Below are 140,953 nucleotides of genomic sequence, written 5' to 3' on the forward strand. Positions count from 1 at the left end.
GTAATTCAGCTACTCGTATGATGAGACTCTGGATTTGGTTTTTGGCAATGTCAGCTCTATTACGAGAGAAGACTCTCCTTTGTAGTCCATGCAGAAGCTTTTAGGTCTGTTATTCGGCACTTGAGACGTGCTTCTGAGGTTCTGAGATTATGCCTTTCCTTGCTCACATTCTCTAGTGTAAGCAGGACCAGCCAACCAGCTCCCTAGACTCTCATCCTGACAACACTGCTGGAAAATATCAAACACGCGCTCACCCATAGCCTCTCCTCTCCCCAGCACTTCATCTATTGGGGGGATACTGTGGATATCAGCTTTGCAACTTCACGCCATGGATTAGTAAGAGTGGCAGCTCATCCATGCCTTTAGGGGTAGAGACTGCATATCAGGGCTGTTTAGCCTAATCAAACTGCAGAGCCAATGTGAGAAGCCCATAATTATGATCTTGCTTCTCTAGATCCACTCCCGGTACCAATTGTGTTAGGGTTCCCCAGAGAAACAAAACCAGGACACTTATGGATAGATAGATAGATAGATAGATAGATAGATAGAACATGAAGGAATAGTCCACATAGCAGTACAGAGGGCTCAGTTCAACTCACTTCCATGGATTATAGGGTCCAAGGTCAAGGAAGCAGACAGCTGAATCTTCCGTTGGGCAATGCAGGCAGTCCAGCACAGGCAGCAAACAGCAGGGTGGGTCACCAACAGTCAGCAAGGCGACAGGATCCAACAGCCCCAAGCTCAAGAAATGTATACACCAGCAGCGTGGTGAAGCAGGTCTTGAAGAAATCTAGTAACACAATCCATGGGTTGGGTGTCCCACAGGTAGTGTGACTCACAAGTTGAGACAGAGAACTGGCAACTGCACGCTGATCCGATCACCAGAGAGCAAGAGAGAGAGGCGGGGCTTGCCAAGCCATTTATCTCTTTGCCTTCCAATCAAGCTGTGCTCTAATTAATACCACATGCTCCTATTGGCAAGGTTGGCACAATAAACCTACCTATCACAGAGGGCAATCTGCCAAGTGCTTGTAAGAGGTAACCTTAAGGTAGCACTTTTAAGGGAGGATATAGTGCAATTCAGTTGACACTGGAATTCATCTGCGCGTATGATGAGACTCTGGATTGGGTTTTCGGCAATGTCAGCTCTGTTACGAGAGGAGAGGAGACTCCTTTGCAGCACATGCAGAAGCTTTTAGGTCTGTTATTCGGCACATTAATTATGAGAATGTGATTGGGACTCATCTCCAACTCGTAAAGGTGAAGGCCTCCTTCCACCCCAGAAACCCAGCCTGCCAGGCTTCTTAATAGGCGAAAATAAATAATTCATTCATATACACTCTTCCCATTCTCTGCTCCCCACAGTAAATAAACTCAGTAACCAGGGAGCCCTGGGATGGAGTGGGTTCCCAGCTAGGCTGCTAACCACAAGGTCAGCCATTCAAAGCCATTAGTCTTTCTGAGGGAGAAAGAGGAGGCTTCCTGCTCCGTGAAGATTCACAGCCTCAAGCTGCAGGGCCAGTGCGACCCTGCCTTTTCTGCTCACTAGGAGTGGGAACCGACTGGACAGAAGTGAGGTTGGTTTTCATTGGAAGTCCCCTGCCCACTCCTCCACATCCACATTCCCTCTGCAGAGGCGCTCCCTGTTCCCAGTTGCTTGCGTCTTCTTTCAGGTGTATTTCTTTCCAGGTGCTAGTCCTGTAAATTAGGCAGCAAATTACCGGCAGCTTCGACGCACAGCATCTTCAGAAATCGTTTTGAAAATTGCCATTCTGCCACAACACAATGTAAAGACAAGACTCCTGCCTTGGGGGCTAGACATCTGTCGGGGCTGGACATTGACCACAGCAAATGAATGGAGGTGTGGTGGGCAGCCCTTGGGGGACTCGGTCCAGGAGGAGCCTGGAAAGCTAGGCTGAGCTGGAAGTCAGAGAAGCTTGCCTTAGAAATGCAGCCAGCCCTGCTCAGGAGCATCTTGGTTTGGGATGTCATCACCCATCGCTGCCACACTTCCAGTGAATGATGTCTCCACTTTGTCTTTATGGGTCAGAGTTCCAGGTGAAGCCAGGTGTCCATGACCCAGTCACAGGAGAGTGGAGAGGTCACCAGCCTTTTGGCTTCTGCAGTGGAAGTGGGGCTTGGCCTCCTGCTCCCAGTGTGCAAGGTAGCCAAGGTGCCCCCCCAAAAAAACACTCCCTAACATCAAGTCAATACTGACTCGTAGTGATTCTATCGGAGACGATAGAACTGTCCCTGTGAGTTTCCGAGACTGTAACTCTTTACGGGTGTAGAACTGCTAGTGCTTGGTTTCGAACTGCTGACCTTGCAGATTTCAGCCCAATGTAGCCAAGACCAGTTTGTAAAATTGTCTCGGGAACCCACCAGTGGAGATGTCATTTGGCCTTTTACTGTGCTGGGCTCTGCCTAGTGGCTAGTTCTGAGCTCCCCTGGTGCTGTGTGCTTTTGAGTAGCCATGCCAACAGTTAGTCAGCATTTAGGTATTAGAATCAACATATTTAAGAACCTCAAGAACCGCTTCTCACTGTTTTCTTCAGCAGGGACTTTTGTTTTTTTAACTGTCATTTTGTTTTTGAAATTATATGCAACAAAGCACACCAATGCAGCACTTCGTACATGCATGGTTGGGTGCCCTTGACTGTGTTCTTCAAGTTGGGCAATAGTCTGGGCTCCTTCTCTGAGCTGTCCTCCCCATTCACCTACACTCTGCCCGCTAAGGCTCCTGCCTAATCTCTGGAGGTGCTGCCGTCACTTGGATCTTATAGAGACAGCTCTTTTTTAAAATTTAATTTTGATAAATTATTTTACTGGGGGCTCTTACATCTCTTATAGCAATCCATACATCAATGGTATTGAGCACATTTGTACATATGTTGCCATCAACATTTACAACACATTTTCTACTTGAGTCCTTGATATCAGCTTCCACAGAGACAGCTCTTGAAAGCAGCATGCTCAATGCACGAAAGTCTTCACTAGTTAAGCTAAACCATTGCTTGGTTTTAGGAAGATTTGTGGGGGGATATTTTTAGTTTAAGCTTAACTATTATCTCTAGGAAATTGTTTCAGGCATTCTCATCCAGTTACGATGATTTCAGGAAGTCTGAAGTCCAGGAGAATTTGAAATTCTGTTCCAAGTTTTCTCCCTTTTAATCAGGATTCTTCCATGGAATCTTCAAGCAGAATGCTTAGTAGCCGGGCACCACCCAGTTCGGGTCTTATGGGAAAGGGAGTTGATCATGGAGGCAGGTAGCTACTTACTCCATATCCTACTCCGGATGGCCATGTCATGTTTTGGTAACATTTTATCTGTCACGCAAACCTTTACCCATTCTCTAGATCAGTGCTTCTCAACCTTCCTAATGCCAGGACCCTTTCATAGTTTCTGATGTCATGGTGACCCCCAGCCATAAAATTATTTTCTTTGCTACTTTGTAACTGAGATTTTAGTACTGTTATGAATTGAGCAACCCCTGTGAAAGGGTCATTCCACCCCCAAAGGGGTCGCGACCCACAGGTTGAGAACCACTGCTCTAGATCAAAGTACATGTATAACTGGACAAGCAGTGTAAGCATGGTGAGAAGGTTATGGTCCTGTGGTCTGAGTCTGTTGCCCACACATACCCCTGTATGGACAAAGGCTATTACCAACTCCATTTCACACATAGGGCTTTTGACTAGCCTGGGCAATGTGCGTGTGAGGAGGGCAGGCCAGGGGAGGTGGGACCCTGCTCCCTGACTGCTCTCCGTATACTGCCTTCCCTCTGCGTCTGAGGGGCCTCCTTTCCTGTTGTGAGTCATCTTCTTGTAACTTCCAGGTAAAGGGATAGTGAACAGGCTTTTTGTTGTACATTTTAACAATATTCCAGATAGAATAAAACTGTCTATACTGAACAGCAAGGGAATGGAGTTGCAAGGTCCCCAGGGAATGCTGAAAGTGGACTTTGGGGCCAGGGCGTGGTGCCCCAACAGACTGGACTGGAAAACACTCCTAAAGGCCAACAAACAATCCTTGAACTAACTACAAGATTTTCTTTCTTGATGTGTTTTGTTTTGTTCTTTGTCAGTGGTTTGTTGTTGTTTTGTTGCATACTGTTGCTTTGTTTTCCTCTGTCTTGTTTTTGTGCATGTTATTATCTCCACAGGTCTGTCTAAATAAGATAGGCTGGATGAACTATCTGGAGGAAAAACAATGGGACTGACAGTTCCGGGGGGACTTGGGATAGGGGAAGGTGGGGGGGGGGTAAGGAAGTGGTGTTAACAAACCCAGGGACAAGGGAACAACATGGGATCCAAATTGGTGGTGAGGTGTGAGTGGCAGTCCTGGTAGGGAAAGATCAAGGGTAAGGTAACGTAAAGAAGAGGTGTAGCTGTAACCCAGGTGGGGACGGAGCATGATAGTGGGGCAGGAGGAAAGTCAAGGGAAATAGAGAAAAGAGCTAGGAGGCAAAGGGCATTTAGAGAGGTCTAGACAAAGACATGTACATGCAAATATATATGTGAGGATGGGGAAATCGATCTATGTGCCTATATTTATAGGTTTAGTACTAAGGTGGCGGAAGGACCTTGGGTCTCTACTCAAGCACTCCCTCAATGCTTGAATGCTTTCTTCTATTAAATTGGCATTCTATGATGCTCACTCTCCCGACACAACTGCTGAAGACAAAGTGGGTGAACAAGCAAATGTGGTGAAGAAAGCTGATGGTGCCCGGCTATCAAAAGAGATAGTGTCTGGGGTCTTAAAGGCTTGAAGATAAACAAGCGGCCATCTAGCTCAGAAGCAACAAAGCCCACATGGAAGAACACATCAGCCTGTGTGATCACGTGGTTCCGAAGGGATCAGTTATCAGGCATCAAAAACCAAAAAATCATATCATTGGGTGCACACCTCCATGATACGATCGCTGAGGACAAACGGGTACATAAGCAAATGTGGCGAAGAAAGGTGATGGTGCCCAGCTATCAAAAGAGATAGTGTCTGGGGTCTTAAAAGCTTGAAGGTGAACAAGCGGCCATCTAGCTCAGAAACAACAAAGCCCACATGGAAGAAGCACACCAGCCTGTGTGATCACGAGCTGTCAAAGGGATCAGGGATAAGGCATCATCAAAAAAAAAAATCTTACCATAGTGAATGAAGGGGGAAGTGCAGAGTGGAGACCCAAAGCCCATTTGTCAGTCACTGGGATGCCCTCACAGAGGGGTCTGGAGGAGGAGATAAGTCAGTCGGGGTGCGATGTAGCACCGATGAAGAATACAGCTTTCCTCCAGTTCCTAAATGCTTCCTCCCCTTCCCCACCCCAGTACCATGATCCGAATTCTGCCTTGCAAGTCTGGATAGAGCAGAGGTTGTACACTGGTGCAGATAGGAGCTAGAGGCACAGGGAATCCAGGGTGGATGATACCTTCAGGACCAGGGGTGTGAGTGGTGATAGTGGGAGGGTAGAAGGTGAGTGGGTTGGAAAGGGAGAACCAATTACAAGGATCTACATGTGACCTCCTCCCTGGAGGACGGACAACAGAAAAGGGGGGGGGGAAGGGAGTTGCCAGATAGGGCAAGATATGACAAAATAATAACTTATAAATTATCAAGGGCTCATGAGGGGGGCGTGGGGAGGGAGGGGAAAAAGAGGACTTGATGCAAAGGGCTTAAGTGGCTAGAAAATGCTTTGAAAATGATTAGGGCAAAGAATGTACAGATGTGCTTTATACAATTGATGTATGTATGGATTGTGATAAGAGTTGTATGAGTCCCTAATAAAATGTTAAAAAAGAGCTCTAAGAGCCCCCAATAAAATGATTTATAAATTAAAAAAGAAAAAAACTGTAAACTAAAAAAAAAATCACTGAATTGTATCATGGGTGAATTGTATGGTGCTGTAACTCAATAAAGCTACTATTGCTCATGTATGTATATAAAATAATATATACATGAGGGAGCTTCCAACATTTGAGGGAAATTTCCATTATGTTTTCATTCTACTTTTCCACAAACTTTTTGAAGTCCCCTTTTGCGCGCACACACACATATTGTATGTGTGTGTGTGTGTGTACTGTATATCTATAGAGAGATAAATCCAATGCAAGAACCGTATTTTCTTGAAGGGATACAGCATATACTCCAAACTAGCAACATATTTGGTACCAAACTACTCATCACATGGGAGGCTGGGACATACCCATCTCGACACTGGAGTCCAGCTTTCAAATAGATCTCTAAACAGGCCCTGTTTCTCTGCTATTTAATTTTGTACTTGCATTGTCAAAAAAACACATTTAAAACGGATGTCTTGCAATTGTGTTGCAGAAAGCCATTTTCTTTGTTCCATAATTGTAAACTATTTTCAATTTTAGCTTTATCAACACTAACTAGAATGACCAATCGAATGGATGATTTCCTTTTCTACAGCATCCATTCCTTCGAATCACCTCTTTGTACACATCTGCCATCAGTGTGTCTTCATTTGCAAACTGTCAAGTACACGTGGGTGCAGACATTCTGAGCAAATACAGTTACACCATCTGTCAGCCCAGGTTCCTGCTACAAAATGCAGTGACAGCTGTTCCTGATGGATGCCCTCCAGACCACACCTGAGCCACCGCCCGGTCCACCTCACCCAGACTGAACTGGAAAAAAAAACCAAAACTTTTACTGGGGGCTCTTACATCTCTTATCACAATCCATATATTCATCCATTGTGTCAAGCACATTTGTACATATTTTGCCACCATTATTTTCAAAGTATTTTCTTTTTACTTGAGCCCTTGGTGTCAGCTCCATTCCCGCCCTCCTGATCATCCTCCCACATAAACCTTTGATTAGTTATAGATTATTATTTTCATATCTTACATCATCCTCTGTCACCCTTCACCCACTTTTCTGTTGTTCATCCCCCTGGGAGGGGGTTAATCCTTGTGATCCATCCCCCCCCTTTTCCCCACACCCTCCCCAATCCTCCTGGTATCTCTACTCTCATTGTTGGCCCTGAGGGGTTTATCTATCCTGGATTCCCTGTGTTGAGGGCTCTTATCTATAGCAGTGTGTATGCTCTGTTCTAAGCCGATTTGTAAGGCAGAATTGGGGTCATGATAGTGGGGAGAGGAAGCATTAAAGAACTAGAGGAAAGTTGTGTGTTTCACTGGTGCTCTACTGCACCCTGATTGGCTCATCTCTTCTTGTGACCTTCCGTGTGGGGATGTCCAATTGCCTACAGATGGGATTTGGGTCTCCACTCCACACCGCCAGCACCCCCATTCACATGGGTATGGTTTTATTCTGGGTCTTAGATGGCTGATACATGTTCCCATCAACACCCCAGGAGCACACAGGCTGGTGTGGTTCTTCCATGTGGACTTTGTTGCTTCTCAGCTAGATGATTGCCTGTTTATCTTCAAGCCTTTAAGACTACAGACACTGTATCTTTTGATAGCCGGGCACCACCAGCTTTCTTCACCACATTTGCTTGTGCACCATTTTGAAACTGAACATCTTTACAGGAGCAGGAACCCTCCCCTTTTCCTGGGAAGTGGCTGGTTGGTGGGTTTGAACTGCTGACCTCGCAGCTAGCAGCCCAACAGGTAAATCACTATGGCACCAGGGCTTCTTCTGGAATGACTGAAGTAGATGAGAATGCTACATTTCCCTTTCTGTCTTTAGAAATGCTGTTTACTTGATAATTCTCGAACTTAAGAAAATTTATCTTTCTGAAGACTCGTGATCTGATATTTCTCGTCTCTCCCCAGTTCATCATTTGAGAGCAGGGTAAAGCTGTCCCTTGGTGTTCGTTTTCTGCCTTTCTCTGGCAGTTTAACACCTGCCACTGTAGGAGCGAAGTGGGAGTCCTGAATTCTCACTGTGTCTCCCGAACTCTTTGGCTTCCTTGAGAGAGGACGATAACTGGGAAATGTGGTGAAGGAGCTGGAGCCCGATGTCACCGTGCTGGCTTCTTGTGTGATGACATCTTCTTTCTGGCCGATTCCATCGCGACGCCATTGACTTGCTTCACAAACTTCAGACTGATGACTTTTCTCTGAGGATGATGTATTTTGAGATGTAGGAAAAAGAAGATACCGATCAGATCCCATCATGTAATTTAGCTTTATAAAAGGATACAGTGGACCCATATGGTGATTGCAAAAGAGAAGGAGTTTCATGCTATATTTCTAAAAGAATTAAGTACATTTTCTCATTTTGGAAGATCCTGCCCAAGAGCAGTAGTCACCAAATATAGACCCTAGCACATAGAACTGTATAAAAAGGCATCTCAGCAACTCAATGTGGTGGGCCCAGATCGGGACGTTGTGCCAAGAGCGTCTTCAGGAGGAAGAGAACGCCATGCTGGGTGGGTCTAGGCTCAGTGCCCAGACTTGTGGTCTGCTTCCCCATTGGATGCTGAGACCCCCCTCCCCGCACCTCCCATCTGGAGGCATCCTCTTGTTAAACTTGCAGTGGAAAAGGAGCCAGGAAGACACCCCCGTGGTCTCTGGCTCTAACCAAGGAGCGCAGAGCACATGTACTGCCTCTGTTGGCCTGTGTTCATCTTCACTCATCAGGACATAAACCATGTCTCCCCCCTCAAACTGGAGGTCCCTGATGGCAGGGCCAATCTCACCCTGGCTGGCTGGGATTTCCCAGGGTGGAAATCTGATAAAGACAAACAGCTTTATTGGATTAGCGAGGCTTCCTGAGGCAGCGCTGAGGACAGCACGCTTTGGAGACAGATCGCTCACCAGCTGGTGACCTTGGGCAAGTCCCTTCTCAGTACCATGGCTCTGGGTCTTCACTTCTTCTCAGTACCATGGCTCTGGGTCTTCACTTGCAAAGGGGAACAATACTGCCTCTCTCCCAGATATTAGGAGAGAGGCGGGACATGTGCTAATGTGTTCAGAGGGCACTGGGCGATAGGGACACTTGAAGCAGGCACCTTCTATGGGTGCCAGTGAAGACTAGAGCAGTCACATGTGAAGGCCTGGTCAGGTGGCAGGTGGTGGAGGTAGAGCAGTGGATAAAGAAGGGGCACAAAAGAGAGAGGTCAAGTCTGGCAGGGGGAGGGTGGCAAGCTGGCCAGGCAGACAGAACAGGAGATGGCACCTGCACCTTCACAAGCGTGCTCTGCAGGGTGATCTGTAGGTGCTGTGGATCCATGCTGGACTACTAACTGCAAGGTCAACGGTTTGAAACCACCAGCCACTGTGAGAGAGAGGGATGAGGCTGTCTGCTCCCATCAAGATTTGCACTCTCTAAAATCCTATAGGGTCTAGGTTCCCAGTGTTATTTGGCCTTTACCCGCGGCTCAGAAAAGCCACTCCGCACCCTCTATCCCCTGTTGGACAACAGGCCCTGGTCCAGGACAAAGGGCAGGCATCACTCTTTCATCCCCCATCCTGGATTGCTCCAGCACCCCCCACTTTGGGCAACACCCTTATGGAGGACCACTAGGTCCGAATCTACTGGGTGTGGGTTGGGTGGAGCAGTCAGCATGGGTCTACAATTGGCAGAAGGGGAGGCCTGTGCGGGAGGTGTGGGGGGTCACACAGGTGCCAGCCTGGCTGGGTGCTGATGTCCTCAGGGGCATCTTTCCCTAGATTCACCCATCGTTTCCTGTCAGGCAAGCCATGGTCAGACTCGACACGACAGGCGGCAGAGAGGAAGGCAGTCAGCCTGGGTCCACAGAAGTGGTTTCCCCCCAGGTTGTCGGCAAGCCGGCGGCATCTTCTTTGCTTTGTCCTGGGTGTTACCCGTGGGCATGGAGGCGTCTGCTGCCCACTCCCCTCTCTCTTCTGCCATTATCAACTGTGTCCAGATGGTCACAGGCTCCCTAATCCGGGATAATCATCAGGCTGGAGCTCACCGACGACAGTGGCCTTTGTGCCAGGCTGTGATGGGCCAGCTCCAGCTGGAAAGACCCCCCCAGACAAGACCCTGGGGCTTTGGAAGATGGGGAGGGTCATGGGCTGGCCTGGTGCTGGAGGGAGCTGTGAAGGAGCAGGTGACAGCCCCTCTCCAAAAGGCAATCTGAGTGCAAATGGGGGGGGGGGCGCCCGCAGATGGGGTCTGGCTGCTGCCCCCCTGGGGCCTCAGTCACAGGCACAGAGTCTGAGATGCTGGGCCTCGGACTCTTTGTTCCTTCGCAATCCCCCTCGAAGCCTGCCCCCCTCCCCTCTGCAGTTTTCTGCCAGGCTCTGAGAGGCGCCCACACAGAACTGCTCAGGGTTCGCGATCTTTGTTCTGCTTAGTTCCTGCCTCTCACGTGAGCGAGGGCGTCCCACCTTGGCCCCGGCTTGTGGCCATGAGCCTGGTTTGACCCGGTTTTCACTCCCTCCACCCTCTGGAGGGGTGCCCTGCGTGAGACGCCGGGATGCTCACTGCAAAGGGGAGCAGTTCCGAGTGCACCCCACGGTGCCTTTGAAGGGAGTCCTGGGGATTGGCTTCCTCAAAGGCCCCACCCTGGAAAACCTGGAGTACAGTTCCACTCCTCATGCACAGGGCACCCCCTGGGAGTCAGAATCCACCGGAGGCCACTAGGTGCTCACCTTATAGAGTCTGGACTTAAGGTGAACAAAACATATACGAACTCTGAATAAATGAGCTATTCCATCACGTTCCTCGACGCCGTGTCATCAAGGGCCTGCAGGCACCGTGCAAAGTACTGTCTGTCTGAAGGGGCGACAGGCGCTGGGCTTCCTTCTCCAGGACACTGACCCAGCCTTGTGTGTGTGGGGGGTTATTTCTTTAAGAAATGGAACCTATGCTGGAGGGCTATTTACATGGAGGGACCAGGAGGGGAACAGAGTGGTACCTCTGCACCCCCCACCCACCTCAGCACCCCGGCTCAGACCATCCGGGTCTGAGTCACCTGCGCAAGCTCTGGACGATGGTGGCGCAGCCATGGGAGCTGGTGCAGCGCTGCAGGGAAGGCTGGGTCTCCACCTGCCCACTGCTGGGGTCAAAGGTGAAGACCCTGTCAGTGCTGTCCCCGCGATCATCCCGGCCGCCTAGGATGTGGATCTTTCCATCACACACAGCCAGGCCGCAGCTCTCCTGGACGGATGGACAGACAGACAGACAATCAACTGGGCAGCCCCATCTGGCACCCTCTCTGTCCCTAGCTAACCAGGCCACAGAGTATGAGGGACAGAGGTAAGAAAGAGCAGGTGGACCAGAGCTCAACTCAGGCCGGACCTCATACTAAGCGAATGGCCTTCAACAAGTAGCATAGCCTCTCTTGACTCCTCTGCAACATGTGAAGGGGGGGTCGCACCGTCTCCTAGGGCTCCCTGAACACTGAATGGGGCAGCACGTATGGCACTTGGCGTAGCTGATGAAACAAGCTGTCCTCCCACAACGGTAACGATGGCCGCTGCTACCGCCACCTGAGCATCGCCAAGGTCTGAATGGGCAGTGCAGTCAGGTCCCTGTATGGTCTCTGGAGTCTCAGGGGACCAGGACAGAAAGCGGGGAGGCAGGGAGCTGCAGGGGACAGAGATTCCCGGGCCTGGACTGTCCTTCTCTGACATCCTTGGAGCGGGAACTCAGCTAGTCCCTTCTTCCCCACCCCCCCACTCCCCCCACCACAAATGGCTGGCATTCAGGGCTGGCAGAGACTTCAGAGTCATTTGGTTCAAACCCCAGGGGACTAATGCGCCAGGCTCTTCCTTCGCAAGCACTCACTGGTGACCTGGGCCCGGGCTGCCACCTTCTGAGACCAGTCTGTCTGCCTCTGTGTGCAACGTCAGCTTGGTCATTACTGGTACACTGAAACATAGCCATCTAGCATGGGGTCTGACACCAGCCTCACCTCGGAGCTCCAATGCCCTTGGAAGGAGCTGTGCCCAGGAGTCCCCACTTACCACAGGGCCGGGGAGGGCAGCGGCCTCCCCCCAGACATCTGTGCCAGGGTCATAGGTGAAGATTTTGCTCATGAGGCCCCCCACCACGTAGATGGTGTCTTCCAAGGAGACAGCTTCCAAACATCGCTGTGAGAAGGGAGCTGGGGCCCTCAGGCTCCACTGGTCCTCCTTGGGGTCAAAGCACTGCACCTGAGGGGTGGGGACAACAGCGGTGTGAAGCTTTATCCCCCTCCCAGGTCCAAGAGCTAGCTCTCAACCCGGCTTTTCTGTGTAGCCCCTGCTCCGGACTCCGTGTGTCAAAAACTGGCCTCTTCCGAGGTCTGACAAAAGATGCTACTGCCTCCTTCCAGCCTTCCCTGGTTCCCCCAGCTCAGGTGAGCCCCTATTCTTAACTGGAGCGCTGGGCGGCCTTCAGGACTGTGGAGGCTTCCAGAGGCTGGCTCCCCAAGGAGCTGCCTCGATGGCTTCCTCCCCAGCAGCCCTCTCGGCTATTCCTGCTGCTCCGCCACATGACAAGCCTCCGGCCAAGTTTTCCCAGTATTCAGAGAGTGGTCCACGGGGACGCCCCCACCCCGCGCCCCTGACGCCCTTCTGTGGTCTCCCAGGGTACACCTGTATGTACCCGGCTGCCCGCTCACGTTTCCACTCTACAGCCTCAGTGGTTCCCATGGAGACCCCCCAAGGCCGCCTCTACTGTTTCCCTGGAGACCCCCAAGGCGGCCTATACCAAACCAACACTGCTGGTAGGTAGGACCTCGGGATGCTTCCCCCACCCAGCTCCAGAACGCCCGCTGAAGAGGCCGGGTGGCCGGGAAGAAAGAGGGCGTCCGATGCTGAAGATTGGGGAACATTTCAGGACCCAGGACCACCGCAGGCCTGTGAGGTCTGAGAAGCCCAACCCTGCCGGGCTGTGGATTCTTCAGCCCGGGGACAGACGCGGACATGGAGGTGACTCGTGGCCAGGACGAGCCCGTGCAAGGTGCTTACGCTGAAATGGGAGGGCAGGAACCAAGAGGGGCGTTCAAGCTAACCCCACCCCTGCCCTCACTTTGTGTCTTAAACCCGCGAGGCCCAGATGGCAGCAGCCGGCACTAAGGAGGGTGGCACCGGCCGCCCGAGCTCGGAGGCCTGGCCCTAAGCTCACTTCCTCTTCCACTCCTGCAGCGGGCCCTGCGAGAAAGCGGACGGGTGCGGCACGGAGACGCTGCGGTGCGCCGGGCACCCGGTGGGCGCTGCCCCAACCCTCTGCGCCCCGGTCCCGCCGACTCCCCACCTTGTCGGTGCTGGCGCCGTCGGGGCCCGCGCCCCCGATCACGTAGAGCTGGCCCGCGCAGGGCGCCACGGCGGCCGAGCTCACCGCCTCCGGCAGCGGCGCGGTGGCCGCCCACGTGTTGGAGAAGGGGTCGTAACGCTCCACGCTGCGCAGGCGCCGCAGGCCGTCAAAGCCGCCCACCGCGAACAGCTGCGGGCAAGAACAAGGGGTGTGGCACGAGAAGCCAGGGACTGGGGGTGCCCCGGGAATAAACCACCCTCTTAGGGGCCAGAGAGCCTGGGAGCCCGCCCCAGGGCTGCCCCCACCAAGTTATACAACCTCTGTCAATTATGCTGGGGTGGACATTGAAATGCAGATTCCCCCCCCCAAAAAAATGAACCAAACTCACTGCCATCGAGTCCATTCCCAATGCGAAGCAGATGCGCAAAATCTCAAACCCGCTGCCAGTGAGCCCCTTCCCACTCATGGCGCCCACACAGGGCCCATCCATTTTCCGAGGCTCTAACTCTCCATGGAAGTCGACGCTACTGCTCTCCCGAACCCGCCCGCCTCGGTTCTCAACGAGCACTTTAAACACTGTGCCACTAGGTTCACCACCTCACTTAACTGATTCTACGAAGCAATTGTATTGGGCCGTTTGAATTCCAGATGCTGCTTTCAAAGATTGTGAATACGTTTTCTCTCTTTTTCTCCTTCCTTAAAGCGGCAGTGGAGGGCTGCCTGGCCTCTAGGCTCCCACACAGCTTGACCCCTAGCCGGTATTCTCATGACAGTAACTGCTGTCATTGTTAACAGGTCAAGAGAGCTTGGGTCAGTCCTTCTTCTGTGGGGCCTGGGATTTCTTCTTACACATGAGGATATTAGAGGACCCCTCCCCCCAGGGGTGACCGTAGCTCTTGAGCCCCAGGGCAGCAGCAGCAGTGTCCCTACCTGGCCTTGAATGACCGCCATCTTGTGCCTCCACCTGCCCTTGTGCAGTGAGGCCACCTTGATCCAGGTGTGCAGATGGGAGCTGAGCATCCACACATCACGGCTGTTGAGGTGGCCTCCTAGGGGCAGAAAGGCCGCTTTGTCCCCCTGGCCCTCGATTAGCTCCACCCTCCAAAGAACTCCCACAAGGGCTCCTGGATCCAGAGGAGAGGTGAATGGCAGACAGCAGGAAGGACTTCCCGTCAGACCAGTGTGGCTCTGAGCTGGCGTGCACTTTGCATGAATGGTGGGGAGGTCCCGATTAGGACAATGGGCAGGGGCTCTTGGGGGCGGAGCCAGCATGGAGGCTTGGAAGAAGGACCTGCTCTCTCAGGGTAACTGGTGGGGCTGGGCCGGGTGGTGCTCAGGCAGCAGAGACATGGGCATGGAGGACTCTGATACAGGAGAGATTGCAACGTGTGCCAGAGACCACTTCAGGACTGTACTGGGCTGAGAGGGCAAGCCCAGCTGCCTGAATTTGTAGGGATGAGAGGTGGGGTTGACTCGATAATCCCCCCCCCCCCCATAGGCCTTCATGTTCTTGATTTAAGTTCTGTTCCCATTCCCCATAAGCCATTGGGATTATTCTTCCCAGAGGCCAGGAATGGCGTGCTGAACACCAGGTGATGGCCTACAAGAGAAAGGACCAGAACAAGTCCTTCTGTCCCCCAAGTCAAACACCAGGTTACTGGTGAAGGGCACTAGCCCTCCCTGTGCCTGGCCACCCTAGGGCTCCTCCTGACCACAGCCCACCTCTCAGATGACCTGAGCCTGCCACCAGAGCCCCCTCTGTGTTGTTCCTGACTGTTCTCGATGGGCTCCAGCCCCTCCCCCAGCCCCACTCCATGGGGCCCAGAGGCTGTCAGCAGCCTGGGGTAAACTGTCCAGGGGTGATGTGTGGTCCCTGAGGCGCTCTCCACTCCCCCAGAACATCAAGTACACTCTCAGAGGCCAGTAGCCAAGGCTTCCAGATCCCAGCTGTCACCTACCCTGCAGCCCACCCCCACTCCTCGGAGCTGCTCCGCTACTGCCCTTCCTCTTTGCCTTTGCCGGTCCCTCCAGCCGACTCTTCTCCAGGGGAGCTGAAGTCAGTCCCGGTCGCCTGAGGAGGACCTCATGCCCCTTCCTTGGGCGCCCAGTTTGGGGAGGAGGAGGGGACATGCTTGGAGCTTTGGTCACATGCAACCTAGTGATGCTCTAAACCTGTCTCCCTCCTCTGAATCGGGCACCCCAGGGGGACTTGTGCCTTCTGCATTTGAGTCGTGTGTGTGTGTGTGTGTGTGTGTGTGTGTAACTGTAGTTTGTCCACTCCTTATAGATCTGCGTCCCTGTCCTGGCTTTGTGAGAAATTCTATATTGGGAGCACTAGTTTCCTCATTTGTTGTGATACAAACTCCACTAGAGGTGTGGGGGGAATGCGGAGAGCGAGTGTAGGCTGCGTGGCCGTCGTGGCCCGCTGCTTAAGGAGACACGGTCCCGGCAATCACATGAATAGGAGCTGCCGTGGCTGCCGTAAAGGCGGACTGAGAGACCGACGATTGGCACTGCTGGACTATGAACCACAATAGCCGATGGGTGGAGGGCGTCAGGGAAAACACCGGCCACGTTTAAAGGGAAGCAGGGAGCTGGTCTGTGACTCCTGCTGTGGGCCCCGCCCTCACCGGAGACATAGATGTCATTGCGGAGGGCGCAGGCGGCAAACTCTGAGCGCGTGTAGCCGGGCAGGCTGGGAAGAGGTGTCCAGCGCCGGCTCTCTGGGTGGTAGGCGTCGGCGAAGGGCAGCTTCAGGAGCCCCTTGCGGTCACAGCCTCCAATGACTACGATCACTTCCGCTCGGTCCATGAATCTGACGTGGGGGATAAGTCCGATGCCCATTGGCCGCTCCCATTTCGCCCCATCGTGGCCCCCTCACCGACCCCACTGTATGGTCCTGCTGCCCTTTCCTGCCCTTCTCCGGACCCCTGTGCTGGGCTCTCTTCCAACCTACCTTGTGGCTGTTGATGGGCAGAGGCACGATACAAGTAACCTTTACAATTACCTAGAAAACAACCTCCTAATGAATCCTTACGGCTGTTCTGTCCGCAGGTACCCTTATACAGAGGAGAAAGCCGAGGTTCACAGACTTGCCCTAACTCAGGCAGCCACTGACGGCGCTGGATTCAAGTTCATGTTGGTCTGATTCTAACCTTTTCCTCACTCACCTTGTCTGACCTCCATCCTTGGCGGTTCCTCCCCTATCGAGATCACCTAAGCCCACCCCTTAACTTGTAGTTCCACTCAATGAGGGCATTTACCCTGCCAGCCGAGCTTTCTTACCGCCCCCGGACTCGGGAGGCATCGGACCCCACTTGACTCCCAAGCCCATTGGCCTCTGGCCTCTGATCTGTCCAACAAATATTGAGCATCTTGTACCAGGCTTAGTCTTGGAAATTGAGGGACAAATCGGGGGGCCCCGCTTTCCATTCTTAAGCACGAAAGCCAGTCTTGGACTCCTGCACCCAGGCTCCTGGCCTTTTATGGCAGGCATGGCAGTAGGTCACTTTCTTCCTGGCTTTTGTCACCTAGGTTGGCTGTTGGTGTCCCCGAGCACTCAGCTAGGGGTGGGGAGGCGCTGGCACATAGCGAGCCCTAGTGTTATGGAATGGTAAGATGAACGCGTGGGTAAACGGCAAGGGAAAGTTTGTAAGCACGCTGCGGGGTCTCTGCAGCACCCCATTGGAATGTTAAATCTTATCAAGCCTATAACATGCTTGATGCGTGAAGCACCACGACACGGATCAATGGGTGATTGGATGAGGGGAATGCGGAAGGGATGAGTGAGTGGTCGAAGATGGGGCGGACGAACCGAGCGCTGGCGGCCAGGGGGCGGCGGGCATTACCTCCTTGGCCGGGCCCGCAGCGCGCCAGCCTCGCGGCCCAGGATGAAGCAGGCGCGGGCCTCCAGCAGCAGCGGGCGGCAGTCCCCGCAGGCCTGCAGCAGCTCGTCGGCCTCCACCTTCTCCAGGAAGTAGGCGGGTGCCAGCAGCGGCAGGCGCACGTGCTCCAGGAGGCGCCGCAGCTGTCCCCGGCGGGCGGGCGCGTCGTGGCGCACCCAGCGCATGGCCGCCTCGAACACCGCCTCCTCCCGGGCCACGCCGAGCGCCGGGTCGGCGAGCAGCGCCGCCACCTCGTCGGGGGCCAGCTCCAGGAAGTCCGCGTGGCACGCCACCTCGGCGAAGGCCTGGCGCAGCACGCGGCCGCAGCGCTCGGCCAGCGAGGCCAGCGAGAAGGCGGCGGCCACGCGGCGCAGCGCCAGGCTGTTGGCGGCGCGCAGGCGGCCCTCGAGGAAGCGCACGCAGGCCTCCCGCAGGCTCGGCACGCCCAGCCGCTCGGCCAGCGCCAGCACGGCGGCCGCCTCGTCCTCGGTGCGCAGCCGCACCCCTGCGCCGTACACGTAGTCCAGCACCGCGGCCAGCGCCGCGGCCGCCGCCGGGCCCTCGGGAGCCACGGGCGCCACGGGCACCACGGGCACCGCTCCCAGGCCGCGCTCCGGCCGGCCGGCCGCAAACAGGCTGCGGAAGTAGGCGCTCCCCGCGCTGAGTGCCGCCCGGTGGCACGGGAAGTCGCGGCCGCCGGCGCGCAGCACCACGTCGGTGAGGGTGCCGCTCCGCCGGTAGGCGTTGAGGGTCTGCAGGACGCGCTGCGCGTGGCAGGTCCCTGCGCACTGCGCCTCGCAGCCCGCCTCCGACTCCTCCGGCCCGGGGGCCTCCCGCATCCTGCCAGGTAGAGAACACAGAAAAGTGTCCGTGAAGCCCACCGGGCTGGGACCCTGTTAAGGCACCGGAGGCCCAGCTCACCACACAGTTCGTTCATGCACGCCTTCCGTGGCCTGTGTGTTTTCAGTCCTGCAACGCATCTGGCCATTCGCTCGGCCACATTCTCTCTAGCCTCAGCCATCTAGCGGCCGCCTACCTACTGAGCCTTCTCGGCACCACTCAGGCCTGCTTATCCACTTTCAGCCAGGCTGCGCGTTCTGTTCTTCCGACTCGCTAAGCGTTCTCCATCCTTATCAGCAGAGAACAGATGGCTCCTTGTCAAAGACGGTAATGTACGGGAAGTCGAATAAAGAAACGATCTATAGGCAGCGTCTACAGACCCCATCAAGGACTAGAGCAGCACCTTGTGGCTAACAACAACAGAATACACGCACACCCAGACCCCACCAAACCAACAACCAAGGAAACTCAAACGGCCTTGGAGTCAGCTCCTGCTCACCACGACCCTGCATAGGGTTTCTGAGGTGGTCAGTCATTGCTCCCACGGACAGCTTCCTGCTTCACCCACACAAGAAGGGCTGGTGGGTTGAACCTCTGACTTTGTGTGGTTTGAAGTACACTGCTCACCAGACAGTGTTACAAGGAGTGAGGAGTAATAACTCTACCTATCTCTGCCTCCTGCTGGGGCAGCTAGAGAGCAGGGGAGACTAACAGCCCCCCACACCCCTGCCTTCCACAAAGCAAAGGGGCGGAGAGAGGAGGGGCAGACGGTTCATTCCATTTAACGTGCACATTCTCCTCCAGCAGCAGGAGCCTGGCGTATAGTAGATGCTCAGTTACTATTTGGTCAATGTTGAGAGAACGCATTGAAGACCTTCTCTGTGCCAGCGCGCCCTAGGCCATTGTCACAGTCCCTGGCTTTCTGGAGCTCACAGCTGGGCAGGGTGCTGGGGGTGGGGTGGGGGAGAGTATTTGGGTTCCTGGAATGGGCACTAAACCCATTGGGAGGTACCTGGGAAGGGTGTCCCTAAGGAGGGCACATTTAAACGCAGACGAGAGGGAGGGTAGAATTACCCAGGAGAGGAGGGGGAGGAGCGGAGGGAGACTGTCCAGCAGAGAGAGGCCAGCTTGGACAAAGAAAGGCCCATGAAGGCGGGAGGGAGGGAGGGAGGGAGGACATGAGGTGAGAACCGGGCTGAGGGAAGTTGGCCTGCTCTCTGGTGTGAGTTCTCTGGGTGTTTTCAAACTTATAGAAAGCACCAGCTCTAAGAAAATCTGGGGTTCTAATCCTGCTACTGGTCACTGTGACCTAGGCCAGGTCAACCCCCTGCACCTGGCCTCATTTTTCTCATCTATAAAGTGGGGATTACAAAGCGCCCTCCCCACCTTTAAAGGCCATTGTGACCATTAAACAGAAGCTACAGGACAAGCTAGGCACACGGTACCAGTTCAGCGAAGTTTTCATGAAATTGTTTTGACTCAGGAGGAAAGGAGTGTGCTCCAAAAATCCCACTGCCATCCACGCAGTCGATGCCAAGTCATAGCAACCCCACAGGACAGGGTAAAACTGCCCTGGTGGATTTCCAAGACTGTCACTCAGTGCCTCCCCTTTGTCCCTCGAAGTGGCTGGTGGTTTCAAACTGCTGATGTTGAGATTAGCAGCCCAATGCATAACCACTATGCCACCAGGGCTCCTTACCATGCATACTAGAGCCCTTTTTAACATTATTAGTTGGATTTAAATGGCACTAGACTCTCGCATGACCCTGGTGTTTCCATAGACTTCGCCCCTTTTGTTGTTGTACAGTCTCTGAGTTGCCATCAGCTCGGTGGCAGGGAGTTCTCCGTTTGGTTTGGGTTGAGTGTGTCATGAGGAAACAAGGACACCACTCCAGAGGTCTGCTGTGCAGATGGGCAGGGCGATGTCTGTGAACTCACTCCACAGAGTGAGGGGCTGTACCTGCTGGGCTCGCATTTGACCACGAGGCACACAGAGCTTGGGAGGGCACCCCTCCAGCGACAGGGCTCTCACTTCTTCAGCGGGGGCGCACAGCCCACCTCGCTGCATCAGATCCCAGCTGTTCTGCCCTGAGTTGGAGCCCGTGGTGCTGTCAGCCTGGCTTTCAGGACCCTAGCCCAGGTCTCCTCGCGCAGTCAGCTTCCCCCTCACCCCCACCCCCGCCTCAGCAAAGCAAGGGGATGAACCCTTTGGCGGGCGGGACTCCAAGGATTACTTTGCCCAGGGGTCTTGGCCAAGACCCCATCTGGCTCCAGGCTCTTCATTCTAGCCACGCTGTCACTCCTGTCAGGGGGCAGGGGCCTGTCCTGGGAAGCAGGTCACCAGGCTCGCCCTCAGCCAGCCGAGAAGGCATCCACATGGAGTCGGGACCAGGAGGCGGCTCTCAGCAGCGTAGGGGGCTCTGCTTGGCGATGTCCCTCACACAGCACCCGGAGCCCAGGAGCTCAAACGCGAGGTGGACTCATGCTGGCTGCTGTGCACGCACGGCCACATCGGGTCCCCTCCTGCCCCGGGAATCCCAGTGTGTAGGGGCCACTGTACACCCAAGGAGCACGGGGCGAAGGATTCCACGGGCCGGGCTGGCGCCAACTCTTTCCCATCTCAGCCGCGGGTCGAGGACCGGGAGAGACCAGGGGACCCAGCCACTGACAGCTGACTCCAACCTCCGCAGCTTTCTTTTTCATGCGCGTACACCCGCTCTCACGAAGCCTGGAGACCAGCACGCCGCGGGGACGGCCGGGCCCCCGAGCCCCGCCCCGGATGTCTTTGACTCTTACCTGGCCACGCCCTCTCCCAGGTGCCCCGCCGCCGCCTCCGCTGCTGGAGCACCCTGGCCGCTCGCAGCAGTGCCCGCAGCCTGTCCCCCGGTACCCGGGCTCCTACGTCCCCACCGCTCTCGTTCTGTCCCGACTCCCGATCGGGCTCAGCTGTGGGAGGACAAAGGGGCTGGACGCCAGGGCGAGAGAGGGGGGGTGCGGGGGAGGAGGGGATGGCGGGCGGGCTTTTGTTCCTCTGCAGGACCAGCCCCGCGAAGCAGGGAGGGGATGGAGGTGAGTGTGGGGTTGCTTGTATAAGCTGTATGGCTGGGATTGGGGTGACCGGCCCCTCACCCCAGGGACGCCCAGGCTAAGGGCACAGGTGGCCGTCCGCAGCAGCGGTGTGGCCGTGCGTCCGTGTTCCAGTGTGGGGGCGCATTGAACATAGGGACTGCGAACCGTTGGGAGGATGGTGGTACCACGGTGGTGCCAATGAGGCCAAGCATGGGACTGCCTCCCAGCAGGGGCCCAAGTTTCCCTCACTCATGACTGAGTGCACTAGTCCTGCTCATCTGTCTCTATGTGTGTTCCCTTATGTGTGACACAGGGCTCTGTCCCGTGCCCTGGGTGTGTGTGTATCCATGGACTTTGTGTGTGTTATCTCACGGCTGTGTCTCGTGGACTGTGTGTACAAGGAGAAGCGTCCATAAGGACAATGTCTGAGGTCTGAGCAGAGGGGGCTTTCGCACACACACCTCAAGGAGACATGGCCTGTAGGGTGAGCACACTGGGAAGGTGTGGTGGTCCTGGGCAGGCCAGGGCCTGGCAGAGAGAGAACAGTGCTGCCCAGGACTAGCCTGGTCTCCACAGCCTGCCACTGGTCATCGCTGCCTGCTTCCAATAGGTGGGTGAGGGGCTTTGCCTCCACAGAAGATAGAAGTCTTGACAAGAGCCTGGATGAGGCCGGAGTGGCCGACTGCCTGCCTGCTGGCCACAGACCGCTCACCACAGGAGGGCCGAGTGATTCCGGTGGGGCATATTTTGCTGGGTCTGTGAGTAGCAGTGACAGGAGACGTTGAGCGACCTGCATTGGGGCCAGGCTGACGCAGGCTGTGTGGAAGGTCGTGGAGGGGGACAGGTCGCAGTGTGGTGTGCTGAGGCCTGGCTGGAGGAATGGCGTCATCCCCTCCTCCTGCCATCAGAGGAGATGTCTTGTTAAAGGACAGGGAGATTCGAACACCTTTATCTCTGTTCTTCATAGTGACCCTATGGAGTAGGGTAGGATCGCCCCTGTGGGTGTCCAGGCTGTAACTCTTGATGGGCGTAGAAAACCTCATCTTTCTCCCTCAGAGTAGCTGGTGGTTTCAAACTGCAGATTTTATGGTTGGTCAGCAGCCCAACTTGTAACACACTATGCTAACAACTTGCCAAGAGACGTTGGATTTTTGGAGTGCCTGGAGCACCATAAACAGTGTGCTGGTGGGAGAGCATGCTGACCACCCAGTGAAGGGATGGCATCCAATGGTCAAATCCCCTTTTCTGGGTGGGCCTGCCAGAAGCCAGAGAAGAGACTATTGGGGTGTTACAGGCAGTTCTGAACTCCATGGTCACCCCTTTGTGTCCAGCAAGATATGAGACCGACCTTTGCTCCAGTAAGGGAGGCATCTGCCAGAATCCGTGTGTGTGTGTGTGTGTCTGGGTGTGTAGAATCAAATGATGCTCCTTCACAGTCTCGTTAAAAACCACCACCAGCAACAAAAAAGCGTGCCTCCCATCACTGAACCACGTGAAATCAACAGTACTATGATTCAGTTACAGAAGGGTTAGCACAGGCTGGAGCGGGGTTTCAGTCTCCCCCTTTTCCCTTAGGATGTCCCCACTGAGGACAAAGACTAGTGTCTCAGACTTGCCCTGACTCCTGCTGACCCCTTCCCCTGTAGAGAAGAGAGGTCACAGGGGCCCCACAGATTCAGACAGGAAAGGCTATCTGAGGTACCAAGGACTGAAGTTTGGCTTTCAGACCAGGGACCCCCACCATGCTGGAGATGGGGTGGGTCTTCTCAGTCAGGCCCAGAGCACCAAGGCACTAGAATCAAACTCCAGCCCTGGCAGAAGAGGAATCTCCTAGCCAAGGGCTATGTCCTCTCAGGCTGAGGGGGTCTCATGTGGCCCAGTGTCAGGGCCCTGCCCTTCTGCCCATGGGGTTCCTGGCTGGCCACTGAAGGCACGCACTATGACACTCGAGTCGGCCTGGGGGCATTCTGGCTCTGCAGACCCTGCTATGGGGCCTTGGGTAGTCAGTCACTGTACCTCTCCAGTGCCGTCCACCGAGCAGTGTGGAGGCCCTGGCTCTTCTAAGATTGGCTCCGCCTCACATCTCAGGGGCCAGGCTAACCCCCAAGCCAACATGCTCTGTTCCCACCCTCCTGCTGACACCTCAGAAAGAGACCGACACATATCGAGATGGCAGCTTTATTCCTCTTGACCGAGGCCTCTCAGGCCCCACCACGGCAGCCTCCTCGGGCACATTGCCCTGACTGTGCCCAGAGCTCATTTCACAGGTGGCGCCTGCCCTGTGGCCACAGGCATGGGAACCTCTGGCATCTGTCCGACTGTGTCCCTGGGCTTAGGGCTGCATCATCCGCTCAGGCTTGTTGGACCCGGATCCAGTGGCCCTCTCCAGCTGCTCCTGGGGGTTGTGGCTCAGGTGCTCTCCCAAGGCAGGGCTGGCACAGTGGGTGGCTGGCCAGAGAGGGGCCACGTCTCGGCCACTCTCTGGGCTGGAGTCCCTTGTGCTATGAGGCTGAGGTGAAGAACAGAGGGGCAGGGGCAGAGGCCCAGCCCAGGCCTCGAGGCAGAAGAACGGAGACGTCGGGCCATCACGGCGTAGACACCACAGAGGGCACGGCACGGCTGTGCTCAGGAGGCTGCACACAGTGTGGGGACTGGGCCCTGCTCCGCACTTCCTGGAGCCCTGGGCCTGCAGGGGCACTGGAGGCTGGAGTCCTGGCCCAGTGGGAGAGAGGCCATACCCATGGCTGACCAGGGTGGAGGCCCAGAAGCCAGCTCCAGAGCCTGGCCTCCCGGCTCCACCATTTCTGCTTTATGTACAGGCTGAGACAGGAGGATCTTCAGCTAGTGCCCACTCCTGTCTGTGAGGCTCTTGGCTTGGCTGCTGGCCCCTCGGGGGTCCACTGGGGTGGTGGAGCTGGTGGCATAAGTGTCGTAACTGTTGTCCGAGCACACGGAAAGCTCATCGGAGACCTCCACGCCGTCGCTGATCTCTGCAGCCAGAGGCAGGATGTGAATTGGAGGCCAGGAGTCACGTGGGGGGGGGGGAGGTGGGGGCTGGGGTGGCAGCAACTCTGAGCGGGCACTTGGGAGACCAGCAGAGCACTGGCTTCCAGACAAATGGCTCCCCTGGTGTTCAAGGCCCTGCTGGTCCCTCTCACACCCCTGGCCTCTCAGCACACCTTCCTGGGAGTCCCTTACCTGCTCCACAGTCATGGGAAACTGCCTGTAGCCCCTTGAGCTGGGACCCGAATGTTCTCTCTGCCCAGGGCCTGTGCACCCATGGGCGCCTCTCTCTCTCTCTCTCTCTCTCTCTCTCTCGGCTGCAGTGACGTCCCTACCAATCCTTCCTTCCCATAAAATCAAACGTCTGAATTTTAAGTTGCTCTCATCTTCATTATTTCAGCCTCCCAAAAATTCTGTCCCAAGGTCCCAGGGCGGGCCCTTCTCATGGCCGCCCTGACCCCAACCCTGCACATTCTGTAGTGTCCATCTCTGGGGTCCACCATGGCTAGAGTCTGCACTCGGGCCTCCAGCCCCCACAGGCACTGGGCACACAGCTGAGTGGGGCTGAGGGCTTTTGGAGCGGACTCTCCCACCCGCAGAATAGGGTAGGGAGGGGTGAGGATTGGGGCTGAACCCTGGGGCTGAGCACTGCCAGAAGCAGGGAGTCTTCCCGGACCCTGCTCTCCATTCGTTTTCTCTGCTGTTTCTGCCTTCTCTGCATCAGGCCCAGGCAGGTGCCCGAGGCCCAGGTGCCACGGACTGGCTTCTCCTGCGGGGAGCTCCTGTGGGGCCAAAGCTGCATTAGAAAGAGGCCCAGAGAGCTATGGGGTGGCCAGGGAGGTGCCTGAAGCCAGCCCAGGGCCGGGAAGCTGCTCCAGAGAAGGGTTTTGGAGGTAGGAAGAATGTCAGTGCCCCAGGGGAGTGACCATCCATGTCTGGTCTCATGAGCCCCTGGGGCAGGGCCTGTAGGACCAGATGAATGAATGAATGATGAGTGAACGAGTACATGCTCGCATCATCCTCGGACGCAGCTCTGCTCAACTTCAGTTTCTCCCCCTGGAGACCCTCATTCATTCACCCAGAGCTCACCAAGCTCCCAGCGTGGCCCTCACAGAGCCCTGCTGGGGCGGGGGGTGTTAGCCACATAGCAGCCCAGGAGTGCTCTGCAGGGAGACTAGCGAGTAGGTGTGTGCAGGTTCACCGCTGCTGGGCAGAGAGCTGCGGTGGGGTCCAGGTGCAACTGGACTCTCCCCTCCTCTCTGGCCCCCAGGGTCACGTCTTTTACTAGAATCAATGTTGGTGTCTTCCCTTCAGCTGCCCTTCGAGCCCACCCTGCACGCTGCTGAGAGGTGTCCAAGCCCCTCTCCCTCTCCTGAGCAGGCAGAGGCCTCCCCCTGGACCACAGAGCGAGGCCCCAGCAAGCATGCTCCCTCACTACCTCCCAGCAAATGCTGCTCCCCTGGGGACGCTCTCCCTTCCTGCCCCTCCCCCAGCCCCACCCCTTCTGCCCATCCTCGTCCCACTGTTACCTCCTCACAAGGGGCCCTGGTGACTCAGTGGTTAAGTGCTCAACAGTCAACCGAAAGGCTGACAGTTCAAAACCACCACTGGCTCTGGAAGAAAGACCTGCTTCCTAAAGGCTTCCCGCCTAGCAAACTTGCTGGGCACTCTTGCTCCAGCACGCACAGTCACTGGGAACAGTGGACTTGCACACATCCAACAACCACCTGCTCCTTGGAAATGGACCCCCTACACCCCCTCTCTGCCCCTGGGACCTTGGACCACCCCCTCCACCTCTATCTCTGCACCAGGCCTTGGGAACACCCACTTTCCCTGTAGTCTGTATCTGACTCAGCAGACCGGGGGTGCTGGCCGCACACAGGGGTGCAGTCACCGCCTGTGGGACCCTGTGGGAAATGGGCCTCCGGGCTCTGGGCTCTGGGATTGAGGTGTGCCTGTGGAGGCATGGGCGCCTCCACGGGTGTGTGTGCCCAAGTGGCCTGGTCAGCTGTGTGCGCTGGTCCACCTGCCTGGGGCCTACCCACCTGAGAAGATGAGCTTCTCCTTCATGATGCTGACATCCCGGCTGGTCCGGCGCACCGCGGCGCTCAGCATGATCTGCTCAGGGTTGTAGCTCCGAATGCCACCCAGGCGCCACCTGTGGAGACGGCCCAGTGGGCGTCAGGCCCCTCCTCACCCTTCCCCTGGAGTAGGATCCTGCCTACTTCCAGAGGGTCTTCTCGACTGGGCCTGAGAGACTGGCAGGGCTCTTGTCCCACTGCACAGATGGGGAAACTGAGACCCAGAGGGCTTGAGTTGGAGCCTACTGATTCTCAGCCAGGGCTCTCCCGCCCCCTCATAGCTTCAGAGCCCCAAGTCATACCCCTTGCCCAAGAAGACGCCGATGTCTGCAGTGTTCCCAGATATGCACCTGGCTGAATGGGGGAAGTGAGGGGAGTGAGTGAGTGTGTGTGTGTAGCTTAGCAGACATGACTGGATGACCTGCCTGGGTACACACCTGAGAGGGAGTGATACTGGGGGAGGGGGGCAGCAAGGAGGAGCTTTGCTCAGAGTGCTCTTCAAAGGCTCCGAGGCTTGGTGTCCAGGGTCTTGGTACGGCCATTTGCCCCTCTGCCCAACAACTCAAGATGAGCTGGGCAGTGGTCCCAGGTGCGACAGGCTGGGGTGCCTGATGGCCAAGGAACAGGTGCTCAGGGCATGCAGGGACTGGCACCCAGTGGGGAGGACCCAAGGGTCACTTCTCGGCTCCTCCTTGTCCGTTTGAATGCACCCTGACCTCTGGCCTTAAATTATCTTTGAAATCTAAATTCAGCCATCCCCGGGACCTGTCTCCCAGCCCAGAGGAAAGGGTGGTTAGCTCAGGAGTCCAAGCCGCACGACATCTAGTCTGAGTCAGGGGTGTGGGGAAGGAGGTGGAGGAAACCAAGGGTCCAAGAGGAAACCAGGACTGGGTCGTGAGGGTCTGGATGGGCCAGCACAGCAGGGGTGGACAGACAGCTGGATGGGCAAACAAATGGCTAAGCAGAATGGACAGACGGGGAAAGCAAGGGGCTGAGGGGTGAGCAGCCTGAGCTGTGGCCTGGCTGGTGGCCCTGCAAGGCCCCAAAGGTCTTTTGTATTTGCCACCATGTCACATGGCCAGGTGCCTCCGGGCTGCAGGAAGGAATGAGAGCATGTAGCCCCCGCCCCCTAGAAGCTTCTCCTTGCATGGCTACTCAGGGCACCGCCTCCACAGCCCCGTCCCGACCCTCTGAGACAGTGGCATTGGGGCCCAGCATGCTTGCCACAGCAAGTGGAATCCCGCTGGGTCCACCCCCCCCCCCAGCCCACCAGGCTTTGGGTTCAGGGTGGTGGCGGGGGAAGGGGGGCTCCTTGTTGCAGACCCAGCACCAGTGGCTGGTGTGTGTCTGCTGACGAGAACTAGGAAGCGATCTGGCTCTTCCCTGGCCAGCCCTACGCCAGTGGGCACAGCAACCTCCTAGAAGCCAAGTAGCAAGGCCGGCGGACATAGCAGGGCCTAAGGTGTGACCCCAGTGGATGGCTGGGACCCAAGACTCATCTTGGGAAGGGACAATGATGCCCAGGGGGAAAGTGTCAGGCCAGGGCCTTTGCAACTGGGCACATCCCGGACAGGCAGCTCGACCACTGAGGTCACCCCATGGGTCCCCGGGAGCATAAAGCAGCAGAACCGGCCTGTGAGAATGGGGTCCGGTAGCGGAGGGGAAGCGGGGCATGGAAGTCAGACAGAAAAGGAGAGAAATGGAGAGAGACAGAGACAGAGAGAGTGTGGCGGCGGCAGCGTGACAAAGCCGGGGCAAAGGGGCTCGGCAGAGAATGAAGGCCCCTCAGATGTCAGACTGGGTGGGGGCCCCCAGGCAGAACCCCCACCTCAGGGGCCAAGGAGCCAGGAGAGCCCCTGCTAAGGAAGGGCCAGTTCCTGCCGCCAAGATCTGGACTGAGAGCAGAGTCCCACCGGACCCCGGGGGGCGGGGTGAGGGGGCAGAGGGAGGGCTGATCGTGGGGGAGGGGATTCAGGCAAGGGCAGGAATCAGTAGGGGGCACCCCAGTACAGGGGTACAGGGTGTGGCACCCAGCAGGGTTCCAGATGGAAATGGAGAGGGGATGACAAGGAGAAGGGAGAAAGAGGAAAAGGAGGATGAGGAGAGAGACCCCCCTCCCCCAATTACCTGATCAAGTGATAGCTGTGAATGCCAGAGTGCAGCAGAGAGGGGGGAGAGGAGGGACATGCCGGGGAAGCGAATGGGACAGAGAGAGAATGTCAGTCAAGGCCCGTCAGCCACCCCCCCACCCCCATCACCTTCCGAGGTAGGATGCCAAGGGCCCTGGGCAGCACAGGCCAGTGCTGGGCAAGGAAGCAAGGCCCTGAGGAAGAGGAAGGTCACGTGGGCCACAGCCTGGCTCTGGGCTCTGAGCTGGTGCTCCTTCCTGGAGGGTGGACGGGGCCCTGAGAGTCCTTCCTCCTCCCTGAGCAAGAGCTCAGGGGCAGCCCTTCAGCCCTCCATCCGGGGCCCAGGACAAGGGGTGGGGGGTTTGCCCCTGGGAGCCGGGCCTGCCCTGGGGTGGGGCGGGAAGACCACACGAGGTGGCTGGGGCCCACTCACTTCTGAAACACGAAGATTCCCATGATGAGGGTGAAGGAGATCAGGTCGGCGGTGACCCACATGAGACAGTACTCATCCGGAGGCTGTGGACAGATGGCCCAGAGTGAGGTGCCAGCTAGGGTTCCAGATGCGGGCCTGCGGGCAGGAGGGTCCCGCAAGCCCACAGGGAGCAGCAGGAAAGGCCCAGGGCTGGATCCTTCCATGGTCTTGGCAGGAGCAGGCTCTGACTAGTGGGGGGGGGGGGCGCTTATTTCTGGGTATTTGCAAAGTGGGGACAGAGCTGTGTCTGGGGTGGAGGGTGCATGTGCACGCAGCCCGCTCAGGACAGAAGAGATAGTGAGTAGCTGTTCTGGGAGTCCCCGCGGGGGCCCCTGCTGAACATACTGGGCTACTAACCAACAGGTCGGAGACTTGGCTCTATCCAGGGGCCCCTGCAAGAAAGGCCTGCAGACCTAGTTCTCAAAGGCCACCCACTGCACACTGCACAGAGCACCGGCCGTCCTGCTCTGGGCTGGAACAAAGCTGATGGCCACTCCTTTGTGGCTTTGTTTCTTGTGGGCAGTGAGGGCTTGCGTGCTCAGGGGAGGAGCTGAGGAATGAAAGCCTAGTGTCTGCAGGGGAGGTGCAGGCGAGCAGGGGGCTGGACAGCACCCATGTGGGTACGGGTGTCACGGAGCACAGATAGCAAGGTGTGGAGCACAGATGGGCCTCTCCCTCCAGGAGTGCTAGAGAGGGTCCAGGGGGCCAGGTCTTTAGTGGACCTGCTTGGGCACAGGTTGGCGATGGGTGAGATGGGGGTGTCAGCTCCCTGTGTGGCTTCTGTGGCTGCACCCAGTACCCTATTCCACCTCACTGTGAGCTGGGTCTCGGGGCCGGGTTTGAGGACAGGTCTTCAGGGCTGTGAAGGAGCCACAATGAACTCCAGGCACGTTCCTCTCTCTCCTTCCCCAGATCCGACTCAGGGCACCGATGCCAGCTCAGCCATGACAACCCCTCATCCGTCTTCCCACCACCTCCTCCTGGTCCCCCTGGGAAGCCGTGGGAGAGGGGGGTGGGCACGACCCCACTGCTCCGAGCCGGGCCCCAAACTCGGGTCTGTCTGGGCGTGTGTCATCAGCCCAGGGGGTTCTGCATTCAGCTATTGACTGCCACGTCAGCAGTATGAAACCACCAGCCACCACCAGGGAGCAAGATAAGGCTTTCTACTCCCATACTCAGTGACTGTCTCAGAAACCCACAGGGGCCGTCCTCCCCCACCCAGGTTCCCCTCCTCTCCCGTTTTATAGGGTCGCTGTGAGTCAGCATCACACACACAGGGGCAGTTCCCCCTGTCCTATAGGGTCTCTGTGAGTCGGCATCACACACACAGGGGCAGGTCCCCGTCCTATAGGGTCTCTGTGAGTCGGCATCACACACACAGGGGCAGGTTCCCCCTGTCCTATAGGGACGCTGTGAGTCGGCATCACAGCAAGGGCAGTGAGGGTGGTTTGCAGTCTGAGTCCCTGGGTGACACACACATTCGGCTGCTGATCCGCCGGGTCCTGCCTTGAAGGAAGGCCTGGGATGGACTCCGGAAAGGCTGCCCTGACCACCCCTGTAACACCTTCTACTCTGACGTCCCACATGCGGTGCCATGGGGGGGGGGGGACCTGGCAGCCACTGTGACCCCTGACCTGTTGTCATCTTCCAGACCGGCCCCTGACAGCCTTCCTCCTGTGGGTCCCACACTTTGGATAGACCCCCAAAGGCTGGGCAAGTTCTCCTCCCACAGGCCCTGTGCCCCCCGACCCCCGAGGCCTCTGGCAGCTCTGCCCCTCGCCCCACTCACCATGATCCAGAGTGGGGAAGGCACCTGGGACAGGGTGTGTGCATTGTCGGAGGTCACGGATGGGACGGCTGAGCACCACAGCAGGGAGAAGAGCCAGGGGGCGTTGACCGTGTAGAGATTGACACTCAGGTTCCAGGAGGCGTAGTCCCTGCTCGGTGGGGGCAGAGCGGCGTGTCAGACACGCCCCCAGCTGTGCACCGGGATGGTGAAAATAAGGGGGTTCAGCCTGCCCTCCCACGGGAGAACTGACGGGCGGGTGGGCACCTGAGCTCCTGGTGGGACACCTGAGTGTAGCGCAGGTTCAACCGCTGGATGTGGCCGCGCCGCAGGCTGGCCACCGCCTCCTTGGATCCGGCCGTCTGCTGGAAGCCAGGGGCCACCTTCTGCACCAGGGGCCTGAGCTTGTCCGGCAGCCACATGACCTGCAGCCAGGAGAGGGGCACCTCAGACTCGCTTCCCCAGGCGGCACAAGCCCGCCGACCTCCCTCGAGGGGCCTTGGCGAATGATGGCCGCGTGCTCGGTTGCTAACCAAACGGGCGGTGGCTTGAACCCACCCATGGCTCCTCTGGAGAGACCAAGCCGGGCGACCTCCGAGTTGGCACTGACTCAGTGGCATCTGCCAGCACCTCACGGAGCACCTGCAGGGCCCAGTGGGGTGCTGGCAGAACACCTCAGCATCCTGGTTCATCCCAGCCAGAACAGGCAGGTGGGCAGAGTCATTCTGGAAGCAGTCAGTCAATGTCAGGACAGCGTTACAGGCCACACATCAACCACGCTGCCTGCAGCCTCCAGCATGTTGCCAGCAACGGGGTCGGGTTCCTCTGTTCCCGAGATGACGTGGGACCCCGTCTCCCGCCCTCCGTGTGTCTTGAAGGATGTTCCTGTCCCCCTCGGGTGCCCATGATGCCAGCCTCACCTGGTGCTGGGGGAAGCCGGAGCGCAGGATGGCCTCCAGCGTGACGTTGAGGAAGCTGGCGAGGTAGGGGTGGCCCCGAGGGGGGTCGCGGAGGTTGAGGAGCAGCGAGGCATTGCCCTTGGCCAGCTCCAGGAGCTCTGCCAAGCTGCAAAGGGACTGGTTCTGGGCCTCCCTGTGGTCAGCGGGAGACAGGGAGCCAGCAGTCCAGAAGGGGTCAGTCTAGTGGAGACATGGGCGCACATGGCTGTGTCACTAGCTTGTTGACCCCCACCCTGTTCCCCTCCCGGGACCCTGTGGGGAGAGGTCAGGCTGCTAGGTGTGTGCTAGGTGCATGCCAAGGGAATCACTGGACCTGCGCCTGGACTGGGTTCCCGTGGCCGGGCCCTAGCCGCCTTGCCCAGCACAGGAAGTTCTTCCCAGCAGCCTCCCCGTCCGCGGAGTACCAGCCTCCTTCTGGTTTTACAAAATCGATGCCTTAAGCTATCCAGTCATCCTGGACTCGGCAGGGCGAGTGGTGGATGCGGAACCAGCAGTGAGACTGAGTGAGGCTCCAGTGGCAGGGCCCCTCGGAGGCTGTGTGTTGGGCGTGCTCTTGGCCTGGGGCCCCCATCGCATGCTCCCATGCCTAGGACAGCCAGGTGGCCAGACCTTGAGGAACCACTGGCCAGCGTTGAGCCTCTGCAGGGTGGTCCAGTTGAGCATGGCGGCAGGCCTGCCGGCGAGTTCGGGGAACACCTCGTCCACGTTGGTGGTGCGCCTCAGGGTGGTGTCATGCAGCAGGAAGGGCACGCCGTCCAGGCTGTGGGAGGGGGCCTCAGGTGGTCACACACACCCCCTCACCAGGGCGGTTCCAGTGCCCTGCTGCCCAGGGAGGACTCTGTGTGCTGGCCGTCTCTCAAGGAGACTCAGACAGGGTGCCAGGAGGGAGGGATGGAGCAAGGCCAGGATCATTTAGCGGCCTCAGGAATGAGGTGTGACCTCACTGCATGGCGGGGAAACAGGCTGAGAAGGGAAGCTAGTTCAAGGCCCATGGTCAGTAAGAGGTGCCTCTGACTTGGGATCGAGTCCATCTGACACCATGAGGACAGCGCCAGCACAGACCCCTTTGAGCATCCTCTCCTCTACTCCTGCCTCCCTGGCTGCCAGCAGCTCACGAGGAAGAGCTTGGCGTGAAGCAGCCCTGCCTCATGGTGTCACACTTCCACCTGCTAGGACCTGGGCTAAGGACACCGGTCTGTGGGGTCTCAGGACGTGTCTGCACTTATTCAGTGCACAACCTACACAACTGCACAGGGCAGCCCTGCCTTTTCCCGCTTCTCGACGCATATGAGGTTGGCGGGGTGCGCCCGTGCCTGCTCTGCTCTGACAAGGCCGCACCCTGGCAAGGTAGAAGTGCGCACATCACTGCGGCAAGCTTTCTGTTCCATCGAATTGGCCCCACGGTGGATGTGTTTGCCCGAGACGGCTGTATCCCATGGGGTGGAGGGAGCGCCATGGAGCTGAGCAGAGCCGAGTCCAGCTGTATGGGTCCCGTCCCCGCTCCATCCCACCCCCGCCTGAACCACTGCGCCAGCCGGTCTGCGTCTCATAGCGGGAGGCTTGGCACAGATTCAGCTGCACCTCAAAAGCTGGAGGCCTGTCCTGCCATGAAAATTCCAAGCCCCCACCCACCTCTCGGAGGTGGGGAGGTCCCACCTGCAGAGACCCGGATGTGGGGGGAGGACAGGATGGGTTGTCTTCCCTCCCTCATGCTACCTGATGGTGACGTCAGCCTGGAGCCCGAACAGCTTCTGCTCCATGGCCTTCTGGAAGGACATCAGCGTGTGCTCGGGGGCCAGCTGGGGAGGCAGATGGGGTGTGCGTGAGGGGAGGAGCCGGGATTCAGGAGAATGTACCCCTCCCCAGAGTAGCTGTCTCTCGGCATGTGCCTGACGCACAGGTACCCTCACCAGACAGCAGCTATGTCCCCTATTGCTGGCCTGTGCTGTGTGGACTGTGTGGTCACAACAAAGGACAGATAACAATGGAGACTTCCATAGCCCTCTGTTGTGCTCTAGTGGGACCCTTACACTGACCAGCAGGTGGTCGCTTGGCCAGAAAGAGGGGGCGTTAGTGGTTTAGACTCAGGAAAAGGTGTGTGTCGGGTTGTATCCTTTCCAAAGTAACAAAAAGTCCTCCCAACTGCACCAACAAGCGCCATCGTGAAACGGAGAGAGGAGACTTGTGCCGGTGAGGACTGCATTTCACTTGCATCCTGTGGAGACGGAGGTCAAGAACTCCAACCCCCAGCCTGCTGCAACATGCCGCTTCAACAACACGAGCAGGGTTCGTGGTTTAGGACCTTGAAAGGGTTACAAGCCACTTGGAGGACCAAGGCGCAGCTCACCCAGACCATGGTTCTCTCAAGCACCTCCTAGGCATGCGAATGCTGGGCAGGGCCCAGAGAAGACTTCCTGCCCTAGAGTGACGCTGCTGGTGACACACACTAAAGCCTACGGGCTGCCCAAAGATCAGACACGCCAGTCCTGGAAGAAGTGAGGCCAGAGTGCTCCTTAGAACTGGGAATGGCCCATGATGCTCACCTTCCCGACACGATCGCTGAAGTCTAATGGGTGCATAAGCAAATGTGAAGAACGCTGATGGTGCCCGGCTATCAAAATATATAGCATCTGGGGTCTTAAAGGCTTGAAGGTAAACAAGCAGCCATCTAGCTCAGAAGCAACAAAGCCCACATGGAAGAAGCACACCAGCCTGTGTGATCACAAGGTGCCGAAGGGATCAGGTATCAGGCATCAAAGAACAAAAAGTCAAATCATTGTGAATGAGGGGGAGTGCAGAGTGGGGACCCAAAACCCATCTGTAGGCAACTGGACATCCCCTTACAGAAGGGTCTCAGGGAGGAGAAGAGCCAGTCAGGGTGCAGTGTAGCAACGATTAAACATACAACTTTCCTCTAGTTCTTTTTTTCCCCCTCTAGTTCTTAAATGCTTCCTCTCCCCAACTATTATGATCCCAATTCTACCTTACAAATCGGGCTAGATCAGAGGATGTTCACTGGTACAAATAGGAACTGGAAACACAGGTAATCCAGGACAGATGTACCCTTCAGGACCAGTGGAGAGAGTGGAGATACTGGGAGGGTGGAGGGAGGGTGGGGTAGAATGGGGGAACCGATTACAAGGATCTACATATAACCTCCTCCCTGGGGGAGAGACAACAGAAAAGTGGGTGGAGGGAGACGTCAGACAGTATAATAATAATAATAACTTATAAATTATCAAGGGTTCATGAGGGAGGGGGAACAATGAGGAGCTGATATCAAGGGCTCAAGTAGAAAGCAAATGCTTTGAGAATGATGATGGTAACAAATGTACAAATGTGCTTGACACAATGGATGGATGTATGGATTGTGATAAGAGTTGTATGAGCCCCCAATAAAATGATTTTTAAAAAGTAAAGAAAAAACGATTTTGAAATAAATGCATTTCCTAATTTTAAAAAAAGTGGGACTGGCGAGACGCAGTCTCCTGTGCTTTAGATGCACTACCAGGAGGGACCAGCTCCTGCAGGAGGACATCGTGCCTGGTAAAGGGGAGGGAGGGGCAGCGAAAAAGGGGGTGGCCTTTCATGAGACGGATTGGCATGGTGGCTGCAACAACGGGCTCAGGCACAGGGACCCTCGTGAGGATGGCGGGGCTGGGCGGTGTTTCCTTCTGTTGTGCAGAGAAGGCTGAGTCAGAAGCCACCTAACTGTGACGTGGTCACAGTGTTGTCATCATCACTGTGTTCTGGGCTCAGAGCTGGAAGCTGGAGGTGGGCTGTCCTCGGTGCTCCATGACAGGCCTGAGTGCTAAGCTCCTGGAGGGAAGGGAGAAGGTAGGGAGGAGGGTGCCAGATTTTGAACAGGGCGGTCAGTTTCCTCATCTCTGCGATCATAGTCAGGGATCTGAAGTCCACAGCACACTGCCTGGGTCTCTGGTGGGGCATTGGGCCAAACGTTGGGCTAGTGACCACAAGGGCCGTGGTTCAAACCCACCAGCCACATTGCAGGCGAAAGATGAGGCTGTGCATTCCCATACAACCCTAGGGAATTCTGCCCTGTTCTGTAGGGTCGCCAGGCGTGGGAATTGAGGCGTGGGAATTGAGGCATGCCGATTTCCGACTGTGTGTTGTGCGCTGCACTAGCCTCTGAGAATACAGCAGTCAGTGGAACCATTGATCCAGAGTGGGTTCTGCCATTAACTAGCATCATGTAGACGCCTGGGCATGTCTCTGTCTCTTATGGGTCCAGTCTCCTCCGTTTCCCCTTCGGGGTGTGGACACTCAGTTCCCCAAGGGCACTTTCAGTTGGGGGAGTTGAGCTTCTGAGTCTCCATCACTAGGTCTGAAGGACCATGTCATACTCTGAGTAGCCACTAGGGGTCAGACCTAAACTGAGGATTGGGCTAGAGCTGGGGGAGAGGCCAGAGGGAGCCATTCAGCTATTGAGGGAAGAGACAGGGTGGACATCAGAGCCTCTACCCATCCGCCCCACCCCCCAGGACACACTCATTCCCGCCTTCTCTCCCTTTGGCCCGTGGGGTCTACGCTTTCTAAAAGGAAGCATGTTCTTCCCTTCTGAGGGGTGGGGGTAGGGAGGGCTTCAGCGCTCACTGTGGGTGCAAGCAGTCCTACCTTCCAGCAACAGTGGGACAGTCCCCTCACTGCCCAGAGCCTCTGCTCTTGAGCTACAAAGGGGGGGGGGGCTGTTATCAACTTCACAGTGAGACAAGACATCAGAGATGGTGAGCCTGGCATCCAAGGAGGTCTCCGGCCCCCAAGCAGCGTGTGGTACGTGAGTTCCACAGTCCAGTGAGTGGCGTGGTAGGGGGAGGGGGGGTGGCCCAGAGGCACATGGGAGAGATATGGACTCAGTAGACTCCCACCCACCCATGCCTCTTCTGAATGTCCTGTGGCAAGACCTCCCCAGTGCAGAAGGTGGACTGTGGGTAGCCAGGAGAGAGGCGGGCAGGGCCTCGGCCTCCCGGGGGCTGTTACCCTGGGCAGGGCAGGGACACGCCTCCAGGAGGCTCTGAAGGGCTCCTAAGAAGCATGAAGGGGCCTGGAGTAAATGCACAATCCTTACTTCCCACCTGCCCCAGTCTGAGGGTACATGCGCGGGCGTGTTGGCGGTGGTCATAAACATGGGTGGGCAGGACAATACCCTGGTTAAGAATCCCAGCCTTGCAGCTGGCTTGACCAAATACTCCAGAGTGTACACACACATTCCAGAGTGCACACACATACATACACATGAATTGAGCTGGTTGGAACAAATATCCCAGTACACTGGGGCTGCCCTTGGGTTTCCACACAGACACGGGGGCCCAGAGTCAGAACCAGCCCCCTCGGGCTCTCTCATCTGAGGACACTAGGGCAGACCAACGGAGGAGACGTGCCAGGTACGGGCACCGCCCCTCAGATGCCCACGCTGATGTGGCCACGAGGTGCCCGTCGTGGGCTCTTGGACAGGGCAGACGCTCCTTCCACAGACACACAGTGCAAGGGCAAAGGGCAGTCTCACTGACCAAAACAGACGGGAGGCACGCCAACCGCACACACAGTCTGGGCCCCGATTTTTAACCACTTGACTGTAAAAAAGTATTTTCAAGTTGATTTAAAAAAAACAAAAACTGAATGGGGATTTAGTTTAGATCATACAGCTTACTGCTGTCTTCTAGCTTTACTGGGTGTGGGAACAGAGGTGGACATGCACAGACACACCTATTTTGAGTTCCTCGTGCCTTGGGGGCACGTCTAGAGGTATGCGTGGGTAAGATGATAGGCCGCCGGGGCCGGGGATTTTCTTTAAAGTACTAACTAAGTCGGGTTTTCTAAAAGGGATAGAGGAAACAGGAATGGCAAATATTGACAAACGTTGAGCAGGCATGGGTTCATGACCCTGTTCGCCACGCTATGACCCCCTGCACTATTCTTCCTACATCTGGGTCTGTTCGTAATGTTCCTAACAAAGTGATCACCCAAGCAGGACCACCCCCCTCCTCCTGTTCCCCACCCCCCCCACCCCCCCACATTCCCTCGTGCCCCCTTGGCTGCAAAGCAGGGTGGGGAAGGGCCGAGGAGCCGGGACCCCACACTCCTGAAAGGAGACTCCCTACTCACTCCGGGCCCTGTTCCCCACCCCCACCCAGAGAGCCAGCTCCCCCCTTGTCCTCACAACAGCCAGGGTTGTGGCAGTGTGAGCTCCCAGCAGCACACAGGGGCCCCCAACCCAGATCCTTCTGGCTCTGAGGCCCTGGCCTCCCCAGCTCCCTGTCTCTGGGAGGTACTGGGACCAGACAGGGTTTGGCGGGAGGGGACCATGGTCCAGTTCAAGCCCATGGGTCCCACATTCTGCAGGTAATGGTTCCCGTGGCACCCACCACATGAGGAGTGAAGTGACTCTCCACCTGCCGGACTCCCTCTCTCCCTCTACAACAGCCACCCTGGGGGGCCCCTCTTATGGGAGGGGAAAAGCAATGGCATTTCCAGTCTCAGTGGGACCACCGCTGGGAAAACTCCCTCTCAATCCCTGGCTTGCTCTGTCCCACTCTCAGACCTGTGCGTGCGCCCTGGCGGCAGCAGGTGGCACTGCCCTGTTTAAGAACCCCTGTTCCTGGCCTTCCAGGGCGAGGAGACCCTGGTTCGGAACAGACACCGGCCTGTGCACATGTGCACGAGCTCCTTCGTGCGCATTCACCTCCGGCACTGCGCGCGCACACCTCTGACCTTCACAACGGCCCATGGGGAGCCTTAGACAGGAACTGTCTCCCCTCCACACCCCAGCACGCACCTGTTTCAGCCCCACTACCCATCTCCCTCGGCCCCGCCCATGGCAGCTCTGTTCCTCTCCCCCTCCCTCCTGTGCAGCGTGGAAGACCCCGAAGGTGGCACTCACCATAGGAGCCCCTCGGTGGCCAATGAGGGCAGGCCTGGGTCCCAGGTCCTTTTTCTCCATGATGCAGGGGGAGGAGATGGAAAGGGGGGCCAGGTAGAGGGCCAGCACCACAGCGAAGAAGGTGCAGAGAATGGCCGTCTGGGAGGCTGCAGAGGGTGGGCAGGAGCGCCCCAGTGAGCCCAGGGCCTCTGCGGTATGGGCTGATGGGACCACCTCCCTCCACCCCGCAGTGCCCAGGGGCTCTGTGGCGACCCCAAACTCTTGCTGGGGAGGTGAGCTGACCTGGCACGCGCGTGCGCGCGCGCACACACACACACACACAGGCGACTGCCAAGCAGACAAGGCTGTGGCTTTCCCTAAATTCCCTTCTCGCCCCCCAACACACACAAACACATACTCATGCAAACAGATACACACAAAGACGCATAGACACACACCACCCACACCCACACAGACACACACCCACATATGTACACACATACACACACACATACAGACCCAGACTCTAAGCCACATAGACACACAGACACACCCCCAAATAGAAACACATACAACTTTGCATCCAGGGAGGGCCCCACCTCAAGCCCAGGTAAAGTTCTCGGGACTTGGAGAGCCAGGTTCTGCCCGCTATACTCACAGGTCCGTTCTGCGCAGGCAAACTGTCCCGCCACGACCCAGGAGAGGGCTGTGATGGCGGCCAGGGCTCCCAAGTGCAGGAACGGGGCTGTGCCCTGTGGGAGGAGGGGAGTAAGAGGGGCCTGCACACGGCATCAAGGGCCTGTCTATTGCACTCCATCCCCAATGGAGGGACCGAGCCCTAGCACCTTCCCTGCCTCTAACTCGCTGTGTGGCCAGGCCCGTCCCTGCCCGTCTCTGGGCTGTGGTCGAGAAGCCCTCTCACTCACCTGCAGGGAGATCAGCAGCACTTCCCACTCATCCTCCCAGAGCTGGGCTACGGCCGACATGGCCACCACCGTGGCCACCAGGGTGACCACCAGTCCGATCTGGAAGGGAGAGTTACCAGAGCGTCAGAGCAGGCTCCCCAGGGTGTCTGGGAGAGGGAGAGCCGCAGAGACAGACAGACTGGCTGGGACAGAGACAAGCATGCCAGATAGACAGATGAGGCCATGGGTGCGAGAGAGACAGAGCTCGGGGGGCTAAAGGAAGCCAGCGGGAGCGGAGCGAGGCACAGGCGGAGGACACAGGCAGCAGGGGAAGAGGTCAGGAGGGTGGGCACAGAGGAAGCAGCGGGCTGAGCAGGGTGCAGCACCTGAGAGTCCCCCTGAGAGTATGGGATGGGGGCCCTCAGAGAACGAGGGCCCCTGAGACCCCACCAATTCCATCCATAGTCTTGACTTGCCCCAACCCCCCTTCAGGCCCCAGCACCCTCAACAGAGGAACAGATGGGGTAGTAGAACTCTACTGGGGACCTGAGCTCAGGGGGGACTGGCCGGGCTGCAGGCTGAGGGACTGGGTCCCCTGTAGGAATGTGACATCCCGCCATGCCTCTGGCACTAGCTTGGCTTCAGATTGGGAGGCAGACTAGTGTGGGCACAGGTTAACCAGGGGCCTAATATGTCCTGCCCACCCCCTTGCAGAGAGCAAGGAACATGAGAGAGGATGAGGTAGATGTCAGGGATCTCTGGGGACAGAGGGGATCTGAAATGCCCCCAAATTAGGTCATGCAGGCATCCAGCTCTTCTGGTCTCACCTGTCACACCTCACCTTCCCTCCCTACACAACCGACTGCCCACTCAATGCACAGGTCTCACCTTGACTGCTAGAGGACAGTTGGGGTCACCCCACGGACCCCCAGGACCTCTCGGATCCAACTGACGACCACCCAGCTTCCCAAGAGATCTGTTCCTCCCACTCAGGCTGGCTCTGCCCGGCACCCTGACCTCCTGGAATTGCTGTCTGGCTGCAGTGCTGCTTTGCCCTGAGACCACGGCATTCTGCAAATGGGGGTTCCTGACAGGGGCTGGCTTGACCCCGCCCCCTCCCGCTTTCCTATGGGGGTCCCTGTGCGTCCAGGCCTGTGTGAGGCACCCACAGTATCCTCCCCTTTATTCCCAACAGCACAGCTGAGGTCTCGACTCTGCTTCTCTCTCTCTCTCTCTCACACACACACACACACACACACACACACACACACACACTCACAAATGGCAACTAGGCTCAGAGAGGCGATGAAGGCTTGCTTAGTCACACTGCTCCTCCCCCATTCTACTTTACTGCTAAAATGTATTGTATGCTTTCTTCTGCTGAGAACATACACAGCCCAACTTCCCCCAACGCAAGAGTTTCTACTAGAAGCCGGCGGCATTGGCATCACCTTCAAGTTGTGCACCTGCTTGGTCTCCTTTTCCAAATGGCTCCTCCCCCGTGAGAAGCACACTGCCCCCCATGTCTGCTGCTGGACTTCCATGTGCTGCTGTCATTACGGTCCCACACAGAGATCTGACGCGACACTTGACCCCCAAAGAGCACACGGCTCAGGGCAGACTGACCGCTAGTTACGCACGAGCAGAGCCCAAGGATGGTGTGGTTCTAAGAAGACTGGAAAGGATGTTGGGGTGTGGGGCTTAAGGTTAAAAGGTGATGTCAGGGCCGTTTCAGGGGTTCATTCCACCCCAGTGGCTTCACAGGCTCTAGGTTTTATGAGAATTTGGAATTCTGTTCTGCATTTCTCTCCCTACTGACCAGGATTCTTCTCATCTTCAGATCACCTGCTCAGTAGGTAACCCAGCTTGGAAGGGGCAGGTCTGGGCTCAAATGCCATCTTGCCTGTCTCAGAAGTTGGGCTCTTGCTGGCTGGCTGGAGGCTGGGGACTCATTGAGGGAATGTGCTTTAACAGTCCCTGAGGCCCCCAACTTCTAGGACCCTGCAAAGCACTGGGCCTTCCTCTCCCCCAGGCTCTGCCCCCTCGGCCATGGGTGGGGGGGATGCTGGGCACAGCAGGCATCTCTGAGGGTCCTTCCTGAGGGCTTCTTATTACAGTGTCTAAGTGCTAGTGGAAATACTCGCAATACAACCAACTCCCCCCAATCCTAATGCAACTTAGCATCTATGATCTCTGGGCTGGACAGCTGGTGTAGTGGTTCCCATCAGACTGCAGCATGGTTGCTGTGCTCAATGTCTGCGGGATCCTGCCCCACCACACACACACCACATATATACACTACACACCACACACATACACACACCACATACACAACACGTGCACACACACGCTCATACACACCACATATATACACTACACACCACACACATACACACATAGATCACACACACCACATATACACATACTACACACGCACCACGCACACCACACATGCACACTCATGCACACACACCACATACACACACCACACATGCACATACTCATACACTTACCACATGTATATACACACCACATACACCACACATGCACAGGCTCATAAACACACCACACACACAGTGCCATAAAGGCCCAGCCCCAGCACCGACTTCCAGCAGTGATGTGGAGCCTGGCCCGTGAATGTCCAGAGCAGCTGTTTCTGTAAGACACAAAGGCTGGAAACTACCCGATATTAATAGTGACTGGGTAAACACAAGTTGTCATTTCCTTGCAAACGAAACACTACTCAAAAGCCAGATTGAACTACTGACAAAGCCAGCAGCCACAAAGGAAAAGTACTTTCTGATCACACGCCTGTGGCCAGCAGCTCGCGGACCCGACTTTACCGGGGCCGGAGGGAGCGCGAGGGACGGTCAGTGTGGAGGAAGCACTGGGTTTCTGTGTCAGGCGGCCTTGGGTCTTGGTGGCGGTCGCACCGCGTGGCCAATGGCATGGATGCCACTCGTTCCATACGAGGAAGCCCCTGGTGGCTACACACTGGGCTGCGAACCGCAGGGCCGGTGGCTCAAACTGACCAGCTGTCCCAGGGAGAGAGAGGCGCCCACAGGGGCAGCTCCCTGGGCTCGATCGGCTTGATAGCCAGGGATGTGGTTTCGGGTTGGTGGTTGGGTCTCTGGGAGCAAGCTGTGGCTGTCTGTCTCCATCAAGGTGTACGGCTTTGAACCCCCTGCGCGAAGGCAGGGCTAGTCTGTCCTCAGGGTGGGTCTGAGTCAGAATCTGCTCAACAGCCCCGGGCTGTGTGGCAGTCCTTTGTTCTGCAGGTAAGCACACCTCCTTATGTGCTTAAAAGAGCTCTGAGCAGCAAAACAGAGCAAAACACGTCTCTGGAGGGAGGGACTTTCATGGTGTGACGCCTTCTGCTTTGGGGATTTTGAGTCACGTGGAGCATTGGCCAGCACGTGGAGACGTGAGAACCACATGTGCTGCTGGAGACTGTCCAGGGGGCAGCCGCCGAGTAAACGGACTGTGGGGACAGCCTGCCCCGGGCAGTGCTGCGTCCTGTGGCACACAGGGTCGCCGGGAGTCAGCAGCATACAGTCCTCACCACGTGACACAAAAAGTGACCACAGGGAAGCAGGACCTCCAACAGGTCAGCTCTCTGTGCCTCCACCGACACACAGGAATTCAGGTCCCGGCATGGCGCCACCCGGACCTGGAAGCCACTATGCTGAGTGGAAGAGGCAGATGCGCAATGCTGAATGTTGCATGAATCCGTGTAAGCGAAATATACACCTCTTCCAGGCCAGTGCACAGAGACGGAGAGTTGATCAGAGGCCACCAGGGGCTGGGGAAGGGGCCAGGGCAGCTGCTGCTCAGTGGGATGGGAAACAGGCTAGAAATGAGCAGCGGCCGCCCCTTCACCCCACGGAGACCCCGGCACGCCTGGGAACCCCGCAAATGGAAAAGCCTTCAAACGGACAACTTTTTATGTTAGATACATTCATCACGGTCACATTCAAAATAACAGACAAAAATAAGGAAAGATCCCTTAGGGAGGCCCCCGGCTCCAAGTGGAGAAGGAGAGGACCCTTGATGAGATGACTGACTCAGAGGCGGCCACGGCCGCTGGACACACAATTAATTGTGAGGATGGCGCAGGACTGGTGGGGCTTCCTCCTGTCCTACGCAGGGGCCCTAGGAACGGGGCTGACCCCTAACCACAACAGGCTCCTACAACCACGTGATGGGGTCTGGAGCCAGGCAGTAGGATCTCCAGCCTCTGCCGGAGGCCTCGGAGCCTGGGCGCCTCCTTCCCTGCAGGTGCAGCAGGCCGGGCGTGGGTTGGCTCTGTCCGGGAGGAGCTTTATGGGCTGGCATCACCAGGAGGGGTGGAGAGGAGAGGAAGTCAGCCTGGTGCCTGGGGTGCTGACCTAGCGTGGATGAAAGGCTCCGATCCTGCCCCAGCAGGAGACGGCCTAGCACTGATCTGCCTTCTGCCTGGCCAGTCCTGCAGCCCCGGGCTCTCTGCTGGGATCAAGCAGGTGGGTGCCGACCTGCTGAGAGCCAGGCCCGGCCCCCAGGGAAGGGGCCCACTGCACACGCCAGCCCCGCCTGGGGAGCCAGCTGGGTCTTCCTTTCATGTGTCAGCACTGCAGCTGGAGGAGAAGGTGCTTCACAGACACCGGCCCCGGGGGCCCTCCGGACAGGGAGAGGAGACGGGAAGGCAGGCCGGGGCCGGGGGGCCTCCTCACCCCCGAGACACCAGCTACCATCTGTGTGTCCTTGGCCCTGCCAGCCGGGGCTCTGTCTCGGAGCGCCAACTCCTGTCAGCAGCTGGTCTGGATGCCGGTAGCACCTCTCCACATGGCACAGTCCTGGACGTGCCCCCATGTGGGGCTATTCTGCCCCCACCTTGCAGGCTAACGGCTATTTCTGGGTGCTTCCGCCCCTTTCCAACCAGCGAGCAGGTGAAGCCAGGCCCCATGAGAAATGAGCCTGCCTGTCCTGTACAGCTCGGCCGGTGGACTTTGAGCGGCTTTTGTACACGCTCTGTGCCCACTGGGCCCCTGAGGGTGGACATCAGGAACACCACACAGACGGCAAGGGGAGAGTGGGAGTCCAGCTGGGGGATACACAAAAGTGGGGTGTTGGGGACACAGGGGGTGGGCAGAGTCAAGCTGGGGAGGAGGGTGGGGCTGGGGGCCGCAGCTCAGATGCTCAGAATGTGGCTGGGGGAGGGGGAGGCTGAACAACCGGCATGGGAGTGTGATGGGTGACATGTGATGGGAGGGTGGGAAAGGGAGGACAGGGACATGGGGTTCGTCCTAAAGAGGGGCTGAAAAGCATTGTGAAGACATGCTGGGGGCTAAATGTCCCAGGTGGCAGAAGCTAGAGGGACTGTCCCCCAGCTGGGCAGGAGGTGATGGTGTCCACATGCTGCTGGTCACTTGGGAGTGCAGTGCGTGAGTCAGAAAGTGCTCTGAGTGCGGGAGGGTCAGGGTTTAAAAAGCTTCCTGGCAGCAGAGACCAGAGCTGAGGTCCGGGGCAGAGGCAGCTGGTGGCATGGCTCAGAACTCAGCTCTGCCACTTACTAACTGGGAGGCTTGGGCCAGCTGCTTAACCTCTTTGTACCTCAGTTTCTCCAACTGCCAAAGGGGATCCAGGGGACGGTGTCCTCCCCCAGGGGGATGTGAGTTATTGCAGGCCCAGAAGGGAGAACCGTGTCTGGCCCACAGTGCAGGCTCAAGGTCAGCAGGGACAAGGACTCTCACCAAGATGCCAGGCCTGGTGATGTGGCCTTGGATGAATTGGGGGGGGCACCCATCCAACCACCACCCCTGCCTGCTCCCAGCCCTTACCTTGTGTAGCCAGTGCAGGTTCATCTGCTGCCCCACGGAGATGTGGCACAGTGCCAGGATCTGAGGAAGGGGCCCCAGGGAGACAGTCAGGCTCCACATGGGGCCAGGGGGCTCCCACCACTGCTTGGGATGCTGCCGATACCCACAGCCCTGGCATGGAGTCAGCAAGTGCTCCCTATGGGCAATGGGGACGCCCAGCCCGGCCCAGGGCGGGCCTCCTCCCTGTCCCTATCCTCTGGGATTTCCCCCCAAGGGGTCCTGCTGCACCTGCACTGCCCACTGTCACCCACCCGAAGTTAGGGGAATGCCAGGCCTCCGATTATGAACCAGACTCAAACCTCGCCCCCGCGGAGGCGGAATCTAGCCTGGGACTCACCCGAGTCTGAATGAACAGAGTAAGGGGTGCGGGCAGCTAACCCATAGCTTCCTGGCAGCGGCCCAAGAGCTGGACTGCTCTCACCAGGTCAGGAGAGACCATTCCAAGCAGTGGTCGCCAAGGGATACTGGGCAAAGCAGGATGACCTGGCTCACTGACGCCCCCAGCCCGGGCACTACAGCTGCCCTAGAGGCCCTGGGAAAAGCCATGCCCTGCTACAGACCAGGGCATGCCCCTCCCCCAGCTGAGCACAGGCCAGGTGACCCTGCCCTCCGGGCCCCTTGCAACAGCCGCACGTACCACGAGGCCAGAGATGTAGGTGATGGCGGCGGCCGTGGTCACGAGGATGGGCACGGACCAGTCGCTCCAGTAGCCCATGCGGTTGTAGAGGTACCTGCAAGGAGGGGAAGGGGCAGGGTCTGAGGGACCCACTGGTCAGGAGGGCTGGGAGCACTCACATGGCCAAGGGCCACACACCAGGTGCCGTCCTCAACCACGTCTCTGTGGAATGAATGCTCTTTCTGTTCCATCTCTGGCAGCTTTGCTTAAGTATCTGCTTATGGTGTCCAGCAGAGCAAGTGGGTGAGGGGCCCGCAGTGGACTCACCCCCCTCACCCCTCCAACTGTAAGGTCTCCTAGAGGCCACAGGCATCTTGGGGAAAAGATGGTGACCAGGGTCTTAGAAGCGAGGCTGCAGTGGCTGGGGTACTTGAGGGCAGCACACAATGAAGGACTCTCTGTCCACCTCCTCAGGCTAGGGCTCCCCGATGTCGGTAAAGCCCCCCGGGAAAAGATATTGCTGGTGGTCACGTGGCACCCCGATGAATTGAGGTGTCACACTCTACGTCACTCCCGGCCCTTGATGTCTGCCAATGACTCACGGCTGCTAATTAGCATGTAGGAGCACATTTCTGCACCTACATGCACGCCCCTTCCTCCGTGTGGCCCATCTCCTTAGGGCAGATTCGCACCCACAGAGTTTAGGGTGAAAGGGGACAAGCTCTTTAAAGCTCCAGATACTACCCCGTGGGCTTTCTGGGAGACAGCCGCACATCTTTCCTGTGCATCTGGGGAGACGGAGGCTCAGAGAAGGCGGCACCTTGCTCCAGGTCAAGGTCATGTGAGAAACCCTCCGCACTGTCAGCCCTGCAGCCATCTCAGGCCCTGGTGGGGGTGGAGGGGAGACCTGGAGGACCCAATGGGGCACCTGCCCTCTCCACAATCTTCCCAGGACCCTCACCTCAGATCCCAGGGCGAAACCCCTGTCTGGAGGAGCACCGAGTGCACTAGCTTACGACTGGGGAACGGGGCCCAGCAAGGGAGGCTCTGCTCCGGTGACTGCTGAAGGGCACGCGGCCCACAGCCTCCAAGTGTGACCACTTTTGGAAGGAAGCCCACCTTGCAAGGCGATGGCTCACCCAGTCCAGCCCGGCCTGACCACCTGGGTCTTGCTCTATGAGGCTCTCATAAAATGGACGTCCCTATTCTCAGAGCCCCTCGTGACCATGCAGGTCGGGTCAGGGTCCTCAGCCTCAGCACAGACTCCCAAAAGCTGAGGTGACACAGAGCTGCAGCCCCTCCCCGCCACAACCAGATTGTCTTTTGAAAGTCCCAGGTCAGACTTTCCCTCAGCAGCCTCCCCAGCTCTGCTTCAGCCTCTGGTGACAAGGAGTCACTCTCGGGGGCCAATGAGGCACACGGGAGAGCGGGGCCCAGTTCTCTCTGGGCCTTGGCTTCTTTGGCCTGCTTCCAATATGTGCACTGACTGGTGCAACCATAGGGGGGCCTGCCTGGCAATCAGCCTCCGCGTCCTCCCTGTGTGTGCATGGCAGGTGCTTTTGCACTGATTGGTTGTGTGGCAGCGGCAGGTGAGTCCTGCCTCTCCCACAGCCTCAGTTTCCCCATCTGTATGTGAGGGGCCTAGACTGGACCTCCCAAGCAGCCAGGTCTCCAGCTCAGCACATGCACTAGATGGGCTGGCAGGGGACACAGCCTGCGCCACCACTCAGCCTGCACTCTGGACAAATCGAGAATGAATAGCTGATTGATGGCCTTTAAGGCAGGGCAGAGGCCACCTCTCTGCCCCTCAACTGGGGTCCCGGGTCATCTTGCTGGACTCGGTGCTCATGAAAGCCTGGGGCTGTGCAGAGGGAGTGGACTTCGACCTCCATGAATGGAGTCTCAGGGTCCTCTCAGAACCCTAGAACCCCGGCCCACATAGAGCCTGGCAAGCATCCAGTCCTAGTGCTGGGGCCACCTCCCAGCTGCCAGAGGCCGTGGTCAAGGGGCAGCCTGCCCTCAGGCTCACAGTTCTACTTCCCATCCGTATCTGAGCAGGCAGGCAGGCCCACCCTGTAGCTCCCCAGCTTGCCTTAGCTCTTGCCCCAGGATCTTTCAAGCCGCTGCTAAGTCTTCTTTCTCTCTGTGCCCAGACTTCAGTCATGTGGGCTGCGTCATAAGGGAACACCAGGGGCCTCCCAGGGGACCCACAGCAGTCCAAGTGCTCCAAGCCTGCCATCCTTCCAGGCCAGCTCCCATGCCTCCTCCTCCAGGAAGCCTTCCTGAGTCTCCAGTGGGCCTCCCCCAGGGCACCTAGCTTTCTCATCTTCCTGGTCCCCGTGATTTCATGGTTCCTGGCATTGCTGGGCCAGGGACTCAGGGTTCAAGGCTGTCACCTCTTTGGCCAGCCTGTGGAGCTTACCTGCTTCTGGCTACAGTGCCTATGGTAGTTACATAATCTAGTGTCAATTTGGGACTGGAGAGGATTAAGAGTGAAGGAGTGGAGTCTAGTCTGTCAATCGGGTCATAGCCAATGAGGCCTCTGTGTTGGCATGGCCTTCCCCTGAGGATGCTGGGAACTCCTGTATTTCCTCCTTGGGGGCAGGAGTTTCCTCTCTCTCTCTCTCTCTCTCTCAGCTCACTCCCTTGGAGGCTCTCTACTGACAAGGCTGACTCCTACATTTCTGAGAAGCTACATAAAGCTACCCTGAGGCAGTCAGAGTTTTGGTGCTAAAGGAAACCACGTGGAGAACCCTACCAGTGCTGAGATGCTTACGTCGCCACTGGATCCATAAGACTTCCCACCTATTGGCCTGTGATCTTGTACATTTGGCGTCATTGCATGTATTTCGTGCGTCTGAAGAGGACTTTATAGCTTGGTATCAGACATATGGGCTAATGTCAGACTTAACGGGAGTGATCTGGACCGGGCAGGGATGTTTTCTCAATATTCAACTGCTCTTGTATATAAACCTCTTTCTTATACACATATGAGTGTGTCTATGAATTTGTTTCTCTAGTCTAGCCAGACTAACACAGTGTCATGCCAGCTTCACCAAAGCCGGGGAAGTGGACAGGACAGGCTCAGAGACCACCGAGAGCTAGTGGCAGAGTTCTGATACCGGCCCCGGAGAGGCACAGACCCAGCCGCACCCACTCACCAGTTGAACTCATCGTAGTCATTGCGGACTTCCCACCAGAAGTAGAGCCAAGTGAGGGTGAGGCCGAAGGTGAAGGTGAGCAGCAGGAACCAGAGGCGCTCCCACTGGAAGAGCGGAGTAAGAAGTGGGGTCACGCTGTGTCCAGGCAGGCCACCTCCCCCTCGGAACGTCTCTCCTCCCCCCCTTCAGCCCCACCCCAAATTCGGCTGCCTAACCGGACAGGCAGGGACTGCTGCCTTCTCGGCCTGGCTGGGAAACCGAGGTCCCGAGTCACAGGGGGATGGGGCCAGGGCAGGAGTCGGGGCTCTGCCCGGAGCTGTGCTCACTTTGCTGCACCCTCGGCCTTCCGAGTGGTCTCCCATGCTGGCAGTGACCTCCAAGCGAAGGCGCGACTGCCTGCACACCTGCGAGTCATAGAGTCGCCTCCCCCTTCTCAGGTTTTCTGGCACACATGCGTGTGTGTGTGTGGCGGGGTGTGAGTTCTAAGAGAACCCACCTAATTCATACATGCGCCAACCATGTTCCCCTTCCCAAATTATACCATCACCCCTACCCTGCTCCTCTCGGCTTCTCATCTAGCCTTCTGAGTGGCGGCTCTCAATTCCGAACACATAATTCTTGCAAACAATACCACACTCAAGGAAGCAAGGAAGACATGCTCATTGCCAAATTAGTGTCTGGCTTCAAAGACTGACTTCAGGGGGCAGTTCCAGCTTAAGGTTTAAACTCATCTCAGGGCAATAGTTTCAGGGATCATCCAACTTTAGTAGCTCCCGAAAGCCTGGGTTCTATGAACTTCAGTCTTGTTTGCTCCCCCATGGTAAGGATCCTTCTGTAGAATTCCTGATTCCACCACAACAGCTGGGTGCCCCCCAGCTCCTCAGGTCTCCTGGTAAAGAAGGCAGCTGTTCCTGGAGGTGGTTAGCCACACAGTCAGCCAGTTTTCCTCCTGCTCTGGACCCTCCTGTTGCCGAAGAGAGAGCAAGGACTGCATTGTGAACCTTGACCTCACTGAATCCTTATGCGTGTCTGCAGAGGAAGTGCTCTCTCTGTCACCTCACCCCTACCCATGCCACAGGTGCACACACTCAAGCCGAGAGGCCAAGTGCCTTGCCTGCGTCACACAGCCAGCTAGCTGACGGTAAAGGACCAGTACCCTCGTCTCAAGTCTTCTTCAAGAGTTCAGTGTTGGGTCATTCCTCACCCCATCCTCCCCCCCAAGGGCTGGCCAGGGCCCCTCTGTCTCAGGCAGGGTGGGGAAGGGACGGTGGAGGGGTGCTGACCCCACCATGGCTGCTTCCCGAGGCGCGGGCTCGGAGGTCTGCAGGCTCTTCCGCCAGGGGCCTTCTGGTATGTCCTTGCTTTCATCCACCCCCTTATCTCGGAAGCACAACAAGCCAGGGACATCCTGCACTCTGGAAACCTGTTGATCTCACCAGAACAAAGAGGTGGCAAGTGGAGGGGGTCCCACCATGCTGGGAGGACTCTGGGTTTACAGTCACAATGCCCCCGGCCGGCTGCTCTGCCCTGGGCCCGGCTCAGGAGGGGAGACACCCCAGCAAAGAGCAGGATGGACTGTGTACCAGGGAGCGGCTGGGGCAGCAGAAAGGGGCTGTCCTTTGTCCTGCTCCAGGCTTGAGGCTCTGACCACACTGCCAGGGCCCAGCCACGGCCTCTCTCCAAACCCGCTCACTGAACCTGGGCCTGGACAAGGGGCAGGGTCCTCCCCGGAGATGGGCTCCCTCCAGTGGGGTCCTGCCGAGAGCCCCTTCCTGACTTGGATTCTTGGGTCCTCCCAGCCACCCCATGTCTGGCCCAGTGCAGCTGGTCCAACTGCCCTTTCCTGCTCGAGTGCCCACTGGCCAAGCTCCTCAGCCCGACCTTCAGGGCCCACCCATGACCTATGCCATCTCCTGCCTCTGCCCTGCCTTACTTCCCCACACCTCCTCCTCTTCCATATCTCAGGGCCTTTGCACAAGTTGTGCCCTCTGAGAAGACACGCTTCTCTGGTCCAGCTCCTTCACGGTCTCCCTGCCCCAGGGGAGTGGGCCCATCCCCGCAGAGCGCCCACAGCCCCTCGCATCCCGTCTCATCTTCAGCACAGTCCCCACGGTCCCTGGCTCTTCATCGGCACCTCCCCTGGGCCGCAAGGTGAAGGTCTGGGGGCCTCCTTGTTCCCAGGGTGGAGCAGGACCTTGAGGACGGGGTGCGAACACAATGGCAGGTAAAGGGACCCCTGGTCCCCTAGCTCAGCCAGAAGGGCTCCTCTGGGGGCTATGACCCCCACCCCTACCAGGCAGAAGAGAGCTCAGCTTTCTCTGGAGTTGGAGCAGCAGCATGGGATGGCCGTCCGTTCGTCTTTCATCTATGCCTGCAGAAGCTGCTCCACTTCCACAGGGCTCAAGCATCCATCTCTGACCAGCAGGCTGGGTCCTGAAGGACCCGGATGAATGCAGCCAGAGGCCGCTAGGCGATGGGACCACAGGCTAGCAGCAGGGGCAGCAGCAGCAGGAGAGGCTGTCCTTGGGCTGGGAGGATGTCCTGTGGGGAGGGGGGTACCATGCAGGAAGCAGGAGGGATTCTGAAGGGGTGGGAGGTGGCACAACTGCAGGTGTTGAGGGGGGCGGTGGTCCATGGGGGTCCTGTGCACCCAGCACTATCCTCCTCATGTGGCTAGGTCCTGATCTCGGGGCAGGGTAGGGCAGGCATGAATAAGGGGCTGGGTGACCCTCCCTGCTCCTGGGAACCAGCCAGGAGATGAGATTGGAGCAAGCATATATCTGGGCATGGCACCCAGGGCATGCCAGGATGGGGGCAGGGTCAGAGGAAGCTGCAGGGATCCAGGGGCCCCTTCACCAGTCCTGGGAGAGGATGGGGAAATGCAGACTCAGGGTTTAGTCCTGGAACAGGGAGCAGAGGCCATGGCCACAGGGCACCTGCAGTGTGCGTGGGGGGTGCATTTGGTCACCCATTGGCAACCCCAAAACAATCTGAGAAGCTGCATGGCCAGGGGCTGGAGGGAAGGAGAGGCAAGTGGCCTATAGGGGAAGGGGAGTGGGAAGGTTCAGCTCTCCTGATGGAGAGGCTCCACGTGGCGCTAAGGTCCAGGCAGGGCTCAGTATGGGAGCAGCCTGAGCTGACCTGCTGCTCTGCTCCACCCATTACCAAGGCCAACTGGCCCTGCTCCCAGGAGACAGGGGCTCACAGTCCAGGGTGGGGTGGGGGAACTCGGTCAACTTTCCTGGTGTTATGCATGGCACTGCCAACACTGAGGCTTCCAGACACCCACAGGGGGCTGAGCAGGTATGTGAGGCCCGACCCTGGGCAGGTTTCTCATGACATGCCTCTGGCACGTGGGCACCCAGCCCCAGATAGCTCCAGAGGGGCGCAGGAACTTTCAGGGGAGGAGCAGGTATGGGGATCACAGCTAAGGGCTTGGACAGGATGCAGGCATCCTAGGAGCTCCCCTCACCCCTGTACTGGTGCTCTGGGCCCCCTCCTCCGGCCCCACCCAGACACCCGGCCTTGACCCATCTGCATGGCCTCCTGGTGCCACCAATGTGACCGACAGGCACATTCTGGAATTGTAGAGATGGACAGAGCAGGGCTCTGGGAGCAGACAGAACTGGCTCTGCCACTTGGGCAAGTGACTTAACCCTTCTGAGTCTCTGCTTCTCATCTGTAAAACAGAATCAGAGGTGTCATGGGCCAAGTCCCGGCGAGCTGCCCTCGTGAAGATTAAAGGCTCAGAACCCTGAGATGTACGGCTTAGACATCCTTCAAGACTAAAACGGACTCCAGCCCCTGACTCGGCATCAGCTAAGTGACAGGCCTCCAGGTGCAGAGTGACAGCAGGGAGGCCCTCCCTCCCCAGAACAACCAGGCCCAGGAGCTCACTCACGGGTGTGCGGGGGGTGGCGTTTGCCCAGGGTGAAGCTCAGAAGGCTTCCTCCACTGACTGAGCGGATGTGGATACGACTCTTCTTAAAAGTGGTTTAATGGCGGGAGTGTCTGATCTGTGACGAGCTTATCAAGAAAGGGCTAGCAAAGACAGCAACCAAACTTGGCGATGGTTGCCATGGTGAAGGAGGAAGAGTGGTTGCTTGGGGTGGTGCTGGGGGTGGGGGGGGCACAGACCTCCCGTCAACGGTGGTGGATGGATTTGGAAAAGGAGCTGAGGAGCAGCAGCACAACACAAAGGGCTCATCACGGCACTGAATGGTGCGTGCAGGTGTGGACCCGGAGACCGCTCTGTGGCTCGCTCTTAGCCGCCATTACGAAATAACAATCACACGACTAACCATGAGTGTAAGGAAGAAGGAAACGTCCTAAGATGGTTGAGGTGATGACTGCACAACTCCTCTTGGCGGGGCTGACCCCTGAATTGGATGGTCTGTGGCTGGAGTGCCAATAACAGGATCGAAACAGAAAAGCACTGGGAAGAGCAGACAGCGGCTTCATCCGGGAAGGGAGGGGGAAGAGGAGCAATGGGAACCGGAAGCGCACGGAGGAAGCAGGCAGGGCGCCTGCGCATGGTGGGGATGGCTATCCATGTCCCCAGTCAGAAGGCGTCTGAATGACCTCGGGCACGTGTGCTCCGTAAACAGGCAAAGACCGGAGCCCAGACAAGCCATTCTCGAGGCAGTTCTGCCCACGAGGCAGCTGTGGGCTGACAGCCATGGCACAGCCACGGAAGGATGCCGGGAAATGAAACTATGTCTGTTGAGGGGCACCCAGTAGGGACACAGAAAGGGACAGGTCGCCAGGCTGGGGACTCCTCCAGGTCTGGGGCGGTCTGAGGACAGTATCAGGGCAGAGACAGGGTGGTGAGTGGAATCAGGTGTCAGCCCTGGACTGTAGGCCACAGGGGCACCCTCCAAGCCCCTCATGCAGGCTCAGGTTCAGGTCCGGGCCCAGGGAGCCAAGAGAAGCTCATGGGACACCCAGGTGTTCTTATCAGAGCAGGGCAGGGGTGGGGCCCGGCCGTGGACAGCACGAGGGGGTGGCATGTGCTAGGGGCTCTGGGGAGGCCCAGCAGGAAGAGAACGGCAGTCTGTGAAGGCTGAGGTCTGGGGTCCCAAGCCTTGAGGTCCACAGGTGCCCCCTCAGCCCTCTCCCACCCCTATGTGCCTCTGCACCCCCGGAAGAGGAAACAAAACAGCCGATCCCCTCAGAGCTGCCAGCTGCCGGCCCAGCTTCCCCTCCTCCATCTCTGCCCTGCCCCTGCATCCTCTGACGGAAGCCGTGGCTGAAGCCAGCTCTCCACAGGCAGCAGGTACAGCCGCAGGGGTGAGATAGGGCACCACAGGCCCCAGCCCACCCCAATGCCTCCCAACTCCCAACTGCCAGAGAGCATTGGAGAATCTGGAGCCCCAGCCTGCATATGGGCCAGAACCCAGCGGGAGCCGCTTCCGCCCTGGCAGCACCGGAGACCTTCAGAATACAGTCCTGCTCCGTTGTTACCCCAGGTGGCCTCCTGGCAGGCTCACCCACTGCTGCTCCTGTCGCCCTGGGGTGGGGTGGGGTGAGTGGGGATGGGACTCCCTTCCACTGCGCCCTACCTGGGCCTTAAAGGGCAGAACCTTCTATGACCCAAGGCTGGATGGGAAGGCTGTGTGTTGGCATCTGCTCACAGGGGATTCGGACCCACCCCAGGCCCTTGCTGAGGGGGTGACCTGGGAGAAGCCGGTTTCCCCACTCGGAGCCCCCGTAACACAGGGCATGCTGTAATGGGGCATGAAGACTTCACATGGCACGGGGCTGGCTAGGGCCGAGTAGGGCAGGGGTAGCTAAGCCCCTCCCCACCACGCCGCTCTGAGGTGGCTGGTCTATCAAAATGGCAGGGTGGGGGTCGAGTGACCTGGGATGGGAGATGTTGGAAAAGAGCCTTCCAGACCACTAGCGGTGTTGCCCTGGGCCCTCCCTCAGCACCAAGCCCACTTCCCCCCTTCCCAGCGGTGATGTCACCACCACCTCACAGCCAGGCAGCGAGGCCCCGACGTGATTACAGATGTGAGCTGTGAGTTGCCAAATCCCTGATGGTTCCTATAATTATCATTTCATGTCTGACAGCCCTTTAATTATGTGAAGACAGTGATCAAGTCTCTACCACCACCCCCTACCCCAGACCAGACTCCTGTGATTGCCCACCCCCAGCCCAGGGTGGTACGGAGGCCAGGGCAGGGTCAGGATCTGCAGGCTGCTGCCCCGGGAGTCATCGGGGCCTGGGGTAGGGGTACGGTCCTGGCAAGGCAGCCCCAGGATCCTCCCACAGCCCCCTGCCTCCTTGGAGCACGTCACCTTATGTGGCACTGGGCAGTGGGCAGGTGGTCCTTCAGAGCCCTGCCTCATTCACCTTGTCCACAGCTCTCTGTATTCAGGATGTGACATTCCCATTTCAGAGCCAAGGACACTGAGGCGAAGAAGGAGCAAGGACATGATTTTTCCAGGATCGCTGACTCAGAGGAGAAGAGCCTTTCTCGAGGTCACAGAAAGAGTCCTCAGGGTGAGGACCCCGGAACTTCAGGGAGACCACCTTACTCACACTCCACAGGACCATTCAGAAAAGGAGAAGCTGAGACCTAAGGAAAGGGGCTGACCCTGCAGAACGAACACCTGGTGTGATGGGCTGAGCTGTATCCCCTCCAGTTGTATGCCCCCCTGAGAGGCGGTGATTCTCAGCATCACCCTCCGCTCCACGGCCGGATGAGACATCCTCCACGTTTGAGGTCTAGGATAAGTATCCTGTGTGTCGTCAATCCTAGCCTCGATGATGTTGATAAAGCAGGAGGTCACCTACAGGGCTAGGGTCTCTCTCGTGAGACATCAGAGTGGAGGAAGGACCTGTTATCACGAAGAAAGGGAGCCGGGAGTGGGGTACACTGTGAGACCCAGGGCCCCTGTGCTGAGAACCTCCTAGACTCAGAAGAAGACACACGCAAATCCCCCAGGGACTCGGTGCTGAGAAGAGAGCGACCTTCCTCCGGAGCCGAGAGAGACGGGGGCTGCCCTTGACCTGGCCCTTTGGGCTTGGCCTAGCTGCCTAACCTGAGAAAGTCAGCTCGTCTCTTAAAGCCACCGGTGCGTGGTATTTCTGTTATAGCCGCCCTCGATAGCCGGGACGTGTGGTGACACCAGCTGCCGTCAAGTTCATCCTGAGGCGTGGGGACCCTGTGTGTGTCAGAGGAGAGCTGTGTTCCACAGGGTTTTCATTGCCTGGGGTTTTTTTGGGGGGTGGGGGTAGGAAAGAGTTTGTCAGGTCTTTCTACCAAGGTGCCTTTAATATTATGGTGAGCAGTGAGCAAGTTCCTAGGGACCCTACACATACTCAGTACGGGACAAGTGAGTGCAGAAAGGCTGGGTAAGGTAGCCATTCACCTGGCAAAAGACACACTAGGCCCCAACCTCACACCCTCCACCAAACTAAATCCAGCACCCCCCTCTCCACCACTCCCACTTTCTGCCCACGTTCCATGCACACCTGCTGCATAAGCCCTTCCTCAGCAAGCCTTGCCGGGCCTTGAACTTGGAGCTAAGTCAGGTCTCGACTCTACCTGAGCAGCCACCAGAGGTAATGAGGGGCAAACAGGAGATGCTAACCATGGGAGTGGGGGGGAGGGGAGGAGAGATTGCTGCTCAGAAGCGCAGGAGTCGGAACCTCTGAGATGCCAGCTGTCAGGAGGGATGGTCTGGAGGGCTTCCTGGAGGAGGAGCTGCTGCTGTAAAGCTGGACCCAGGCAGGAGGAGCAGTGGGGCAATGGACAGTAGGGCTTTGTTTGGGGAAAGGGCTTCTTTCCTGCTGTGTAAGGGTGATAGCCTTCAGGCTGGCTCTTCTTCACTTATCATTTGGCTTTGAGTGCCGGGTCCAACAGTCTCTCTACTACGATCTTTAATTTGGGGAGGACAAATCGATTGCTCTCTCCTCCGCAGTTGCCTTGGATAGTGTGCTCAAGAAGGGCGGCCTGCCGGGATGCCTGGAACTGGAACTGATGCCGCTCAGCATGGGCACTATGCCCTGGAACACAGCCCACGGACTCACAGATGACCCTCTGCCATGGAGGGGGCCCCCCAAAACACTGTTTTTGCTTTGATGGGGCCACCCCAGTAGTCCCGGCCCTGTTCTGAGATCCCAGAACCTGGCTGCTTCTTCAGCCCCACACAACCCTGCAGAGATAGGTAGGGAGAGATGGAGGGGTGCCTGCCCCCCCCCATCAGGGTGCCCCACTGCAGGCCAAATCTCAGGCACCAGGCTCCTCCTCCTGCCACTGCCTGCTCTAACCGCAGATGCACAGGAACCCCAGGGGGTCTGAGGGAGGGGCAGCGGGGGAGGTCTAAGGTCCACTAGAGCATCAGGGTCCAGCAGGGCAAGGGATTAGAGTCCCCATCTAGCTCTGACAGCCCAAGAGGCTGCATTTATTTTGTGTGTGTGCCACCGTGAGTCGGCCAATTAGGCCTCTGTCTGCTCCGGCCTCTGCCGAGGGGCCCAAAGCACCTCCTTTAGGCAGGAAAATGATGTCAGGATGGCCTGGAGCTCCTAGACACCCCCAACCGCCCAGTTGGGGAAGTATTACCCATGGAAGTGGGGAGACAGAGTGAAAGAGGGGGCACTGAGGACATGCTACTCCAGAGCCCCTCGGGGGTCCGCCAAGGTCCCAGGGAGGGGACTGCCATCTGCAGCACCCTGGGTCCCTTAGGGGCCATTTCAAAAGGAATCTGGGAGGGAGGAGGGCTCCCAAAGGCCCGAGATGGAACGATATATCCTTAGCTCATCCCATCTGCCCATGCACATCCTCCCTGGCCCTGCAGGGTCCACTCTCCCAAAGCATCAGGGAAAAGCAAGCCCCACACCATGAGAGGTGGTAGGCAGGGCACCCAGCTGCTCCTGGGATGAGAAGACTGTCCCTTGGGTACAGGACTGGAAGCATGTACAGCTCCATCATCGAGCGGAGCCCTCCAGCAGGACGTGAACTGAGATCCCCAAGTGTCCCACAGGCCAGCGGCTTGGGGACTTGCTCCAGGTCTCTAGTGGAGTCGGTGGCAGAAGCTGAGATGGCCCAGGGAATCTGACTAAACCTCAGCACACCCGGGAGCCCAGCTCAGAGGCCTCTTCATCCAGGAAGCCCTCCTTGATGGCAGGGGAGAGCCCCTCCTCCCTGCTTTTGGCGCTGTGGTTCATTTGGTCTGGGCCCCACATTCTACTTCCAGGTTTGGAGAGTGGTCAGGAGACTGTGGGCCCAGTGCCACCCTCCTGTGTGGTCTCCTTTCAGAGCAATGGCACCCAGGCAGGAGTCTCTCGGAGGACTGTGTGGCTGCCTGGAGGCTTGGAGTGGGTGCAGACTCACAGGGAGTCCCTGTCCCCGAGAAGGAAAGGTAGTCTGGCCCTGCACCACAACTGTCATGCCTGAGACTGTCCCTGCAGCCACTGGTCAGCCCACCTCATTGAGATGACCCGAAGCAGGATGTCCTGTCCATGGACCAGTCTTTTGATAACCTGGTCCCACGTCCTTGAGGTGAAGCAAAGAGGCTCCCAGCAGGGCACCCCAGAGCCCGAGGCACTTCATGAGGTCATTGGGCCCAGCCCTTGGCCTGTAAGCACAGAGGAATCTTATGGAGACCAGGACCCAGGACTTGAGCTTGCCAGCCCCGACTCTCCCCAGGAAACACAGTTGCCAGCACAGCTGGTGTGGAGGGATGCCAGGAGGGCTTGAAGCACACCTGCTCACAGCACCTCTGAGGGCTGTGAGCCCATTGTGGACCATCTCACTGAATGCTCACCACGCCTCCATGGGCCAACTCCTCTCCCCACACCTCGGAAGGGGAAGCTGAGGCTCCAAGAAGCAGAAACAGCAAAGCACCCTCACCCCCACTGCACCCTGACAGACGGACCCCGGGAAGAGGCAGAGGATGCTTGTTAGACATGCTTTCGCAGCCAGGCCCATGGTCCACTTCCAGGAAGCCTGTTGTGGCACATGCCCGGGCCTCAGGACAGAGGCAGGCAGGTCACCAGCCCAGGCAGTCAGCGCTGTGAGGGGGCCGAGGAGTGCAAGAGGGTCTGGGAGGGTAGGGGATTCCCTAGCCCAGGTCACAGGTCCACCGTAGGTGGTGGAGGTGGGATGGAAGCCAAACCTGCCCACCTCTACTGCTTGCTCCCTATGACTTAGGAGCCAGGGATACAAAGAGAGGGGCCTTGCAGGGAGTGGGGAGACAGGGGGCCTGGGTTCTACCTCTTACTCTGTGGCTGACTCCTATGGTAGGGTGGCTGGGCCGCTCACTAAGGCCCTGTGGGTCCCTCAGTTCTCCAGAGGGACCATGTCTGAGCTAAGTACCCCCCAGAAAAACGGGACCTTTGGAGAATGCTTCATTAACTGCACAAGCCAAAGCCAAAGCCTTGCTGGGAAGTGCCCCTTCTACCCTCAAGTCAAGCCTCCTCCCCCTAGGGCTCTCCCATGTCCCTGACACAAGCCCCTTGGACAGTAAAGTGGGGAGCCAGCTAGGAACTCACCCCCTCCCTCTGCCCACTAGCAGAGCCCAAGTTGGCCCCCAGGGAGGGCAGTCTGGGAGGCCCATACCTCAGCCCCCTGCCAACCAGCACCAGGATAGGGACGGTGCATCTACCCCAGCTGGGTCTCCTACACCAGAGAGCTGGGGAGCCCAGTGAGCTCCTGGGGAGCCACCCTGTCCAGGCACAGCCTGGTAGCAGCCACACCCCTCACTCTGCTTCCTCCTTCACTCTCCAGCTCCTCTGCTCCTTCATCCTGCCAGGTGTTCACTGGGCATACCAGGCCCACGACCTGCTCCCAAAGCATGGTCCAGCAGGAGCTGAGAGCCTAGGGAGGTGAGGGGGGAGGAGGAGCTGGCTGAGAGGAGGAGGCGTTTGCCACCCAGAGTCCCAAGACACAGAGATGGAGCAGGGCAGAGGAGTCGGCCTGGGCAGAAGCAGGCACTGGGGCAGGTGAGGCCGACCCTGAAGGGCAGAGGCTCAGGGCAGAGTGGGGTCCTGGGGGTGGGGTGGGGGGAGAAGAGCAGGTGGTCTCCTGGAAACAGGTGTCTCCCTGCATGGAGGGTAGGAGGGAGTTCCCCATCACAGGAGGCAGGCAAACTGGGGCAGGGCCTATATACCAGCAGGACTAATTCTCCCCCAGCCAGCAGACTGACTGCACCCTCCCCCAGCCAGGGGGCTGATGACTGTACCCTCTCACAGCAAGTGGGCTGACCACACCCTCTTGTTGTCTCCTGGATGCCTCTCTATTGTGACTCGCCCAGCCGGTGGGCTGGCCTCACAGTGCTTCCTGCCCACCCACCCCTTTCTCAAGGCCCCTCAAAGCACGCTCCATTATCTATGTGGAGGGTCTGTCCCAGCCCAAGAGTGGGGAGGGGGTGCCCACTGCCCGGGATGGAGTCCAAGCTCGGCGGCCAGCTGCCCACCCCTCCCTGCCCCAGTGCGGCCGCACAGGGCTTTCCGTTCCCACACCCCAGGCAGCTCCTCCATAAGCAAGTCCCCACTCCCAGGGGGTGGGCTTGCTCCCCCAGGCACCAGCAGGGCAGGCTCAGCTTCAGGTTCTCCCTGCCCAGGTGGGTGGCTCCCCACTCCCCCTGTGTGGCCTGGGGGCTTGGGCTCTGATCGGCTCCCTCAGCAGCCCAAGAGCCCTCCTTTGAGGGGGAGCCAGGTCTGATTCCTTGAGCTCCAGGGCATAACACAGGACCACATACCAGGGCAGGTCTGTGGATGGAACAAGTCAATGACCCCTGGGTCGCAAATAGAACTGGGGACAGGGGAGAAGGTGCAGACAGGGTGCACTCAGGGTCAGTGCAGGTGGGGCCTTCAGCCCCAGGGCCCAGTAAATCCCTACTCTTCCTGGAAGCAACTTAAAACCACAGCCCAGAGGCAGAGGTGCTATAGAGATGCCAGAGAGCACTGACTGCCCTCAAGTCCTGCCTCCTTCAGTGTCTCCTGCTGGGAAGTTCCTCCAGGTGTCTGACCCACATCCTTCCTGCTACAGAGAAGCTGGTGGACACTTGCTTCCCACAGACTCCATGTCTTCAGGGGCCTAACCATCATCTCTGTTCAGACCAAGTCCTTAATCGGTAGTATTACAGTAATGAGTCACAGACAACAGCCAATTAATTATCCAAAATTATCAAAGCTTTGCTTCGTGGCCTCCTGCTGCCGGGCCCAGCTGCCCTGCTTCAGGGCTGGGGCGGGAGAAGAGGTCAGGCAGACCTACTCCCAGCCTCAGGTTCCTGTTTCCTTGTTTGTCATGCATGTGTCCCTGGGGAAGGAAGGGTGCTGCATGAGGATGTGTCAGCCTGGTCTGGGAGGAAGGAAGGGGGGCCGACCGGACTGCAGAAGTGAGGAGAGGGAGGAAGGGAGAGAGAGAGAATATGTGTGTGTGTGTGGGGGGGGGGGGTTCTCCCAAACTCTTGGTCTCTCCTTCTCCCCACCCACCCGGGTCCCCTTAATGACCTCAGGGTCAACCCTTGAGGAGGACACACTAGTATTCCAGGACACTCCCCATCTTGTCCTGGCGTTCCTGGTTGAGCTCGTTCTGCTCCATCAGGCAATTTCCCCCATCCACTTCATGTCCTTCCAGTGCTGGCTCCGGTAAGACCCCAGACTCTCTCACTGCCTCGGAGTCAATTGGGCCCAGAGGACAGAGCAGGACCGCTGCTCTGTGGGGTCTCTGAGGCTGCCAGTCTTCCCAAACAGACTGCCTCGTCTTCCTTCCAAGGAGCAGTTGGTGGGTTTGAATCTGCCCTCACGATGAGCAACCCCAAGCCTAGTGCACAGCGCCTCCAGGCAGGGCCCCTTCATGTAAACCAATACCCAGCTCACAGTCATTCCGATCAAAAGCAGCCCACCAGGCCAGGGCAGCCAGAGGGTCCACCAGGCCTTCAAATCCCCCACGCTCGCTCCACCCCCCTAACCCCCCCCCTGAGGCACAGGCTGCAAATCTATCTCAGGCTCCCTGTGGGAGGCCCCATCTATGAATCGGGACCACAATTAACCATGCCCCACGGGGTGGGGATGGGGGGTACCAATTAATGGGGCATGCCAAAGACACGTGGCAGGGCTCCTGGTATGCAGCAGGTACTTAATAAATGTCAAAGGTGACCATGACACCACACTTCAGTTCCCTGTGGGACGATGGGGGAGAGGTGCTTCAGGGACTGGCCCAGGGAGGTCAGGCTCCCCAGAGGAGGGGCTTGTACCTAGGCTTCTCTGGATTTGGGGGGCTGTGGGGGGCAGGCAGGGGCAGGAGGGTCTGCCAGAGGACCCTAGGGGAGGTGGTGTTGCTGGGGCAGGGCTCCCACATGAGGAGGCAAAGGTGCAGGGGTGGGGAGGGACAGAGCTTACTATTAGACTTCCTGGTGGTGCTGAGGGCTAGGCGTTGGTTTGCCACCAGCCAGGTCGATGGTCAAACCCACCAGCCACTCTGCTCACATGATGATGATGTAAGGCTGTTCTCGGGTTTGTCCCCTAGCAGAGCCCTGGACCCCACAGGCTGGCCGGCTCTGCTCTCCTGACCCCACTGTGTGCCAGGCCTCGCGCCGCCCCAGTGTTCAGCAGCACTTATTTGGCACCCACGGTGCCCGTGTCAGAGACATCAGAAGGCCGCTCTCTTTGCTGTGCCAGGCTGGGCGCCCAGCCCCCACCAGGTCCTCTCCCAGCTGGCTGGGGAGAAAGAGGAGAGGCAGATGAGAGCTGCCAGTGCCTGTGGAACCCAGGAAGTGGGAGGAGAGATGGGGGTGAGGGGCTGGGCGCGGAGGAGAGGAGAGGATGCTCATCCTCTGCTGTGAGTTTCGGGGTCACCCAAGGTGAGCTCAGCCCTCTCTCTGCAGAGGACCTGCCACCCAGAGCTGCTAGAAAACCCTCTCCGGCTCCCAAGCAGCCTCCCTGCCTGATGTCTGCAGAGCCACACAGCTCAAACTCGGCCTGGCCCCACTTCCTCCACCTGCTGCGCTGGCTGCAGCCAAGAGCAGCACTTCCTGACTTGGAGGTCTGTGCCTGGCCAGCCTGGAGCCCAACCAGGGAGGGGCTGAGGCTGAGGCTTCCTAGGCTAAGAAGGGCTTTCTGCTGAGGGCTCTTACCGGACTCCAGGCCCAGATCTTAATTCCACCCTCAGGAGCAGCCCATCTGAGGCGCTTGGGCTTGTTGCCCGCCCCCCCCCCCTCTAAGGATGGATGTTAGCCACACCCCTCAGCTTGGAGTCAAGCAGAGGGACTCAGGGATTCTGATGTGATCTCCCCACTCCCTCCCCCATTTCACGATGGAGGACTGGTTTGAATGACTGGTTACTGCAAGCCTGTGGTCTCCTGGATGGTGGGTCCAATAGCAGCTTTGGTGTCCAGGTGGGGGCTGGGGGGGTGGGGGAGGTGTTGTCACAAACGAGGAAATGAAAGCTGATCTTGGATTCAGAAGAGGCGGGAAGAGGCACAGTGGGAGGAGACGCAGGGACTGACTGCACCACAGACAAGGGAGGGGTACAGCCAGGTGCCCTGAGGCTGAGCCTGAGGGTGGGAGGCCTGCTCTCTGGCCTGGGGTAGGTCCCTTCCTGTTTTGCTTTAGGCGGCCCGGTGCCACTTCCTCCCAGTCAGGCCTCAGCCTGGAGGGGATGTGGCCATGGTCTGGCCTGGTGACCCCACAAATCAGAGCTCTGTCTTTGACTATGACAAGCTGAAAAGGTGGGCAGACCCCATTTTCCGGACCTCCCCATGGAGAGAGCCTAACCCTTGACCTCTGCTGCCCTTCTCCTGTTAGGCAGCCAGACTATAGACCAGGTTATCTACCTGGCATGCTCCAAATTTCAGGTTCTGAGCCAGGAATGGGCCGTACAGCTAGGGAGGCCCCAATCTGGGCCAGGTGGGTTTAATTCAGTCAATGGGGTCAACCAGTCCCGTCAACCACGCCTCCTAGTGGAGGGCCTGAAAAAGAAGGGGGGAGGCGCTTTTTTTTTTCTCTTGAGGTGCTCTTTGGAAGTCTGTGAGATGGTGGGCCAGGCGATGGCTGGCCAGGAGGAGGCCATCTCCTCTGGCCTCATATCTCCACGTGCGTGCGGTGTGAAGTGCCCTGAGGGCGCCTGTGTAAAACCTGAGACTTCCATCCTTTATAAAACTCATTCGGATCACAAGCCAGGCTTCGGAGCGAATTATCTCTCATGTGACGCCAAGGACCCAGGTATTTCCACCCGAGAAACCTCACAGTCCCTTGACCTCTGCTGCCCTGCCCTGCCTTGGAACCTGGCAGATTCAGAGGCTGGCTTCTGTGTTCAGACACGCAGGAAGGAGGCGCAAAGCCCTATTCGGGGCAGCAAAGCCTTTAGCCAAGCAGCCCATGAGAACTGGGCTCCTTCAGATTAGAAACCAGCTCTGCTGCCTGATAGCGGGCGCTGGAGACAGAGCGGATTCGGTATCTGAGCACTGAAGGCGGCTTTATCTCGGCAGAGCCCCGCCTGGCAGCCTGGCGAGGCCCATGGCTCAGATGACCAGGTACGGGTGCCAGCTCCCAGGCCCCAGGATGGCCAGACTCACCTCTCACCCTCGTCACCCGTCATCTGCCTGCCTGTCTGGATCTGCCAGGTTGCCCAGAACCTCTGCTCACCTTGGGGGGGACCCCAACCTGTGGGGCTCCCCTCCCAGGGCTGACCTTGAGGCGCAGCCGAGCCCCAGCCCCTAAATGCTTCTCAGGCACGGGCAGGCCAGGGGAGCGAGTATCTACCTCACCCACCTGGCCAGGTAGGTTCAGGGCCTGCCGTGGGCCCTGGAACCCACAAGGGGCACTGACTTAAATGCCCCCCCCAGCCCCTCCCCGCAGCTGGGACTCCCTGGTCCCTGTGGCCTGGCCCTGGGTGGCTCACCGGCGTGGTGTCATCGTGTGAGCGCTGGTAGCGTTTCCAGCGGCAGCCATAGATGCCCGTGAGGCAGGACAGGCACAGCTGTGGCTCGTAGTACTGCAGCGGCTGGTGTCTCACCATGCTCGTGCCCACAGCCCTGGCACCCCGTCCTCATGCGCCCATGGAGGTCCAGTGGGTCCTGTGGGAAGAAACAGGCTGTGAGGCATGGGAGGGGTGGGTTGTCAGCTGCATACACATCGACACTACTCCACAGAAGCTCCCTGTCCCCCTACCCTGGAGTCAAAATGCCTCTCTGGAGGGCCCTCCCTTCCCCAAACTGTCCCCTGCCCACATGCTCCTGCATCCATCCACCACCACCCCACTCCGCCTGAACAACTGGCCCATCACACGCTTGGCTTGCTGCTGTTGGATCTGCCTCGCATGCCCTTTCCACAGCTCCTCCTTCCCCGTCTCGTCTGCTCACAAGGCCTTTTCCCAACCCCTTCGCACTCCCAAAGCCACACTGTTTCATTTTCTCAACCACATCCTAAAATACCATGACCTGCTTCTTGTCTGCCTACCCATAGCTAGAGCAGACTGTGCCGAGAGCCTGGGCGCATGCAGCCATGGCTGTTCTAGCTCATCACCACAGACGCCTGCAGAGACAGAGTAGTCCCCATGTGCTGAAACCCCAATTGACAGCAGAGCAAACGGAGGCTCAGGAAGAGAAAGGGGTCCTTCCTGGCCCATGGTCACACAGCTGGGTGTGTGGTCACTCTGGGAATCAGCTCTGGTGCACCCATGTGTCTGCTCACTTGGGCACCGGGAGCACCCAGCTGAGGGGCCCTGTGGGCAGCTGGCAGAGCGGTGGAAGCTCCTGGAGGGCAGGGCTGCTGTTGCCAGGACCAGGCTGCTCCTCCCGATACCTGAACACCCTCGAGGGGAGACCAGCCTGCTGCAACAAGTGCTGGCCAATTGTGGCCAGGTGGTCCCTGGCTTAGGACACCTCACATACCAGCTCTGGTGGGGCAGGGATTAAGCATTCAGCTCTTAAACCAAAGGCGGGCTGTTCAAGCCCACATGGCCACTCTGCAGGACAAAGATCTGGTCATCTGCTTCCCTTAGAGATCACAGTCCAGGAAGCTCTATGGGCCCAGGACCCTCTGGCTCCCAACTCCATGACCCCCACTGCTGTGAAGCGGTCATCCTCAAGAAATGCACCTGGTTTTACAGGGCAGAACCTGGGGCTCAGAGCAGAGGCATGGCTGGCTCAAAGGAACATAGCCACACAGTCTGCCAGACACAACTCGGCGGAGGCGATGGGACCCTGACAGACCACCAGGTGCTGGCTGTGCGTTACCCTAACAAGGATCCTCTATAGTAGCAGTTCTCAACCTGTGGGTCACGACCCCTTTGTGGGTCGAACGACCCTTTCACAGGGGTCGCCCAACTCATCACAGTAGCAAAATGACAGTGATGAAGTAGCAACAAAAATAATATTATGGTTGGGGGGGGTCACCACTACAGGAGAAACTGTATTAGAGTCAGGGCATTAGGAAGGTTGAGAACCACTGACCTAGAGGATGACAGACTTAAAACCACGACGTCATCATGGCCACAGAATCCACCCCTGGAAAGTATGCAATCCAGTCATTTTCAACCTATTCCAAAGGCAGGCAGCTTCCCGTCATCCCAAGGAGAAACCACTAGCAGTCACTTCCCATTGCTCCTGGCAGCCACGAGCCTACGTCCTGTGGCTTGCTGGGGACTCCCCGAGGCTGGAGGCTTCACGTGGACGGGATTGCAGAATGTGTGGTCACCCAGGGTGTGGCTTGTCTCACAGCCGTGTGTCTGCAATGTCCATCTGTGGCAGGTCAGGGCACCTACTCTGTTCGTTTCTGACGGCTGAAGGCTATTCCGTCGAATAGGTGGAGAGGCCACAACTGGTTTCTTCAGCCATTAGGCTGTGTCCATCCTGGGGGTAATTCTGCGGCCACAGACATCTGTGCGCAAGCTTTTGTGTGGATGTGTTTCCATGTCTCTCGGGTCTCTACCTAGGCATGGGCTTGCTGAGAGACATGGCAGGATTCCGCATTTAACTCACGAGGGGCTCTCCACCTGTTTGCAAAGTGGCTGCGCCATTTCACTTTCATCCCGGGGGAGAAGCAGGAAGCCGTGGGAGGCTGGCAAGCTTCTCTGTATGGCTTCCAGCAGAGACTAGATGTTGCATTTTCCAGTGATCGGGAAACAGAAACCCCAAGGAAGAGGGCTATTTTTCAGACTGTGAAAATTATTTATGAAATCCAAATGTTCATAAATAAGGCTTCATTAGAATGCAGCCAGGCGTGTGCTGGCTTACATATGTCACAAATGGGGATGCTCCTGGCTGCTATCGGCACTGTAGCGGCAGACAGAGCGGAGTAGTCCCAGAGACCAGTACTCTAAGTGCGGTGTGGGCTGGAGGGAGCCAGGAGGGTCACTTGGCAGGTGGGGAGGACTGAGGCACACTTCCTGGAGGCAGCCCTGACTGAGGCCTGTGACCGGAGCCCCTGATATGCTACTTTCCAAAGACCCCGGGTCTGTAGTAGAGAGCCCAACTGGACAATTCCCCACTCGTGGGCTCACCCAGGGTCTCTGCTCACAGCACCCACCTCCCCGTCTTCCATCAAATGCCAACCAGGAATGCAGCCTCCAGCATCAGGGGAGAGATGCTGGGAACATCGACTGCCTGAGCCTCCTAAGGGCTGGGAACCGGGCTAATGCTGGCCCTGGAGGCTCCTGGGAGGATCGGGTGGAAAGTTGCAGCTGCACCAGGTCTCAGAGCCGAGCCCGGGGTCGAAGGGACCCTCATGGTCAGAGGGAGACCTTGAGTGCATGTAAGGGGCGCTCTTGGCTGTATTTGGTCTCATGGAAGGGTTGGGAAGCTTCATGTGCACGCACGCCTACTCCCATGTTCACAGACTTTCAGGAGGGTATAAGGCAAGAGCCCAACGCCAGGAGGCCAGGTCTCACCGGGAGTACCCGCCCCCCAGATGGGGGCCTCGCCTGTTAGGCTGGCTGCCCCAGATGCCCCCCTACATTCTGGGAAGGTAGGGGCCAGTTCATTCATAGAAAGAAGCTGGACTCATTGAGCATTGGCCACTGCTATGGATGGCGCTCTGCCCTGCAGGCAAGTGTGCGTCCACTCTGACCCCTCTGCCTGAGGCTGTCGGCGGGGCTGAGAACAGGCCGTGCGCGTTATACTCATGAGCCAGGGCTCCTGTAGGGGGTGCGACCCAAGCCCCTCTCTTCGGAGACAGAAAAGAGATGGAACACTCGGAAGAGAGACGCCAAGCTCAGGAGGTACCAGGACCTTCCACTGGAACAGACACAGAGAGAAAGCCTTTCCCTAGAGCCGGCACCCAGACTTCCGGTGCCCTCGGCTGTGAAAAAAAACCAAACAAATCAAAAAACCATTTCTGTTTGCTAAAGACACTCAGTGGTGGAATTTCTATTACGGCAGCTGTCAGGGTCACCAAGACAGTCAGCCTAACCGTGTGGCTAGAGTCACCTAGGGCCTTTCCTAAGCCCCCATTTCTGAACGTGCACAATGGGACAACCGCCCTTGGCTTGCCCTGCGCAGGAAGCCAGATTGTGTGCATGTGTATGTGTGTGTGTGTGTGGGGGTAGTATCAGGGGAATGGTACCACCATGACCAAGGGACTGTGGGTGGACTGCTGCAAACGGCAGAGTCTACACCCTCCTTCCCAGGATTCCTCTGGCCCTGGGACCCTGCCTCCACCCCAAGACCAAGCACGACATGTCCAGGTGGAAGTTCCACTTCAAATAGCAAAAGAGGGAAGAAGTGTGTGTCCCGGGGACTCGGTGGATCCTAGCTCCTGGCAGAGGCTCCTTTGTCAAGTAGCTTATCGGAGAAGCACACTAGAGGGCATCTTTGGGAGTGGTCCCCGGGGGCAGCCACAGCCACGCGCCAGGAGTCAGCGGTGGCTCCTAGGTGTCTCCCGACCCTGTGGGACAGCACCACCACACTGACCTCCTCCACTCCCTCAAAGCCATTGCTCAGTGTCCCCTTGGCCCCTGGCCCTGTCCAGACCCCCTGCCCCCCTTGGATAGGGAGTCCTTCCTGGCTCCTGGTCGAAGCTCCAACCTATGGCAAGAGTGGACTTTTGAAGAGGCCAATGGACAGGATCTGGCCCTCCCTCTGGCCTCCCCTCTCCAGTACTCGCTGCCTCTTCAGCTAATTAAAGTCACCTCATCCTCCGAGTGTCTGAGTGGTCAGCCACCATGCCTGCTACGGATGATGTCACTAGACACTCATGGCTGGGGATGTGGAGCCAAATCTGTCAATCAAGTTGCAGCCTGACGACAACCTCCTTGATGTCATAAACCTTTTGTAGATGAGGGAGAGACCAAGAAGAGTGTGATCTCTACCTGGCCCTTCTGCCAGCGCTGGATCCTTCGCCTGGTCCTCAGACCTGCTGATTCAGGTGCCTTCAGCAGACTGCAGACGGTGGATCCATCTGGCCGACTGCTGACCTCTGCCTCCACCAGCCTGTGCCCTGTTGCTCTGCTTCACATCCTGGCCCAACTCCTCCAGTTCCCATGGCTTCCTGTTCATCAGCTTCCACGCGCCAGCTTGATGCACACTGAACTGGACTTCACTGTTCCTGCATCTGTGGAAGCCAGGTCTTGTCCCCAGTCTCCTTTGACACATCGCGCATGCGCACAAACACACACAGCTGGTTCTGTTTCTCTGCAGAACCCAATGTAACCCAGCTGCTGCTACCCCACCAGCTTGCTGCTCTCCGGGAGAAAGATGTGGCAGTCCGCCTCCCCAGCAGTCAGCTTCCATCCTGTGGGGTTGGTCTCCTGGAGGGCCAGTGAGAGTTGACCATGGGGGAGTTCTGGTGGTGACAGGGTGGAGTGCTTGGCTGGAACTGGTCCCCCAGGTCACACTGCACTGGAGGAGAAGATGACAACTTAGACACCCCCCCCCCCACACACACACAGGGCAGTTCTCCTCTGTCCCACGGGGCTGCTATGAGCTCACAACCCACTGCAAGCTGCCAGACAATACCCCTCCTGTCTCAGTGCAGATGGCCCCCCTCCAGGAAGCCTCCTGGAGTGCATGTACATGGGGCTGTGTGGGCACTGCCCGTCTCCCCAAAGGGCCTGGGACAGAGCCCTGTGACCAGTGCAGGGCAGGTTTCCTGGTGGGGTGGAGGGCACCCTTCAGAGGCCAGAAGTCCTACTAAGGTGCTGCCCAGACAATGGGCAGAAGGGTAAGCTCCAGACCAGACTCTCCCCACCCCCAGCCCTCCCCCTCCTGCTTCCTACCAGGGCTAATGGCTTTACTGAAGATCAATGACTTCTCCAACTGACACCCCACCCCCGCTGCTGATAACAGCTACATTCCTGAGAAAAGCCCTGCCCTAGGTCCTGCTAGCCCTGGGACAGGAGACAGCCCTCACTTCTGAGCCTGCTGTTCCCAGGCCCCTCCCCAGCCCAAAGTCCGGCTTTGTCAGAATTCCTGGCTCCTGCCCGGAACTCCCACAGCTGGTTGTTCGCACAGGAAATGGAGGCTTCACCTGGGGTAGAAGGAGTGTCTGCTGCAGGGGTCAGGGGGTGGGGGGCACCCACAACTGGGGTGCTCTGTTCCGGATGGTTCTCCTCCCTCCCAGGATCTGGCACCAGGCTGCCCTCAGACCACACTGCTCTGGCCCCTGGCCCACTCTCCCTCCTCCAGGTGTCAGGTTGCCTGGTCCCCATCGAGGGACTTGCTGGGTGACCCCAGACAGCTCGACAGCTCTCCCTGAGCCTGAGTTTGCCCATCTCAGAATTCGGAACTGGGCAGGGTGACACCTAGCAGTGCCCAGGTCTGCAGCAGCGAGGAATGAGGTCCTGACAACACACAACAGACAGTATGTTCACCACGGTTACTGGTTGCCTTCCAGGCCGGTCTCCCCAGGTGTCTCAGCATGAGCTGGAACTGCCCCCTGGGGCTAGCAGCCCAGTGGTGAACCATTGAGGTCACCGCAGATGCCGCCTACAGTATGGGTGTGTGCTAAGACACATGCCCAAGAGGCAGATCCAGATCTATGTAGGCAGACAATTTCAGCCTGCCTCCACCTGGGGGAGGTTGGCGAGGGGTGGTGGTGGTGGTGGTGGCTGCTACTGGCAAGGTTTCCCTCTGGGGGCAGCAACCATGCCTGAAGGTGGGCCACATAGAGGGTTAGACAGGTAAGGTGCACATACTAACCCACACAAGTTTGCACTTTCGATGGCTAAGCTGTCTGGTAGGCAAATCCTACCTCAACCAGGCTATCAGGAGAACAGACCGTGCCCAGGTCTGGAGGTCCATTGAAGAGGGAGTGTGGGAGCGCTGTGGCCCCCGAGTGGCCACCCCCAGAGTGCATCCGGACTGTTGGCAGCCCCAGGCCTAGACCTCCAGCCATGGGGTATCCTGCACCCCACTGCTGCCAACCCCCCTTCTTCGGGAGGCTGCAAGCACTCAGTAAACACGCAGTCAGCAAAGGGGGATGGGGGTAGGCGTGGGTACAGTGTGCTCTGTTTGATGGGCTCCCACGCTGGGCACGACTCATGTATCTGCTCCTGACATTAGCCTTCCGAAGCATAGATCAATAGCTTTATGGTAAAGACAAAGACAAGAAGGGAACGGATCCTCCAAGTTCACCTCCGAGGAGGAGTCCGGATTCAGACCCATCCAGGGAGGGCCCAGCCTCAGGAGGGCCTGCCTGCTGGTGTGCACCACACCTCCCCAACCCCACCCCCCCTGCCCCCCACCCCCGCCAGTCTGTGTGGCCCCAGCATCTGCATTACTGCAAGCAGCACCTCACAGGGCCAAGGTCAATATTTCACTTGGCACCAAAGGAGTGAGGCCAGGAACCTTGGGGAGGAACAGGAAAAACCCCTGGCAGGTGCCAGGGACGGGGAGACCGAGCCCTGCCTTTGCCTCCTCAGCAGCGGCCAGGGCCTGGGTACAGGCAGGACCCCTGGTTTGGAGGTGGTGGTTACAGGAGAGCACTGCTTTTTCCTTGGCTGATGTCAATATTTCCCCATCTGGCAGGGCTGATCACCAGATCATCTCTACAGGCCTCTGCAGCCCTCAGCTTCTCTAGCCCTTTAGCCCTGTCCAGGCTGCCCAGGTAGGATGGAAGGATGAACCCCACAGGCATCCCTGGTCTTGCCGCCGGGACCCACCATGGGCTCCCTGCTGTGGGACCTTGTGGACAAGTCTCTGGCCTTCTCTTTCAGGGACTAGTTTTGGCTTGGGCGTAAGATGACCCATACACAACCCACTGTGAGGGTTCAGTGCTCCACATGGGCAGCCCCAGGTACACTGGTATGTTGGTCTCCTTCCAGGACCCTGCTCATAACAGAAATGAGACTCCCAAAAGGTCTGCAAACAGGGGTAGACTCCTGGTCACCCTGGAACCCAGCCCGGGGCTCTGCCCCTACCCAGAGACCCTTACAAGACAGGGACCAAAGTAGCCTTGAAGACACACAAGCCCTGAAATCCTCAAACACCATCCATGTAAAACCCAGGGCCACAATAACCTCCCATGATGCTCAGGGAAGACATGGTACTTGGCCAAGGCCCCCTGGCAGCCCCACCTCTCAGGACTTCCTACCTCCTGCTCCCCAGCCAGGTGTGTCTGGGAAACTACCTGGGAGCCCCTCTGCCTAACCTCACTGTGTTCAGAGTCCAAACCTTCCTTCAGCATCGAGGCCTGGCAAACTCCTACCCGCTGTTCAGGGTTCTGGGGAGATGGTCTCTCGTCCAGGAAGCCCTCCCTGAGTCAGGGTCCCTCTGGACCCCTCAGACCCGTGCTTCCAGGACCCCAGCACAAATCCCTACTGGAGGCTTCCTAGAGAAGGTAGGATCCAAGCAGAATTCAGAAATGAGAGACGATCTGTTCTCCCGGCAAAGGGCATTGTGGGTAGGGGGCAGCAGACCCAAACCCTGGGTCTCAGGGAGAAGGCGTGAGCAGAATGTCTCCCAGAGTGGAGGCAGCTCCAGCCAACAAGCTAAGTCCCCTCTTGGGGGTCCAACGGGTGGTGGGTTGAACAGTCAATCTCCTGATCCTGGGGTCTGGGGAAGGTGGGCGGGCATCTCCCAACCAGATGGGCCTCTTCCCAGAGTAAAACTCCGGAACCCAAACCGCACATGCAAATCTCGGGGCTAGTGCTGGAGAAGGGGAGACAGGAGCTGATTCTGGGATGTCCTACTCTCTGAGACTTGCGGGAAAACCTGGAGACGTGGGGGTCAAGCAGCATCAGCACCCCACCCCAACTACACCACAAGGCCCTCTGACCCCAGCCTCCTACAGTCACTTAGGGAAGTTTCTCCATCAGGGACATCCTTAGCCACCGGCCAGGAAGCTGATTCGGACTCACAGAGACACTGTAAGACAGAGCAGAGCTGCCCCTGTGGGTTTCCGACCCTGTAAATCTTCAAAGAAGCAGATAGCCTCATCCTGCTTCTTCAGAGTGGTTGGTAAGTTTGAACTGCTGACCTTATGGTTAGTGGTCACTACACCACCAGGGCCCATATAAGCAGGTGTAAAACAAGAACAAATGACCTCACTGCTGTCACATCAAAGCTGATGCATGGCGACTCTGGAAGATAAAGCAGAAATGCCCCTGTAGCTTTCCAAGGTTGTCACTCTTTATGGGAGCAGAAAGCCCATCTTCCTCCTGCTCAGAGGGCATTGGTTGCTAACCCCAAAGTGGGTGGTTCAAGCTCACAGCTCAGCTGCCACTGCGGGAGACAGGCCCGGTGGTCTGCTCTCAAGGTTCATCTCTCCTCTGCCCCAGGGGTCCCTGAGTCAGCACCTACTCCAGGACACCATCACCACCATCAGCAGAGCAGGAGGCAAGTCTTCGGAAGGAAGAGGAGGTAGGAGGGAGGTCCCCAAGATGATAAGACCAGGTGGGCTAGGATCCCCCAGCTTGCAGCATACCTGGGCATTCACTGGGGGCAAAGCCACACAGAAGCAGAGGCTGACACTCAGCAGGAACCCTCAAAGAATCAAGCATCCTCTCTCCCGGGGGATGCTAGGCCTCCTGTTTACCCAACACTTCTGTCCCAAGAGTCCCCTGACTGCTCTTCCTCCCGGGAGGACACACTCCCTGCTTCTCCCAGGGAAAGGGCATCTTCTTCCTCAGGGGGAGCTCATCCAGGTCATGGCCACGTGCCTGGCAGAGTATGGGGTCATGAGTGGCCCCAGAGCCTCCCATTCGACCTTCCTTTCCAGAAGGTGACCTAATTGTAGCCATGGCAGCTACACCCCTGGGCGCCTCACCGTCTACACGGTGCCTCCACACATCGCCTCTTATGGAGCCATCAGTCCTAGACCTCCATTCTGCAGGTGAGGAGGTTGGGGCTGGCAGAGGACAGGCCTTGCCCAGCACCTGGCCGAGAACCAGATGTCCTCACTGCCCATTCTTGGCTCTGTCTGCTGGGCTCGTCTCAAGGGGCAGACCTGCATACCTTGGACACCGTGGGAGCCACAGGATGCCCAGGAGCCAGGCACAGGCCCTGGCCAGGTTGTGGGGCGGGGTTCCTATGGACACAGAGAGAACCTCTTTCCCAGGTCAGGGCCACCCAATGGGCTCTGCAGTCACCCAATGGGCAGAGCTCAACATCTCAAAGCTCAATGTCTCAGGCTGCAAACTCCCCAGTCAGCACAGCCTTAGCACCCTCTCACACGGGGCATAGACCTGGTGCCCTCCCATCCAGCCCATCTTCCCGCTCAGAGCCTGCTGTTCTGCATAGGCTTGCATGCTCCCCATGAAGGCGCGCTCCCTCTTTAAGCCCAAGACTCTTGAAGCAGCCTGGACCGGAGGAACTACACACCCTCTGCCACTCCCTGATGGTCCCAGGGCGGAAGGCAAGGAAGGGCACCCTCATCCTCACCCTCAGTTGGCACAACATGCCCCTCCCAGGATCCCAGTGATTCAGTCACCAAGGACCAGGGTAGCTTTTTCCAAGCCTCTCCCTATGTACCCCGAAGGGACCCGCCCACAGGGAAGGAGGAGGAGGAAGTCTGGCAGAGACTTGTGCTGAGCAACTTGTCTCGGCCCATTTTTCACTCCCCGAGGGAATGGGGAGAAGTGATTTGGTTTATTTATGTAAAGTAGCGGAGTTCTTATACAAACAGGCTTCCCCAGCAAGCCCTGGGGATAGGAAGAGGTGCAAGCCCGGCCTTTTAAGGTGTCTTCTTTCTTCCTGCCCTCACACCTGCCTCTGGCACAGCAGGCCCCACACCCCAGCACACCTCCCTACTCAGCAAAATCCCCTTCCCTGCCAGAAAAGTCTCTCCCCTGCCCCACCCCACCCACCCACCCAAACCCCGTGCATCTGTCCTCTGTCACGAGCACACCCGCTGAGCTCGCCTCCCCCCTTCGTGCTCCTGTCCCCTGGAAGAGCTCTCGGCTGTGATCACAGGCCTCTGTACCCCGTCATTACCCGCCCCCATGGCTGCCCCACACCCCTGGGCAGTGAGCAGCCCAGATGGAGATGTCTGGTCCACCAGCCCAGCTTTACTGGAGACCCACAGCCCCTTGGCCCTGCACTGGGTGCTGGGGGCAAGAGATGCCTCAGACGCTGTCCCTACTCGGGGCATCCCTGTGCAGGGGTGGAGGAGGGGGAGGCGTCGGCAGACACAGTCCCGGGAAGCACAGTTGTCCTCGGACACACATGGAAGTGCCTTGGTCGGGATGGACTTGCCAGGGGCGGGTTTGGTTTGGCATGAAGATCAAACCTACTGGATGGCCCCTGGCTTCGCTACTACCTGTGTTTTTGGTGGTGGTGGTTTGTTTTTTTCTTCTTTAAGCTGGTTGAATGCCAGAAGGAAGGGAGAAGGAGTCATCAGAGCCGCTTAACCCACCTGATAACAGTTACTTCTGAGCCTGGCTCAATGTTGCCACTGAAGTGGGATACTGGCTCCCCCACCCCCAACTTGCAGGGGACAAAACCCAAAGTCTCCCGTAGCCTTTCCTCGAACCTCTGATGTTAGTGCAGAACACTGATTTCACCACAACCGGTTGCAGTCTCATTTCTCTGTGGGGCTGTGTAGGAAAGGCTGCTTCTGGGAGCCTGGTGCCCGAACCTGCTTCCTCTCCTCCAGATGTCTCCGTTCCCATAGGGACCACCGAAGACTGCCCGGTGAGAATGCAGAGTTGGAGAATGGTGCCCCAAGAGCCGGATGGCCCAGCAACCTGCAAGGTTGTATCCTGCCAATTCCATGACCCAAGGGCCTCCCATTCCACCCTTCGTCATGCATTCCTTTAGCCGGACTGTCCTTTTTCTCAGCTTCTCTCTTACACGACGAACCCCCATCTTGGAAATCAAGACACCTCAGTCTAACACTCACAGATCATAGCGGCGAAGAGCGGCTGTGAGGCGGAGAGCCAGCCTGCAGGGGCGGGAGACCTGCTCTGCCTCCCTGACCGCCCGCCCTCCGTGGTTCCTCTGTGCAGTGGGAGCATGAGCTCACACAGGCAGGGTAACCCGCAGGCTGTGCCAAGCAGAGCTTTGGGGGGTGGGGGGATTGCCCTCAGGGCGAGGCTACCCTCTGAAGAACTCTGGTGGCTTGGTGGGCTCTGCAAGGCCAGCAAGGTCAGCCTTTGGATGCCTCCAGCCCCGGAGGGCAGTAGGATCGCTCTCTGCAGGCTGTCTCCAGCTCCAGGCCCCTCCTTCCCTCCCTCCATACCTCTTCACTTCAGTCTTTACCTGGAAGTTGGTGCCTGTGCTGTGAGCTGGACTCCCAGGGGGGTGGCGTCACTTCACCAGGAGGGCTGAAGGGATAAGGGGACAAGCCTGGTCAGGTCGGTCATCTGTTCACCCTGCCTTCCATGCCCCCACCAAGCCCTATGTGAGCCATGCACTACTGCCTGTGCTGGGTATGGAGCCCAGGGGTCAAACCCAGTCCCTGCCCTGGGGAAGCCCCTAAGCTGGTGGCTGAGCCAAGTAAACACGTGTGGTCCAATACTGGCCATGAAACCCCACACACGCAGTCCCACATCCACGCAAGACACCCAACAAACCCACCCCAACCTCTAGACCCAGTTCATCCTCCTCTCTGAACCACTCTTGCTCCCCTGGTCCCAGGTCCAGTAGCATTGGGGTTAAGCTGGGGGCTACCTCTGGCTCCTGGGGGGCAGAGGCTCTCTTTGGAGGTGGATGCCAAGCCAGCTGTTCTTCTGAAGAGACCGCTGGGGAGGGCCGGCGGGCTGGGGGCGGGATCTGGGGCACCACAATTATGTGCTGAGTTCTGACTCATGCACCGCCTCCTCCATCACCAGCTCAGGCAGCCCCTGCCCTGGAACTGGGAGGAGGGATGGCAGTGACAGGCCACAGTACCGGCAGACCCAGGGGCTCCAGGTCAGCACCACAGGCGGCAGAAGATGCTGTCCCAATTACCTACATGGCGGACACTCAGGCTGTGGGGCCAGGGCTCTGTCCACCCTCTCAAAAGCAAATATTAAATGAAGTTATCTTTAAAGGAGCAGTCTGCTTCTGTCAAGATTTATGGACTTGGAAACCCCATGGAGCAATTCTCCTCTGTCCTATCGGGTCACGATGAGGCAGAACCCCCAATAGTGGGTTTCAGCGGGTTGGGGAGGCCTTAGGGAATGGAGCCTATGTGAAGTGGACTGGGCTTCTTCTTGGGGGGATCCAAAGGCTCTAAAATCCACTGTGGGGCTGGCTACAGGAATCCACGAATTTACTGAAGACCCAGATAAACCTTATGCTGCATGAACGACATCTCCATACATAAATCTGCTTTTGTTTTTTAAAGGTAGCAGCTCTTCAGGGTGAACACACCAGCAAGGAAGCAAAGCCAGAACTCAAACCAGGGTCCCTCAATGTGACCCTTAGGTGTCAGAGCAGCCCGCTCTCCCCCGCTAGACAGATGTGGACGCCCGGGGACAAGGGCACCAAGTTGGTATCTGAAACCTAAGTTGACTACTGGCCAGGCCCAGTTCTCCTGCCTCCCCACTGTCCCCCTGCAAGTCAGGAAATGCCACCCAGTGTCCCGGAGGCCCTGGGGCCTCAGACGCCCCCTTGAGCCAGCTACCCTGGAATCCAGATGCGGGGACACTTGAGCATGGAAGTCACCCCCCCCCACACCCCCCTCAGATTCTCTTGTTCTCTGCAGGTTGAGTGGGCCAGAGTCGGGCAGGAGCCTTTCCTTTCCCATCTCTGACCACCAGTCCCAAGGAACCCTGGTAGCTCAGTGGGCTGTTCACCAGAAGGCTAACACAAGCCTCGGGCTGCTAACCACAAGGTCAGCAGTTCAAACCCACCAGCCACTCAGTGGGAGAACGCCGGGGCTCTCTGCACCAGTCTACATTCACAGTCTCAGAAACGCTCCGGAGCCATTCTGCTCCATCCAAAAAGGTTCACCAAGAGTCAGAATCAGCTGTCTTGGGTTATCTCAGCTGGGGTGGCAGGTAGAGGGTGACATGGCCCAGCCTGTCTGCACCCACCCCCACCTTGGCTTTCTAGCAGGGGCCAAGGGGGAGCCTGTGAGTCACGTAGAGGAAGTGGGGGGGGGCAGGGCAAACAGGAAGTGGCTCTTCAACAGAAACCCCCTGCAGGAGATGTCTAGGGCCCAGGGCAAGGGACTGGCTGGTCACAGGGGATGAAGGGCGGGAGCCCCCTGGGAGAGAGCACACCTGTGTCGATTTCACTCGGAACTCCCATCCACCACAGCTGCCCGCGCTGTATGAAAGCAGCCTGTGATGGTGGGTGGCCAGGGCCCCTTCCTAAGCCTCAGCACCGTCATCTGTAGATTCAGGGGCAGGGTGATAGGACTGCAGTGGACCTTGACCTGAAGACTGGAGAACTCGAACATAGGTGCTAGGGTTTAGTTTGTCACTTTCTTCTTTGAATAATTAATTTCGTCGAGGCGCTGTTGAACACATACCCCCACTCAATCGCGTTTACGTGCGCCAGTGCGCCATGTCCTGACAAGGATTACGTTCTTCCAGCAGTGCAGGAATTCGCTGTCTCCTGCCCCCAATCATTCCTCCACAGGTAGTGGACTCACTGCGGCTAAGCTTCCTGTCTGCCCGTTGGTCAACTGCATCTCGTGGAGACAGACCTTGAAGTGCACACAATGCTCAAAGCACACAGTCTTCACTCATCAAGTTGGACTAAGGAGGCCTGGTGTTGCATGCTGGGTGGCTAACCACAGGGTCAACAGTTCAAAACCACTAACCACTCCAAGGGAGAGAGATGAAGCTTTCTACTCCCTTAAAGAGTTACCGTCTGGGAACCCCCCGGGGAGTTCTACCTTGCCCTATAGGGTCACTGTGTGTCACAATCAACTCGATGTCAGGGAGCCTGCTGGTTTTGAGTGGCACTGGGACTCACAGCCAATGAGTCAACTCTGGTTTGACACCACAGCCACTCCAAGGGAGAAAGATGAGGCTTTCTACCCCTGTACAGATTCACAGTCCCACAACCCCCCAGGGGCAGTTCCAGTTTGTCCCATAGGGCCACTGGGAGTCAGGATCAATGCGATGGCCGGAGTGAGTGGCACTGGGGGGGGAAGCACTGGACTAACCACAAGGTCGGTGCTTCAAACCCACCAGATGCTCTGACAGAGAAAGAAGAGGCTGCCTGCTCCCATAAACATGCAAGTCTCAGAAGCCCCAAAGAGCAGTCCGATGCTGTCCAACAGGGGCCCCCAGGAGTCGGAATCAAGCATAGGGCAGTGGGCTTTCTGTTTGATTTAAATAAGTCATTGGGGAACATCTTGGATGCAGGGTTAAGGCTTTAAAGCTACCTCAAGGCTGACTTCTCCCCTCCCCCCAGAAGAATTTGTTTCAATGGACGACATTGATTCTGCAGCTCCTTGAGAGGGACATATCTGATCAGAGCACACGGGAGCAGATGAAGGGGCAGGAGGAGAGAGTGGAGCACAGCCTGGCCCACCAGGCCGTGATGATGATGTTCCTGAGTAGAGAAGCCAGTTCACAGAGAGGACAACATGGCTTGCCCCACTATGAGACATGATGCCCCTCAGTGACCAATGGTGCTACAGGGGACACCACTGGAGACACAGTGTGGGAATTGCGCCCGACCTGATCCCACCACACCAAGGCAAAGCACTGGGTGCGTGCAGCAGAACAGCAAGGGAATGGAGTGGCAAGGTCCCCAGGGAATGCTGAAAGTGGACTTTGGGGCCAGGGCGTGGTGCCCCAACAGACTGGACTGGAATACACTCCTAAAGGCCAACAAACGGTCCTTGAACTAACTACAAGCTTTTCTTTCTTGATGTGTTTGTTTTGTTCTTTGTCAGTGGTTTGTTGTTGTTATTTTGTTGTATACTGTTGCTTTGTTTTCCTCTGTCTTTCTTTTGTGCATGTTATTATCTCCACAGGTCTGTCTAAATAAGATAGACTGGATGAACTATCTGGAGGAAAAACAACGGGACTGAAAATTCTGGGGGGACTTGGGATAGGGGGAGGTGGGGGGTAAGGAAGTGGTGTTAACAAACCCAGGGACAAGGGAACAACATGGGATCCAAATTGGTGGTGAGGTGTGAGTGGCAGTCCTGGTAGGGAAAGATCAAGGGTAAGGTAACGTAAAGAAGAGGTGTAGCTGTAACCCAGGTGGGGACGGAGCATGATAGTGGAGCAGGAGGAAGGTCAAGGGAAATAAAGAAAAGAGCTAGGAGGCAAAGGGCATTTAGAGAGGTCTAGACAAAGACATGTACATATGCAAATATATATATGAGGATGGGGAAATAGATCTGTGTGCCTATATTTATAGGTTTAGTATTAAGGTGGCGGAAGGACCTTGGGCCTCTACTCAAACACTCCCTCAATGCATGAATACTTTCTTCTATTAAATTGGCATTCTATGATGCTCACCCTCCTGACACAACTGCTGAAGCCAAAGTGGGTGAACAAGCAAATATGGTGAAGAAAGCTGATGGTGCCCGGCTATCAAAAGAGATAGTGTCTCGGGTCTTAAAGGCTTGAAGAAAAACAAGCAGTCATCTAGCTCAGAAGCAACAAAGCCCACATGGAAGAACACACCAGTTTGTGTGATCACATAGTTCTGAATGGATAGGTTATCGGGCATCAATGAACAAAAAAATCATATCATTGGGTGCACACCTCCATGATACAATCACTGAGGACAAACGGATGCATAAGTAAATGTGGTGAAGAAAGCTGATGCCCGGCTATCAAAAGCGATAGTGTCTGGGGTCTTAAAGGCTTGAAGGTGAACAAGCAGCCATCTAGCTCAGAAGCAACAAAGCCCACATGGAAGAAGCACACCAGCCTGTGCGATCATGAGCTGTCGAAGGGATCAGGTATAAGGCATCATCAAAAACAAAAAATCTTACCATAGTGAATGAAGGGGGAAGTACAGAGTGGAGACCTAAAACCCATTTGTCGGCCACTGGAGATCCCCTCATAGAGGGGTCTAGAGGAGGAGATGAGTCAGTTAGGGTGCAATGTAGTACCGATGAAGAATACAGCTTTCCTCCAGTTCCTAAATGCTTCCTTCCCCTCCCCCTCCCCACTATCATGATCTGAATTCTACCTTGCAAGTCTGGATAGAGCAGAGGATGTACACTGGTGCAGATAGGAGCTGGAGGCACAGGGAATCCAGGGTGGATGATACCTTCAGGACCAGGGGTGTGAGGGGCAATACTGGGAGGGTAGAGGGTGAGTGGGTTGGAAACGGGGAACCTATTACAAGGATCTACATGTGACCTCCTCCCTGGGGGATGGACAACAGAAACGGGGTGAAGGGAGACTCCGGATAGGACAAGATATGACAAAATAACAATTTATAAATTATCAAGGGCTCATGAGGGAGCAGGGAGCGGGGAGGGAGGGGAAAAAAAGAGGACTTGATGCAAAGGGCTTAAGTGGAGAGCAAATGCTTTGAAAATGATTAGGGAAAAGAATGTACAGATGTGCTTTATACAATTGATGTATGTATATGTATGGATTGTGATAAGAGTTGTATGAGTCCCTAATAAAATGTTAAAAAAAGAGCTCTAAGAGCCCCCAATAAAATGATTTATAAATTAAAAACGAAAAAAAAAAACAACTGTGTATACTAAAAAAAAAAGCTACCTCAAGGCTGATTTCCCCCCGTCAAAGAAGAGTGAGGATAATCAAAGACAAAAGGAAACAATTTGTCCAGAGGATGAGCAGGCCACGTGAACCCAAACCTCTGAGACCCTCAGAGAGGAGCTACATGGTGCCTGGCTACCACTGCACACCATTCTAAAAGCGGTCCTAGTAGAAAGCCCTGTGCAGTGGGAGAAACGTGGCCGATGCAATTCAGAACCGTGGGAAACAGCAGCTGTACCAGCCTGCAGGTTGCTGCCACCAGAAGCCATCAAGTTCATTCCGAACCCAAGAGAGCCCGTGCACCACAGGCCCGCATCATCCTCAGAACCACTGTGTCAGTCCATCTCCTTAAAAGGCTTCCCCTTTTCCACCACCCTTCTACCTTACCAGGCACAATGCCCTTCTCCAGGGACGGGTCTCTCCTGACATGTCCAAAGTACGCGAGACAAAGACTTCATCCTCACTTCTACGGAGCACTCTGGGGTCTGATAGAACTGGTAGAACCCCAATATGATGGCCAGGAGATCGCCACACCTGGAACTGAACCTACCCCAGGGACCCAAACTTCAGCCAAAAAAACAAACATCAGGAGCGGCACACCTGAGGCCAGTGACCCACAGGAGAGCCACAGGCAGTGTGCAGCCTGGGACACAGCTCAGAAGGCAGGGGGACAGGACAGGCGGACACATGGGAATGGGAAGCACAGGGCGGACGCGGGAAGGGCACTGTAATAATCCACCATTCCGCCCAGCATGTGCATGGACTGCTGGATGAAAAGCCAGTCTGCTCCGTCCACTGTCACTCAGATCACCATTTAAAAACCCTCCATCTCTAAAATTAAAATGAGCAAACGAACAAAATTACCTCCGGGCAGTAGCTCTGGGGGTCACCCGGCGCCCATGGCTTTAGAAAGTCTGGAGTCCATGATGATTTGAAATCGTGCCCCACCAACTTCAGGCTTTAATCAATGCACAGAAGCACGTGTGAGTGAATGAGCGATGTTAGATACCTGGTATACATGCCAGCACAAGATCCCCCGCCCCCTGCGTGCCTTTTGCTAACTCCAGGAGAGAGAGCCCCTTGCTGAGGAAAGGACTCACTCTCTGGACGAGCCTTAGACACAGGGGAAAGGCGCGGCCATCCTGAGCCGCACACAGTAGACACACATCAGTGAATGTACGGATACCAGTCACATGTGGCCCATCATCCTAAACACCCTCTCCCAAGCTGGCCCCTGAAAAAACCTTCTCTGAGCTTGAAGAACCAGAGGCACACACCTGACAGCCATAGAGAACCATCAAGAAGACAAGCACAGAACAAATCCAGCCTGTCCGGTGAGGGAGCTCTGGTTTCGGGGGCCACTGCGGAGTGGGGAGCCGGACAGTTTTGGGGTGAGGGTGAGGGGCAGGAGGGAGGAAAGGAGGGGAATGAATGGCAAAAATAAAAAGTTGAAGGGAGAAGTCAATTTGTCAAATGCTTTCTGAGAGCAATACGCAATGCTTTCTTGCATAACAACGTATCAATTTCCCAGAAATCTGAGTATCTTTCTGTTGTTTCTTTCCTTCATGTTCCAGGCCGGGTCCTAAAAATATTCACAAATGAGTGTGACGCTCACTGTAATTACAGGTGGTGGCTGAGGTACACCTTGTACCATGTAACAATTCCTACCACTCATATTCCTGTCACAGGAAGCCTGGTACGCATGCTTTCCACCGGCAACTAGAGGGGCATGGGATGTCCCCAATGGTGGAGTGTCTCAGGTGAAAGTGAGATTTCATTTCTGCTTAAATAGCGTTCTAAAATGTGATATTCCCTAGTTATGGAGTGTATGATTTTCATTTGAAGGGTTACTTCCAGGAGATAAAACTTTCTACGAAGAGAGAGGGAACTTTACTTTGCTTACCCTTCCTCTAAACTGCATTTCGGATGAAAGCATATTCAGACTCAATACACTTCAGATAAAGGCACCCTTTCATTTCAACCCCGCAGGCTGTTACTGTCAACAGGACACAGTGATGTGAAAATCCCAATGACACCAAAGCCAAACCCATGGCTGTTGGGTCAAATTCTGATCCACAGCAACCGTATCTAAGAGATGAAAATCTTGATGACAAAGATATAATTAGTATTCCTGCTAAAACAAAGGCGCCTACAGAATATGTAATAATACGTGTGTGATAGGTCTTATTACTCATCGAAACATCACCAGGCTGTCAACAAAATATGCTGACACGTGAAATAATGAACAAATCCTGTCCTCGTTGGCAATTTCCCATCAGGCATATAAGACCCTTACTTTAGGATGGCATTTCTTGGTTTGCTTTGTAACCTTCAGATATCCGACCAAGATGTTAGGTGCTGTCGAGTGGACTCTGGGGTAAGAGACGTGTCCCCTACGGCTGTCTTGCCAGGATCTTTCTATAAGCCCATTTGCCAAGTTTCTCTCCCTGGGAAGCCAAGGGGTGGGCTTGAACTGGCCGCCATTAGGTTAGCAGCTGAGCGTTTTTCCATGGTGCCACCAGGCGTCTTTGACCTTGACCAGGGCCTCTATGTGTATGTTAGGGATAGGCCTGTGTGTGTCTCACACACAGCTGCACTGTGAGGGCACAGGACGGGCTCCCAGTGCCTGCCCACTGGCATAGCTAGCAAGTGGCAGTCAGGACTCCACGCTCTCTGTCTGGCTCCCCAGTCTGCCCAGCTGTAAATCTAGTCGCTAATGAGGATAGACAGGACTCCGCCCAGGGTCTAGCGGTACAGACAGAAATACCAGGGGTGCCCGGGAACAAAGGGGGCAGGAGCCTGGGGATTAGGAGTCGGGGAGCACTTTCTTAGAGGATCAAAGCCGCCTCCCAGTCTAGCACAGGGCTGGACCCACCACAGGCAGCAACAGCAAATACCATGCGTAAGCAGGCTCCTTTCCCTCTATCCAGCACCCCAGCCCAGCCACACCCTGCCTGCCTCCCCGGCAGGTGGACAGCAGGGGCTCTAGAGGTCCCAGCCCCTTGCTTCTTCTCCTGAGGCCACCCTCCTATGCACACCGTCACCCCCTGGGCCTGTGGATTCACTTCCAGGGCAGGGCAGGGCAGAGGCCTGGAAGTGAACTGGATGCTATGTCTGGTGAAAGCCCCCAGGCCTATATGTGCACATAAGCCCTTACCAAGAGCTGCTCCATCAACAATGGTTGTCCAGTGAGCTAAACAGTGCGGACCACGCACTCCGGTGCCTGGCCGAGATCATCCTGCTCATTGGGGAGCTACTGCAAGTCCTGGATCCAAGGGAGAGGTGATGAATGGCAGGGTGTCCACTTAACCAGCCAAGGGACTGGGGGTAGGTCCTGACCACCTCACCTCCACCTTTTTTGCTGTGTGATCACGGGCAAGTCACTTCACCTCTCTGGGCATCCACTGTGTTGGACAGGAGTTAATATCATGTGGAAACCATCTGATGTCTGACGGGCTTCTCTACAGCTGAAGGAGCCCTGGCGGTGCTGGAGGTTAGGCATTGGGCTGCTCACCTCAGGTCAGAGGTTTGAACCCACCAGATGACCCTTGGGAGAGAGATGTGGCTATTTACAGTCTCAGAAACCCTATACGGGGTCACTATGCATAGGAGTCGATGCGATGGCAGTGTGCCTGTGTGTATGTGTGCGTGTGTGTGTGTGTGTGTGTGTGTCGGGGGGGGGTTAATCCACAATTTTGATTGGAAGCATGAGTGCCAAGGAGGGGAGGTAACTGGTACCTCGCCAAGATGACGGCAGAGGACTGAGTCTGTACTGGAACGCAGGTCGTGTTCTTTGGGGGTTATGTGACCAGAGAGCCAGTGCAGCCAAGTCCAGAGAGCTGAGTGGGGAAGCCAGACTGTGACAGTCCAGGTGACATCACAGGGGCAGGTTCCCACAGGACCAATCTAGCTGACATCATCTGTTACAGAGCGCTGACATCATCAGACTCCTACAATTTGTCCAGCGCTGCCTGGAAACACATGTGTATTTGTTCTTCCCTGGGACATGCTGACTGGCCGAGGACCTGGTCACCCAAGGGCATTCCATGGAGAAAGCCCTGCGCACACACAGTGAGTGAGCTGCAGAAAAAACCAAAAGAGGAAGAAGAAAAAGCAGCCGACTCAGGTGCCCGATGGACCACAAGGCCTCGATCTCCCCGTTGGCCACTCACTGCCTCTGTGGCCCTGGCCCCTGCCTTGGTTGGCACAGCTGGCAGAAGATAAAGCAATTGCCCATTATTACCCAGCAAACACCCTCTGGGCTGGGCAAGCAGAGAGGACAGAAGTAGACACCGCTGGGAGGGGTTACAACAGGGCACCAGGGGAAACCCCGAGGGCTGGGGCAGGCCCTGGCTGGGTCGAAGAGGTGGCTGGAAGTGACGTCTTCTGGGGACACACAGGGCTAGGCCAGGTGGGCCTTGGTGGTGGAAGGGGGCTGTGCAGGGAGCTCAGATGGTCTCTGCATCTGGAAGCTGAGAGAATCCAGCACCTGGGTCTGGGGGATCAGCAAGGGCTCGGGGTACTCTCAGGTCCCTCTGCCCGTGCTGACCATGCAGCCCCGGGCACCCCTTTGCCCCAGTCCCTTTCCAAGCCAGGAGCACAGCATCACTTCCTGAGAGCTCCCTCCGGCCAGGTCTGAGGAGTCTTTCCCACGAGAGGTCCATGCACTGACCCTCAGGGGCAGCCAGGCAGTGTTATAGCCGAGCGCCCTCCGCCCTCCCACCTCCCCCTGCCCCGTTGCTGTTTCTGATCATACAGGGCTGTATTCCCTAGGAACTGCCAGCACAGGGGTTGTTCCGGGAGGGGCCACCTGCAGGCAGCCAGAGGCCCCGCCCCAAAGACTGAGGTGGCAGGGTCCAGGTGGAAGGTCTGCACCATCCTTGCTTTGTGGGACCTGCACTGTCCTCAGCGCAGCTCAAGGGGCGGACCAAGTTCTCCTGCACTGGCCTGGGCTGGAAAGGACACTCTTGCTGCCCATCCTTGTCCCTCTGCGCCTACCTTTCCCCGTGCGTTTCTGGCTGGCCTGGGTCCTATTGCTGCTTTTTAAAACCGCCCTTATCCATCGTGTCGCATGGCTCCATGCCCCAGACCCTGAGGTGGGCATCAGTCATCGTCCCACTTCAGAGACAGAGACACGGAGGCTGACAGCACTGCCAACAATCCCCTATGAGCAAGCAGCCCAACAAGACCCGCCAGATGCCCGGGCTTGCAGACAGACCCTGGCACGGACCGCTCTGCCTGCCCCACCCTCCATCCACTGCGGACAGCCTTGGAGTCTGTTTTCGTCTCTGAATGCCCTCTATTCCTGGCCATCTAAGCTAGCTGCTGCCGATGGTTTGTTTATTCATTGTTTTTCGATGGGAAGGAAAGGCTAGGCAGATGGTCCAAAGGAAGAGTAAATCCTCTGATTGCTCTCCTTAGCTCAGACCCTGTTTCCGTCAATCCCTGTGAACCAGGGCGGGTCCGACATTCTGGGAATGCAGGGAAGACTTCAAACCAACTTCATGAAAACAAGTTGTAAAAACACTGGCCGTTACTCAAAAGCTTCCGCTGATGGACTTGGCTCCCCAGAGGCAGGCTGGGAGGGAGCACGCAGCAGGAGAGACTTAGGCTAGACCCAAAGGAAGCACTTCCCAGGGTGTGGCCTGGGTGGAAGGAGGTTGAATGAGATGTCCTGACACTCTCAGGCCTGTGTGTTGGAAGCGTCTACTGGGCCTTCTTAGGCAGCTCTGGAGACATAAAAACCACCTGATGAGGCCGCCACCTCGACGGAGCTTCAGCTGCTGACCTGGAAGCTGGTTTAGGAGCAAGCTCTGGGTTTATGGGGCTTCTGCCTCAGGTCAGGCCAGATGAGGGCTTGGTCCTCCCAGGGTGGCCGCTCCCACTCAGCAGACCAGAAGGTGAAGGCCCTGGAGCAGAGCTTGCATAGGACTGAGGGCCAAAGAGGGCCACCCTACCCTCAGCTCTCCACAAACAGTCCACCAGGAAAAGCCTCCACCTGCAGGCCCCTGCCGCACAGGGCGGCTAGCACGTTTGTACAGGAGCATCTCCCCCTCCCCGTCCCTCATGTCCTCCTGCCTCCTCTTGCTCCTTCCCACCAGCAATTAAACAGGCCCACTGCTCGCTCACCCAGTGAGGCCTGGTGGCGTGGCAGCCTGCTTCTGTGAGGCTGCAGCCTGGAGCCCGTGTGGGGCGGCTCTCTTCTGTCAGTGGGTCATTCTGAGTCGGGCTGACCTGAGGGCAACCTGGCTGGTTTTTACACTGAGTCTCTCCCCGCCCGGCCCCCACCCGCCCCCTCCCACCCCTTGCCAGTTAGCACCCTGTCTTTCCCTCTGTCTCACCCACACTTCTCCAGGAGTCGTCCACGCTCAGGTCTCTGCTGCCTCCCTCTCTCGCCCCGCTGAGCCCTCTGCCCTCGAGTTCTGTGACGACCTTCCCACAGGTTAATCCACTGGGCTCTTCTTAACACTCCGCAGACACTGGGAACCTCGCCCTCTGCCAGGCGTCCAGGGCCCCACTGCACCTGCTGCCTTTCCCCTGCCCCCCTCCTGCCTTCCTCTCCCAGCCCAGGCCTGGTGGGGCCACGGCTCTCTCTTGAGTCCCCCCCCCCTCCTTGGGCGACATCACTAGTCAAATGCCCCCGCATCCTAATGGCGCTCAACTCTGTCTCTACCGGGCCCCAGCTCAAGACCTGTGTGCCAATGGCCTCCTGGACATCCCACAAGAGGCTCACCACCCACAGGGACCACAGGGGAACTTTGTCACCTTCCTGCTACACCTGCTGCTCCAGTCACTCCCCCAACTCAAGGCACCTCCACTCGGCCATCCATAGAGCTGGGGCTACCCCAGCCCCGCCCATCTATCATGGAGCCCCACTCTGTTCTCCACCCCCAACTCTCCACCTCATATCCCCTCAAGCATCCCTCGTGGCTCAGCTCCAACTCCTCCCGAAGGAAGCCTTCCCCGGCTCTCCTGAGCAGCCTCCGGCCTGCCTTTTCCTGTTTTCCTGGGCCCTGTCTGCCCCTCGGTCAGCAGCTGATGCGATTCAGGGTCCCTAGCACCCAGGCAGGCTTGGCCCAGAGGGGCACCCGGAGGGTTTCTTAAGTGAACTCGTGTTTCAGCCGACTCTGCTGTGTGCGCGCTCTGGCTATTCCCTCAGCCTGCAGGCCCCTTGCTCTGCTCCCTCTCAGGGCTCAGCCCCCTCTTAAGGCAAAACCAAAGGAGAAGGGAGACCTCCTGGTGGCAAGCCCTGCCCCCCTCCTCATGCAGATAACATACGCGCCAAACAGAGATACAGCACAGTGCAACTCAAACGTGCATGCTCAGACAAGCACAGGTCAATGTCTACAGACACGCCAACACGTGCTCGTAGCTTATGGGTGTGCACACAGACCCAGAGACAGGCCCTGGACACTGCGTGGCCCATGGCTGGCAGGCCCTCCCTGGCTGGAGAACAGAGGCTCAGGGCAGCCCCTCACTCCATGGAATTGCTCGGTCCTTCCACTTCCTTCCTGGCAGTTTCAGTAACCTCCTCCTCCAGGAAGTCCATGGCAGAAGGCTTCTCATACTGGGACCCAGAGCCATCCTTGGTGAGGAGGGGGGTGTCCCCCAAAGGAGAACCTGCTGGGATCCCCACCCCAGTGCTTCCCATCTGCAACAGCCCAGACAGAGTTCAGCACCTCTAGGATCAAGACACCCCCCCCTTTCCCAGCCCGAGTCCTGCCTTACCTTCAAATCCCAGCTCAAAATGCCCCTCCGAGTAGCCCAGAGCAACTGCCTTTCCCAGAAGCAGCAGTCCCAGCCTCAGGGGGCGGGAACCCAGCACCAGGGACTTAGCTCCTCCTTCGGTGACCCCACCAGGGCAAGTATTTGTTCTCAGGCCCATTTGACAGATGAGCAAACCAAGGCTCAGAGAGGGCAGGTGACGTGCTCGGGGCCCGCTGCTGCCGAGTACTTCTTGTCCTCCTCCCTCAGACTTGGGTTCATGTTCCCAGCCAGGGAGAGAAGAGAAGGTGGCTTTACAAGGTGTGTGGGGTGGGGGTAGAAGGGAGCACCTGGCAGGGAGCCGCCCTGCCCCTAAAGAGCACCTTCTCTTACTCAAATCTGAGGAAACTCTGAGCACCCCTACACCTGGCTGCAACCACAGGAAGGGCATAAGGCTGGCTCCTCAAGGAGCTTGCTATGGTATTTTGGACAGACACGGGGTCTGTTTCCCTGTCTAAGGAATGAGGGGGCCTAGACACCACGCTCTCCTAGGACCTTGAGAAGCTGGTTTCGGAGGGAGGAGAGGTGCTGCGTGAGGAGACCACGTGGGTGCAGACTTCAAGAGGTGGCCATGCTGGCGGCCCAGTGTTGGCTGTTGGTCTTCAGGCTGGGTGTCCCAGCACCCTCTGCCTAGGTCATCTCCTGGAGAGTGACAAGCACCCAGTGTCCAGCAGGAAGCAGTGGGAAAGCTGGCCAGGATATGCATAGAGTACGCAAATAGATGCAAACTGCCTCAGGGCAAACACCTGGGGTGAGCCTCTCCTCCTCCCCAATCAAGTCCTGAGATTGCCTCTCAGAAGTGGTCCCCCACAATGCCACTCCCCTCCTAACCCTGCCCAAGAAACAGGGTCAAGTTCTTGGTTCAGGGCCAAGTGCAAACCCAGAATGCAAGGGTTCTCTCACCCTAGCCTCCACTTAACTTCCTGGCCAGCCTCCCCCCGCCACGCCGCCCCCCCACTTCTTTGCCTCAGGAAAACCCTTGCCATCTGGAAATGAGTCCCCACCCAGATCTGTGACCCACACTTCTGTCAGGCCAGTGCCCTCAGCAGGGAATGCCTTCCCACCGCCTCGGCCTGGTGAGTGCATACGGACCTGCAGTACCCAGTTGGGAAGCACTGCTGTTCAGTGAACTGGTGCCTGCCGTGGAAGTCAAGTCTTCAAGTCAGCATCGCGTGAGAAAAACTCCATCTGAAAACAACTTAGGTGCCGCTTGTGGGAGAATGGAGAACTGTGGTACGAACACACCATGAAACACAGCACGTGGGGGGCCCGGAGGGCCAGGGCGCTGTGTGAAATCAGCTTCCCACACAAGGGCAAATGCTGGGTGAGACCACTGTCGTGAAAAGCCAAGAGGAGGTTTTCACCCTAAGAAACATCCTCTGATGGGGGTGGGGTAAGAGGGAAGCAGGAGGGGAGACACTGTGAACCTGGGGAGCGGAAGCAAAGAGACAATAGGATGGGAGTTGGCAACAAGTGCTGGAGGCTGAGGAAGACATGGTGGAAATGCAAGCGGCAAAGGCAACAGAGGCAGCATCGTTGTATCGCTGGCCTGGCAGTAGTGGCCCACTACACGGGCATGCACCCCCAGCAGGGCTGGCCGAGCGGGAGTAGACCTCTCGTATACATAGGTTTGACAAGGATATCGTACAAGCGGTAGTTTACTTCTGCTACAAATGTATCCATGAATGTCTGGGAGGTGGGGGCGCATACAGCAGGTAAAGTTATGAAAGCTTATGAGACATAGCAAACATCTGGAGAGAATAGGTTGCTGGGCCCGGGGGTTCAGAATCATCATCTTGGGGTACACACCCCAAGACTCTTGGCATCACTTAGTCCACTCGGTGATTATTGGTCTCTCCCCATCCACAGGGGAAAGAGAGAGAAGAAAATAGAAAAGGCATGGAAACCATTAGACCCACGGACTAAGGGACCATATGAACATCAGTCACTGCGGCCCGGAGATCAGAACTAGTTGGTGCCTGGCTACCACTAACAAATGCTCTCAAAGGATCACAATAGAAGATCCTGGATAGAGTGGGAGAAAATGTGGACCAAAAATCCCCATCATAAAAAAAACCCAACCCAACCAAGCTTACTGGTTTGGGTTGGGGCCATGGCCCTCAGTCACCCTGCCTGTCTGCAGAACTCACCGCCAGGCTCACCATGCAGTCAAACGGCAGACAGGTCTCTAAGGGGGCAGTAACAATCGAGAACCGTCCACCATTAGAAATCCAACGGCCAACGGGCCGGATTTGCCCAAGGACACAGTGCAGGAAGGGGAGGAAGGGGAAAACCGGGAACAGGAAACCCAGGAAGAAGTGGGATGGGGGTGTTCCGTCTCGGGGAGGGCGATGAGACGAAGCATCTATGAATTGTTTCATGAAAAACCCCTATGCTCTGCCTGCCTCCATTCACCCAAGTCGCAATGAACATGTTTTAAAAGAGAGAACCGTGCATGCTCAAAATATACACCTACAGGATACATGTCCTCGGACGACACATGACTGCTTGCCTGGACTGCACCAGTCACTCCCCACGTTTTAACCTCCACGATGCTGGCAGCGTAGTCTCCCAAGAGGTCAGCGGCCAAGTTCCCACACATGTTCTTCTTAAAGTGCAACTTTGGCTTCTTCTCGGGGCTGGGGGGTCCTATGCCACCTCCTCTTGAATCTGGGAGGGCTTCTGACTAATGGTCGAAGTGGCACTCTGTGACACACGAGGCCAGCTCATCAAAGAGAGAGAGCAGGTCCTGCTCGCAGGGGCCCTGGCGACCGTGGAACAGACTGACTGCTCTGAGCCACCGTCCTGTGAGGAGGTCCAGACAAGGCCACGGAAGACATGAAGAGAGACCCCTGGCCAGCCTTCGACTCTGGCTCCGCCCACCATGTGACTGTCACCACCCTAGAGATTCCCCTACCCCAACCCCCACTCGGGGGCTGAACTGCTCAGCTAAGCCCACCTTAAGTTCCTCACCCAGAGAGACTGTGAGATAAGAACATGATGGGTGTGCTGTAAAGCCACTCATGCAGGGCGATTTGCCACATCCGATATCAACTGGAACAAGCCTATCAAAGTCACTGTCTTTATCCTCCAAGGAGCCTGGCAGAGCAGGGTTTAACCACTCAGCCACCAACCAAAGGGCTGGCAGTTTGAACCCACCAGCTGCTCCACCACGGAAAGTTACGGCTGGCTGTTTCCATGGAGCAAGGCCTTTCTGAAGACCCTCGGGGCAGGTCCACTCTGTCCTCTGTCACTTGGAGTAGTTATCAACTTGACAATGGGCTTGGTCGGCTGGTATCGTGACCCCCAGTTTAAAGAAGACTCGGGTACAGAGGAGTCAAACAACTTGTCCACATTCTCAGAAGGAGGATCTAGCAGAACCAGGATTTGAACCCTGGCACTTGCACCCCAGAATCCACACTATTGTCAGCTCTGCCACAGTAACTGCCCCAAGGTCTGCTTGCTCTGCAGGCCCTCAGCAGGTCTTGGTGCAGCTGCTGAAGAAACTCTTGGAGGAAGGACTGGGCGGCTCAGTAGCTGGATGGGAATGAGAAGAGGCAAGTTCACTCCCAGGTGCGAAGTCAAGCCCTGGAGCAAGCCGGCACCCCTCAAATGAGTGTGACGGGGGAGCGGTGTCACTGTCCACAGCCCCTGGAGAAGTCAAGAGAGCCTGGCAGATGCCCCTCTAAGGATTCCCCTTAGCTGTTTACCCCATTTCCTGCTTCTCCTGCAGGTTGCAGGTTCTCCATAGGAGGCTTCAAAAAGTCCTTGGGAAATTCCACGATCCTTCCACCACATGAGTCCATGACCTTTCTGAAGCCCCCTTGTATACCTAGGCCCCTGGGGAGGCAGTCCCTTCTAGGGAGGAGGCCTGTGGGTCCTGGGGCCTGAGATTGAATCTCAGCAAGGTCGTTGGCTGACTGTGCCGACCAGGGCAAGTCACTAGGCCTCTCTGGGCCCAGGTGCTCTCCAGCACAGAAATTCCAAGAATCGCCAGCTACTGCACTGGCCTCATGCATGAGGGCCCCCTCTCCACTGACACGGAGTCAGTTCTGACTTTACTGACCCCACAAAACAGGGTAAGAACTACACCAGAGGGCTTCCCAGTCTGGAAGCAGAATGCCATGTTTTTCTCCCAGAGCGGCTAGGGCTTTTAAACCGCCGATCTTTCCTCTACCAGCCACACACATAACCACGGCACTGCCGGGGCTCCTTGGTTGAGGGTGGAGGAAGCGGATGGGTCCCCCAATACACAGACAACTGAGATCCATGTGGAAAGCAAGACTGAATCCCACTGACCCGTCAATCACTGCGAGGCTCCAGTCTGCCAAGTCCTTCACACGCACCCACCGGCTCTAATCTTCGCCACCGCCTCTGGGCCCTGGGCCTCAGCAGGCTCAGATGCAGATGAGGGAAGACTCAGAGCTCCAGCCATGCTGGAAGCCAGGGTCCAATCCAGGCCTGTTCCGCTTCAAAGCCTCCACTCTCAGGGCAGAGAGGCGTTAGGAAGAGGATTAGGAAGGGGAGTCCGAGACGGCTTTGCAGAAGGGGATGTTTGCGTTGGCAGATGTGAGCGAGTACAAATTGGCCTGGACAGCCTTGCAGGCAGAGGCTGGGCCCTCGGACCCCCGTCTCCCTCCCTCCCAGAAGCCAGCTGACTCTACTCCCCAGCCCAACCCAGGTCCTTCTGATCTCTGCCCCACTACAGGACCCCAGAGAGGGGCAGGCATTGGCCTGGCAGGAAGAAGAAGGTCCTGGAACAACCGCTATGAATTCCCAGGCCCGCTTGCTGCAGATGGTCCCCAGGGCACAGGGCCTCAGTCTTCCTATCTGTAAAACAAGAGCCACCAGGGACTCCCAAGTGTCCCTCCACTGCTTACACTGGGAACCAACCATCCCTAGAGGGCGGAGGGGTGAGAGTTGGGGAGTCATGGACCTGCAAAGAGGGGAGACCAGAACACTCCCCGGTGAGAAGACCCAGAATCTGGAGTTGCGGCCTCTTGTCCTATCCAAACACCCCCTGCCTCTCCATGGGGAACCTGAGGCCCACGGAGGATTGGTTTCACCCACACTGCGAGTGTCCCTGCACCTACTGTGTGGCGGGCATTCCCTTTACAGCCGAGCAGGCTGAGGCAGTGACGGGGCTGAATGCCCGAGGCACCAGCCTATTGGTGTAAGGGCCCCCATCCCCTTCCTGTCCCGCACGGTGCGGTGTGTGTCTCCCGCTCCATGCTGCCTCCGATGGAAAAGAAGCCACCAGAAGGTAAAGCATGACTCATTGCAGCAAGAGAGATGCCAAGTCCTCCCCATCTGGGGCTCTTTCCAAGAATTCCGACTCTCACATCATCCCCCTAGCTCTCCCCAGCTTTGCCCAGAGCACTCACTGTCGTCATGGGCACCTTGGGGACAGGGACACCGCCTCCCAGCGCCCTCCTGCAGGTTCCACGAGCCGGGGCCTGGCACACCGTGGGCACTCAGTGCAGGGTGGCCAGCATGGGGTCTTGCCTTCCAGACAAAGGCATCTCCATGCACCTGTTTTCCTCGCAGAGCCCCGGCTATTTGTGTGGAGCTTCCCAAAGGAGTCTGTCCCCCGGGACTGGGTGATGCTCCCCAGCCAGCCCCAGGGAGTGCGGTGGGGATGAGCTAGCTCCGTGGAAAAAAAGTAGAAATCACCACCAGGGGGAAAGGAGCGAGGCAGAAGTCCCAGGGAATCTGAAGCCCGGAGGCTGCCCCAGCACCCTTCAATAACCTCCCCGCCTCCGCCAAAGAGGACGGAGGGCTGGCCCCAGATCCTGGTTAATAAGATCTCTTGGGCCCGCACCGGGAGGCTTGATATGATCAGGCTGGTACTTAACTCACACAAAGCTTTCTATTATTAGCTGAGCAGGGGCCTCGTTCCTTCCCAAGCTGCCCATTAGTGCTAACTAACTCCAGGAGCGCCAGCCACCATTGGGGTGGGGGTAGGGGTATGCGGCCAACCTCTAAGAGCTCACCAAGGGGCGAGGGATAGGGTGGGGTAGCGGGGTGGGCAGTCACTGTTTCTGGACGGACTGAAGCCTGAACGCCACACAGAGGGGTCCCTGGCCAGGAGGGAGGTTTGGGCTAAAGAACTCCTCAGGTGGCTTCCATTGCCAGTCTGGTTCCCCAAACCGTGGTTTCCCAGGGCCGAGAGTCTAAGGTTCTGTTGACACACACTACGGGATGAATGGAACTTGAAGACATCATGTTGGGCAAAAGCGGTCCATGGCAAAAGGCCATGCGTTGCAGGACCTCACTTAAGGCTCACAAAAAGACAAGAAAGGGCACGTGCACAGAAGTCAACGTCTAATAATGCTTCCGGGGTGGAAGGGAGGGGGGAGTTGTAATTGTACAATGCGCTACTGAACTGTAATTGCTGTCAATAAGTGGCTCACCTGTAAATGTGGCATTGGCAAGTTGTGCAAGAGGCACATTTACAATAAAGACAAAAAGAAGGAGTAGCTACTGAGGCCATGTGCGGCCTCCTGGGATGCAGACCAGGGTGAGAGCCAGGGTTATGTGGGCATCCCCGTGCATTAAGCGGGTTATGTGTTTAGTTCAGGGCTGGAACCAACTCAGTGACACTTAACAACAACGTGCTTAGTGCTTCTGTCCCCTCCAAGTTCCTGTGGGTAGTGCGGGGGGCTTAACAGCTTGCAAGGAGCCATCCAAGACACAACCCTGGATCCCTATGGACCTGGGGCAGCAGAGGAAGGAGGATCAGGAAGAGGAGGAGGACAGTGGTTAACAGCTGCCAGATACCACTGCCTCCCAGGCGAGGAGACAAGAACTGGATGATGCCTGGCTATCATTCCCACACCTGTGATAGAGTCCTTAGAACAGGCGTCAACTATGGCCCGCCGAGAACATTTATCCGGCCCGCAGGGTGTTTTTGCCCCGTTTGTTTTTTTACTTCAAAATAAGGTATGTGCGGTGTGCATAGGAATTTGTTCACAGGTGTTTTTTTTAACTACAGTTCAGACCTCCAATGGGTCTGAGGGACAGTGAACTGGCCCCCTGTTTAAAACAGTTTGAGGACCCCTGCCTTAGAAGATACAGAACAGAATTTAAAACTCTGACAGACTCTAGACTTACTGGAGCAGGAGAGGGTGAATGAAGCTGAAATCACTACCCAGAGACAATCTTTAAACCTTCAACTCAAACTAGCCTCCAGTCATAAAACCCCCGAATAGTTTAGCTTATCTGGTCAAACAGGGCTTCCTTGAGCACTGGGGGTCTTCCATGAACTATCTAGGGGGGAGTCAACAGGCTGAGGGCGGGACTACTGAGCACAGGAAGGTGAGGTAGTGGCACACCTCGAGCAACGTCAGTACATGCCACCCGGTCAGATTGGAGTGCTGGGTAGATTCTTCTCAACAATCACTAAATAAATAAAGTGCCGTGATTCTCAGATTCCACAATGCAGCGCTTCTTGGATTTGGGACTAGGACGGCCCGGTTCTACAGAACAGAGTCCACAACGCTGACAAAGACCACAAGTCACTCACCCACTCCACTCACCTCCTGACTCGGGAGTCCCTGGCCTGAGCAGCCTGAGTGGACGGGAACACGGAGATCAGCAACACCTCCCCCACCAACACACACACTGCTCATGGGTGAGGGGTGCTTGGCGGCCTTCTGGGAGTTCAGGAGTCACAAGGCGAAAAGGAGGCTGGGCCAAGGCTGTCCTGTGACCCACTGTCAGCCTGGCTTCCCCACCCCAGCAGTGCCAGCACCCTGTCAAACAGGCGCTGCGCTGCAGGCAAGCTGCCCACAGGCGAGGCTGGAGCGTGGAGGAGCCTGGTGGGCTTCAGAGGTCAGGCCTCGCCTCATGCTGCTTCCAGCAGAAAGCAATAACTGGCTCTTCCAGCAACCTCTCTTAGCTGAGACAACTCACACAGGGGAGATGAAGGTCAAGGGCTCAAGGTCACACAGGAGCTTGTGGCAGAGCCAGGCAGAATGGTGCTCAGACAGGGGGCACTGGTCTCTCTCGATCAGCGGTTCTCAACTTGTGGGTCACGACCCCTCTGGGGGTTGAACACCCCTTTCACAAGGGTTGTCCGATTCATAACAGTAGCAAAATTACAGTTATGAAGTAGCCGTGAAAGTAATTTTATGGTTGGGGGTCACCACCATCTGAGGAACTGTATTAAAGGGTTGCTGCAGTAGGAAGGATGAGAACCACTGGTCTGGATTCTTCCTCTCCTGCCCGCCCTCGTGCCCTGGCATCAGACACAGTGCTTGGTCCGTGAGGTGAGCCAGGGGGTGAGGGGGCACATCCCAGTGAGTCTCTGGGCCCCATGCCCCATGCGGCTTAGCCGAGTGCACATGTGGGCTGGCAGGCGCTGACCCAGACACATGTCAGGGACACTCGCGGGGAGCCTTCGGAGGCTAATGAACCAGCTGTCCTATTAAGCTAGCAAATAGACTCCGCTTGGCTGGCTGTCACAGAGCCTGCTGAGCACCAGAACTGGGAACCCAGTCTTGGCTTCCTGAGCCCTTGGCCTGCACCCTGGCCATCCTCCCACAGGCTCTGCCCTTCCTATGCCCCAGCCGGCCTTGTCCCCCACCCAAGCACCCACTATATAGAAGGAGCTGTTTTTAAAAATAGGATTGTACAGACTCTTCTCACCTGGCCTCATAACCACCATTCTAAAAAGGCAAGAGTCTGGAAAGACGAGGGACCCCCCCCTGAGGTCACCTGGCTGGTGTGGCAGTGTCAGACCCCTCCACTCCCACCCCAGGTCTGCCTGGCTCCCTGGCCTCGCCTGGTCCAGGAAGCAAGTTCTACGAGAACTCCCAGGTTCTCCCTCAAAGCCCAGCCACTGGTCACTGGGTCCATCCCAACTCACAGCAAGCCTATAGGACAGAGCAGAGCTGCCTCCTGGGGTTTCTGAGGCTGCAGATCTTTTCTTATTATTATTCCTAATCATTTTATTGGGGGCTGTTACAGCTCTTACCACAATCCATCCATCCATTGTGTCAAGCGCATTTGTACATGTTGCCATCGTCATTCTCAAACATTTTCTTTCTACTTGAGTCCTTGATATCAGCTTATTCCCCCCCCCTTCCCTCCCTCATGAACCCTTGATAATTTATAACTTTTTTTTTTCATGTCTTATACCGACTGCTATCCCCCTTCGCCCACTTTTCTGTTGTCCGTCCCCCTGGAAGGGAGTTATACATCAATCATTGGGATCCATTCCCCCTTTCTCTCCCCACCTTCCCCTTCCCCTCCTGGTATCGCCATTCTCATAACTGGTCCTAAGAGGTTTGTCTGGATTCCCTGTGTTGTGAGCTCTTCTTACCTGTACCAGTGTGCGTGCTCTGGTCTGAGGCTGCAGATCTCATGGATCTTTCTCCTGAGGGGTAGCTGGTGGGTTCAAACCACTGATCTTTGGGTGAGCAGCCAAGTGCTTGCTCAACATCCCCTTTCAGAGGTGCCTCTGCTGGAGCCATCAAGGGTAAGGGCGTGTGCGTGCACTGGCTATCTCAAAGAGCTTGACAGAAAACCCTCTGCTCAGAGAAGGCCTTGAGCAAGCATCCGGACACTCTCCACTTCTCTGCTCTGAGCTGTAGGTCATCTTGCAAATCAACAGCCTACTACGTTCCTGGGGTACCTACTAGGTGTCCCACCCACTGGGCAGCTTGAAGAACAGGCTTGTTGGCCTGATGAACCTGTCATACAGGTGAGCGGTGCTGGTGCTCAGGGAGGCCCAAGTCCAAGGCCGGGTTGCACAGCACAGGGCTGGGAGCCGGGGTGGAGCTGGTGCATCCACGTCCACTGTGGCCTAGGGAGGAAAGGGGCAGCTTGGGGGTCAGTAGGCTGATGCCCATTGGGTTCTCTCTTCAGTGAACAGCTGAAGTTCTTGTAGATGCTCTCACAGTGCCCTTCTCCCAACCCCCCACCTCCCCCACCAGAGGGAGCATCTGTGAGGCCTCTGGGAGCCAGGTCAGTCCAGCTGGCTGCCTCCAACCCTGGCAGGGAGAGGGCACCATCTGAGCACTGAGAGGGACCCTTAGAACTCGGAACAGAGGTGCTGGGCACAGCTCCCACCCCAGGCTGGGGTAACTGACCAAACAAGCACAGCTGGCCAGGGTCCTGCTGCAACAGAACAGCGTCTGCACTAGAGCTAAGCCGCCTGACCCACACACCCTTGCATTAACCCAGAAGTGGGAGGGACAGAGAGGGTTCTGCCCCTTGAGCCCTATTAACCTTCATCCCCAGCTGACACCCCTGCCCCACCTCCCAAGATTCCCCAGGGACATAGAGCCCTCTGGATAGGGACAAGCCGACTGACTACATCTAGCCCATGAGCAGAACAAGACAAGTTATGGGGTGAGGAAGACTTACCAACACGTGGCCCCCTACCCTTCCCCAGAGGCCAGAACCCAGCCCTCTGCAGGCTTTTGAGCTGCAGCTGAGGAGGGGGTGGTATCTGGTCCCAGGGTCCAGCAGGCAGGAAGACCTGTTAGGAGATGGTGACCCAGTCTCTGCCTATTCAGATACACACAGACACAGGAGCACACACAGGCCTGGCGTCAGAGTCCAGCTGATGCATAATTCACGAGTTATGCCCTGAATTAAAGGACCCCCAGAGAATGGACACTTCCCCCAGGGAGCACTTCCTTGCACGGGGGTGGATGGGCTGGGAGCAAGGGGCTTCATAGACCCGAGATAAGAGAATCTAATTAACATCAAGAACTATTCACCCCATATGGGGTCCGTCTGTAACAGGTTTTCACCCATTGCATCTCACACGAGAGTCAGAAGCCCAGTGCGGGGTGATCCTACTGCTCCCATTTTACAGATGAGGAAACTGAGGCTTGGGTCAGATTGCCCATTTTCACATAAGCAGGACCTCCCCCTAGTTCTAAACTCAATGCCCTGAACCAAGCAGCTGCCAGTGCGCAACCAGTCTGGGACCCTGGAGAGTCACCAATTAGGAGACAGGGTAATGCGTCCTGGGCTCAAAGAGCTAAAGGCTAAAGAAAGAGAGTGAGAAATGAATGCTACCAACAGTCATCCTGTCCCTTCCACCCCCGGGAAGCTTCTGGCCCCTGCCCAGCTAGGATAGAGGGACTTGGCCACGAGGCTGGGGGTGGGGGGAGCAAGCCTACACACAGCCAAGATTCCTTAGAGCCCTCCCCAGCTGGAAGGGGCATGCTGGGGGAACTTGGCCGACAGTGAGAGCAGCAGTCTCGCTGACTGGGTACCAGGAAAGCACAGGGCCGGTGTGTGTGCAGGGGTGCGAATGGCACTCCTTTAGCTGGGACCCTTCTTCACAACCAACCCCAGCCTCAATAGTCCCTGTAGTTCCTCCATGGTGGCCCAACCACTGCTCTCCTGGCTTCTCCCATCCTGGTAAAGTAGGTCCTGCCTCTCCCACGTGTGTGAAATGGGCAGGTCTCTACCTTCCCACCTTTGTCCTTGCTGCCCCTCTGCCAGGAAGGCCCCCAGCCCCACCCCAACCTCTGCTCTTCTTGGTGGGGCCTCCTGCCTGCCCAGGGGATGTGCTCCCCCTCCCTCCCCCAGCTGCCCTTACAACACTGCTGCCCTCTGCCCAGGGTCATGGTTCCTGGAGGGACTCTGTCCCTCCCCCCCAGATATGACAGCTCTCAGAACCCAGTGCTGAGTACGGCCACCTTGGGACAAGGTCTGAATGCCCAGCCAAGGCCGTGCTTCCTTGCACTGATCATTCCATACGGACAGAAGCCCAACTGGAACCAGCACGAACAGTCTTTGGTGACAGGCACGGAAAATGGGGTGCAGAGGAGAGGGAAAGGAATGGGGCCCGCCCTGCAGACCCAATTCTGCCGCTCACCAAGGCCATCGGGCAGAGAGCTCGCCCTGCCCACCTTTGCTCCCGTTGGCTACAGCATGGCCCTGCTGGGCAGGCTCAGTGTGGTCTGCCGCAGGAGCTGGTGGCGGCTGCACCGTGTTGGAGCAGCATTTGCTGCGTTAGGATCCCAGGGAGCACGGCTTGGAGGGTGTGGTCAGTCATGTCTTCCATTGGACATGACTGACCAGATGAGTGAATCCCAGCTGGGCCCAGGCTCCTGGGTTGAGTAGATATGAACACCGTAAATGAATTAACCGACCCTAAGCAGCTTAATTGCCCCATTCTGACTTCCCAATTCTCGCTTGGTTGTTACACACCATTGGGTGGGGTCCGAAGACCTGCCCGGCCCTGCTCCACCCTCCTGAGCCAATTGCTGCAGCCTCAGTGCCCCTGCCCCACAAGGAGTCCTTGTTCCTCACTGCCCGGCAATTTACCAAGCAGGACTGTCTCTCCTGACAACACGTCCAGAGTCCGTGAGGCGAGGTCTCGCATCCCTGCCTCCAAGGAGCGTGCTGGCAGAACCTCTCCCAGCTTTCTTCAGGTGTTTGGCTTCGGGCCACCCCTGGTACTTTCGTCAGCACCACAGCGGGAGATGCACGCGTTCTCCTTCAGGCTTCCCCATCCAATGTCTGATTTTCAAATGCATGCATGTGAGGCGATGAAGACACCAGGGCTGGGTCCAGCGCAACTCAGTCCTCGGGAACTTCCCTACTTTTCATCCCTCTAAAGAGGTCGTGGGCAGCAGATTCACCCAGCGCAAGGCATCCTTGGATCTCTTGACTGCTGCTTCCGTGAGCACTGACTGTGGATCCAAGCACAAGGAAGTCCTTGACAACTTCAGTCTTTTCTTCAGAAGCAGCACATTAGGAAGCGCGCGCACGCACGCACACACACATACAATGTTGTTGTTGTTACCTGCTGCCAAGTTGGTCCCAGCTCACAGTGACCCAGGTGGAGGAGGAGGGCTGCCCACTGTATCTTCTCGCCCGTCATCCAGGAAGGCATGGATCGCCAGGGCCTCCTTCTACACAGCCGCTGCATGGATTCGAATTGCCAACTTTTTGGTTAGCAACTGACCTCTTATGCCACCAGGGAGCCTTGGCTCGTGCCCAGGGGGGCTGGTGGCTTCGGCTGCTGGAGGAAGGCCTGTTGGCAGCAGGCTGAAGGGGCAGCAGCGTGAGAGCAGCCGGAGCAGCAGCTGGGGCCGTGGGACACAGGGACCAGCCAAGCTGATCCCTGTTCACTGGGCCTGAAAGCCCAGCTAGGCTGGCACTGGTCTCCCCGTGTGTCCTGCACACAGATGCCCCAATCCAAATGGCAAAGGACATGAGACTTGCCTTGCTGGGAAAATGTGTCACCTTTTATACCCACTGATCCGCATAGCCACGCACAGGGCAAGCATTCTTACGGTGTACTGGGTAGGTGCTCGGAGGTCCGTGGACATGACAGCACCACACAGTGACGATGCTGACAAACAAGGGGCTGGGTCCCTGGAGGACACAGAGGGCAGTGCGGTTAAAAAACCCAACCCGGACAGAAAGGGCCCAGGTAAGCTGCCACGTGGCGTCAGGCAAACCGCTTTCCTCCCAAGGGCCTCCACCTGGCTACCTGTGAAGTGGGGCTGAGAATAACCATCGAGAATGAAGGCAAGGCGCTTCAGCTGGTAGCTCTCCGAGGGCTCACCGCCAGCTGGGCAGATGCTGCCAGCTCTCTGTTGTAGGACCAGTACTGTCCCTTTACCGATGAGCTAGTTGAGGTCCGACAGGGGCGAGAGCCAGCCACTGAGACCCACAGTTGCCTGGATCTGGCCTGCCCTTCCAAACAAGCCCCACGTGGGCCCGTCCCAGGTTGCCGTGAGGATTCTGTGGTGTCATGACTATAAAGGCGCTTTGTAAAGCGAAGCTATCATGTGTTCAAAGCCAACAAGGAATAAGCCAGGGTGCCTCCGTGGAAACCAGCACTGACACTCACAGGGCACGCAGCCCTGGCCACGGCCCAGACGCCCTGGGCTCCACAGCTCAACCTCCACATTCCTTGGCTAGCTTTCTGTCATCGTCCGACTCACAGGGATCCGGGTAGGGTTTCCGAGACTGTACGTCTTTCCGGGAGCAGGCAGTCTCAGCTTTCTCCCCAGGAGCAGCCCAGGGAAAAGGATCAGAGTGTCCCCGGAGACCAGCGAGGGCCCTGGGGGCACTCAGCATCCCTGGAAGGGGCAGGGTTGCCCCGGTCACCACATGGCAGTCCTAAATCAGGAGACGGCCTCCCCCATGTCCACCTCGCTCTCCTGCACCCCACACCTCTGAGGCCCTCCTCAGGATGCACTGGTCAATGACAGCAAGGCCACTCAACCCTGAGTTACCACCCAGTGGGCTGTTCCCTGCTTCACGCACTACAGGTACCCACAGATACGCTGCATGGAAGGTGGGCTCTGCCTGCCTCTGGAGAATCTTCCACCAGAGGAGGTGGTTCTGCTGGCAGCATAGAGAACTTAAGTTAGACACAAACAAGAACTTCCTGGGGAGGGATCAGCAATGGGCATTGCACGGAGAAGCGGCGCCAGATAAAGGTAGCTGTAGTGAAATACAAGCCGCTGTCCCTTTTCTTTAAGCCACTTTACCTTCCAACAGTCCTGGAGAGCTAGTGTTGCTGCTTCATTGTACAGGTGGCCATCGAAGCTGGAAGGCGTTAAGTGACTTGGTCAAGGTTTTCTAAGCTCTGCTTAGACGGGGCAGAGCTGGGGTTCAAAGGAAGGCCACGGAGGGCCAGGGTGCTCCCACACCCACCATGGGCACCCCACTGTTCTTCCTCAGAGGTGCACAGTAGGAGGGACCCAGAGGGCTGGAAGTGAGACAGAACAGGGCTATGTCTCTAGCTGCCCTGCCCCAACCACGCCCTGGAGGTCTATCAGTGCTTCCTACACATTGTGCTCCTGACCCCATCCTTCCCGCTAACCATCCAGCCACTGGTCTGGGCCCTGTCCTAGGTCCTTGGGGCCTAGCAGGATGTCCCTCACCCTGTCTCCCCATCACAGGGCTGGCCTAGAGTCTCTGCCTGCCACCCATGTCCTCTGACAGGCCCAGGCTGCCCAAACCCACATCTGCCTGCCCGGTTGTCATACCCTCCTAGGTTGGCAAGCATGGTCCATTCTGCAGGTTTGAGACTGATGTAGGCCCAGGGCTGCTTCCCAAGTCGCCAGTGGCTGCCCAGTTTTCAGGAGAGCGTGTCAAGTGGCTGCCCGGGGCCAGGAGTGGAGGGCTAGCCCCATCACTGTGTGCTGTGTTCCCCTGACACCAGCCAGCCTGTCCGTGACCCACGTCCACTCCTGAGAGGCCAGTGGTCCTGATGGTGCTGTCAGTCAGTTGCAACCGCTTGGGCAACAGCAGCCAGCACTGCCTGGTCCTGGGTCATCCACAGAGCCGGGGGTATGCTTGATCCTCACTGGGGCCACTACGCCTGCTGGGCCATCTCTGTGACTTGTCTTTGCCACTGACCCTCCACTTGACCAAGCACACTGTCTGCTCCCTCCTGATACCATATCCAAAGTGTGTGAGACAAAGTCTCCCACCATCAAAAAGCCACTGCTGCGGAGCTGGACTTCAAACCCAGGTGCCTGAGACCAGACGCTGAGCACTCTTTCCCACGGTACCGGCTACCCTGCCCTTTGTGAGCCTCCCGCGGGCTCTGGCTTTCTTTGGGCCTCCGCTCCTGGCGGTAGGCCCTCTGGTCATGCCTGCGTGCCAGACACAGACACCTCCTTTCTCCCAAAGGCCCTTTCCGGCCCAATTTGGACTAGCTAGGGCCCCGCCACGGACTCATCTCAAACGAGAGGCATCCCCTGACCTCTCTTCTGATCTCCTGTCTTGCCTGATGCTGATGAGGATGGCTTGTGTCCTGCCCCCCTGCTCCCTTGACCCCCCGCCCTGAGGGCATCCCCCAGGGCAGGGAAAACCTGACGCATGGCCCTCTGGGGCAGCATTTGGGGACCTCTGGTCAGAGGTGGTTCAAACTCACTAGCGGCACGTCAGAGATGCGGCAGGCTGTTCCATGCACGGTACAGCCTTGGGAACCCAACGGGCTGCTGCAGGGTCACCAGGAGGCACTGAATGGCACACTGTAACAAGTCAGACCCCTCCTTCACAGAGACTCCATACCCGGGGGTGGGGGGTTAGCTGACAGGCGTGTGTCGCTCTGGTGGCAAGGCTGCAGAAAACGGTCATAGCCCTGTCACTAGCGCAGTCTAGAGAGAGAGCTAACAGCCCCATCCCTGGCCCTGCTGGCCCATCACACCTTGAATTCCGAACAAGATCGGTGCGCGTGAACAAGACCGCGTGAACAAGACCGCGCGTGAACAAGACCGTGAACAAGATCGGTGCGCGTGAACAAGTCCCTGTCCAAGAATGATGTTTTGTTATACATGTATCTTGATATGTCTCGACGGTGTCCAGGGGTTCAAGCAAGAGTTTGGAATGCTGATTCGTATTTGAATCCTGCTTGGAGTCTATCAGAGGAGCTGTGACCCAGGAGTGGTTGTGTGTTGGGCTGTGTTCCCCGGGGCCGGCAGTTCAGAACCACCAGCAGCTCTGATAGAGAAAGATGGGGCTTTCTACTCCCGTAAACAGTTACCTAGTTTTGGAAACTCACAGGGGCAATTCTACCTTGTCCTATAAGGTCACTATGAGTCGGCATCGACTCGATGACTGCGAGTTTAGTTCTGGAGTCTAATAAACCCGGACAGCTTTCTGGATCGCTGTGTAAGATTGATAAGGAGTGGTCAGTGGAAAGTACATGTCGAGATAGTACGTTTGCAAGCTCTTCTTTGGTGCACTCCCTGGGCTTTTGTACTTGTGGCTCTGTCCGGCTTGTGTCCCCATGTATCTCAGGAAATGATAGCCCATCTGCACGCAATCTGGGATTAATATTGCCACAAGAAATAGGATCAACACCACTGGGAAAACCAGGAGAATTCAAGCACGCACCAAGCAGTCTTTGTCGCTGAAGGATGTTCCATGATCTAGGGGACGAGTCAAAGAGGTTTTCTCCATCTCTGCTCCCCTGGGAGTGCCTCACAGGGCTGGGGGCCCAGCATTTGGGATGACAGAAATGCCTGCCATCACCTGGGTACTTCCTGCTCACCAGGCTTGGCCTCCACACATCTCATCTTCCCAGCACTCCGCTTTACACCCGCTTCAAAGATGAGGACACTGAGGCGCTGAGAGATTAAGGGACCCATGCTAGGGTAGCCAGCTCTATGAAGCGATGGCTCAGGACTTCAGGAGAAAATCTGACTTCAGAGCCGCACAGAAGGCTGCCCAGAAACAGGGGCTGGGGCTGGAGGGAGCTCAGGGCCACACGTGGGGCACAGCGGGACCCCATGGTGAGCACGGGGTGCTGAGCAAAGCAGAGATGGAGGACTGGCCCACTTGGACGGCATTGATCAGCTTCCTCTTCCTTAAGGGTACGCTGGCTTCTTAGAGTACTGTAACAAAATGGCGCAAAGTGTGTGTGTGTGTGTGGAGGGGGGTGAGGGAGTTAAGGTTCATTGTGCCAACCTGGCCAATAAACACATGTAGGGTTAATTGAAGGGTGGAGAGATAAATGGCTCAGTGAGCCTCACCTTTCTAGTTCTCGGGTCTCTTGCTCTCTGATGGTCGGACCAGGCTGCAGCTGCTTTAGCCAGTCCCATGCTTCAGCTGGCAAGGCTCACTTCCTGCGAGACATCCCTGAGAAGCCACATGGACCTACCCCGATGCAGCCCTGGGTGCTGGAGCAGCCGTGTGGAGACCCCTGCCAGCGCTGAGATGCTTACACATCACTGATTCAGCTTTCCTGCTGCAGTTGGTGTCATTGCATGTGTTTTGTGAGATGGAGGAGGACTTAGTAGATCAGTGTCGGACATATGGGCTCATGTTGGACTTATGGCCTTGGACAGCACTGGGTTGGGATGCTTTCTTACACTTGCCCTTTGTATAAAACTCTCTTACATACATATAAGTTTCTGTGGCTTTGTTTCTCTAATGTACTTAGACTAACACAGGGTGCTTAAAATGACAGGGGGTTGTTGTTTCAGGGTTCTGGAGGCTAAATTCCCAATTCAGGCTGTTGGCCTGACCTCTGGCAGGGTCACACTGCCTCTGGGGGAAAAAAAAAGCCAACTCACCGACACTGAGTGGTGGCAACTCAGGGCAACCACACAGGCCTAGCGAAAGAGCCCTCCTCGCCTCCCCTGGGGCAGGCAGCCTCGGCCGTGCCGTGGCTCATAGCTGCAGTGAGGCTGGTTTGGTCTTCATCTCCGCGCGCCTCTGCTGTGGGTGCCTGTCTCTTCGTCAGGGCGGGGCTGCCATGAGTGACAGCGGTGTTTCTAAATCAGATTGGAATAGGATTCTTCGTACTTCCCCAGATGCTCTCATATTAAGTCACAGGTTCTCAATGTGGCCTATCCCCCCACCCCCATTCCAGAAAAAAATCACTCCGTCTCAGCCCTCCTCCCCGTGGCAATAAAGTCTTGTATACTATAGCCATAACCCAAGACCAAGGGTAGGCATCTGTTTGTGCCGCCCACTCTCTGAAGCACTGCGTTCGCTGAAAGCACTTCAAGGGCTCTGTCCGGTGGCGGTCCTGTTCGCAGGCATCGTGAGTTCAGGCCTGCACGTAGCGTTTGGGGGGCAAATGTAAGCGCTGGGGTAACAGCTGATGACCCTGAAACTGCAGGCTGATGGCGGGGCAGACTGCTGTCCCCTGACCCTCTTCTCCACTGGCCACCCGCTGAAAGCCCAGAAGCTGGCTTCTGTGGCTGTGTGGGGTCCGCGCTGCTGGGCGGTTCTCTCAGTGACTGGCGGGAGGAAGAACTCAAGCCAAGGATCTGTTCCTGCAGTGCCTTCTGGGTTGACTTCCTCCCTTTGCCCCTCAGGCTTGGGCAGGAATTAATTGCTCTGAGGTGTCCCTGGGCACGGCACTGGCTGCATCTGGTTTTCCAGGAGCCGTGATGGCGCGGTGGTTACACACTGGGCTGCTACCCACAAGATCGGCAGTTTGAAGCGACCAGCCACCCTGCAGGAGAAAGAGGAGCCTGCCTGCTCCTGTAAAGGATCCCTAGGGAGCAAGCACTCTGCTATGGGCGCACTAGGAGTCAAAATCAACTCCTGGTATACCAAAGCCAAACAAACTCACTGCCATCAAGTCAATGCTGGTGCATAGTGACTCCTCTGTGGGTTTCTGAGTCTGTAACTGCTCATGGGAGTAGAAAGCCCAGGCCCAGTCTTTCTCCCGAGGAGCTGCTAGTGGTTTTGAACTGCTAACCATGTGGAGTGCAGCCCAACATGTTACCACTACAGCAGCAGGGCTCCCAACTCAGTCGAGCGAGGGTGTTTTTGTTTTTTCCCCTGCTGTTTCTCACCCAAGCAGGGAGAGGCAGGGAGACTCAGTGGTAGAATCCTCCCTCATCTTCAGGTTGGATCCCTGGCCATGCACCTCATGCACAACCACTGCCCCTCTGTCAGGAGAGGCCTGCATGCCGCTGGGGTGCTGGACTGGGATTCCAGACTCAGGAGGACGAGCAAGAAAGGGCTGGCAATCCACTCCTTAGACTCAGCCAATGCACTATCCACAAAGATGGAGGTCGGCCAAACAGGTGTACCAGGGGGAGGGACAGTGGGGGTTGGCAGAGGATGCTTGTACACACGTGTATTCACCTTTGCTGTAAGTACATCCGTGAATGAGGTGGAGGCTACAGGGGGTTAAGAAAACCTCTTAGAAAGAACCAGACACTTTTAGGGAGTGAGTCACTGAGCCTGGGGGGATCAGGACTGTGGTCTCCGGAACACCATAGCCAACATGAGGGAGTTCACCAAGACCACATTCTACCTGCTACTTTTTGGCCATGAGCGATGGGGTTCTTCAACGCTTGTGGGCAGCCGTCTAAGGACAACCCCTAGTCTCTCCCTGGCTGGAGGAAAGAAAGTGATAGACAGGGAAGGACACATGAACACAGTTCATCCAGTGGACTGATGACAGGACCACGCAAACGCCAGTCTCCGCAAGCCTGCGGCCAGAAGGCACCTAGCGACCGTTACCAACTGTCCTGCAAGGATATTGAAAGTCCAGGATAGAGCGGGGAATCACAAGAGACTGAGGTCTAGGACTGAACTCTCTGCTGGGCTAGGATCATCAACCGTAGATGACCAACAGGCTCAGGGGGCAGGAGAGGAGGAGAGAGGGAGACGGAGACAGGACCGCACCACAGAGGAGAGCACGGTCATCAGACCACAACGACGACGCAGAACAAAATATGCGTGAATTGCTCGCACGCACTCTGAACCTTCAGCTAGTCACAGTTTAAGGGCTTTTTAAAAATCAGTCACTGGATATGAAAAAATAATAATAATTTATAAATTCCCAAGTGCTCATGAGGGAGGCAGGGAGGGAGGGAAGAAGGGTGGGGTGGGAAGGGAAAAACTGAAGAGCTGATTCTCAAATGCTTTGAGAATGATGACGGCAACTATGTACCAGCGTGCTTGACACAGTGGATGGATGGATGCATTGTGATAAGAGCTGTTTGAGCCCCAATACAATGATATGAAAAATCAAATCACGTCATTGGACACTGTGGGTCGCAACAGTCAGAGGCCCAAGCAACCCCCAGGATGGTTCAGGGCCCACTCTGGGGCAGCCAGCTGGCAGGACGGCCTGGCTTGCAGAGCCCCACCCCCCATGGGCAGAGACACCCTCTGGGACTGGCCTGGGCCGGGCTGGAGCAGGAGAGAGTTGACTCATCAGTGACAGTGGAGCAGCCTGAGGGACCTTGGCGAGGAGGTGGCATGGGCCAGGCGTGGGGGGAGGGGGGAGTAGTAGGGAGCATGGTGCGAGGGAGGGGGCTGGATTCAGCTCTGCCGTGAGTATAATTCCTGACCTTGGTGGTTGACGATACGCTAGGCATTGAGGTTGACTCTCCAAATACCTCACGTGCTTCGCAGAACAGCCCACGGACAGAAACCCCACTTCCGTACCTTACAGAAGAGAAAACAGCTGCTCCCAGGGATGAAGTCATTCACACCTAGGGTCGGACAGCCGGTAGGCAGCAGAGTTGGCCTTCACATGCAAGCTTCCAGCCTGTCCTGGTAACCGCCTTCACACACTTTTTATTGGGCTGACTTCCACAGGGTCAGTTATGGCGAGGGCCTGCACAGAGGCCTCAAATGTCCCCACCGCACCCTCCCCAGAGAGGAAAAAAACAAGCTTGTGACATTCTTCAGTTCTCCCAGGTGGGACAGGGGCCCCAAGCAGGCAGCACAGTTGGGTGTCCAGGTTGGAAAAACAAGCAGCTTCAGACAAAGGGTCATTGTTAAGGAGAGCCTGACACTTTGGCCATTAAAAGAAAACCAAGCTAAACAGAGTGTGCGCTGCTTTTTTGGTGTCCCTCAGAGAGAGGGGGGCAGTGGAGAGGATCCAAATCGAGGTGTGGATGCTCCCCCCCCCCCCACCAGCCCCACATCTCAGACCTCGGAGACCTGGTCCCAGGGGTCAGGCTGACAGGAAGAGCATTTCTTGGGGATTTGGGGTCTCTGTCTAGCGGCTCTGCCATTCATTCTCTCAATGACCTGCCACTGAGCACATGTCAGGCACTCTACCGGTGTTTCCCACACAGGGTCTCTCTGGCTCACCATGCCCCTTCAGAGGGAGATTATCTACAATCCTGTTTTTCTGATGAGGTAACCGAGGATCAGAGAAGACATCCAAGCAGAAAACAGAGGCGTGTTGGAGCACAGGATTATGGGATGCCAAGACCCCAGGCAGGAGGCCACAGGGAGGGCAAGCCACTGAGGACAGGAATAGCCATGGAGGAAGTGGCCCCTCAGCATGGGATCTGGTGGGGTGGATGGGGGTGGGGGTTGCAGAAGGCAGATCCATGACTCTCAGGTTCAGCTTTGAAACCGCCTGGGGAATTGTAAAAAACACCAATGCTCGGTCCCACGCCAGCAATTCTGGATCAGGGCCCAGACAAGACTTTGAAAATTTCCCAAGTGAGTCTACCAAGAGTTGGGGGTCTGTGCCCACTAAAGCTCCTCTCCCCTCTGGGCAGCCTCTACCCACACCTCTTAAGGAGATTAGATTTAATACCTTGCCCCCTGCTGACAGGAGGGGAGAAAACCTGGCAGAATCAAAGAGGGGAGGCCAGGTCCTTCAGGCCCCACAGCCAGCCCCAAGGGGAGGCTCTCTCCAGGGTGAGGGGCTGGAAGGAGTGGAGCTCAGGGTCTTGGCTCCCTCATCAATGGGATTTAAATGGAAAACAAACCAAAACAGCCTCCTGGGTGAGAGGGTGGGTCAGAATCTCCTTGGCATTTCTCTATTTTATTTTATTAAGACTCCACTCAGTGGCAAGCGACACAGCTTGGGAGCACAGAGATAAAAGAATTCAAAGCCAGGCCTGTTTACTCTTTTCTGCAGGAGATCTGGTCCCAGGCCTGGGAAGAGCTGGGGCTCCCACTTCCTCCCCACCTGCCTTCTGGCCTTTCTTGTTGCCCTACCAGAGGGAGTGTCACAGGGTGGGGGGTGGGGCAGCATGGGCTGGTGGGAAGAGGGAGGCCTGTGATGTCAGAGGAGCCTGGGGTCTGCCTAAACTCTACCCCCTCACCAGCTATGTGCCCTTGAGACAGGGACCTTCTCTCTCTGAGGTCATTTATCGCGCTGACCTTGCAGTAGTGCGGGCAGGGTCCAGGAACACTGACCAGCTCAACTGCAGGAACACCATCTCCAGGAAGCCTTCCCAGAAGCCTCAGCCCTGCCCCAGCACCGGGCAAATCCAGTATCTGGCCTTCCTTGTTTCTTGCTGGGTAATCCTCACTTCTCCATCCAAGCTTCCTTAGCAGGCTGCTTATTCCTTAATTCCACAGAGCAGCTGCCCTTTGCTGGGATTCCTTCCACGGTCCTTTCCGGTGGCCTGCTCTTCCACAGACTCTCACCGGGTGTTGCCAATATCTACCAATAATAACAGTGCCCCGTCACTGAGCACTTAAGTCCATGCTGCGTGTTTTTCCTGACCCCTTGACATGGGTTAACGCATGTCATCCACACAACCACCCCATGAGGCAGGTGCTGTAATTCTCTCCATGTTACAGGGAGGGGAAATGGAAGCCCGGGAAGGTCCATCACTTAGCCGGTCACCCAGCGAGGTTTCAACTCGAGCCCAGCATGCTCTTCAGCATTCTCCCATGCCTTCCCTACCCCACCCCCCACTGGCGGGGCAGCCCTCCAGCCAGAGAACTTACTTCTCACAAAAGCTTAAGTCTGTGTGTTCATGTGCGCAAATGTCAGTTTCCCTCACAGAGACCCACAGCTTCAGATGTGGGCATGTGTGTGTGTCAGAGAGAAAGACAGACAGAGAGATCATGGACACTGCTTTGCTTTAAGGAAGGGCACTGACTGGACTCCAGGCAACCCCTCCCACAGGACTGCTTCAGTCCTACTGCTCAGGCCTCGGAAGCCCTGTCCCCGGACATCCCCATCCTGCTTCCTGCCCAAACTCTCTTGAGGCCAACTGCTCACCCACCGCTGCTTGCAGCACCTCTGCCAATCCCACCTGCCATACAGGCAGCCACGGGAAGTCCTCCCTGCAGTCCGGCATGCCCTGTGCTGGACCCTTTAATCAGCTTCTGAGTCAACTCCATTGACAAGGACAGGGAGGGGACGGGCAAGGGGGCTCATGATGACGGAGTGTCTGCCTGTGGGCCGGGCCGGGCGGCCCCTTCCTGCCAGCTCATTTACCCTCAGAGCCCTGTTATTACCTGCCCACTTAACAGAGGAGGAGACAAGCACAAAGGCTGAGTAACTTACTTGCCCTGGGACCTGCTGGGAATGCCTCTACCGGCCTGGCTGCTCCTCTGGGATGGGGCACCACTGGGCACCCTGTGGAGGAGGAAATGTGTGTGTGTGTGTGGGGGGGGGGTCCAGCCCCAAGCCCCAGACTGCCATCGGTGGGTGGAGGGCACTCTGGATGAACAGGGGAGGAGGGTTCCATTCTGCCTGTTTAAGAGAGGTCCTGGAAGCTTCCAGATGGTGGTATCTTCCGGCCTGGTGGGCTCCTCACTGCTCCCTCTCACAACCACAGCAACAAGAAAAAGGGCCAGGCTTGGCCTACAAAGCACCATGCCCAATGGGCTCTGGCCACGGCCTAGAGAGGCTGCACCGGGAGGAGAAGCTGGCTCCCCTGCCAGCCGCCCAGCCAATGACCCCACTGTGGCCAGGCCAGCCTGCCTGCCTCTAGCCCTGCCAAGCTGGCCCGGCCCAGCCAGCTCTCAATCACAGGGGCGTCTATGCCCAGCTAATGATCATGCTGCCTGCAGCCCAGGCCACCACCCTCCTTTGGGGTGAGGCCGCAGCTAGCCGCAGAGCCTGGTGGCCCAGACAGAGGCCTGGCCAAAAACCTCAACCACCCATCCTACCACATCCTCTGCCCCTGGTGCTGTGGTCACCTCTCCTCCTTCCAGGGTCATAAAGGACACTGCAGAAAGCTAGAGCTATGGGGGCCTTGGCCACTGACCCACTGCAGACACGAGGCAACAGGACCAACTAGGGGGCTGAGCTCCCCAGAGGCACACAGCCAGGCAGGACAGAGCTGAGGCTGGAGCTCAGGGCCCAGGATCCCAGCCTGCTTTCCTGGGCCCCACAACCTTGGCTTTGAGAAGAAGCCTCCTTATCAGGCTATTACACATGAAGTGCCCTCTCTGGGCAGCTGGACAGAGCCGAGGAGACAGGACTTTGCCTATCAGCAGTCTAAGCAGGAGGCAGCCCCAGAAGGGAGATTTCTAATTCAGACAGGCACGAGCTGGATGTACCTGCTCCCACTGTGGCGCCATGCCATCTGAGCAAGACACTGTACCCCTCTGAGCCCCAATTTCTAGGGGAATTAACAGTAGCTCCCTCCCAGGGTCACCAACAGAAATGTCTCAGCCCAGGGCTTTTCCCAGTGTCTGACCAATAGAAAATGTACGCAAGCACATCACCCCAAAGCCAAACGCCCGGCCATAGAGTCAATGCTGTCTCAGAACAGCCTACCAGAGTAGATCCCAGACGGCAACGCTCTACGAAGTGGGAAGCCCTGTCTTCTCTCTTGGAGCAGTTAGTGGTTTCGAACTGCTGGCCTTGCAGTCCAATTCGTACTCTCTACACCCCCCTCCCCGGGTTCCTCTCAATGCACATTAGCTATTGTGAATACCACGACAGTCTCAGTCCACCACGACCCGGACATGCTTTATAAATTGCTGTCTGCTGTGATTGTCGTTAGATGCCATTGAGTTGGTGGGTGTTGGGGATGGTCACCCTCATCTGGGCCTTACCAGGTGGGGAGCAGAGAAGAGGCAGGCTGCTATTTCGGATGAGGTGCAGGGACGCGGCCCACGTGTTGTGTTTGAGGAACTAAGGTGAGCAAGGCCACGGATGCCAGGCACCTGCCAACCAGGGTTCTAATGGGGGCTCCGAGGTGAGGTCTGAAGTTCAAGGAGATCTACCCTCTGCTCACCCCTCCACTTCGCCACCCCCCACCTCCGACTCCTGAAGCCCAGTATCACAGCTCCAAGTTCTCCCCACCATCCAATACCCCACACTGGTCCGCCCCATGGTTCTTGTTCACAACTGAGCACCCCACCCTCCCCTGAGGACTTAACTTCTCTCCAGGGCAGCAGTTCTTAACCCTTTAGGGGTCAAATGACCTTTTCACGGGGGTCATCCAATTCATAACAGTAGCAAAATGATAGTAATGAAGGATCAATGAAAATAACTTTATGGTTGGGGGTCACCACAACACGAGGAACTGTGTGAAAGGGTTGTGGTGTTAGGAAGGTGGAGAACCACTGCTCCAGGGGTTACACCTAACAACCCAGGCCTAGGGGCTCCTCTGCCAGAGAAGGGACTGGAGCTCCAGGTGCCCCGCCCACATGGCACAGCCTGGACACAGCCCTGAGACCCGATGGCAGGACTCCAGTTGGTTCTCCAGGCAGGCTGCCTCGAGCTCCGGCCCAGAGCCCTCCTCTCTGACAAAGCCTTCCCCCTTTCTGCCAGTTTGCAGGGCCTCTCCCCACCCCACCCCACTCTTAGTCCCTTTCCACACCCATTTGGAATTTCTGAAGCCCACAGCTGAGCCGGTTCCCAATTGTTTCCTAAAGCAGGGGGTGGGGGTATCCCATCTGGAAAGTCAGAGTGGATCATAGGTGTGTCCGTGTCCCCCGTGCCCCCCTATATTCCGACTTGACTCGTGGGACACAGCTTGGAACTTCCCGCCTCCTCTGGTGGGATTCAGAAGCTCGGTTGAGCCCAGAGCCCTTTCTGAGGGCTGCCTACTGCAGCACAGCTCGGGGAGCAATAAATTATTCACTGTACCTTTGTGCGGAGGGAAGCCAGACAATGGGCCAGAGGGAATGGACACCAGCAGCCCGAGAAAGCCAATAGTCTGGGGGTGAAGTCGGACCCAACGGCTCCTGTCCTGGTCCCCTAGAAATCCTCTGGGGCTGCGGAGGGGCTCTGGCATGGGGGTCTGGCCCACAGGAGTCTGAGCTGGGCCCGTCTGTGTCTCAGGCCGCAGCACAGCACCCTGTCATCTAATCCGAGGCAAGGCTGGAGCCCTTCTCAGGTGTGTGTTTAAAAGAATGTCCCGGTCAGAAGTCAAGCTCCACTGTCCTCGTTAGGGAAACAAGCGGATACTTGGTCAGTCCCTGTCTTTTTAAAAGTTTTGTAACTCGTTTAATCTTCCCAAGCACCCTGGACAGGAAGTGTGGTTTTCCAGAAGAGATGCTACGGGTTGGAGCTCAGAGACGTGAAGGGATTTGCCCAGGGTCTCGCTCAGTCTGCTGGAGGCATAGCAGACACCTGCCGCCGCCTGGTCAGCCTGACTGACCCTGGGCCACCTCTCACCAGTTATTGAGCTCCCAGGTTGCAACTGGGACCCAGGGGTTACATTGCTTTTACAGTTGGGCACCCATAGGTCACCTGGTATACAGCCAATACCCAGTCAGTTCCTGGCACAAACACAAGGGCCCTGACCAGGTCGTTTCTGAGCCTTGGTTTCCCACACAGGCCATTAGTAACAAGCCCAATCCTGGCAAAACCAACCAAGTCCTTCTTAAGCACTGGACAGCCTGCAGGACGTGAGCACCCCACTACCTCAGAAGGGGTTACACACGGCACCCCTGACCCCATTTTACAGGTGAGGCTCAGGGCCAGGGCCTCATCCCTGCTCTGCCTGCTGCCAGTTCCAGGCTCTTTTCCGGCACACCATGAAATGAGATCACAGGTATGAACTGATTTCATCAAAGAGGAGCTTTGTTCACCTGCAAGGATTTGTCTAAGGATTTGGACCCCCACGAGAGAAGGGGGAGTTCCCACAGCCCCATAGTCACCTTCTCCTCCAGGCTTCCCCAAGTCCTCCACTCCCTGCGGCCTGAGCATCCAGCTTCCCCCTCCCCCTCCCCTGGGGGTTTCCAAGGTAGTTTCCCTGAGACTGGAGGAAGCTGGGCAGAGTAGAGATTAACCAGTTCTACCCAAGGCCACTTTCCTCCTCTCCCTGCCCCTCCAGAACAAGAGCCCAAGGAGGAGTTGCCACCATGGACTCCTTCACAATGCCCCTTGCCCAGCACCCTGGGAACCCAGACACCTGGAGCTGTGCCTGAGTCCTGACAGCTGCCACCCCCTCCCCCAGGAGACCTTGAGCCAGCCTGTACCCTCCTGGGCCAGAGATACCTCTGCAGGCTCTCCTGCTCAGGGAGACAGAGCTGGGACCTTTAGTCTGGCCTGCTGGTCTATCTCTGCCCCCAGCGCAGACCACCCTGACTCTCACCACAGCCTCACCTCAGGGTGAGGGAAAACCCCAGCCACCCAGAAAAACACTAACTGGGAAGGTGAAGGGGAGACTTGAAGAGTGTTTGGGAAGGTTTGCTCAAGTCCACTTCTGGCTCACCTTGGGACCTAGAGCAGCTGGCACCCCCTTTCTGGACCTCAGTGTCCCAGTTAGTAAGAGGAAGGTGCAGAACTGTGTGAGTGCCCACTGGTCACACACCCCACCCCAGCTGTGAGAGGCTCTGCCTGGAAGACCTCACTCAGTGAGAGCTCTCCAACAGCGAAACAGCATCGCAGACCTCCAGGGTCTTATCAAAGAGCTGGTGTCGGATACACCCAGAGCTGGGCTCCACCCAGGGCCCTGGGAGGGGGGCGCTCTTCCATTCCCGGGTCCACAGGGAGGGAGGTTACTGGTTTGGTAGACTTCTTGTCTTTGCCTTCAACTCGTGGCCACCTTTCCGAAGAGGTGACAGGCCAGGGCGTGGGAAGGAAAGAGATGGAAAGACCCTCTCCCAGACTCAGCTCTTGGCTGTTCCAATGGCTTGTGGACACACACACACACACACACACACACACACACACACACACACACACACACACACCTCCTGCCCGACTGTGTCTCCTGGGTCTCACTCGACAGTGAAAAGAGCAGGGTCACTCAGTTGGCCGAGCCTCAGTTTCCCTCTGTAAGGGCCCATCAACCATACCGAATGCCTCAGAGCGGTCATGCATGCATGCGCCTCAGCCAGGGAACCGCTTGAGCAAGGGAGGGGCGCGGACCACCAACACAATGAGTGCCGGTTCTTCCCGTCTCCCTCCCACCCGCAGCCGCCCCTGCGCGGCCCCGTGGGGCTGGGGGCCGCCCTGGCCGGGCATCCTGGCTCTCTCACCTGCAGCTCTCTGATCTCGCCGCCGCCGGGGCAGGGGGTCCGCGCTGGCTCGCGGGCTGAGCGCCTCGCGGGGGCGGAAGGAAGGTGGTAGCAACACCACCCCGGCCTGGTTCAGTTCGACTGTCCTGACCGGCTGCAAGCCCTCGCGGGGCGCTGGAGTCGGGCCGGGGCTAGCCGGGCGCTGCTCACGCGGTCCCCAGTCCGACGCTCCCGTCCCAGGCAGCCGAAGGTCTGCGGCTCGGGCGCGTCCTGCCGCCTCTGCACCAGGTGGAGGCTCTGGGAGCGCCCGGCGTGAACTCCGGGCCGGAGGGCGAGGGACGAGCCAGCACCGACGGGCCGGACGGTGGGGTTCGGGGCGCCCCGGCGCGGAGATCGGAGCTGGGGCAGGCCGGGCAGCCGGGCAGCGCACCGGCAGGGACCGCGGAGGTCCGAGCTCCGCGCGGAAGTCTTCTCCCGTCCGGACTCTCCTGGATCTGCAAAACAGGGTGGACCTCGGCGCGGCGGCTGCTCCGGGGCTCCAGGCCGCCGCTCCACTTCCTCCTCGTCCCCGGCTCGCCGCTCGCCGCTCGCCGCTCGCTCAGCCCCGCGCCGCCGCCGCCGCTGTCATCCCCGCCGTCCACCCCCACCGGAGCTGCAGCCCGAGCCGGATCAGCGCCGAGCGCCGCCCAGCGCCCGAGCGCCGGCGCACGCGGCCCCGCCCGGACGGGGCGGAGTCAACGTGGGTCCCGCCTCCGGGGCAGGGAAAGGGGGCGGGGCTGACTCCAGTTCCCCCTCCCCGGCCCCGCGCCATCGAGGCGCCGGAGCCAATCAGAGAGCAGGAAAAGAGCGGAGCTCAGCGGAACGGGTCCTCTACCTCGGAGAGGGCGGGGCAGACGGCCGAGAGGTGCGGCAGGAGAGAGGACAATGGAGGGGGGGGCGTTCTTCCAGAGGGGAGGATTGACCGGAACCTGGAACCCTGAGGGAGTGAGAGGGAAAGAGAACTTCTGGGAGACGTTTGGGACGAGAGGGGAAGGCGGGGTCCAGGCGGGGCTCCCCACAGGGGGGATTCAGCAGTAATGGAGCCCCTTAGGAGGGTGGGCCCCCTGAGGGTGATAGGGACGCCGACCGCACTGTACTTTCCCTCCCCAGTTTCTAGACCCAACGCCCAGAGGTGAGTGTTGGGTGCTGGCAAACACCCCGATTTCAGTAAGTAATCAGGTGAAAATTGAGGAAAGCGTCCCTCGATTCAAAATGAGCCCGGATGGCGCAGAGGGTTAAGTGTCGCGCTGCTAACCAGAACTACAAAGAGACCGCTGTACTGGGCCCCATAGTGTGACTGTGCGGAAGGTCTGGAAGTACTTTCCTGACCTAGTAGCCACCCACGGGGAGGACCAATACTACCTGTTTTTAAATATGAAGCCCAGCAGAGATGTCTGAGTAAAGACACCTTGAGAAAGACACCTTGAGGCACTTCCCCAGCACTGCCATGGAGACCAGGGCTCTGTCTGGTTTATCTTTGGTCCCTAGAGCCCTCCGTGTCAGCTCAGAGCCTGCGCTAGAGGGGCTTGGTGTGGGTGAGTGCTGAATGGGCTTGGGGGGCTACATGAAAGCCATTAAGGAGGAGCCCCCCCCCCTCGCAGTGGCATGACAGGCTTTGATGGGTTGAGCAGGGATCTGAGCTTTTGTGTGGCAGGGAGCTGAAGAGTTGATCCAGGAAGTTTCCTCCTGGCACCAGTCTCCGTGCTTAGGGTACACAGAACTCAACCGAATGGGAGATGGAAGTGTGTGAAGCAACAACTCCTGGGTTTCTACGCACTTTGGAAGTGTACCTGCATAGATACCTCCTACCCACAGTGTTGGAAGTACTGTGCCCTTGGAATGACTAGCTATGTTTCCAGTGCCTTTGCCTTATTCCCCAGGCCATGTTTTACTTTTCTGTTCCTATGGGCTTTTGTTTTGATGTCTACGTTTGCTTGTTTTCATTTGCTTGTTGTCTTTTGTTGTCTGATAATTGGCTGGTTGCTGTTGTTGGGGTAGTCTTCCGGGGTTTTGAATTTGTCATAATACAGCCGCCAAGATCAACCTGAGTCATGCATATCCCAGGGATGAGCAGATGGTTTCTGGGCCCCCACTGAACTCTAGCCCCAATCCAAAAACAGTTTGTTCTGATAACAGGGCCCTGCTCCATACTCACCTTCATGAAATGTTACTGAAGATCAGGGTGTGACAGCAAAGTGTGGTGAATAAAGCAGATGGTGCTCGGCTATCAATCCAAATAGTGCCACGGGTCTCAAAGGCTTGTATTCAAACAGCCATCTAAGCAAGGAGTCACCTAAGTCCACATGGAAGAAGCACACCAGCTTGTGCAAGCCAAGACGACAGTAACAATTCACAGATGATGAGGGGAAAGTATCACAGCCTAAATTTGCAAACACCCCATTTGTGGAAGGCTGTGGAGGACAGTGGGAGGCCACAACCCATCTGCAGAGCATCCAGTCAGATTAAGCTGTTGGCGGATCTCCTCTAGCCACAAGCAAGGGTCTCAAACAGCTTTACTATCAGAGATCATTGTAACCATGGTTACAGCAGTAGAACTTGGTAGGGGTCAATTGACCTGCCGCTTAACCCAACCTAAAGTTGATCTAAGTGCAAGTATTTCTTGCTTGCTCCATGACAAAAATTTCCTCCCTGGCCTTTTAAATACTGATGGTGGTCTTTTCTTCCTTACTCAGCATTTGTATTTTTATCTTTGTATTGTTATTGTTTTACCCTTACCACTTAATTTTGTTTCTGTTTCTGTTGGGTTCTCCAGTTTGTGAAGTGCAGAGGGAGTAGATGCATAGAGATAACAATGAATGCCAAGGTTTATAGGGGAGGTGGGGGTGGGAGATAGGGAGGGGGAGGGAGTTGGGGGAGCAAAGTCTGTGGGAGGGGGGATGGAGCACTAGAACTGATAGTGACTACACAACTCATTTTAAAAGCTGTTGAGCCATGAAAAGAATATATATTAAAAAATGGTTGGGATACTGATTGTACAATTCTTCTGGATATGACTGAACTGTTGAGTTATATGATATGTGGATTATGTGCCAATAAAACTGAAAACAAAAAAGGAAAGGAGGCGCCACAATGCAGCTTCTCATATACCAACTTTATTTACTTTTCCGTGAGCAATTAATTTTATTGTGGTGGTGTTGAAAATATACACAGCAAAACATACATCAACTCAATAGTGTCTATGTGTCTTTGAGTACCATGTGTTATAGTCAATTAATATGGCACCTAAGTGCTAGGTCAGTGGTTTGAAGCTACCAGCCGCTACATAAGAGCAACTCCCGTGAAGAGTTCCCCAGTCTCTGAAACCCACGAAGGCACTTCTACCTGCCCTGTCGGGTCACCATGAGGCAGAGTGGACTTGATGGCAGTGAGTTTAGATTTTGGTTCATTCGTAGAGCAGACCCACTACTGGCCTGTTGATTTTGAACCTATTATGACCCTACAGGACAGCGTAGAACTGGTCCACAGAGCTTCAGAGGTTGTAAATCTTTACCAAAGCCTCATCTTGCTCCTGAGGATCAGCTGGTGGGTTTAGAACCGCCAAACTTTTGGGTAGCAGCCCAACGATTTACCCACTGTGCCACCAGGGATCCGCCCCCCTACCTTAGACAGTAAGTACCCCATTTCCCTGAAGGGGACACTGAAGCAGAGGCGGAGGGATGCTCCCCAGACCACACAGGTGGCACAGAACTCTGCCATCAAGTCAATTCCGACTCACGGTGACCCTATAGGACAGAGTAGAACTGGCCCTACGGATTTCTGAGACTATAAATCGTTACAGGAACAGAAATCCTCATCTCTCTCCCCTGGGATGGCTGGAGGGTTCAAACCACAGAGCTTTTGAACGGCTGACCCTGCTATTAGATATGAGTGCCTCAGTGAGCGCCTTTCTGCACATTTAGCGCTCCTGAACTCTAGGGGGACGCTGGGTGGCTTTGAAGGGGTTACTCAGCCTCTCTGAGCCTCACATCTCCCTCTAACAGGGGAATTGAGACATTGCTTCCTAGGGAAGGGGCCCACAGCAAGGTCAGCAGGTCAAAAACCACCAGCCACTCCATGGGAGGAAGATGAGGTCTTCTACTCTTGCAGTCGGTCTTGGAAACCCCAAGGGGCAGTTCTGCCCTGTCCTATAGGGCTCACTGAGTGGGAACCACCTTGATGGCAGTGAGTTTGTTTGTTTGTTTGTTTGTTTTGTTTTACTAGGGAGACAGCTGAGGGACCCAGCAAGCACCAGGGCTTCAGAGGCTAGAAGGAAGGGCATTTCCAACAAAATTTGAAACAACTGCTGAAAGTCTGAAAGAACAGCTTTGGGGACCCCTGGTCTATTCTGGGAGGCTTAAGAGAGGTCTCCTTGGGGCCTAACAGGAAAACTGGAGCCAGACATAGGGGTTCACCAGGTTAGGAGGGGGCTTCAGATGGACAGCACTCTGAGAGATCGGCCTGGACAGAGTCCTGGAGGTGACAGCATCATTCTTCTGAGTGACCCAGAAAAGCTCATGGTGGCTGAAGCTCTCAGCAGAATCAACGGAGAGAGGAATCTGAACAGGCAGTGGGGCCAGGTAGGAAGGAGCTTGAATGGGGAAGTCTACTGATCTTGCTTATGATGCTGAGCCCAGCAGGGTTATGGTGAGGCTGTAGGACAGAGGAGAACTGGGGAGCTCAGAGTTTGTGTTCACTGATTGTCCAAGGGGTTCTAAGTCCTCTGAGGTTTCTAAGCCAGCGGATGGGAAAGACAGGTGGCTGGGAAGCCAGGTAGCGTGAAAACATTTTAAGTTCGCAAGGGGCTAATTGTGGGGGCCTACAGATGAAGTGTCTGCATCCTGGGCTTTGCCCACAGCCCCACTTAGAGGGTACCCGCTGGACGGACAGCCATGAGTGGTGGAAGCGAGGAAGAAGCTCCAGGTCCCCACTGGGAGCAGCCCTCTTTGCCAGGCTGGGGGAAGGTGGTACCAGATTTCTCTGCTCCACCAGCAACCAAGACGCCATGCAGCCTCCTCCACGTGGCTGCTCCTCCGGGTTCCCACGCCTGGGGTTCATTCTGCCCCTTTCTCCTGCATGGGCCCCTCCTTCCACTGGGGCCAAAGGAAAGAAGTTGGAGGACAGATGCCCACCAGTCCTGTGTGCGGCCATCTCCGCAGAGCCATCCCGGCTGCCCTCCATTCAGACTTGTCGTGACCTTCTGGGTCAGAGGAGAACAACCACTCCACAGTGTTTCCACAGCTGTAAATTAAAGAGAAAAAAATTAATGAGCTTTTTATTGCATATTGGGTGAAGGTTCACAGAGCAGATCATCAATTTTACAGCCAATGATTCATACACATTCTTTCAAATCACCACCCCCAATGGAACATCACCCCCCACACCTCCGCCCTGCTTTCCTGTCACTTCCCCCTCTTCTCCTGAACCATCTGCACAGTGTCCCGGGGTAAAGGCTGCCTGCCTGGTCTCTGGTGGCTGATTGTTCTCAAGTGTGTCCACATGTCTAGTGTTCGAATCCCCTTCCTGTTGGGCTGGAAGCTGAGCCTGGGGGTAAATTCGGTTCCTGACCTGAAGGGTGACCAGGGACCATAGTCGTGGTCTTGAGCCGACCAGCAATCCTGGCTGCCTTCTGGATTTTGTGTTTTCTTCCACTACTTCTCCCACTCTTTCTAGGACCTTCTAGTGCAATCCCCATTCAGAGCAGTTCGGAGTGGTAGCCAGGCCACCACCAAGGCTGTCACTCTCTGTGCGATGGGACGGCCACATCCGTCTCCCACCGATGGGCGGAGGGGAACCCTCTGACCCAGTGCTGGCCTGCCACACCACCAGGGCTCCTTGGCATGATCTTGCTGGCCGCTCCCTAGCTCAGATCTAACTTACCCCTCTGAGAAGCTCCCTGCCATCCCCCTGGTGCAGGCAGCCTCCCTCTCTGCAGGGTCCTCTCAGAGGGTTTCCAGGCTGGGACAGCACCCCCTCCCTCCCCCTCCCTCCCTGGGAGGCCTCCGCTTCAGGAGATGGCTGAATGAGGCTCTCAGAAGCTCTGCGTGGCCTGGCCCTGGAGCCCCCTCCAGGGGTCAAGGTGCAGCATGAAAAGGCGGCTTTTAGAGCAGCCCTGCACTGGCCCCCAGGCCCCCCCCCCGGGCAGAGCGCACAGCCCTGCACTGGCCCCCAGGCCCCCCCCCCCCCCGAGCAGAGCGCACAAGGTCGCCAGGCGGTGACCAGCAGTCTCAGTCCCCACATTTGTCCTCTGGCCACCCTTTCAGCCGGGAGGGGTCCCCTGACCTGGGGCAATCAGGCCTTTTTGTAGCCAGGGAGACCGGTAAGGGGTGGCTGAGCCAGGGCTGTTGGCAGCTGGTCTGAGGGCTGAGGGAGGGCGCAGAGGACAGCTCTGGGCCTGGGCCCTGGTGCTGACGGGAGTTGTCAGTTTTCCTGGCCTCCTGCCTGGGGGCCCTGCACTCTGCCCACCCGAGGCAAATTCACTGTGAAACCAGATGTGCCCTATTCAAGACTCCTTCCCGTGGGACAGAGTAAACTCCCCATAGGGTTTTCTGAGCAGGTGATGGTTTCGAACCGCCGGCCTTGCGGTGAGCAGCCTAACATGTAACCCATGACACCTCCAGGGCTCTGTAAGGACCTCAGAGGCCTTCAGAACACCTCCAGCTTCCCTACCTCTGGCCAGCCTGCAGTCCTCTCCCCCTCCCCACCCTTCAGCCCAGTCGAGGGAGAAGAGACCAGTGGCCTGCTCCCATAAAGGTTACAGCCCAAGAGACCCTCTGGGGCAGTGCTCCTCTGTCCTGAGTCCTGGAGGGTCACTGGGAGTTGGAATCCACTTGACGGTAAAGCCCCTACCCAAGCGGGCCCCTCCGAGACACCTGCGCCATACCTGGGGGAGGGAGACACTCAACCTTTCTTCAGAGGAGTGGATGGGATCATGGAAAGATGACAGGCTCTTCGTGCCTCTCTTGGGAGCCCTAGGCTGTTTTTTGTATTTTTTTTTTAAGGAAACTTATTTTTATTTTTTAAAAGGAGTCCTGGTGGTGTTGTACAGTAAACGCTGGGGCTGCTGCCGGCAATGCCAGCCGCTGGAACCCACAGGACGAGGCTGTCTGCAGCCTTAGAGTGACAGCCTGGGGAACCACCCGGCTCTCCCACCCCGCCCCGCAAGGTCGAGGAAGTCAGGATGGATATGGTGGCTTAGTTCATTTTGGTGGCAGTTGAGCGAATCCACATGACACACATAGCTGGGCGATGCCGATGGCACGGTCCTCCTCTCCCTTCCTGTGGGAGCTCCTCCCCCGCCTGCATCACTCTGGTCCTCGCTCATCAATTTGACCCCATATAAATGGTTCTTTAGCAGGGGATGAGGGTTGAGGCAGACAGTCTTTTCTAATTAGGTGCAACAGCAGCTTGGTTTGCTAGGTGCCGGGGATCACGGTGGGCCAAGCACTGGGCAGCTGACCACTAGCTGCTGTGAGGGAGGACCATGAGGTGGTCTGCTCCCATCAGATTGATGGTCTCAGAAGCCCTAAAGAGCAGTTCTGCTCTGTCCTGCAGGATCATCATGAATCAGACTTAGTTTGAAGGTGGTTTTTTCGGGGGTGGGGGGAGAAAAGGGGTATGAGGGTTAGTTTTTGTTTCTTTTGACTTCAGCACCCTTATGTCATAGGGAGGAAGTTTTCAGTTGCCAACCACAAGGTCAGCTGTTGAACCCACCAGCTTCTCTGTGTGGGGAAGATGTAGCAGATTTATTTCATCAAGCGTACAGTCTAGGGAACCCTATAGGGAAATTCTATTTTGTGCTCTACAGCAATGATATTTTTAATTGTTTGGTTTAAAGAAGACTTCAGGGGGTATTTCTGATTAAGATTTAAAGATGATCTTAGAGCATGAGTTGTGGGGGTTCACCCACCCTTAATGGCTCCAGAAAAACCTAGAGGAAAATTTGAAATTCTGTTCTGCACTTTTCCCCCCTTTTGATCAGGCTTAGTCCATCAATCTTTGATCAAAATGTCCCGTCATCATAGCCGGGCACCACCCAGTGGTTGCAGTCTCGTGGCAAATGAGGCAATTGCCCCTGGAGGCAATTAGTCACACATTCCATTTCCCCCTCATGCTCCTGCCTCCCTTCCTGTGTCTTCCTTCTGTGTTTCAGCTGAAGAGACCAGAGTTTTGGATTGTCCGTGAGTCAATTTTCCTACCAGATGACGAGCGTCAAGAGGGCAGGGCAAGGACGGGAGTCTGAGTTCTCTCTGTGCCCCCTGGTCAGGCTCAGCTCAGCTTGGTCACTCACCAGCTTCTCCTGAATGAGGTCCAGGACCAGGCATCAGGCCTCCAGAGAGGGGCCCGTCAGATAGGGCACCCACTGCCCTCATTCATCCAGGAACCCGTGCCCAGGCTACCTTCCGTGCAAAGTGTACCAAGAGCGTGGTGAACACAAGCGAGGCTGCTTGATTTGGCAAGGGGCATGCAGGTTGGGGTCAGACCAGGCTCCACAGAGGCGACCCTTGGGGAGATGGATAAGGAGGGGAAAGTGTTGTGGGCTGAGGGGATGTCAAGCACAAAGGCATGAAAGTGGGGCTGGGCTGGGGTAACGAGGATGGATGAGGCGTTAGATGGGTCAGGAACAACGAGATGGCACAATGGAAACAGAGGGCCTGGGTACACATCCTGATTCTGCCATGTCTCTGAGCTCATCTGTTCGGTGAGCTAGTTCTTGTAAAACACTCAAAACAAACGATCCCGAGAACTCAAGCTTTCTGTTCCTGAGTCAATGCCGACTCACAGTGGCCATAGAACGGCCTCAGGGTAGAACTGCCTCCTGGGGGTTTCCAAGACAGCAACTCTTTACAGGAGTGGAAAGCTTCAACTTTCTCCCGAGGAGCTGGTGGTTTTGAACTGCTGACCTTGCAGTGAGCGCCCCAACATGTCACCACTACACCAGCAGGGGTCCTCTGGATATTGTGGGAACAGAGTGAATACTCCCATGTAAAAAGCTGTTACTTGCTCATCAAGGCCAGCCACAGGATTTCCAAGGCTCTGATTAAAAAAAATAATTTTACTGGACGCTCGTACAACTCTTATCACCATCCATCCATCCATCCATCCATCCATCCATCCATCCATCCATCCATGGTGTCACAGGCTCTGATTTCTATAGACTAGCTACATCTTTCTCTCACAGAGCGGCTGGTGGGTTTGAACCACCAGATTTGGATTTCATCGGAAGAGCAGGGTGAAGGGAGAGAAGAGGTTTATCTGGAATTCAGCTTTGCTCCACCCCAACCTGCCTGCCTCCCCACCCCCACCCCCAGTTAGCTCCTCCCCTCCTGGGCCCCAGTTAGCCATCAGTGGATGAATAACGGGCCTGCAGGGGCTGGAGTCACCTACACACCTGGGACAACTTTATGGCCCAAGTCATTGCTGAAGGAAGTCAGAGAGCGGTCTTGAGGGGCTTGGGGTACCTGGTGGAGCCTTCATGTTTGAGGCCCGACCTGGCCAGAAGGAGGTTGGGTCTGGGTCAGTGCGTGTACTATGGGGAACAGGAGGGACGTGGGGTGGAAGGGAAGAGAGGCCCCTGCCCACACTGCAGCCCTGGGAAAGCAGGCCTGGAAGGAACTGATGGAGGGAGTAAAGGTTTCACTGCCAAGCTTAGGTTTGAATCTGCCCAGAGTCCTGGTGGCATAGTGTTTACGTGTTGGGCTGAGATCCAACTGGTCATCCATTCTAAACCAGGACTTTCTCCTCCCACAATCAGTCCGAGGCTCAGCAACCACCAGGGGCAGGGTTCTACCCTGTCTGGCCAGACCCATAGGGTCGCTAGGAGTTGGCATGAGCTCCATGGTCGTGAGTTCGAGGCTGGTCATCTGCCCCCACAAGGTCACAGCCTTGGAAACCCCGTGGAGGGGCTGCACTCTGCACACAAGGGCTCCACGGGTCGGAATCAACACGCTGTAACTAAGTTCCACAGCAGAGGAGCGAGCCCTCAGCCAGCACAGGGACTGAGGCAGGGGGCACTAGGGTGCCGGGGAGGAGTGGGTTCAGGAAATGTCTATTCAAATGAATAAAAATTCTCCTGGATCCCTGATTAGGCCCCGAGCTTAAAAGGTTCGGGCGCTGGGGTAGGGCGGGGGTGTCGTCACTCGTCACTTTCCTCTTTGATCCCCGCCCTCATTCACATCCCTCTGCCTCCCCCCCCCCCGCCCCCGCCGTGCCCCCCACCCCTATAATTGATCCTCGTGATACCGCCCAGCTCACCTGGACCACCACCTTCGGATCTTCACAAGAGTGGGCGTCTAGTGTGGCCCCACAACTCTCGGTGAGCAGGGACTTGCTCCGCGCTGGACAGGTCCGGGTCCCACCCAGTGGGTGCTGCGCCTTCCAGGACGGGGAGCCGCTTTCATTCGGCCTCCTCTGCTGCCCTCTGCTGTCGGGCACCGGTTGTGCAGCCTGACACCACGAGGCGCACAGGCGGAGGTCCCAGTGATTCTCCATCGGTTGGTCCCAAGACCCCTCAAAAGTTTAGTGGTGCCGTGGTTAAAGCACACCAGCGACCACGACAGAAAGCGGCTGTATTTCGGCTTTCGTAAAGATGCACAGCCTTGGAAAACCCGGGGGCAGTTGTACTTCATCCTATAGGTTTCTACCTGTCTGAATTTCCCTGAGAACGGTGGGGTTGGGTTTGGTTTCGCAAGCCCCTTTCAAACTCTTAAAAGTTATCGAGGACTCCAGCGAATTGGACCCCTGACTCAAGCCATGGTATTTTCAATCACCTCATATGCGCGTGAAGGCTAGAAATTCAATGAGGAAGACCGGAGGGGAATCGATGCACTTGAGAGATGGTGCTACCTGAGACGGTTGAAAGTATCATGGATGGCCGCCGAAAGCACTAACAGGTCTGTCTGGGAAGAAGTACGGCCAGAATGCTCCTGAGAAGCAAAGATGGCGCACTCGGTCGCATGTGCTTTGGACATGTCAGGAGACACCAGTCCCTGGAGGAGGCATCAGGCTTGGTAAAGCAGAGGGGCAGTGAGAAAGAGGAGGGGTCTCCACGAGATGGATTGGCACAGAGGCTGCATCCATGGGCTCCAAGATAAGAACCATTGTGAGGCTGGCCTACTTGGGGGTGGTGCACTGTGTTGGACCTAAGGTCGCTATGGATCGGAACCAACTTGATGGCATCCAACAACAACAAAGAACTTATGTTTGCATAGTTTATCCCTACTATTAGTTACAGTTTTTGAAATGAACACTGAGAAGTTGAAAATATGAATGTAATTACTTTAAAATAACAGCAGTAAACCCACTCCTTGATTTTAACATAGAACTTGTCTTTAAAGGAAAAAAACTATTTTTATTAGACCTCCAGAGGTCCTTGAAAAATATCTTTATTTTAATACATACTATCATGTGGAAACATGGAGAATAGTAAACTGAGTAGAATGAATCGGTCATAAAAAAACCAAGATTATATGATTCTATTTACATGAAATAGGCAAACGTATAGAGACGAAAGCTTAGGGTCAGAGGGACCCACCCATGGTCATCTGACTCATATGGACCTTACATAGCGTTTCTGTGACTTTGTAATTCCTTACGAGAGCAGACCACCTCATCTGTCTCCCAAGGAGTGGCTGGTGAGTTTGAACCTCTGACCTTGCAGTTAGAGAAAGGGGGGTGGAGGTGGAGTCATTGCTGAGAGGGTAATGAATTTCAGCACGCGAGGTGGAACCATCTGGTAAGGGACAGTGGTAATGGTCACACAGCATGGTAAGTATGACCTCTCTGACAGACCCGCTCTCCCATCCACCTGGTCACTCAGGCCAAAGCACTGGGGTCAGTCTCTATGGTTAACCAGTCATGGAGATTCAAGGACAGGAAGCCCCACACATTCAACGCCAGAGATGGTGCCTCCAACACATCAGGGAAAAGATGTGTTTAAAATTGGGAAAAATGCGCCCTGGGGTTATATCTTTCACCTCTCTTATCAATCTGTAATCTGAGCAAAAAATCTCAGCAACTACACTCTTCAGAGGAACGTTGCATCGGGATTGGAGGAAGGCTTATTAACAACGTGCTGTGTGCGGATGTCACAGCCTTGCTGGCTCACAGTGAACGTGGAGCACTTGCTGAAGGAAAGCAAAGACGGCAGGCTTCATCGAGACTGCAGCTCCATGTAAAGAAAACCCCGATCCTCACACCTGGGTCCTTAGACAGCACCACGCACGAGGCACAGAGGAAAGACGGACGTCGTCAAGGATTTCGTTTTGCTTGGATCTACAACCATGCTACCATGCTCTCGGGATCTGCAGCCAAGAAATCGAACAACGGGTTGCATCGGGTGACTCTGCTGCCCCGGACCTCTTTGAAATGCCAAAGAGCAAGAATGGCCCTTGGAGGACCATGGTACGCCTGCACCAACCCATGCTATTTTCAATCCCCTCCCACCATTGAATGTTGGACAAGGTCATCATCGCAGAGGCAAGGAGGCACTTGAATTGCGGTGCCAGGGAAGACTATTGCGAGGTACCACGGACTGCCGAAGTAACACACAAATCTGTCTGGAAGAATCCAGCCAGTGTGCTCCTTTGAAGCGAGGCCTTTGTCCCATGTGCTTCGGACATGTCCTCAGCAGAGACCGACCGGTCCCTGCAAAAGGACATCACGCTTGGCATGGCGGAGGAGCAGTGCGGTGGGCTGGCACAGTGGCTCCAACCATGGGCTCCAACGCCACACTTGTGAAGATGTTTCATTGTCACTGACGGGTCACTCTGAGTCAGAACCAACTGCAGGAGACCCGGCAACAACAAACACCTCATCATCGTTGCAGCCGCTCCCGGCCCTGTGGCTCCCACCATCACAGCCCCAAGCTGCCTCTTAGCAACATCTGGCCTCTTCACCGCCCTCCCAACTTCCACTCTCATCCTTTCTGGTTCATCTCCCACCCTTCTCAGACCTGACTTGGTTTCCCATTTTTGGACCCTCAATGAGTCCTTTTCACTGATGCCCCAGGCAGATTGAGCTCCAGGGCCACCTGCTCTGGGAAGTCTGACTTGGGGTAGGTCTTCCCTCTATGGAAGGAGAGAGGGGAGAGGATTAGAGAAGAATCACAGGCTGCAGTTCTCGGGGAGTCCCAGATGTGCATTGGGCAGAAATGGCCAGACCCTCCTCCCACTGAGCTGCCCCAGGAGGGTGGGGGGAGGGCCTGGGGGCGTGGCCTCATCAAGAATGCTGAAGCAAGGCTCTGCAGTGGAGTTGTTGCTAATTTCTCTCTTGCCTGCAAGTTCTCTTTAGAAGGATGTTCCGAGCAGCAAACCTTCAGGATTGCCGCATAGTATTGGAAGGGGTTTACGACTGACTTTAGGTCAGCTGTGGGAATGGTGGCTCAGTGGTAGATTGTTCTGCCTTCCATAGAGGAGACCTGGGTTTGATTCCCAGCCAATGCACCTCCCGTGGACCCACCACCCATCTGTCAGTGGAGGCTTGTTCATTGCTAGGATGCAGAAGAGATTTCAGCAGAGCTTCCAGACTAAGATGGACTAGGAAGACAGGGCTGGGGATCTCCTCAAGCAATCAGCTAAGGGAACACCCTCATATCATGGTGGTCTGCTCCTCAGTCCATTGTGGAGATGGTATCCAAAACAAACAAGTAAACAAACCCCTTGAATCGGTTCCAATCTGGACCCAGCAATGATAGTTTGTGCATCGTGTCCTGAGTCAGGGGTCAACCAGATGGCCCCTAGGCTGACAACAAGTAGGATAGCTGCTGCCACATTTTATGTAGGAGTCACCTGAGGCCTGGTGAGAGGAAGTGGTTGACCCAAAGTCACCCAGCTGTAAAGTCAGGTGTTTCTGACTTCCAAGTCTGTGCTCTTTGCTGACTTGATGTCACAGCTAGACTTAGAGCGCTGGGGCAAGGCTTGGTCTTAGGCCTCAGGTGCTACCTCTTCTTCACCAGGCCACATCCCAGCACCAGCTTGGGACCTGAAACAAGTGGTTGGTGGGCAGCCCATCCGTCCTATACAAGAAGGGGATCCACTTATTCCTGTCTCCATGCTTTGAACACACATACACATGTGATATGTAGACACGCACACATTTGCCATTCCACCACTTGTCTGCCAATTGGTCGTACAGTAGTGACTTGTATGGTGCCGTGAGGCTGAAGCTATGTAACCGGTATTTCAAATACCAGCAGGGTCACTCAAAATGAACAGGTTTCAGCAGAGCTTCCAGATCAAGAACAGACTCCGAAGAAGAAATAGGCTGTCCACTTCAGAAGAACTTAGCCATGAAAACCTGATGGCGAGCAGCGCAACACTGCCAGTTGCTGCAGACCTCACGAGGAGCAGCAGAACGCTGTCAGAGACGGTGCTGGAAGATGAGCTCCTCAGGTCGGAAGGCCCTCAAAACACGACTGAGGAAGAGCTGCCTCCTCCCAGTAGAGTCGTCCACGGTGACACAGATGGAGTGAAGCATGCAGGAGTGAAGCCTTTGGGACCTTCGTGTGCCGATGAGGCACAACACGAGATGAGAAGAAACAACTGCAAACGACTATCAATAATTGGTACCTAGAATGGATGAAGCCATCAAAAATGAAACAGAACACGCAGTGATTGATATCGTAGGCACGGGTAAGCTGAAACAGACTGGCAGTGGCCATGTTGAATCAGAAAATTGTATGGTTGACTGCGCCAGGGATGACAGATTCCAGAGGAATGGGGCTGTATCCTTCCTTATAAAGGATATATCTTGAAGTACAGTGCTGTCTGTGATAGGATGATATGTATCTGCATTAAAAGAAATTCAGAAATACAATGACTCAAATTTATGTACCAACCCCTATAGCTAGTGCGGAAGAAAGTGAAGAATTTTACTCATGCCTTTAGTCTGAAATTAATCAAACATGCATTCAAAATGTGTTGATAATTAGTAGTGATTGGAATGCAAAAGTTGGAAATAAAGAGGAATTATAGAAAACATGAGAGAGATTAAGCTGGAATTTGCATGAAAGAATTTTGCAAGATCAATCACTTGTTCATTGCAAATACCCTTTTTGAATAGCACAAAAGGTGACTCTACATATGGACTTCTTCACATGGTAATCATAGAAATCAAACTGACCACATTTGTGGGAAGAGCCAATGGGGAAGCTCAATACCAGCAGTTAAAATGAGGCCAGGGGCTGACTGTGGAACAGACCATCGATTGCTCATATATAAGTTTAGGCTAAAGCTGAAGAAAATTGAAACAAGTCCACAAGAGTCAAAATAGGACCTTGAGTCTATCCCACCTGAATTTAGAGAACATCTCAAGAACAGATTAGACACACTGAACACTAATGACAGAAGACCCAATGAGCTGTGGGATGATATTATGCATGAAAAAAGCAAAAATCACTTAAAAAACAGTGTGTTGGGCTGGGTTGACTTGGGAAACAAATCCAGGGACACTCATACATGCATAATAAAGAGCTTTATCTCAGAGAGTAATTGTATATCAAGAAAAGATCCTAGCTCAGTCCAAATCAAGTCCATAAGTCCAATACTAGTCCATAAATATCTCTTCAGATTCACGCAGCTACATGCAATGATGGAGAATGCAGGAAGATCACAGCCCGGTGGGTGCAGAGTCCTGTGGATCCAATGGCTGTGGACGCATCACAAGGTTCTCGCAGGTCTCAGCAAGTCTCTACATGGCTTGTCAACAGGAAGACAAGGTGGAAAGAGAGAGAGAGAGAGAGAGAGAGAGAGAGAGAGAGAGAGAGAGAGAGAGAATAGTTTTCCCTGAATCTTCGTGAGAAAGCCACGCCCACAAGGAAGCATCATCAGGTTATGTGACCTGATTGACAGGCTAGACTCCACCCCTACACCTATTTATCAAGTTGAAATGAAGTTATGAGACTACTACAGATCACAATCTGTGCCTAACAGGATAAAACTAAAATGTATTCAATTCAAAATGCGCCAGCCTTAAACACAATATTCTATAAGTGAACAAAACAAAAATATTCTATACCTTAGTTCAGTGAACACCAAAACATTAATCGTATAATTCTATCAGCACATTCTCTCACCCATGAAAGTCTGTAAGACAGCCACTTCATGCCTTTATCCTTCCCATTTTGGGTATCCAATTTCTCTACTGCCCACTTATATCAACCCAGTGCTCTGAGGAAACAAGCATGTTCTTTGATGTGAAGAATCTTCATTCCAGTTGGAACTTTGTGAGTCTACATGCATAAGCAAAGTCAAATCAGGATAGGCCGTCCAGAAAGTCAACAGCAATAGGCACCAATTCACAGGCTCAAAAATCCTATCTTCATCTGGCCAAGTTCTAGTCAATTCAATGTGGGCCATCACTTAGCTTCACCAGGGTGCCCTTGGGCCACCTCACCTTTTGACCAGATCCATTATAAATTCTCAACAACCCTTGGGCTAGGTCATGAACTTCAGACCAGCCAACCTGCTCTCATCTTCTCCTCTAGTCCCTATGAACCAGATCTATGGGTGTCAGTGGCCACATCAACCCATCTCTCCATTGCTGCATTTCCCTCACTTCCACTCAATGAGTGGATCCAGGCATTCACCTGGCAAGCATGTCAGGCTGCCTGTAGGTTCAGACCTAGAGAGAAGACTTTCTTCATGGCTCCAGATTTTTCTAGCCTCAGGAACAAGCCACTAGTTCAAAATTCAAGAAGCCAAAGGGCTTTTTTTTTATTCTTCAATCTTTCAACAGCCCCTAGGCAACTCCCTTCAAATGCAAATGCCCTGAGCATTCAAGACATTGGATGGGGCTTCTTTTCTGAACCTTCTTGGCTGGTGTATCCTTTCACATTTAAAGATTCTAATTAATGGCTGAAGAAAGTGAGTTTACAAACTCTCTATTTTCATACTTCCTAATAATTATTTCTGTCAGTTATATCAATAGGCAGAAAAAAATTGGTGTAAATCTCATGGAGTCAGATCCTTTGGACAAGACCAATTCTTATCTTCTTTAAACTATCCCATTCCTATGCAATATGGTCACGGGCCTCTGGATGCATCAAGTCAGGGCAGAGCCTTTTGTCAGCCATTTTGACTATGCACCATGGTCTCAGAGAAATTCAAGGGGCCATTTTGCCTCCTGAGCTCAAAATTCACATTTATCACATTCATTTTCCATTTCAGATGGGAATAACCAAAGACAACAACCAATGAAAAGAATCAAAACTTTACCTTCCCAAGTCCTTTCCAGAAAACAATCACGTAAACACTGGGGCCCTATCTGACCTCTGGCTAGCCAAAGAAGAAAAACTACCACAAGGCTGAGGTCAAACAAGCACCCTCTCTCCATCTTTATAACTTGGTTCTCTTTTATCCCACTTCCAAGGAACCATAATGTGTTGGTCCAGGTTGATTAGAGAAACAAATCCAGGGACATTCATATATGTATAGGAAAGAGCTTAATGTCAAAGAATAATTGTTTATTAAGAAAACAAAACAAAAAAGAATTGAAGCGTCCCAGCCCAGTCCAGATCAAGTCCATAAGTCTGATGCTAGTCCCTAAATTCCTCTGTAGTCTCACACAGCACAGGCAATGTTGCAAAAATGCAAGAAGATCACAGGCCAGTGGGTGCAGAGTCTTGGGGACCCAGTGGTGGTGGAAGCATCTCCACGGCTCTCACAGATCTCAGTGAGGCTTCACGTGGCTTGTTGACAGGAAGGTGAAGCAGAGAGAGGGTAGGGGGGACCCGCCTGCAATGAGCCATTCATCTCCGTTGCCCTCCAAACAAGCTTCAACCTGATTGACAAGCTGGACTCCACCCCTATACTAATCTAGCTAGTTGAGATGAAGTTATGTAACCACCACAAACAGGGAAGAAATGATCAAAGTGGATGTCCAAAGAGACTCTGAAACGTGCTCTTAATCCTTGAGCAGCTCAGGCACAGGGAAGAAATGATGGAAGAAAAGAGTTAAACAGAAAATTTCAAAGGGCAGCTCAAGAAGACAAAGTCAAATAAATATCATGAAATGTGCAAATACAACAACAAGTGATCCAAATTGATGGTGAGGTGGGTATGGCAGGTCTGGTAGGGAATGATCAAGGGTAATGTAACGAAGAGGTATAGCTGTAACCCAGGTGGGGACGGAGCATGATAGTGGGACAGGAGGAAAGTCAAGGGAAATAGGGGAAAGAGCTAGGAGGCAAAGGGCATTTATAGAGGTCTAGACAAAGACATGTCCATATGCAACTATATATATGAGGATGGGGAAATAGATCTATGTGCCTATATTTATAGGTTTAGTATTAAGGTGGTGGAAGGACCTTGAACCTCTATTCAAGTACTCCCTCAATGTATGAATACTTTCTTCTATTAAATTGGCATTCTATGATGCTCATCCTCCCGACACAACTGCTGAAGACAAAGCGGGTGAACAAGCAAATGTGGTGAAGAAAGCTGATGGTGCCCAGCTATCAAAAGATATAGCATCTGGGGTCTTAAAGGCTTGGAGAAAAACAAGCGCCATCTAGCTCAGAAGCAACAAAGCCCACATGGAAGAAGCACACCAGCCTGAGCGATCACGAGGTGTTGAAGGGATCAGGTATAAGGCATCATTGGGAAAAAAAAAATCTTACCATAGTGAATGAAGGGGGAAGTGCAGAGTGGAGACTCAAAGCCCATTTGTCGGTCACTGGAGATCCCCCTTGCAGAGGGGTTTAGGGGAGGAGATGAGTCAGTCAGGGTGCGATGTAGCACCGATGAAAAATACAGCTTTCCTCCAGTTCCTAAATGCTTCCCCCCCCCCAAATATCATGATCCAAATTCTACCTTGCAAGTCTGAATAGAGCAGAGGTTGTACACTGGTGCAGATAGGAGCTGGAGGCACAGGGAATCCAGGGCGGATGATACCTCCAGGATCTGGGGTGTGAGTGGCAATACTGGGAGGGTAGAGGGTGAGTGGGTTGGAAAGAGGGAACCGATTATAAGGATCTACTTGTGACCTCCTCCCTGGGGGACGGACAACAGAAAAGGGGGTGAAGGGAGATGTGGGACAGGGCAAGATATGACAAAATAGTAATTTATAAATTATCAAGGGCTCATGAGGGAGGGGGGAGCGGGGAGGGAGGGGAAAAAAAGAGGACCTGATGCAAAGGGCTTACACAGAGAGCAAATGCTTTGAAATTGATGAGGGCAAAGAATGTACAGATGTGCTTTACACAATTGATGTATGTATGGATTGTGATAAGAGTTGTATGAGTCCCAAATAAAATGTTAAACAAAAGAAATGTGCAAATACCTAGAGCTAGAAAGCCAAAAAGGAAGAACATGCACAGGATATCTCAAACTGAAAGAACTCAAGGGAAAAAACTCAAGCCTCAAGTTGCAGGATAGATTCTTTGTTTAAATATCAAACCATCTAGGAAGAATCAAATGACGATGGGAAGAATGCACAGAGCCACTGTACCAAAAGAGCTAGTTGACATTCAACCCTTTCAAAAGGGAGCAGCACATGGGGGAAACCGTGGACGGACGAAGTCCAAGCGGCACTGAAGATACTGATCTAAAGCAAGACTCCAGGAATTGTGGAAAAGCAATTGGAATGTTTCAACATGTTGATGAAGCACTGCAGCCCTCATACCGAGAAATGAGTCAGACAACTACATGGCCAACTGGCTGTAAGATATTTGTATTCCCAAAAAGGTGACCGGGCAGAATTTGCAAATTATAGAGCACTCTCTTTAATACCACTGTAAGGTAAACTGAGGCACAAGGAGATGGCCAAAACTGACAGGACGACGGAAAGCAGAAGCAGCAATAGCTTTATTAGAGGGAAGCTCCTGGGCGAGGTTCCGAGAACTAGGCCATAGGCCAGGGAAGTCGTACCCAGCATCCAGGACGCGGGTTTTTAAAGGGGTGGTGAAAAATGTCCGGAATGGATGTAGAATGCCCGGAATGTGTGGCAATCAGCAGACGGGGTCTGGTCATCAGCAGATGGAGTCTGGTCATTCTGAGAATTATTTTTCGACGGCTTGCAGTTTCCCTTGTACCCGGAGCATCTGGTCTCACTTCCTGGTACAGGCTGTCTTGTCTTGTGCCATCTGTCTGGCTTGCTTTCAGTCTTGTGGGGTATTCAGCCCTTGCTTTCCTGGTTCTGTCTAGACAATCACATGTAAGTAAACTTTTGCTGAAGATCATCCAACAATGGTTGCAGCAGTACACTGACAGAGAGCTGCCAGAGGTTCAGGCTGGATTCAGCAGAGACCTGGAACAGGGATATCATTGGTGATACAAATGGATCTTGGCTGAAAGCAGCGAATACCAGAAAGTATTCTCTTTACTTGTATCTTATTGACAATACAAAGGTATTCAACTCTGTGGACCATAACAAACTATCGATAGCTGTGAGCACAGGAATTCCAGAACTCTTAATGGTGCTCATGCAGAGCCTGTCCCCATGGTCAAGAGCAGCGGTTTTGACTAGAACAAGGGACTGGTGCATGGTTTCAAACCAAGAAAGGTGTGCGTCAGGGTTGTCTCTTCTCACGGGACTTATTCGATCCGTGCGCTGAGTACATAATCAGAGGAGGCGGATATATGATGAAGAATGCCACATCAGGATTGGAGGAAGGCCGATCAACAACCGGTGACACGCAGGCTGTGCTTGCTGAAAGTGAGCAGGGTTTAAAGCACTTGCTGATGAAGGGCAAGGATTGCAGCCTTCAATACGGGTTACAACTCAGTTAAAAAATACTACAAAACAAACATTATGATGAACAGGGAAAAGATTGAAGTTGTCAAGGATTTAATCTTGCTGGGATCCATAATCAATGCTCTTGGAAGCAGCAGTCAGGAAACCAAATGACACATTGCATGGTGTAAATCTGCTGCACAAGACCTCTTTCAAGTGTTGAAAAGTAAGAATGTTATTTTGAAGACTAAGGTGCACCTGACCCAAGCCATGGTATTTTCAATTGCCTCATAGGACAATGTACACCCCAAAACCTGGAATCACACTGGCGGGGCAGATGAGAGCTTTTGTAATACTAATTTTTCCTGCTAGGCGAGCATCAAGCAGCTCACTCTGGGTTAGTGCACTCAATAGCGTCGCCTGGGAAGGTTCTTTCAGGTCACAGTGAATTTTTTTTTCTAAAAGTAGTTTCACTCAAACCTCATTTTTTGGTGATGGCCGATTGAAGAGAATAGTGTGTGGTGCTGAAATTTTGTTTCCTCCTCAGGCAGGAAAACTGCTGCAGAAACTTGTGATGTTGAACACAGCTTACAAGGAGAGAGCTATGGAAGAAACAAATGTATGAGTGGTTTTCTCACTTCAAAAAAGGTGAAATGTCAATGGATGACAAATCTCATTCTGAACTCCTGTGAACTTGCTGAAAAGACAAAAATGTCACGTTGACTCAGTGCATTTGGAGTTTGTTCCACCAGGTCTGACAGTTAATCAAACTTTCTATTTAGAGGTTCTGAAAAGATTGCCTAACAGTGTGCGACAAAAAAACCTGATTTGTGGCAGACGGGCACTGGTTTTGCCACCACAACAATGCACGTGCTCATGCAGCCTCTCAGTGCACCAGTTTTTGGCCAAAAGAGCATGCTTCTCTTGCCCAGGCACCTTACTCACCGGATCTCTCCCCATGCAACTTCTTTTAGTTTCTGCAAATGTGGAGGGACGTGAAAGGGCGGTGATTTGGTAATGGAAAAGAGGAGAAGAAAAAAAGAGGGAGATGCTGTCAGCCATCCAAACAGATAAGTTTGAAAAATGTTTCCAAAAAAAGAAAAATGTTAAGGGAGACTCTGGATAGGGCAAGATATGACAAAATAACAATGTATAAATTACCAAGGGCACATGAGGGAGGGGGGAGCGGGGAGGGAGGGGGAAAAAAGAGGACCTGATGCAAAGGGCTTAAGTGGAGAGGAAATGCTTTGAGAATGATTGGGGCAGGGAATGTGCAGATGTGCTTTATACAATTGATGTATGTATATGTATGGATTGTGATAAGAGTTGTATGAGCCCCTAATAAAATGTTTTTTAAAAAAAGAAAAATGGAGGTCGCTGAAGGATCCCACGATGGCTGCACGGAAACTCTCTCTAAAAGCCATCGACTGGGTAGCCTTTGGGGAGATCATACCCCGAAACCAAAAGGCTATTGCCAACTCGCTGAAGTCCTGGAATGAGATCCTCACCTCCAGGTTGGCAGTTCTTCCCGAGACGCCTCCCGCTATCGACTGGGCTTACTACAAGGCCAACGTGGCCAAGGCCGGCTTAGTGGACGACTTTGAGAAGAAGTTTAAGGCCCTCAAGGTCCCTGTGCCAGAGGACAAATTTACTGCCCTGGTGGACGCTGAAGAAAAAGAAGATGTCAAGACTTGTGCCGAGTTTGTGTCTCTCTCCAAGACCAGGCTTGAGGCGTATGAGAAGCAGCTGGAGAAGATGAGGAACATCATTCCATTTGACCAGATGACCATTGACGACTTGAACGAAGTCTTCCCCAAAACCAAGCTAGGCTAGATAAGACCAAGTATCCCTACTGGCCTCATCGGCCAGTCGAGAGTTTGTGAAGCCGAGTCTGAGCGGACACGCTGGCCCTCCCCTGAGGCACTCTGAGCAGTAAAAATGAGAATGCTAAAAAAAAAAAAGAAAAATGTTTCCAAGAATGGAATTGTATATTTGACAAATGTATTAAGTGTAATGGAGAATACTTTGAAGGCAATAAGGAAGTTTTGTTTTAAAAAAATTTAAATACATGGCTTTGGGGGAAAAAAATTCCCTCGTATGCATGTGAAAGTTGGACGTTGAATGTGGAAAACCAACATTGAATGTGGAAAACCAAAGAAGAAGTGATGGATTTGAATTATATTGTGCTGGCAAA

At 55.9% G+C, this 140,953-nt stretch overlaps 2 protein-coding genes and 1 pseudogene across 2 annotated transcripts; 1 reads left to right on the plus strand and 2 right to left on the minus strand.

Annotated features, from left to right (window-relative positions):
- Window positions 1-10,867: 10,867 nt before the first annotated feature.
- KLHL35 (kelch like family member 35) lies at window positions 10,868-17,861 on the minus strand. The gene is made up of 6 exons (XM_075548670.1): window positions 16,987-17,861; window positions 15,769-15,953; window positions 14,069-14,187; window positions 13,139-13,327; window positions 11,866-12,054; window positions 10,868-11,056 (listed from the first exon to the last, which is right to left on the minus strand). The coding sequence occupies exons 1-6, from the start codon at window positions 17,859-17,861 to the stop codon at window positions 10,868-10,870; spliced, it is 1,746 nt and encodes a 581-aa protein (XP_075404785.1).
- Window positions 17,862-23,103: 5,242 nt separating this feature from the next.
- GDPD5 (glycerophosphodiester phosphodiesterase domain containing 5) lies at window positions 23,104-118,695 on the minus strand. The gene is made up of 17 exons (XM_075546286.1): window positions 118,075-118,695; window positions 76,364-76,428; window positions 64,630-64,804; window positions 48,776-48,879; window positions 45,636-45,729; window positions 44,960-45,019; window positions 39,165-39,263; window positions 38,897-38,990; window positions 38,260-38,405; window positions 33,078-33,160; window positions 31,971-32,121; window positions 31,323-31,541; window positions 30,670-30,827; window positions 30,406-30,553; window positions 28,578-28,660; window positions 25,980-26,092; window positions 23,104-23,921 (listed from the first exon to the last, which is right to left on the minus strand). Exons 3-17 carry the CDS (start codon window positions 64,744-64,746, stop codon window positions 23,773-23,775), a joined length of 1,818 nt encoding a protein of 605 aa, XP_075402401.1. The 5' UTR covers window positions 64,747-64,804; window positions 76,364-76,428; window positions 118,075-118,695; the 3' UTR covers window positions 23,104-23,772.
- A 21,442-nt stretch (window positions 118,696-140,137) lies between these two features.
- LOC142446951 (ATP synthase peripheral stalk subunit d, mitochondrial pseudogene) lies at window positions 140,138-140,592 on the plus strand (annotated as a pseudogene).
- The last annotated feature ends 361 nt before the right edge of the window (window positions 140,593-140,953 follow it).

The sequence above is a fragment of the Tenrec ecaudatus genome, chromosome 4 (genome assembly GCF_050624435.1).
Source record: "Tenrec ecaudatus isolate mTenEca1 chromosome 4, mTenEca1.hap1, whole genome shotgun sequence".
NCBI lineage: Eukaryota > Metazoa > Chordata > Mammalia > Afrosoricida > Tenrecidae > Tenrec > Tenrec ecaudatus.

What these genes read in the sequence shown, in the direction of transcription:
- KLHL35 (XM_075548670.1), bottom strand. Translation starts at nt 17,861, where the DNA reads ATGCGGGAGGCCCCCGGGCCGGAGGAGTCGGAGGCGGGCTGCGAGGCG. An exon ending in CAATGACATCTATGTCTCCG is followed by an intron (nt 14,188 to 15,768) that starts GTGAGGGCGGGG and finishes TTCTGCCCCTAG; the next exon opens with GAGGCCACCTCAACAGCCGT. An exon ending in TGGCGGTCATTCAAGGCCAG is followed by an intron (nt 13,328 to 14,068) that starts GTAGGGACACTG and finishes TCTTGCCCGCAG; the next exon opens with CTGTTCGCGGTGGGCGGCTT.
- GDPD5 (XM_075546286.1), bottom strand. Translation starts at nt 64,746, where the DNA reads ATGGTGAGACACCAGCCGCTGCAGTACTACGAGCCACAGCTGTGCCTG. An exon ending in CAGGCTGACGTCACCATCAG is followed by an intron (nt 32,122 to 33,077) that starts GTAGCATGAGGG and finishes CCCCTCCCACAG; the next exon opens with CCTGGACGGCGTGCCCTTCC. An exon ending in GGAGAAGCTCATCTTCTCAG is followed by an intron (nt 23,922 to 25,979) that starts GTGGGTAGGCCC and finishes CTCTGGCTGCAG; the next exon opens with AGATCAGCGACGGCGTGGAG.